General features: G+C 30.3%; 13 protein-coding genes and 3 long non-coding RNA genes across 26 annotated transcripts; 7 read left to right on the top strand and 9 right to left on the bottom strand.

Moving 5' to 3' along the window:
- The first annotated feature begins 18,367 nt into the window (after positions 1-18,367).
- LOC122524030 lies at positions 18,368-21,467 on the top strand. Of its 2 annotated transcripts, none has more exons than XR_006305433.1 (2): positions 18,368-19,361; positions 20,924-21,467. It is a non-coding gene; the product is annotated as an uncharacterized LOC122524030 (long non-coding RNA). The 2 variants fall into 2 exon arrangements; XR_006305432.1 differs by having other exon boundaries at positions 18,368-19,141.
- Positions 21,468-27,698: 6,231 nt separating this feature from the next.
- LOC122524407 lies at positions 27,699-28,310 on the bottom strand. The gene is made up of 2 exons (XR_006305532.1): positions 28,280-28,310; positions 27,699-27,850 (listed from the first exon to the last, which is right to left on the bottom strand). It is a non-coding gene; the product is annotated as an uncharacterized LOC122524407 (long non-coding RNA).
- A 2,487-nt stretch (positions 28,311-30,797) lies between these two features.
- LOC122524314 lies at positions 30,798-39,490 on the bottom strand. 2 transcript variants are annotated; one of them, XR_006305502.1, is made up of 8 exons: positions 39,337-39,490; positions 38,139-38,386; positions 37,932-38,051; positions 36,029-36,235; positions 34,894-35,137; positions 34,433-34,693; positions 33,346-33,484; positions 30,798-32,396 (listed from the first exon to the last, which is right to left on the bottom strand). It is a non-coding gene; the product is annotated as an uncharacterized LOC122524314 (long non-coding RNA). The 2 variants fall into 2 exon arrangements; XR_006305501.1 differs by lacking the exon at positions 30,798-32,396 and having other exon boundaries at positions 33,300-33,484.
- A 1,555-nt stretch (positions 39,491-41,045) lies between these two features.
- LOC122524139 (60S ribosomal protein L35a-like) lies at positions 41,046-42,269 on the top strand. Of its 2 annotated transcripts, none has more exons than XM_043646235.1 (4): positions 41,046-41,124; positions 41,612-41,871; positions 41,944-42,102; positions 42,202-42,269. In XM_043646235.1, exons 2-4 carry the CDS (start codon positions 41,614-41,616, stop codon positions 42,223-42,225), a joined length of 441 nt encoding a protein of 146 aa, XP_043502170.1. In that variant the 5' UTR covers positions 41,046-41,124; positions 41,612-41,613; the 3' UTR covers positions 42,226-42,269. The 2 variants fall into 2 exon arrangements, with proteins under 2 accessions (XP_043502170.1, XP_043502171.1); XM_043646236.1 differs by having other exon boundaries at positions 41,098-41,186.
- A 274-nt stretch (positions 42,270-42,543) lies between these two features.
- Positions 42,544-44,165, top strand: LOC122524137 (SPRY domain-containing protein 7). The gene is made up of 5 exons (XM_043646234.1): positions 42,544-42,649; positions 42,730-43,007; positions 43,400-43,677; positions 43,749-43,851; positions 43,944-44,165. Exons 2-5 carry the CDS (start codon positions 42,905-42,907, stop codon positions 44,039-44,041), a joined length of 582 nt encoding a protein of 193 aa, XP_043502169.1. The 5' UTR covers positions 42,544-42,649; positions 42,730-42,904; the 3' UTR covers positions 44,042-44,165.
- Positions 44,166-47,795: 3,630 nt separating this feature from the next.
- LOC122524096 (heparan-sulfate 6-O-sulfotransferase 1-B) lies at positions 47,796-51,136 on the bottom strand. Its single transcript, XM_043646178.1, has 4 exons — positions 50,561-51,136; positions 49,580-49,983; positions 48,927-49,106; positions 47,796-48,295 (listed from the first exon to the last, which is right to left on the bottom strand). The coding sequence occupies exons 1-4, from the start codon at positions 51,009-51,011 to the stop codon at positions 47,978-47,980; spliced, it is 1,353 nt and encodes a 450-aa protein (XP_043502113.1). The 5' UTR covers positions 51,012-51,136; the 3' UTR covers positions 47,796-47,977.
- Positions 51,137-53,036: 1,900 nt separating this feature from the next.
- Positions 53,037-69,337, top strand: LOC122524039. Of its 8 annotated transcripts, none has more exons than XR_006305435.1 (8): positions 53,432-53,529; positions 53,621-53,678; positions 53,835-54,476; positions 64,593-64,964; positions 67,649-67,914; positions 68,202-68,506; positions 68,683-68,825; positions 68,938-69,337. XR_006305435.1 is itself a non-coding variant. In XM_043646082.1 (3 exons), exon 3 carries the CDS (start codon positions 53,836-53,838, stop codon positions 54,388-54,390), a length of 555 nt encoding a protein of 184 aa, XP_043502017.1. In that variant the 5' UTR covers positions 53,037-53,190; positions 53,621-53,678; position 53,835; the 3' UTR covers positions 54,391-54,680. The 8 variants fall into 8 exon arrangements, 4 of the variants coding, with proteins under 4 accessions (XP_043502017.1, XP_043502014.1, XP_043502015.1 ...); XR_006305437.1 differs by having other exon boundaries at positions 67,680-67,914; XR_006305438.1 differs by lacking the exon at positions 67,649-67,914.
- Positions 55,466-93,051, bottom strand: LOC122524038 (titin-like). Its single transcript, XM_043646078.1, has 10 exons — positions 92,970-93,051; positions 66,867-67,363; positions 66,498-66,663; positions 63,999-64,123; positions 57,732-63,914; positions 57,155-57,566; positions 56,664-57,083; positions 56,363-56,564; positions 55,828-56,022; positions 55,466-55,726 (listed from the first exon to the last, which is right to left on the bottom strand). The coding sequence occupies exons 2-10, from the start codon at positions 67,297-67,299 to the stop codon at positions 55,559-55,561; spliced, it is 8,304 nt and encodes a 2,767-aa protein (XP_043502013.1). The 5' UTR covers positions 67,300-67,363; positions 92,970-93,051; the 3' UTR covers positions 55,466-55,558.
- A 3,797-nt stretch (positions 93,052-96,848) lies between these two features.
- LOC122524310 (MFS-type transporter SLC18B1-like) lies at positions 96,849-101,688 on the bottom strand. The gene is made up of 8 exons (XM_043646473.1): positions 101,082-101,688; positions 99,508-99,603; positions 98,705-98,995; positions 98,509-98,629; positions 98,211-98,434; positions 97,954-98,129; positions 97,502-97,670; positions 96,849-97,342 (listed from the first exon to the last, which is right to left on the bottom strand). Exons 1-8 carry the CDS (start codon positions 101,190-101,192, stop codon positions 97,040-97,042), a joined length of 1,491 nt encoding a protein of 496 aa, XP_043502408.1. The 5' UTR covers positions 101,193-101,688; the 3' UTR covers positions 96,849-97,039.
- A 1,524-nt stretch (positions 101,689-103,212) lies between these two features.
- Positions 103,213-107,727, bottom strand: LOC122523995. The gene is made up of 4 exons (XM_043646015.1): positions 107,272-107,727; positions 104,548-104,640; positions 103,648-103,929; positions 103,213-103,575 (listed from the first exon to the last, which is right to left on the bottom strand). The coding sequence occupies exons 1-4, from the start codon at positions 107,393-107,395 to the stop codon at positions 103,271-103,273; spliced, it is 804 nt and encodes a 267-aa protein (XP_043501950.1). The 5' UTR covers positions 107,396-107,727; the 3' UTR covers positions 103,213-103,270.
- A 4,434-nt stretch (positions 107,728-112,161) lies between these two features.
- LOC122524292 (protein takeout-like) lies at positions 112,162-113,715 on the bottom strand. Its single transcript, XM_043646453.1, has 3 exons — positions 113,649-113,715; positions 113,137-113,377; positions 112,162-112,603 (listed from the first exon to the last, which is right to left on the bottom strand). The coding sequence occupies exons 1-3, from the start codon at positions 113,713-113,715 to the stop codon at positions 112,162-112,164; spliced, it is 750 nt and encodes a 249-aa protein (XP_043502388.1).
- Positions 113,716-115,129: 1,414 nt separating this feature from the next.
- LOC122524293 lies at positions 115,130-118,489 on the top strand. Its single transcript, XM_043646454.1, has 5 exons — positions 115,130-116,458; positions 116,594-116,848; positions 116,972-117,101; positions 117,523-117,678; positions 118,349-118,489. The coding sequence occupies exons 1-5, from the start codon at positions 115,130-115,132 to the stop codon at positions 118,471-118,473; spliced, it is 1,995 nt and encodes a 664-aa protein (XP_043502389.1). The 3' UTR covers positions 118,474-118,489.
- Positions 118,490-120,854: 2,365 nt separating this feature from the next.
- LOC122523999 (circadian clock-controlled protein daywake-like) lies at positions 120,855-122,924 on the top strand. Its single transcript, XM_043646020.1, has 4 exons — positions 120,855-120,921; positions 121,950-122,330; positions 122,461-122,610; positions 122,775-122,924. The coding sequence occupies exons 1-4, from the start codon at positions 120,855-120,857 to the stop codon at positions 122,921-122,923; spliced, it is 747 nt and encodes a 248-aa protein (XP_043501955.1). The 3' UTR covers position 122,924.
- A 210-nt stretch (positions 122,925-123,134) lies between these two features.
- On the bottom strand, positions 123,135-127,560 carry LOC122523996 (protein takeout-like). Its single transcript, XM_043646017.1, has 6 exons — positions 127,259-127,560; positions 125,206-125,246; positions 124,213-124,415; positions 123,833-124,004; positions 123,479-123,628; positions 123,135-123,306 (listed from the first exon to the last, which is right to left on the bottom strand). The coding sequence occupies exons 1-6, from the start codon at positions 127,291-127,293 to the stop codon at positions 123,152-123,154; spliced, it is 756 nt and encodes a 251-aa protein (XP_043501952.1). The 5' UTR covers positions 127,294-127,560; the 3' UTR covers positions 123,135-123,151.
- Positions 127,561-129,874: 2,314 nt separating this feature from the next.
- Positions 129,875-132,046, top strand: LOC122524294. The gene is made up of 3 exons (XM_043646455.1): positions 129,875-129,905; positions 130,511-130,727; positions 131,635-132,046. The coding sequence occupies exons 1-3, from the start codon at positions 129,875-129,877 to the stop codon at positions 131,957-131,959; spliced, it is 573 nt and encodes a 190-aa protein (XP_043502390.1). The 3' UTR covers positions 131,960-132,046.
- A 681-nt stretch (positions 132,047-132,727) lies between these two features.
- On the bottom strand, positions 132,728-138,651 carry LOC122523997 (circadian clock-controlled protein daywake-like). Its single transcript, XM_043646018.1, has 3 exons — positions 138,425-138,651; positions 137,628-137,859; positions 132,728-134,192 (listed from the first exon to the last, which is right to left on the bottom strand). The coding sequence occupies exons 1-3, from the start codon at positions 138,501-138,503 to the stop codon at positions 133,751-133,753; spliced, it is 753 nt and encodes a 250-aa protein (XP_043501953.1). The 5' UTR covers positions 138,504-138,651; the 3' UTR covers positions 132,728-133,750.
- Between the last annotated feature and the right edge of the window lie 5,528 nt (positions 138,652-144,179).

Consider the following 144,179-nt stretch of genomic DNA (forward strand, 5'->3'; position numbering starts at 1 on the left):
CTATTTATGAAACCATTAGACAGATTTTCCAAGCGTACGAAAATCCCTTCTTTCCCTATCCTCCCATTCCGAGAAAACAATACATTTCCTAACTCCTGTGAAATGGGAAGCTGTTTCCACGCTTAAAGCTTCTTGACGAGATGGTGTGCGCGACCCGTGGGTTGCCAAGGAATTAGCACCACTTCATGAATTATAGCCAGTTCGCCATCCTTGGTGAAAATTAGAGGAAAAGCTCTAACTGCATCGATTCTAAGTGTCTAGATTTCGATTTCCTCGTCTGGAAAATTAAGAGATTTATATTCTAAGGCCGTTCTAAACGATGCAGATAAATCTCACGATTCCACCGTTCTCTTCTCCAATATCCTGCGACTTATTGCACATGAGCTAAGAAGATAGGTATGAGAAGGGGTTAGAAGGGGGAGGATAAAGTGAGATGGAACGGGTTAGAGATGAGGGTGGGTTAGAAGATATAGATAGGATGGGGGGGAGAGAGAGAGGAAGGTATGGTAGGGAACGGGAATAATATCCATCCTTTACACGATCTTTCCATAGAAAACTTCAAAAATGTCAGCATTGTGCTTACGCGATCGTGGATGAATAGGCACTAAACCGAGCGTGTATCGTTCAGCTTCGTACAGGATATACCATAATACGCGGTCATAACTTTGGTGTAGATAGATTCAATACGTATAAATAATCGGGGGAAAATGCTATTGTATATGAGAATGATATTTTTGTATATTTTATTAGAAAAATGTTTGATCAACGCGAAACAACGTAACGTTTGATAATATAGACAATTCGTTTTCCATGGGAAAAATGATTGGAAAATTAGACAAATTATAATGATACATATTTAATAAAATACTTTCGATTAAGTTTATCGTTATCAACGCGTGTTTAATCGCGTGTTTAACGCAAATGTTTGAGTTAAATAATTATTTTTTAAACTAAACTAAAGCATACGTAGAATACTCCGATATATTTATCATTTTAATTTCTATAACTGTGGACTGGAACGACACATCGTTTAGCAAGATAAATGAAATTAATAAAAAATAATGTAACAACACACCGGATGGATAATTAAAACGAAAAAATCACGTTAACGTTGGATTCTTCGTATGCAATATGTTGCATCCTGCAATTACGTTTGTTAAATATCACGCACAATGATAACTCAATCGGAAGTATCGTCGAATGAATGACTCGAAGGGGTTTCTAGTTATAATTTATATCCTATAAAAAGAAAAAAATAAATAATAATAATAGGTATCTCTCGTTTCCTCTCTTTCTAGCTTATAGTATCTTTTTAAAGGAAGAACGTTCTTCTTGCGTCGTAAATTTAGCGATGGGTTTCTCTACAGTTACAAACACGAAGAGGAAGGTAATATCTCAACAAAACTGACATCTTTCCTATAGTTATCTCCTTCTATCCAATCTATCTCATCTATCTATCTACCTATCTACCTATATCTACCTATATCTACCTATCTATCTATCTATATTTCTCTTTTTACAAATCGTTTTCATTTATTCGTTCTTTGACAGTCCTGAAGATTTCTCGCTGCGACATCATAGAAAAAAAGAAAAAGAAAAAGAAAAAGGAAAAGGAAAAGAAAAAGAGAAAACATAAAATAACCTATGACAAGCAAGTAGGCAGGCACACACAACGAGATTATTATCGTATCGCGCGTTAGATAGAAAGATCGTTGAGGTGTAACGAATAACTAATTTCCCCCCGACATTATCTACGTGCAGCACGCTTGCATCACGGATAACAGAATATAATATGCGCTGGCTCTTTCACACTCTGAATCGAAGGGTTAGGGAAATGGGGAGGGGGTGGAATGATTACCTTCCGTGGAAATAATACGTTCTATACTCGTGAACAGGTTAGAAATCGAGACACCCGTATAATGTGCGTCAATGAAAATTGATTTTTCAATATTGAACCGATGAAAATTGATTTCTCAATATTGCCCCAATGAAAACTCATTTTTCAACATTATTTCCATCGAATATCATTCAATACATAAACGTATCTATACACACACACACACATATATATATGATTGAGTATAATTTTGCATCGCTTTATATAATAAAACGATTCGTTTTATATAAATGTCAGTAAATATAGAAACATGATTGGACATAGATAGAATGTAATTTGATATATGAAAATATATCACTATGGTTCTTAATTACATTTCATATTCATAATAAAAAATGTATAATAATTTAGCACGAATTAAAGTAATAATGTATAAGTATGATATTGCATCAATGTAATGTTATTAGATTATGTACAAAATTGTAACAAAGATACTTAATTATATATTACACATTAAATATTAATAAAAATCAAAATCAAATTAGTGAGATTGCGATGAGTTCAATTTAGAAAAATAAGAAATAAAATACAATAAATAGAAAAATTCGCATCATTCTTTAAAATAATACCAAAGTAGAATAACAAGTTGTAAATCTTAGAAGAACAGAACGTGCCGTTGACGATAAAACAGAATATAAGGATGATAGGATATGTAAAAAGGAAAAAGAAAAATAACAAAAAAGAAAAAGTAAAAAATGAAAGAAAAGAAAAGGGGAAAAAGCGAGAAAGAGGGAAAAAGAGAGAAAGAGAGAAATAAGGAGAATAAGGGAAGAAAAGATGGAAGAAGAGAAGCATCCTTGCCTATCTCTCCTTTCAATAAGATTCCGCGTGAACGGTGGCTCATGCCAGACGCGAAGTCATGCTGGCATATTGAGAATTCAAGCTGGCTTCTATACATATATATCTACGTACACACGCAAACACATACACATTTATATATGTATATATATTTGTCTATCTCTGTCTCTCTTGCTTGATCTCGATCTCGATTTCTCTCCCTTTCTGGTCCACGATTTCGTATATTCGCTTCTAAGAGGAATGCCGTTCTGATCTCTCTCGATTTGCCAAAACGGCACATCTGCTCTACCGTTTGCGTACTTGAGAACGAAGTACTTACTCCTAACTCCTTCTCTCTCTCTCTCTCACACACACTCTCATTCTCTTACACTCTATTTGCACTCTCTCTTTCTCTCTCCTCCTATTGCATCCTCTCTCTCTCTCTAACTCTCTCTTACATTCTCTCTATTTCTCCCTTACTCATTCGCGGTCTCGTGCTATCTTTCTCTTTCCAATACTTCGTCTTTGTCTTTCTCTTTCTCTATGGTTCACTGGACCGATCCGGAGATACGATCTTTCCCCCAACGTGATTTATCGTCCAGCGAGAATCGCATTTCCAATACCACTGTCTTACCGATTAAACGTCTTTGCGGAAAATAAGACAAGAAGAAAGATAGAGATAGATAGATAGATAGACAGATAGATAGATAGAAAGATAGAAAGAGAGGGGGAGAGGGGGAGAGAGAGAAATTCGTTCATGAGATTATGCGAGATTAGCTTTTTCTTGCATTCTAAATGAGAAAGAGAAAGGGAGAGGGAAATTGATCAAAATCGACAAAACCTACTATTCAATTTATATATGTATATGTATATATATATTATATATATATATATATAAACCAAGAGAAAATCATTCATGCAGATCTCGATGCTTTAATTACGGATCATGGATAGGAAGATTAAAGGCAGGATTAAATCAAAGCGACAGTTAAATTGATGTATAACCGATAGTAAACACAAATAGAGTTATAGTAACCGATTTATACAGTCACTTGAGAACGAATGCACGAATGAGTGAATGAATGATCGAACCTACGAGAGAAAGACCCCTTCCTTCCTTCCTTCCTTCCTCCCTCCGATGGTTTCTTCTACCAAAGATGGTCATTTGTTAAACGTCTTGATATACTCTAATTACAATCTCAAAGATATCTAATTAACAAGAAGATATATAAATTATTTGTCTTGATTACCTAATTAATTACATTAGTTCTTCGTAGATCTTGGTAACATTTTGTTATAAATAAAATTAATTCGTTAAGAGGCTAAATATTTTTGTCAAAAATGTAATTAAAAGGTTGGAGCTTACAGTTTTTAAATAATTAGATATTTTAAAGATAAAAATAATAGAAGAAATAATTAGAAAGTATAATTTATTATCCCTTTTTTTTTTCTTTTTGAGAGAGAGAGAGAGAGAGAAATTTTCTCTTGCTGAATTTTTCTTTTAACTAAAATTATAAGTTCAAGAATTTTCAATCCTACACAGAAAATTGTAATCGTACGTGTACTTTTAGAAAAAGAGAAAATCTAAAACGATTCAGAGAATCTCGACGTTGAATTTTTCGAACGTAGAAATGTCGACTACATAATTTCTTCTATATATTAATTACTTTTAAAATCAAAAATTAATATTAAAAAGAAAGTAATATAATTAGCTTTAAAATACTGTACGAAATGTTTCAAAAAGCTTCGTATAATTTTAACTTTCTAATCGAACTGTAATTCTATCGTTTAAAAAAAAAGAAAAAGAAAAAAAAAGAAAGAAAAGATTTTTACTAAATATTTAAAATCACGACAGCAAGAAGAAGTCTGCGAAATTTATTGACTAACTTAATACGTGCTCTTAAATAAAAGAAAAATAAGAAAAATATAAAGAAAAAAATCGACGAACGACCAAGAAAAAATTCCAACGTTGAATATTTTCCCTCCTCCTCCTCCATACCTCCACCTTACATAGATAAATTTTCTCGTAGTTTCTTTCATATTTTCTTTTAACATTCCAGAAGAAAAAAAAAAATAGAAGAAGAAGAAAAAAAAAAACTAACTTACGAACTTATATAGAAAAAGTATGCGGTGACAGTTAGCTGGTAATATGTTAACGGAGAAACGTACGACATCCATTTCTCACTTTGGCAAGTTCGCGGTCGCGAGAACGATCGTAACGGAGTCATCTTGTTTGCTATCAATTGGGAATTCCACGAAAGATGGATGGTGGTCTACGAACTCGGACAAGCCGAAGTAACAAAAAACTTCATCCTATTCGGTTCGGATACTTCAACGTTAGTTATAACGAGCCAAACGGCCAAATTTTACTCTCTTCATTTCGATCGGTTGATCCTCTCGAAACGAAACGATTACTACCTTTTTTCCAATCTATCAACATCACCACCACCACCAACATTATATAATCTTTTTGCTAGATCAAAAGGAAATACTTTGCAACTATCGAAAGAACATTCGATACAGTACTAAGATGCTTTGATCTGTTCCTACTTTATTTAGAAGATCTCAAATGAATAGAATATATATTTCTACGTGATGTGTTTGTATACCTGCGTTTCTATAAGATGCTTGCTTAAAAGTATTATTGCAACGTGAAAAATCCTATTTTTATATTACTTCTATTTATATACGAAAATATTTTAAATAATATTTTTTTTACAATTATTTAAATTCTATAATTAAAATAAATTTTATCTTATATATATCGTTTAGGCTACACATGTTTATTTAAATCTTGAAAAATCAATAAAAATTTGTATTATTGATATCGATATGATTTATCGATAGACTCTAAACACCATCTAGCGGATGATTAGTTGAACTAACTTTGCCGTCGAGTTCCTAAACATATGCAACCCTTTATACACAAGTATAAAAATTATCAAAATTAATAAGAATCTTCGATAGTCGATATAAATAATCGAACAATGAGTTAGTTGCACCATCTAGCGGATGAAATACTGAACAAACATTGCCGTCGAGTTCCTTACGATAGGCAACACTTGTTACAAACACGTATACAAGATAACAGACAATTTTCAATTAAATAAATTTATCTACGACCATTAGAGGTTAAATGTTAAAGTAATTATTATAAGATATGTAAAGTAATTAACGACATTAACTTCGTTTTATCGAATAAAAAGAAAAAGGTAATCCGTGATATTACCGATTGGATCCTCCAAGTTCTAAGGACTTATCTCGAAGATTAGAAGAAAAAAAAAAGGAGAAGAAGAGAAAAGAACCGGTTGGATTCCAACGCTAAAGTCGAACGTTATCACACGTTTCAATGTGTCCTCGAGCAAGTAATGGCCGCTCCAACTCCTTTTCGTAAAGCCCATTCTCCCTCTCTCTCCTTCTTTCTCTTTCTCTTTCGACATTTCGTCCTCGTAGAAATTCTCACTTGTGGTTCCACGAGAATTCCTACTCGAGAATTGCGCGGTGAGATCGTAAACGTCGAGAATCAAAGTCGAACATATCGTCACGCTCGAAGGAACTTTACTCAAAAAGAGAGAGAAGAAAGGAAAAAGAAAGGAAGAACAAAAAAAAAAAGAGAGAGAGAGAGATAAAGGACAAGAACGTAAAACGATGTAAAATAAAGAAAGAACAAACAAAAAATGGAACATACGAAATAAATAATTTCATAGCTCGTAAAATTTTATTGCTGATACTATTGTCGAAATAAAAAATAAAAATAAAGAAAAGAAATAAAATAAGAGAAAAAAAAAAAAGAGAGGGATAAAGAAGAAATCATCGATCGCGTTTGCAAACGGGTAATTCAAAAATACGTTCTGACAAAACTCGTAAGGAAATTCGTATTACTCGAGGAACTATCTGCAAAGTGAAATTCGAAGTTTTTAAGTGAATGAGAGAGAATCTCTCAACGAGAGGCCTATAAAAGCACGAAGTTCGACTTCATTTTGCAAAATTACCACCAGCTTCGTATACGTGACTCCGATCTTACGACGCGTTCCGCACATCAACGAGTGTATCAGGTATGAACGTATTTCAGATAAAAAAGGAGATAAAATGAGAGGACTCGAAGAGAAGGAAAATTATTATCCTTCTCGAAAGTGGGACATATTTTTATATTAAAAAAAAAAAAAAAAAAAAAAGATAAAAAAATCTGAAGAAGAAAGAAAGAAAGAAAGAACGAGAGTTCGTATCGATAATAAGTAACGATATAAAAATGGAAAGATAAATTCTATGATCCGACGAAAAAGGACAAAAATATTCTAAATCAGAAATTCTCATTGCGTTCGTATTGTTTTACGTAAAGTACATAACGTAATAAATATACTCGTTCCTTAAAAACAAAATAAAAAAAAAAATAAATAATACAAAATGTAAAAAATATCACTCGTAAATTTTCTCTAACAAATAAATCTACCTCGATTACGTACACCAAAAGCATTCATTATTTTATTGCAAATATCCTGTGTTTCCTTTAATTCTCGCAGTGATTGCAAACTTTTGGCCGATCACGTACGTATAAATATAAATGTGTATGTGTAATATAAGAAGAGCAACGATGGAGACTGGTCGTTTTAAAAATCGTGTTTATATGTATTATGCGAAACTGACAGCTTCGAAAGTAGAAATTCGTCCGAGTTTGATCATGTATCTATCTCTATCTCTATCTCTATCTCTATCTCTCTCTCTCTCTCCATTTCTCTGACACGCATACATTCTAACACAGAGAGACTTTACGTTAGCTTTGATCTTTGCTTCAAAGTGCATAGTGCATGAGATTCGACACGGTAGAAGGAAGTAAAACTTATATATACTCTAAAGTGAAGCTTAGCGAGAACATTTTACTCACAGATGGAATTTCGAACAAAAAATTATAGAAACTAGTTACCATTTGATATACTCTCTATCTCCTTCCCATTCAACCCCCCTCTCCCTCACTTCTCTCTTTCTCGTTCTCTCTCTCTTTATCTATCTATCTGTCTATCTATCTTCGTAAATAAGTAACGTGGAATTCCTTCATAACGAATAGATCGAACACATTATCACACGTAATGGTAGTGGTAATGGTAATAGTGATGTCGATGGGTGGGAAAAAGAAGAAATGGAAGGGGTAAAGGAAAATTAGAAATTCATCGTCTAGATAGTTGCTGGTTGGTGCTTAAGTGATAAATGAAAATTCTTCGGGAAAATTAATGTGGTTAGAAGTGGGACGTTATCAAATCTTACGCAGGTATGCTGAGTACATATAAGTATATATATTCACGTACTACTTACGTACCTACGAACGTACATACGTACGTACGTATGTATGTATGTATGTATGTATGTATGTATGTATAAATCTATGAATGTATGTATGTATGAATGTGTAGACGAGCCAAAGGGTAGTGTAGCTTGGTCGAGCCTTGGAAATAGAAACTTGTCGTCCGAGGTCATTGACCCCGTGTGCCCTAGGGTGGCTCGCAAGTCGCACTCGATACATATCTCCTACAAACTAGGGGAGCGCGCAAGGGATGCAACATTGTCAACAGCTCGAGCAAGATGCATCTCGATTTGAATGCGTCCAATGCATGATAAACCCCTTCTTCACCCCCCTCTCTCACTTACTCTCTAACTCTCTCTCTCTCTCTCTCTTTCTCTCTATGTTTCTCTATCTCTGTCTTTCAGCGTGTATCTGTTGCTATCTCTCTCTCTCTCTATGTAAAATTTCCGGGATTTCGGGAAACAGCATAGAATTGTCGTGGTTAATCCTTCGCGTCTAGTACGCTTTCCTATTAATTTCCATGTACAAAGATAATCTATCGAGTGTTAGCCTCGTATTCGTCACCATCAACCGCTAACAAGTCGACACTTGCGACTAGATAATTAATTATCTAGTATCAATAAATTAACTTACTAATCATTACAATCATAAAATGTTGAAAATATTGTTAATTATTATTGATTAAACATCTATAATTTCTTGTTTAAATTACTTTTACTTGGAATTTCATATTATATAAAAGAAAAAAATTGTCAATTAACGTTAACAGAATAATGATAACGAAATTCGTGAAATTCGAAACGTGCATATACTTATTATGCATGCGTGCACACATACACACATAGATACATATATAATATAAAATGTATAGGATCTGGAAACAAGTATAGAGGAATTTTAACACCCCCCCCGCACAGCTACCCTCACCCACCCCTCTGGTCATCCTATTCCAAACCCCTCCACTTTTCCTTCGCAAATATTTCCGGTTGCAACGTAATTGCGGGCGGCCGCTAACGAATTTACTTTTCAACGAGATACGACAGAATAGAGACAGAAATTAATTATTATTGACAGAGTAATCGGTAGGAAAGTAGATATGGGAACTAGCTCTCACGCAAAATAACTATCGTTTTATTCGTCCGATCGAAAATGAACCGCGTTCGTAGTCCAGGTCGCTTATAGTTTTATATATACACATACATTATATATACACATACATACATACATACATACATATATTTTAAATTGACGCATACTCGTTGCCATATTATCAAAGGATTTTCCTTTAATTTAAATCTCTACAATGAATCGATGAATAAAAATGGTCGAACGAAGATTACGTTGATATAACCAACGAATGGTGCGAAATCGAACGCGTGAATTTTCCAAAGTAACGATAATAGAAAAATTGAAAAATGAAATCAAATAAAAGAAGACAACAAAAAATATATGTGGTCGGAAAAGAAAAAAAAAACGTGTAAAACGATAGTACAGATAGTACGATCGATAAAAAAAATAATAATATAAACATGACAACGAAAAATAAAATAAAATAAAATAAAATAAAATAAAATAAAATAAAATAGTAAGAGAGAAAAACGTTCATGAAACGATACTTTGAATCATGTAATCGATAAAAAAAAAAAGCATAAACAATGATCAAATGAATTAAATTTGGCCAGTGGAAAAGCATATTAAGTAATTACATAATTATTGATAATTATTAAAGAAAAAGATATTAACGCGTTAGGATAGTATGAATTATGCTATCGATAAAAGGATAATAAGCCAGCTTTTCGATTTACGTTGGATAGTGGAAAGGCATGTTAAATAATTATTGGTTATAAGTGGATTATGAAGCTTGTCAAGCTTAGGTCGTCAGAGGTTTTGGCCGAGTGCAAGTATCTATCCCATTAATAGGCACGGTTAATTCGATTTATTTGACGTTAGGTCGACTAATTCGTTCTATATAGTCAAAAGAGATGGAGAGAAAGAGAGAGAGAGAGAGAGTGAGAAAATATACTGGATTAAAACAGAGTACCTATCTCACACATTTCGAGAAGAGTTATCTCGCTAAGCTACGGATCGAAGCTTCGCTTCTGTTGTTTTCGTAAAATGAACATACACAGATAAAAAGAGAAAGAGAGAGAAAAAGAGAGAGAGAGAGAGAGAGAAAGAGAGAATATCAGAATAGAGAAATTGAACAAGGTCAAAGTGTAAAAGGTTTGAACATTCTACTGTGAAATTACGTGGATATTAGTGTGATACCATAATTTTCCGATATAAATTACTACCTTAAATAATCTCTTTTTCTTTAATCCGTTTATCTGTAATTTATCTTTCTCTTGAATTATCTTATTTTCTCTCCCATTGTCTTTCTCTTTTTATACTTCTGTCTTTATGTTTATGTGTGTATGTGTGTGTGTGTGTTAGTTTCTGCTACTCTTTATCTTCTCGTGTTCCCTTAGAAGATAATCTTACGATTTTGCAGCATCCTTAGCCCGTTAGATCGAGGCACGTATTTGGTAACAGCTTGAACCGTTACAAGATATTCTCCTTACGCAATAATCTCGCTTGCAGATCTTTAAAGGGAATCCTCTTGGTTTTGAACGTGCTCAACTTCCTCCCTTAATTCCTTCCTACCTTCCTTTTTTCTTACTTTCTTCTATACTTAGTTTTTCATCGAAAATTTGTACTAGTTCAATTATTTTTTAGGATCATATCTCTTCAAACCCACACGTATCTTCACCCAAAACATACAAACGTATACTCGCAATCAGATTAGTAAAAGGTATGGTAACGTGATACTACGATTTTATTTCTCTTACCTTTAATCTGATTTATAATTTGAACTTTTATGAATGATGAAAAATTGTATATACGTATGAAATATTTAATTTTGTGCCTTAAAATAAATATGATTTTGATAGAGGCGTAAGGATTTGTTAATATACTTTTGTGTAATATACATTACAAACAAAACTAAATAAAAAAATGATAATGATAGACATAATAGTTGTAAAAGTGAGGAGAGAAAAAATACACGATAAGACGAAAGAATTGGAAGACTTCCGAGAAATGGTTGTTTTACGCCTGTCGAATTACTCGGTAACGATCGCGTTAAAGTTTTTACCTTCGTACGATTCGAAAAGTGGACGATGTTACAGAGGGTGAAGAAAACTTTCCAATGTAATTTCAAACACGGACGAAATGGAATTCGGGATAACGTCGTTCGCGGTTGTATCCGGATAGAGCACGTCGAGTTTCCTTTTTAAAGGAAAAATCGTTGAGAAAGAGAACCACCATCTCCTACTATGACGACGACGAGAAAAATATTTTTACGTTCTCTTCTCTTCGTGAAAAATGGGGGAAATTTTGAAAAAAAAAAAAAAGAAAAATTCCAACTGCATTATTTTCCTCCTCGAGTGAGTTATTCTATTTTTTTTTCTTTTTTTTCTTTTTTTCTATTTTTTTATTTGTTTTATTTATTTTGTCCGTAAAAATTTTGAACGCATTATTTCGAAATATAGAACGCGTGAATAAACTTTGTAACAACCGTAACGATGTAAACGGATACGTGGAAGTTTATTTTATTCATTCCTTTTTTATCTCCAATCGAATCGAATTTTTAAAAGGGAAATATTAGGGAAATATTTTTCTCTCCTCGTCTTCGAACGCGTCAAGATGAAAAAAAAAAAAATAACTTTAAACTAGAATCTTGATTACTATCTTCATTTTGAAAGAAAACATTTTACTTAAGAATGCTACTACTAAACTACTTATCATTTTATGGATAATATTCAAATAACTATATTAAGTAAACCTATTTTTCACTTTTTTACACATGATGATATAATTTAAATTAAAAATAATGAAAATCTTGATGTATCCAAAGTTAAAATATAATCCTTTTGGTAAAATCGGTCGCGAAACGTTAAAAGGATATTTAACGTTCTTTGTATTATACGTAAACGTGTAAATAAGTGTCTGCAATATCTGTAGATATATGTGGATGTGCGTGGGTGTGTATGCTTTTACTCTTTTAATAAAAGAGGAAATTTATCAACGACAAATTTTAATAAGTGGTATCGAATCTGAACCCGTTGTTTTCTCGTTCGACGTTAAAAGCTATATTGTTAGTCCCGGTAAAACAAGGGTAAACTCGTTATTGTAAACAAAAAGCGTATAAAATGATTGACAGGAGAAACTAACGTACGTGAAAGAGTATTTTTACAACCGAGAAAAATTATAAACGTTAACCGATCAACGAAGGCCTATTATTTTTTGTTATTGGATCATCGTTAACGACCTGTTCAACGAGATTAATTTTATCCTTAAAACATTTTCTTTAATATACATATATTTCAATTTTTTTAATTTATTTGTTTTTTTTTTTTTATTTTTTACAAAAACACGAATTCTTCATTTTGTAAACGATAAGACTCTTATGGTATTATAGTATTAGATCAGAGTAAAAAAATCCTGGTGTGTGATGAAAAGCAAATAATCGAATAAACGGACAAACAAATGTAAAAAAAAAAAAAAAAAAAAGAGAAAAAAAAACAGAATAAAAAAGAATAAAGATAACGATGAGCTTTTGCTGGAAAGTTAGTAGGATATTTAAATCATGGGGTAAGTTTTTAAAATGAGAATGAGAAAAAAAGAGAGGCCATCTTTTGAAGCTTATTAATTAAAAGAGAAGGAAGCTCTTTTCAAAAGGGCCACTTCCTCTTAGTTATATAAAACAACATCTCTTTCTCTCTCACACTCTCTCATTCTTTCTATCCTTTTTTGTTTAGTCCAAAACTTTTTTCGATGGTTTACGCCGAGTTTCGTTGTGGCTTTCATCAAATATACCTGGCTGTTAGTAATCTTATAAGTAAATTACTGCCAAAGCCCTCTTCTCAATTTCTCTTTTCTTTCTTCTTCTTCTTCTTCTTCTTCTTCGTCTTCTTCTTCGTTCTTTTTACTTAACGCTTTAAAAAATTTCACCCTTTAAAGCACTTCTCTTTATTTCTTCTTTTTTTTCTTCTTTCTTACTCTTTCTTATTTAAATATATTTTGAATTTGTTTCTCTCTCTTTCTCACTCTTTTTTCTCTAAAAAAAACATTATCGATTTTCTGTTCGTACTTGTCACGAAAGTTTAATTAATAAACGTATAATTGAAAGACACAAAACGACACTCGATAATTTCTATCTTCTTTGCTTTGTTTTAAATCTCTCGTGTTTAAATAAAAATAATAAAATAAATAGAATAAAATACACACACATACACATTCACACAAACGTTTTCAGGTCGAATGGAGAGAAGAAGAAAAAAAAGCACAGTGAAACAAGTTAAATCGTCGGATATCTTTAATTTAATTTAAAAAGATTCATCTCCGAAAAAAACACACGCAGCAAATTAATTGAAATCGTTTGGTATATTTTAAAATATAAATATATATACATATATACACACATATATATTTGCATTATATAAATAATTCTTAATGATTCTCCTATTTTCTTTATTACGTTTTTTCTTATTTTTTTTTTTGTTTGGTTTTTGGAATGAGATTTCGAAAATCTTGCATTTCTGTGCTCGTAAAAATGGATGTAGGTATCGAACGAGACATAGGAAGACCATGATCACACGTCGTTACCTGCCTGTTATGGCCTCGATGTGGATTGCTACTATACCACCCTCGTTCCGATCAATTAATCATTGTCAATGGCGATTCGTTTCCTGTTCCCGCCCTGAGCACTAAATTCAACGCAGGTACTGTCAATGAAAAGCGAATTGACGACCGGTGGTGTAACTTTGACTCACGAGTTCTGTCGAGAGCCAACTTGATATACTATATACCGGGTGATATCGTTAAAAAGAATTATATGAGAATTTATCGATCGTTACATATGCGAGGATATATTTTTCTCTTATTTATTTTTTTTCTCTCTTATTCAATTTCTTTTTTTTATTTCTTCTATTTTTTATATTACACGAAATGTATTCGAATTCGTATAGAATATATTTTATTACTATTGCTAGTTCGGTTGAGAATAAATTTCACATATTTTATTATAAATTGGCGTGATATCGTTGAAATAAAAAAAAGAAAAAACTTTTAATGTGAATTTATCGATGACAATATGTGAGAATCCGTATATTTTTAATTTTATTTTTTCTTATTAACTTCTTTTATTTTCGTAGGAAAGAATGTGTCAACGATTTGCCACAATTTTGTGTTTAAAGATTCAACTTGCTATACTATATATCAAATGATTTAATAAAAAGAAATTTTTATGTCGAAATCGAAAAGAATGCTAGGAAACATGAGTAAGTTTCGTCCAATATCGTTTGCATGAAAAAGTTCACTTCAATTGTATGAATGGAAGAAGACAAGATTATAAAGTTAGAAAAGAGAAAATTTCAATTTAGAAACTTTCGAGGAATCATATTCTACGTCAAACACTTAATGTTCTTAGTTCGCAAGTAAGATTTGATCGAACACAATCCCTTTTACTAAGTCGATTGTCGTCCGATTCTCGGATAAGAATAGAAATAGAAAAGGTCTCGATAGAACGACGTGATCTGTTTCCCGGCAAAATCTCAGGTTAATGGGATTTCGAGAATTCCAAAGACCCTGACGTTCGAAGGAAACACGAAACTTTTGGCTTTTATCGGTGAACGGACGTAGAACAAACCTATCGAAGATATCGTCGCGAACTCGTACGATTCAGAAATACGAGCTTCGAGAAATTCCAAGTATTTCTAATCTTTTCAATGGCCTAACGTATATCCCTTTGTGTTGCCTGAAAATAAAATTATATTAACAGATTATTAACCGATCGTGATTGTAAGTACAAATAACTACGATAATCATTCATTTATAAAATTGTTCCAATCATTAGAAAAATATTATGTATATCGTATGATAAAGTCTACTTAAATTTTGTATATTACCTCTAAAATCTAAAATTATAAATATTTTATTTCAATCATTCAAAAAATAAAACCTCTTAAAAAAAAAAGCCACTTTGCGTAGAAAGAACCCCTGAAAGTAGGCCATACGGTATAAAACGAGAGCCCCTGGAAAAGGACTAAATTGTTGGAAAAGCCCCTGAAAGTAGGCAATATGTATAATTTAAAGAGACAGAGAAAAAACAATCGCGTTGACTTGACACACTCGAAGATTCGGGTTTGAAAAAGTAGCCGAAGGTGGCTCGTAAAAATTGATACGCCGACACCAGGACCAGTTAACCGGACGTGAATGCAAATAAGATCGATCGATCGTAAATTTGGAGAATAGCCACGATGTAAAATCCACAGGAAATATTACGAATTTTTCCATATCCCTGTTAAGCCCTTTTCCCTCCTCTTCCACTTCCACCGTCTGCTCCACCTCTTTTACCCATTCCATATCCTCCTCACCACCACCACCACCACCACCACCACCAATTTCAGTATCTATTTCTCTGCGTCAAAACGCATCGGACTTTTTCGAAAATGACCAAAATTGTATCGTCCACTTTGCATACGCACAAAATTTATATTATTCTCACCTAACCGATTTTTCCTCGGTTCCCACCAACTCGCCAATTTTATGCGTTTCCTTTTTATTCTTTTTCTCTTTCCGTCTCTCTTTCTCCCTGTCTCTTTGGTCGTTCTTCTTGCTTTTTTTTTTGTTCCTTTTTTTTTTTATATTTTTTTGCAAAGCTCGTTGGTTCGTCGGTACAGTGACCATTTCGCTCGCTCTTTTTACGTTAACAAGACTGTCCGAAAAGCGGCCGTCGGTTATTTATAGGCGGACGTACGTAAACGTACAAAAGTGTAACGTTCTCTCTTTCGTTTAACCGGGGAAAATGATCCTTTCAGGTAGACGAGCGTATTCCACTACTCTTTCTCCCTGTCAGTAATGTTAACAAAAATAAAGTTAAAAATACAGGACAAGCAATTATTTTTCTTTATATCCAATTTTTCAAACTAACGCAAGATTAGGAAACACAGTTACGAATATAAATAATACAATTTTATCGAGCTTTGTAACGTGGAATAATTGCAGCTCGAAGGAGAGAGAAAGAGAGAGAGAGAGAGAGAGAGAAAGAAAGAAAGAAAAAATAGGGAGAAAAACGTACAACGAATTTTTAACGAAATTTTGTTCCGATGAAACTATGATAAAATTGTAAAAGAAACAACGATTGAGTGCAAAACGGTGGAAAGCTTCCTCGTAGAGGAAATTCGCTTTAATCCGATACTCTGTCAGATGTCTCACAGTTTACACGATTCCGGTAATCCTGTAGAAAGTTTTCCTAGAGGATCTTGTAAAGAGGCAAGTCCCTAATTTGTAAACGACAAAAGGACATAACCCCGTGGTAGAAAATGTGAGAGTCCTCCGATATGGAAGAAACAACTCCGGGTGCGTTGTTTCGTTCGCAAAGAATCTACCGAGGAAACTTTTCCTCCGATGTTTTATCCGTTTGTTGTTCCCACACCCTTGTCCTATCCTAACTATTCTTTACACTTTTTCCAACTGAAACTCGTGTACCGTGTCTTCTGGTACGATAAGAAAGTCGAATTTTTATTTGTCCCTTGGTCACCGATTATCTATCTACTATTATTTATTCTCGCGAAATTTATTTGAATTTCAAACACAACTGAATAATATTATTTATTACAATTATTAGTATTATATTACCCAATGAATATTTATGACAAAAGTTTTATATTCATTTGCCTTAGAAGATAAGCAACAATGCATGTAAAAAAACCCTGAAAGTGGACAAAGTTGTATCTAAGAAATATGCAGATGAATGCGGATAAACTTGGACATACATTTTCAGTACAAATTTTTATACAAAATATGAGTTTCGTATAAGCAGAATATTTAGATATATATTATTCATTTGTAACGATTAATAATGAAACAGTTAGTAATGTAAATAGAAGTAAAATATCGATAGATCATAAAGCAAACATGTATCTATCTTCAAAATCGATCGCACACGTCCCACTAACACGCGAAGTTATTTCCTAACTAATAAACTTCCCCGATTGCATCTCGTAATAGAATCGATACTAATTTATGGCTATATATTAATAGAACGAGATAGATAATACATAGATAGATAGATAAAGAGAGGAAGAGGAAAATATAGATATATATATACGAAATAGAAAGTATATGAGATAAAAAAAGAATAATGGTTGATGATCTATAAGCATTTAAAGAGAATCGTTCTAACGTATTCGTTTAACGATCAACATGACGTGATATAATCTACCGTATGGATCACTTACTAGGGTATCCTCATAACGTACCATAATCCAGATAATAGGATAACAAGCAATGCATTTGCCACTAACCAGGACAAATATCAGCAAATGTGTTTCATGTAACCAACCAATAACTCTGACCATCATGATCTTCCTTTGATATCTACTAGATGTTGAGAATTCTTTATTTATCCTAACATGAAGTTACACTTGATCGATAAATCATGCAATTGACAATCAGCACCGCATAATCTCCACTCCACAAATCAGCAAAATAAAATCAAACAGTATTAACCCTTTGCAGCTGAAAGATTACTGTATCTAATTCCTATAGAAGGACTGAAAAATTCTGACTCTACGTATGAAGAAGAATAATCGGTATGATTACGGATCTTTCAACGATTTAACGCGGCAGTTAGAGAATAATAATAATAAAAATGAAAAAAAAATATGATTAAAAGGTGAGTATAATTAAATAGGATCCAACAAACAAGAAGCATAGGACATTCGACTAATATAAGTGGTACGAGTGCTTCTTGTCAGACGAAAGGATGACATGCAATGAGAGAGAAGAATGAGAGGAGTATAAAGGGGTGGAAAAGGGTGATAGTGAAGAGAGGAGAAGAGAAGAGAGGGAGAGGGTGGGTGGGGGAGGGAGGGAGAGAGTTCATAGGTAATGGAATTCCATAGTTTCGTGCCGGGAGTGAATCAAAGCGACCGTGAAGCCACTCGTTGACATGACAATTGCACCAATCATCAATGCATGAATCACGGGCAATCCACTTTGCGTTGTACCCCACTCTACCCACCTCTATCTATCTATCTATCTATCTATCTATCTATCTATCTACCTCTATCTCTATCTCTATCTCTCACGTTTGCGTCGTGGATCGTTACGCGTTGGAGCTGCGTTGGAACCGCGTTGTGGAAAGTTTGATATCGATCTCAATGTTCCAATCTACACGCTCGTGTGAGCAACTTAAACATAAATCTCTCTTTCTCCCTCTCTCGTATTTTCTAACTCCTAATAATAATAATAATAATATTTTAAAAGATTCAAAAAATTATTAAATATATTACATACAAAGTAATCTAATTTTAAGAATTGTTAATATATAATATTTACAATTAGTAATATTATTAATCATTACAAAATCGTGATCTTACTTAACAGATTTAGAAATGGAAAAAGATTTATAGATACATGTTTAAATGTACGTGTATGATCATCGTACGTATAAATATACATGTGCATATAGATATGCATAAATGTGTGAGATATATAGTATACACGATCAAAAGTTTTGCACAAACACGATATGGTTTTCGGGACACGGAATTACCCTCATCGATAATGCCGTAAAAGTTATACTCGCACGGGACGCGAAACTTCCAACCCGGAGAATCCGGAATTCAATGGAATACGATCCTTTCATGGATGCTATGCATCTTTAAAATTTGATTCCGCCGATGCATTTGCTACGGCCAAAAAGAAGGGGTGGGGGGGAGAAGGACGGTTGTGGCAGTGATGTTGGTGTAGGAGGAGGAATGAGAGAGGTTGCTGGTCCACGGGCTGGGATCGTTCATACTGAATTTTAATACGTGCTTCATCGACCGTACTTTTCTACGCACACACATACGCACACACGCACACACAGTCACGCATTCATGTATTTATATATTCGTGACGTGACATTTATACCTTCAAAAGTGAGAAAATCGTTTACGTGAAATCTGTGATCAACGAGGTGGGATAAAGGATCGATTTACACGAATGCCTAATATCGATGAGTTTCTAACGTTTCTTCGAAATCGCTAGGCGTATCGTACGCAGTCATGAACCTTCGTAAAATCGATTCTAATGAAATTCCACGAGTGGTACCGAGAGTCCTCTCTCTCACTCTCTATCTCTGTGTATGTATAAATGTATAAACGTATGTATGTATGTGAGAGAGTATGTGTGTGTGTTTGTATGTGTGTGTTGGTGCATATGTCACTCACGTGATCGAATTGAAGTGATCGATAAGCCAACCACGTTGACATGGTAATTGCATCCGAAATTGAGCGAATTAGGAATCGAATCATAGATCGCACGAATGCTCTCGATCATCCTTAATGATCCTATCAAAAGAAGGTATTATATATTATATATTATGTATATTTATGTGAATATTATCATTATTATTAATTAAATATAAATTATAGAGAGTTGTGTGAATTCGATTTATATATAATTATTTATTTTAACACTTCCAATACAACGTGCGTTTAATTATGAAATATTATATGTTTAATCATTCAGTTATTATTTTACGAATATTCGATTATTATATGCTATGAAATATATAAATCATAAAATTGTATATTAATGAATATATTATTATCTATTATAAAAGCTTGTGTGCGTGAATTCCACGGATATATAATTATTATTTTTGAAAATCTAATTTAATATTTTCTTTTTTAAATTCCACAAATTATTGTCTGAAAAAATTTTTTTTCTACACACAATTTTTGCCTGCTTTCAGGGGTTTTTTCTATATACAATTTTGCCTACTTTTAGGCGTTTTTCATTGTACAATATTACTTGCTTTCAAGAATTATTTCTACGTACAATTTAATATATAATACTCTTTTGAGGATTGTATGAATATAATATATTAATATCATTAATATTAAACGTGAGGAATCATGATCCGATTAAACAGATCTGGATAGAGAAAAAGAGAGAAGGATAGAAAAAGATAGACGTTGTGTAAAGCACCAAGTCAAACGTACTGAACCATGTTTGTTGGAATCCAAAGCAAATTTCCTTTCCCAATGGATAAGACTTATGTTAGTCCCGACCTCGAGATCGTCCTACCATCTTCTCTGAGAATCTTCCAATACTATCCTATTGCACCTATTACGATCTAAAGAAACACGCGTTGCATCGAAAACGCTAATATTACGTTAATTATTAAATAATTACATGCATACGTAAAATTCAATTTCCGGAAGAGAATGGAAGAAAAAAATAGATATTTGCATTAAATAAATATCGAATGAATATAAAATTAAAATCAAATGATCTTTAAGCTCCGACAAATACTCTATTTCCAATTGATTACTTAACTTTAATGTAAATACCAATTTGTATATACGTATATATGTGTACGTAGCATCCAATCGAGTGAAGTATTCAATTTACTAAATTGTACGTCCTGACTTTAAAATTTTGTTTAGAAAAAAGAAAAAAATGTAAAAAAAAAAAAAAAAAGAAAAAAAGGAAAAAAAGTTAGATACATTTTCAAGCAAGACGATTCGCCTCCCATTATTTAATCAACTTGCTAAATATTGTTAGAATTTCCAGAGATAGAAATAGAGAGATAGAGAGATAAATTTTCGGATGGTAGGGACAAATTCAGTCGTGCGAGACGAAATCGCGATGGGTAAGACCTTGATGACGATGGGTCGAAAGTCGAGAGTAAATAAGAACGATGGAGGAGGAACGTTGTACATAGAATTCCTACGGGATACACGGGATACGAAATCAGAGAAATGTACCGTAGCGAGCAAGTAGATATAACATCGTAGAGACTTTTCTATTACGACTATTCGAACGATCTACCGTCTATTTTTAAAATTATGTTGTTCATCATTCCTTTTTTTTCCTATTTTCAAATTATACGATTATTCTTCTTTTTCTATGTACAGGAAGGAAAGGAAATACCGATACGAAAGGAAATGCCAATGACGATAAAGATCGATGCAGATTGTCTTCATTTTGATCGATAATCTTAAAAAATGAGGATAACAGATTAGACAATTATTTCTTCATTTAGTTTATAAAAATATAAAGAAAAAGAAGAAGAAGAAGAGAAAGAGGAAAATTCTTCGATCAATGAATCCTTTAATATTTCCTAATAATTTAATAATAATAATAATAATAATAATAATAATTGTAAAAACGTAAACTTCTTTCTAGAATATTAGTTTAATGCAATTAATTTTCTCGAAGATACATCGAGTGTACACACGTACATAAACATTATAAATAAAAAGGAGATAAATCACTGATAAGAAAAATCTGTGAAACTAAGATAAACTTGGTCTTATGGTCAAGTAATATATTTCAAAAGTCCGAAGAGTTATAAAACATTACCGAATGAAAACCATTAAACAAGATCAAAAGCGTCGAAGAAGATGCATCGTTCGCCATATTTGTCGGATAATAAGAAAATTTATAATTTAATTTCAACTTGGTTTTACTAGTCATAAACTTTCTTACAAAGCTTAACCTCCCTTCTTCTACTTCCCCGCTTTCTCTTCTCCTCCTACACTTCCTTTTCCACCAACACTACTATGTATCTCCTCTCTCAACTTGGCCTCTCTAGTCGAACTTACAAACATTAAGATCTCTAGCATCATCTCCTTCAAACAGGTACTACGGTACGCTTCCTCGATTTTATCCGATAAGCATTGCAGTTTATTTTCTTTTTCTATCCCTTTTTAAAAACGTTTCAGAAAGAAACAAGGGGTGGGGGGAGGGTCCTTCTTTATATATAATTATATTTATTATTTAATTATTTATTCATTAATAAAAATATTTCTCAGACGTAACCCCTTACTTCTTTTCTTTTTTTTTATTCTATTTTATTTCTATTTCTTTTTTATAAAGCAAATAAAAAAAATCTTCTACATCGTTATCGCGACAAATATTGAAGTTTATCTTGAAGGAAAAACGTACATACCGGAGTTACGATGTGCAACAAGAATAGAACGTAGGTAATAACAAACAGGATAAGTTTGTTGAACCTTTTTCTATTGAAAAAGTAGAACGACACCTCAAAGGATGTTTCACTGTGCGATCCAAGATTATTTACTGTCCACCTGACCGATCTACTTCTTTAAACAGAGAGGAGAGAATAAACGATTTATTCGTTTGCAGCAATTCAACGTTCAAATAAGTAAATCAATCCTAATATGTATATTTATTATGTGTTAATCTAAAGGCTAGAATAAATCGATTTAAACGAGTCATTGAATTAGATTTGATTTGAATAAAAAGAGTTCATACAAAAGACTTGGAAAGAATGCGATTGGAAAATTTTCATAGGACTGCAAAGATGCAATAAATGCATCGAGTGCAAGCTCTTTTATAGATCGCGACTGCTATTGTGCTAGAATTAAAGAAAAACTATAGATATATAAAAGTTATTTACAAACCGGTCTTAACATTTGTATTAGAATTAATATTATCCTGAAACAAAGTAAAATGAAAATTAAATTTCAACAATAATACCTATAAAAATATAAAAGATATTAAAAAACATTATAAGATAATTAGCGAATAGAGAATTAATATATGGTAAATCCAACGATGATCACCTGTAACAAAAAGAAAACTATATTAATCATATAATCAAGTGATACAATAGCCTGACATATAGATCGTCCAATTCGCAGATGCACTTTTCAATTGAAATCTCTATTATTGAAAATCTCTATATTATGAAATCTCTAAAATTAAATTTAAACGCGTGATTTTACATTTACATAAAATATATAAAAATAAAGAAATAGGAAAAGTACAAATATTAAACTACAAAAAATAATATCTATGAACTACTTTTAAATTGCATTATATAGAAAAGAAAAATTGCAAATTTAAAAAAATACGATTACAGTGGAAAATCTTAAAGACGAAACAAGAAAAAAGAAATGACTGTAATATTTACTGAACGTTATTTAAACTTCTAAATTTAATAATACGAGAATCTTAATATTTTTGACTCTAACTAACTAAAAACTTATGCATCTTTTGGACAATTTAGGCACAGATTTGACGTGCCAAGGAGATGGAATGGTCCATCATCTCCAATTACAACTACAAATTAATGACGAGCAAAAATGTAATATAATAAAATATAAAATATGACTAGAGAACTATTCTCGAAAAGTTCGAACTAGCTGTTGAACCTTTGAAAATAGCTCAATAGTCTATGTAGTTGCCCTCTTCAGCCACATTTAAGTGGAGGCCTCTTCGGCATAAGCCTCTTCGGCATTTAGCCTCTTCTTTCTTCATGCCCTAAACGCTGCTGTGAGGCTTTTTCTAAACGTATTTTACAATACAAGTCGTCTAGTTATATTTACTCGAATGCCTCAACAGATATTTGATCTAATCGATGAACCTATTATTAACACTTTGCATTTAAAAATTTCAATAATATTAAACAAAAGCAGAAACTGTGTCATACATCTTATGGTCTTACTTTTTACCTCGACTACTTTTATCTTTTATCTTTACTTTACTTTGTATTTATTATACATATAAAACAAATGAAGTATTTTCAGTAGGAATTACTAAAGAGCAAAGCGTTAATATACTTAATATTAAGTAAGTATCCAACGTATTCAGCTATCTTCACTTTTTCGAAAAAAAATTATTTTTTAAGAAAACGCAAAGACTTTTGAATCGTTCGATACTGATTTATATCTCGCGGTACAGAGTATCAGCAATATATGGAAAAAAATACATGAAATATTTAAATGATAAATGAATCTAAAGGTTGCTGAAACTTTGTATAATATACGGAGAAGAAATTGTCCACTCCTGAGTGGAAATTACAATCGCGCGACTTCTCCGGTCTCTACCTACTTACAAATTAAATAAACATTCACACCTAAGTATGCTACCTGACTGTCTATTACCCATATTTAAAAAGAGCAAATATACGTACATACCCACCCACTCACTCCACGATTCTCTCACATACCACCAGGGTGCAAAAGCCTAAACTAGAGAGCATGCCCCGGGGCACCTCCGACACCCTAGTTCAAACGCGTTTTCTGAACTTATGGGAGTACGTACCAATTGCTGTAATCGTCTGCCAAGGCTAGTGATTATTGCATAAATGACTAATGCAAAAATACAAGTATAAACTAGTATATATGCATACTAGTTATATACGAGTATATTATAGTTTCCACAAATAAATGCGGTAAACTCTACTATGCAAAACGATTGTTAAAAAAAAAAAAAAATTCGTATCGTACGCGTGACTCTACAAGTTATTTTTATTCAATAACTTTAAAAAATGCGCGGTATTACGTATCGCGAAACGATGTACAATGCACATACCTAACGCACACACAAGTGCAATGTACAACGTGCAATCACTAGCGCACAATGACAGCCGCCAATAGAGGGGGAAAAACTTAAAACTAAACCCATACTAACCGTTTCTCACCCATACGAGTAGCACCTGGGCACACGCATAGATGAGAACGCAGAAAGTATAGGGGGGAGAAACGGGAGATTAGTACATTAGAAGCTGAAAATCCTGATCTAAAAAATATGATTAAATACACATAAATACATAACACATAAATATACATTTTTATAAAAATTCATCTAAGCGGCTAAGGACTCTACAATTTATTTCATGAATAATATCTTTTAATATATTTTAATATATTTAAAAACCTCGGACGACTCCTTTCATTAAGTTGGCTGTTCTAATAAAAGAACTGGGCTTTGAGCCACCACTTAATTGCTAGAATCTATCCGTCGCGAATAAGTTTGTCTTCTTGCTCATTTATTGATAATATCGAAGTATCGATATATTAAAATTAATCGCGATTAGATAAACTAAATACGGAGCAATGCATGTAAGACATTTATTACATGCTTTTCTGGACGAAATCGAGTAAATTAATGCTCGATTTCGCCACTACTAACCACGAACAAAACACGTAATAAAAAAGAAAGTGCATTGATTAATTGCATTATTAATTAAACGAATTTACCCGGTGAGACAAGAAAACCTATCCTGAACTAATAAAACATACAATACAATACAATATAATATACAATTTTCATGAGTAACTCCTAAAAAGAAATTACTCATGTGCTCGTCAATAATTTTTTTAAATAATTACAACCAGTAACTCGTGCCGATTAGGACCTTTCATCCTCGGCATGATTGAGCACCGGAGGGACTTTAAATTTGTTGACTCACTGCGTAAGAAGTTCTACGATGGCTCCAAAACACTCCTATTTCGCAGCATGTATTGTAGTTTCACGATCGAAGAGTTCCTCGATTTGGTATTGATGGAGATCCACCGAAGATCCACCGAAGATCCATCGATGATCCATCGATGATCCATCGAAGAATTCATCCCACATCTTTGATAATGTAGAAAGTCCGTCATCATATCTGTAAAATAAAATAGAACAAAATGATAAGTTATATGTAATATGATCCAAAATCATATCAAACAAAAACGAATAAAATGTTAATAAAAATGAATACTTACAATGCATTCCAATGGGATGATGCTCAATTGCACCATGGTGATGCACCTCGCGTGAATCTAATGACGCGTTTTTAACGAAAATAAGAAACTATAGATGAGTTTCTTATCGCGAAACCGAAATTTTATTATACGGCGAACAACACTGATTCTAATTCGCGTTTGATTTTAATTTGTTTTACGCCCGTTCACTGATTCTACAACTAATTCAAAGACTGCTTTGCACACAGTCAATGCAAGTATAAAAATCTTCATTGATGCACTGACTTTAATACGCGAACAGTCTGTGCGACTGTTTAAAGATAAAAAATACAACTTTACTCGAACAAACTCTAATGCAATTACTGCCTTGGTCGCAGTTAATTTAATACATAAATTTCAAAAATAGTTCGCGAACGCGACGGAATTGAAATTAGCGAACGAACGTGCTTCTAATCCGTGATTTTAATTTTATTTAAACGATACAACACTCCCGTATATTGCTTCGCGCACGATTGCAATCTGAAACAGAAATAAAAAACAATACTATTAATATCATTACTATTACTGAAAACAATTAAAATGTTTGTTGAATTATTAAATACAAAAATATAACTCACTTTGTATCTCCATCGATGAATGCACGATGGGTCTCCTACCCTTAGGATGACGATGACAATGCACTAACACTGATTCTACAACTGCATTACATGCAGTTAATTCAATTAACACTAGATTAATGGACTAACAATAAACCAATTTGACTCATATCAAATTTCTTTGCTACAAATGCTACATATATATAAAATTTTAATATTATTTTTTTAAAATATATGTTGATTTTTAATACCATAATGAAATATATATAAATATTAATTCCTCCCCTCTACCCATTTCTTCAATCAAACAATTTTTGTAAGTTTTTAAAAAATAGTAAATGAAACAATAATGAAAAAATCTAGTGTTAAACGAATTTCCAAATGAATTTAATTAATAAATTGTAACACTATTCCAACGATGATCTGAAACAAAAATAAAAACAAGATTATATAGACCATTGATATAAAAACATTATTATAATTATTGAGAAAATGTTTTATATAAAATTGACTTACATTTATTCTTCAGTGATGAATGCACGATGGGTATCCTACCCTTAGGATGACGATGAGCACACGTTTAAACCGAATAAAAGAAACTTACGGAGTTTCTTAACCGAGCAAACGAAACTTTTACATACGGCGTACAACACTGACTTTACTTTCCGATTCTTTTATATTTTATTTTATCGATGCAACACACGAGTACCTCATTGCCTACGCGCTCGATTGCAATGATGTTCTGAAACAGAAAAAGAAAAAGAACAATTAATATCATCGTTATAATAAAAAACCATTGAAATTACCATAGAAATGTTTCATAGATAAATATACTTACTTTTAGTCTTCATTGATGACTGCAGGATGGGTATCCTACCCTTAGGATGACGATGATTAAAATAAAATAAAAATAAAAAAGCTGAAACATACTAAAAATTATATTATAATATTTCCTGAATCATTTCTGAACGCAGAGAACGCTTTAAAAGATACTTTATCATGAATATTCAATATTAAATATAAAAATAAAATCTATGAGAATTTACATAATTAAAAGTAAAAGTTAACAATTATTTGTGAAATGTACCAAAGTATGTAACTATTTTTTTTTATAGTGCTTGCTTTGTATTTTAATATACAAATTCAAGCAATATTAATTTCCTTAATCTCACTACTTGTATAAAATTACATAGAAAGTATTTAATGTTAATAAAAATATTAATTGAAAATTTTTAAAGTTATCTAATTAGCAGTTGTCTTTATCAGCAAACTCAATAAAAAGTAAACTAAAAAATAAACCGTTTGTTATACTATTCTATGTAATGAAAAACTCTTGAAAATATTTAAACTAACAGTATAACGTTAGAAATAAAATTATTCAATAATATAATACGTTGTTACTTCTACTGGTCTTAACGTGTCGAAGGATGGAAGGGGAATGAGCATCTCTCTCTCTGTTTACCCTTGAGTATAACGACTGTCGGTGATGTTGTTTTTATCTCAGCATTGTTGTTAGCTCGAGCATTGCTGAAAAACATAGAGACGTATAAATTCATGTTTTGTTTTCTTATTCTCCTTCTTCTCCCTTTTTCACATTTTTGCTTTTTTTCTTACACACTTTCTCTTACACTTCTCTACGTTATTAAAAAAAGACATAGCTTACCTCGACAAATATGAAAAGAAAAAAGTACACAACAATAAGGTTAGGTATGGATATTCGTGCTGAACTCTTCCAATACTCGGTAACCTAAAAAAAATAAAAAATAAGGATACATTAGTACAATATAAAGAAAGTCAAATATATGAGTGTATGTGTACGAGCTACCTATACTTATGCATATATGCCTGTATGTGTGTGTATGTGACAGGAATCGAATTTAATACGAAATACGATCTTTGAAGACATTATTATGAAAAATAATTAATTAGAGAATCATTAGAGATGCTAGTAAGTATCGATACCGTGAAAAAAGTTGAAAATTAGAAAAAAATATTATTAACTAACATTGGCGAGATTTGACGCGAAGCCTAGATACATGGATGATTACATTTTCACAGATATCTATCGAACTTTTCAATATTACGTTTTGAAAACACTCACGTATAAAACTCTTGTTTGTTGCTATCGTTTGATATATAATAGGAAAGTGTACGTTAGAAAATATTTTTTAATTACCTGAGATTAACGGGACAAAGTAGTATCCATGCGATCTCCAGCACCGACGCCGCGAAAAGAAAGAAGAATAATCAGCAAAGAGCCCTGATTGGCTGACAATTATTTCGGCCGATTAGCTGATAGTTATTTACACGTAAAATGACCAATTAGAAATTCCTAATAACCATATAGAAATGTAATTCACGCACACAAGCTTGCTCCGTCACACGTACTTGCTGTAGCTCGCCTTTCTTCATGACCACGCTAGTCAAGCTTGATATGATAATTTATTTATTAAATAAATAAAAAATTTATTCTATTTTTCTATTTAAGGTACACGTATCTTTTTAATATTTAAAAAATAACGAAAAGAATAAAGACAATATACACTAAAAACTTTGTCACATTGCACAGAAAAACCCAATCGTATAGAAAAGAAACATCGTTGCAAATATTTTAAAAACAATTGACATAAAGCACTATAGCCATCCTCCAAGAATTAAAATAACAAGAATTTTTCTATATCAATACAGAATATGGGAATTTATACTTTCATGGTTGGCATGAGAGATGTCAATTGTTTTGTTTCAATTTATTTTAATTCTTTAAGGATGGCTATAATGCTTTATGTCATTTGTTTTAAAGATTTCTATAACGTGGTTTCTTATCTATACGATTGTGTTTTTCTGTGCAATGTGATGTCAATTGTTTTAAAAATATATACAACGTGGTTTCTTTTCTACACAATTATGTTTTTCTGTACAATTTTTAGTGTATACTATCTTCTTTTTCTTCCTTATTTTTTAAATATTATAAAGGAACGTGTACACCAAATTGGAAAATAAAATGCGTAAGTTGTTAACATATCAAAGTACTTCATTTATTCGTAAACATAATTATTAAACACGTAAACGTAATTATTAAAAAACATTATAAGTTAATTAGTTTCTATACATGAAATGGATAAAAGGAACAAAAGCGAAAGGAATAAGAATATGATATTAATTAGGGATTCAAAAGAAACTAATTACAATTATAATGTTTATGGTAAGCGGTCTTTGGCTAGATTTTACTTGCAATGGAATGTTTAACATATAAAATATGTTAAACATTATACTGAAAGTAAAATACCATTGCCCGGGTCTAACCACGAGGAGGTAACCGCTTCCGAAGACCCACGAGGGATGTGCATCCTGAAGATGTCCACATCCGAATTAAATTTCAAAGAAATAAGATAATCTGACCAAAAGAACGATTTTAAGGATTATCACTCTTAGTCCTAAAAGAAACTCATAAAATAAAAATATATTAAAATTATTTTCGATTCAAAGTATGTTAATAAGTATGTAATGCATATACTAGTACATATATGTGTCTAAATAATCTGAAATATAAAGAGAGTGCATTAGTGCATTAAAATAATTGTTAATTAATCGATAGAAGTGTCTATTGTTGTTAAAAAGATCGGAGTATATGTTCTGTGATTCCTCCTTCTCGAAATCCACCGTTGATCTGAGTCATTATCCTTTATTAAAGTTCTTTTGGTGAAAGTTGTTTACAGGACCTTCCGAACGTTGAGCACGTGTATAAAAAGAATAATAAGCCTATTTAATAAAATTTAAGATAAAAACGTTATGATTTTCGTATTTTTATCTATTGTATGTAATTATTTTAATGCTTCTGCGCAGTGACGACTTCGGAGAGTAGGGGTAAATTTTTCATCTAATAAAACATAAAATCAAAATTAATTAATATTCAAAATACGTTAAAAAGTATGTAATGTTTAAATAAATATATATGCGTTCAAACAATCTTCAATATAATGAGAGTGTATTAGAATATTAAAATAATTGTTAATTAATCGATAGAAGTGTCTATTGTTGTTAAAAAGTTCGGAATATATGATCTATGTATCGTTCCCTTCGAAATCCACCGTTGAAATGAGACGTTGTCCTCTATGAAAATACTTTTATTGAAAGTTGTTTATATGACTTTCCGAACGTTGCGCATGTGTATAAAGTGAATAATCCACCTAATCAATAAATTTAAGATTATATACCGGGTGATTTTCGTATTTTTATTTATTTAATGTAATTATTTTAATGATTCTGCGCAGTGATGACTTCGTGATCGATATTTCGAAAATAAATTCCATGTAACCAGTCAGCGATTATATTAATTGTTAATACATTGACGCTATATTTGAAAACATAAATATATATTAAAGATAATGTATGAGTATATAAAACATTTATTTATACTCCACGTACATCATAAATTGTTTAAATAAATATACAATAATCGAAAATATAAATTAATTAAGCTTACCTGTACGAAAAAGAAAGTTTCGATATTCTTTATCGATAATGCTTGATACTCTAGTGTATTTTAATATGAATTTAAAATAATCTTATAATAACTATTTGTTATCTGTGTACAACAACAGTATTTACTATTTTACGTTTAAAAAAATGTACTGTTATTTTTAAATATTAGTTAAATTATATTGCATGGACATTATACATATTGTAAACGATCATAAAAATAATTTATTTTTATTTCTGAGCACAAATAATGAAAACTACATCTTCTAGAAATACAATAGTGAACAATTCGAGTCTATAACATTTGCGATAAGAAAAAGAAGAAAAAAAGAAACGAAGTAGAAGTAAAAGCTGAGAAAGAGAAGGAAGAGAAGTAGGAGAAGGAGGAGGAGAGTACAACTCTCGCTAAAAGGAAAAAAAGTGTGAGAAATCAATTAAAAGACAGGTGCAGTGATTCACGTTGCGGTATTTCAATTAATTTTTCTAGCATACGAAAAACTGTATCACGAGAAAAATAAATCGCTATTTTAGAATATAAAATCCAATCGAACGATTCCCAAAACTCTATTGGTAAGAATATTCTTATTCTTCCAAATAAAAAACAAGAAGAATGTTTGTTGAAGACAACTTGTTTGTAAACTGTCTATCGCTAAAAAACTCTTATAATTTAAGACCTTAGGTTTTAACAAAAAGAGGAAGATAGAAAGAATAAGAAATACAGAGAGAGTAGGAGAAAAACAGGGAGAAGGAGACAATGAGTACCAGAGAGAGGGAGAAGGTTAAATGTCCTTACTAGAGGAACGGAATAACCAGTTACTCTGACTGATGCGTTGAGCCACGACAAAGGATATCTTGGCTTGAGAACGTGGAGTAGTTCATTGAAGAAAAAGGAGAACGCCTTGGAAGCAATCAAGGTTCGGGACCAAAGAGCAGAGACTGACTAACTCATTTAGCTGGAGCAGCCGGAACACTTAATGAAGACAGTGGCGAGAAGACAGTAGGAGCCACTCGCCAGTGATGTTCTTCTTCTTCTTCAAGAAGAAGAAGAAGCAGAAGCAGAAGAGAAAGAGGAGAAGGAGGAGAAGGAGGTAGAAGAGGATGGTAGTATCGATTCCGTCTTTCGATTCAAGAATGGTTAAAAGTAGACGCTGAGACTATGCTTGCTACCCTCCTCTACAATAGAATGTTACACTCCGTGGACCTGGATAAAAGCGAAAGCGTGTTGAGTCTAAGAGTTTCAGGTGAAAAAGAAAAGGTAGGTTGCATTGGAGAAGAGAAGTGAAGGGGGAAGTTTAAGGTGAAGGGTGGTAGGTAGAGGTACTACCCAAAGAAGAAAGGAGTTCTTTTTCTGAGAGACTATAGAAAAAGCCTACCACCTTTCCCTCGATATAAATACAAAAAAATAGAAAGAAAGAGAAGGTATGAATAAAAATGAAAAAGAAAGTTTTTTTTTCACCAATCTACAATAATCGCCTCGTTCATTCGGCTGGCCAATGAACAAAAGAATCGTGTCTTTCTAAGGATAGGATTATATCTTATACATCTATTATATATTCGAAATTTGTGTTAAATAATTAAAAGTAAAAGAAGAAGAAAGAAATAGAGAATAAATTAAAAGAGAAGGAGGAGGAAGTAAACGTGACCACAAGAAGGAGAAAAGACTTTTTTCCACTGGTACGCTGATACGAAAAGTCTTATCGGATGGCACTGGGAGTCGGCACATACTTCAGACCGACAGTGCGCTGACTGTGGACGATACTCGCAGATGGTCCGCGACGATAAGTGACCCTCGTTGCCAGACCAGACTCTTACTCCTGCAAAAAGAAAGAAGAGTAAGAGAAAGATAGAGAGAGAAAGAAACAAATAGACAGAAAGAAAAAAAGATAGAGAGAAGGCTAGCTAAATAAAAGAAAGAAAGAAACAGAAAGAGAAATAGAGAGGGGAAACTAGCTAAGTAAGAGAAAAGAAGAAAGAAAGACAAAGAGAAAGAGGGATGAAGAGAGGAGCGACGAAAGTAGCGAGAAACGTTGAGGAAGAAAAGGGTGGGAGTGATGGGAGAAAAGAGAAAGAGAGAGAGAAAGAAAGAAAAAAGAAAGACGAGAGCGGGACCCCGATGTTTCCGTGCGAATGGAAACGGGCATGCAATAGAAAAGGCCAGGGCTCTCCAATTTGCTGAGAGCTCTCCATCTCCCAAGCCCTTCTTGTTCTTTCTCTTTCTCTCTCTTTCTCACTATTTCTATATCTGTCTGTCTCTTTCTTTTACTCCTTTTCTTCCCTCTTGCTCTCCCTTTCCATCTGTAAGCTATACCTGTCCTTTTCTCCGTTTCCAATCTTTCTACCCCGTCTTGCATCTTTCCCTCTCTCTTACTCTCTCTCGATATTCCCCTCATCTTAGCATCAGAGTTTCTGTTTTCTGTGTATTCGCACCTCCTCTCTTCTCCTATCTTATTACGTTTGTTTTCCTCCATTCTTTCAGTTCTAAACCCCTTTTACTCTCTCTCTCTCTCTCATCTTTCTTTTCTTACCACTTCTCGACGAATTCTGTTCTTGTTCTAGTTTTTTCTCCACGTGCCTATTTCTCTCTCATACTCTCTTACACTCTATTTTTCCTACTCTCTTTTTATCCTATTCTTTTTTCCATCTTTCTTTTTTATATTTTTCTCACTCTCTCTCTCTCTCTATCTCTCTCTCTCTCTCTCTTTCTCTTTTTAAGTCTCTTTTTCTATTTTGCACAGTTTCTTAGTATTTCTCTTTTTAGCTTACATTTTCACAAACTCGAATGCACTCGACCGCTAATGGCAACATTCGTTCGTTCGTTCATTCCTTCGTTCCTTCGTTTCTTCGTTTATTCTCGAATTGGGTAACCAAGGTAGCTAGCTATTCTTCAACTAGTATGTTTCACCTAAAATCGAAATACGATTCTTAAGATAGGATCTAGCAATGACGATGACGTGTTCTATTAAATGTAAGAGGAACTAGAGCTGAATGGAAAATAAATTAGATGCAAGATGCATAACTCGTAGATTACGTTCCAAACGTAGTCGACGTGTTAATATGCTTTTCCAAGACACGCCACTACGCGAGATTATTGAATATTTCTAAGAGACCGAGTAAAGTTGATTAATATTCAATTAGGACCTTTTTTTTCTTTTCTTTCTTTTACGGTTCAATGTCGAGTTCAATTCGTTTGTAATATTGTGTGAAATTAATTTTATATTTTTTCTTTCTTCTTTTTCTGAAATAAATTATAAAGAAAATATCGAATGAATATATTTTGTTAAGATCATGAACACAGTTCAATACTTCATTTAAAGTAATTAAACTGATATTAAGAAAGCTAACATAAGTATAAATAATAATAATATTAAAAATGAAATATTAAAACAAATAATAATAATTAAATCAAAGAATTTAACTTGAAAATAAGTTAATCTATCTATCTATTCTTTATCTCTTTCTAAATTTTCTTGTAATTAATTAATATTGAAATTAATTTTGTGCGCGTAAAAAAGATTATGAAAAATAGATAATTGATATCAATCTGATTAAATATCAAAAATGGAATATTAAAAATCATAACAACTATCTATAAAAATATAGTAAACTATAAAAATAATTTAGTCTACGTTGGTATCACTTCCTTTAGTTCTTTTTAAATTTTTTCCAAGCTCTTAGAAAACGTCTTTGTGTTTTCGATCTATCTCGTTCCCTTTCATCTCTCGAGCAAATCAAAATGTGTGTACGTGTGTACTCTCGAATTTATATGGGTTGGTGAGACGGTTGGGATAGAAAGAAGAGGAGAATTTCCGATAACGTGGTGCAAGAACCTCGAGGATCTTGTCCTTCTTACACGAAAGGGATCCAGGAAATTGATCCAGCTATGGAGATAGCACCGTCGTCGTCGTCATCGTCGTTCTCGTCGTCTTCGTCTTCGTCGTCGTTGTCGCAGTGAAAATTCTCAGACAGCTGTCAACCTTAGGCAGTCTTACCATCAGAGATCTTGTTTGTATGTAGATACAAGAAACGTCTTAGCAGTTTCCTCGTTGCGTGTACGACACCAACCTGCCAGTTTCGTTCCTTCCCATCTCTCACTTTACCAAACTCCTATCACCTTTAAAATAAGCATCGAATTGATCATCTTGATATTATCTTTGATAACGTACCATATTAGATAATGTTTCTATATATTTATAAATGAGCTGGTGTAATTAATATAATATTTTCGCATGAACATATATTACAATTTTGTAATATATTATTTAGATATATACTATGTTATATTTTATTAAGATAAATATAAGAAAGTTGTACCTATTCTCACTATATAAAGGATTTATTCACGAGCAAATAAATCACGCTCTAAAAGTTCAAAACGGGCTTACTCAAAGTCCTTAATTCTCATAATTTATTTAAACGATGAATATACCACCATTGCCTTTGCCATTTCTATAAAATCCGTAAAGACTCTAATACATCTATGCATGTATATGCATACGTAGAAACGTATACAGCAGAATTTTGAATACCCGAACATTCATTAAATAATAATTTTATCCTGAAAAAGATATATAAATTAAAATAATTACAATAAAATATTCAACGAAATATATACAGGTATACTATTATAACATAGAAAACATCTCTTCTTAAATACATCTCCATAATAAATATGCCCATACATAAATGTAAATTTATATATATATACACATACATACATAAACATAGGACAAAAAACATAAAATTTCTCATATCGTAGATATGTAGTAAAAATATATATATCTATATACACATAGACGTATATTTCAAAGAAAGAAAATCAAAGAGAATTGTATCGCATATAGGTAGAAAAGACGAAAAGAGGCGTATCGTGTTCGGAGGAAAATCTTCCCCAGTTTATAGCTTGTTTTATAGACTTCCCGAGCATCGATTCACAACACAAAAAAGACGACGATCAAGGTGTTACGATCGATGTATCGATCTTTACTATACATAGTCAGGTCGCAACGAATCCGCCGGCGACTACGACGACGACGACGACGACGACGACGACGACTGTTTCATAAAATCCTAGCATCATGAACATCGTGAGTATGTATGGCGCGTATGACAAGAGCTATTGTAATCCATATGTGCCTATTGTATGGCATACGTGCGATGAGCACAGCGGAAGAAGCAAGATACGAGAGACACGCTAAAGAAAAAAGGCCCTGAGAATCGTGCTACTATATAATCTAAAGAATACATGTACTTTATATAATATATATGAGTATACACATATGTGTATGTATGTATATACATGTATGTGTTTATATAGACATATATGTATATTTTTATATTTAGATATTTATACGTATATGTGTACAAAGGTATCCAGTATTATAGAAACACACAGTCACACACATATATCTACGCATGTATCAACGCTTTGAGAAATTCAATATTTCACCTTGCACTACTATCAAGTAAGATCCGTGCGTTGAAAATTTTTCCAGGAAAATCGTCGCTTTTCACCGTTATGTTCGTTCCTTCTTCACAAAACGCAACTGATCTACTTTGTGAATTCATGTATGTATATATGAATGTATGAATGCATACTATATCTATATTTTTCCAGATCGTCCATCTTGTTACACGCTTTTATCATTTATCAAACCTACGAATACAAATATTTTATGTGTTAGATAAATAATATTACGTTAAATAATATTCCAATATTTTAAATCAAATTTATAGAGAGAAGATAAGGGGTGTATGAAAGGTAAAGTAATTTACTCTCTCTCTCTCCCTCTCTAAGGTAAATAAGAAAGAGAATTGAAATATGTGCTGGTAATTATGACAGCAGTCTAATTGTAAGCTAAAAAGTTGTCAAAATTGATTTATTTTATATCACAATTATGTATGTATATATATATATATATATATATATATATATATTATAAAATAAATCCTAAAATCAATTCTCTTACACAATTACTTTACTCATTGTTAGATTACCGTCATAGTTACTGCCACACATATTTATATAAGTTAAATATATTATAATTATATAAAAATGTACACTATAAATATATAAATTAAATATAAGGTAGATAAAAATAAAATGATTATAGAGATCAGAAGTAACGAGAGAGGAAAGGTCGAAATAGCGATTGTGCGGAAAGATAAAGATAAAAATTTCGTGGCACGCTCTTATTCGTCGACACTCTTTCTCTATATTTTCCTCTCTTTTTCCCTTTCTTTCTTTCTCAACTCTTAGCCCCTGGTGGAAAGACTTGAATTATTCAAACAGGTTTTTCCGCGATGTCTGCGTTTTTCGCGGTCGCCTTCTATCCTGTCGAGCTTTCTAAGAAAGAATGAAATTTTTACACCGAATCTAGCACGTTATAGACAAGTCGTGCATACGTTGACCTCGATACTACCTTCAATGAATTTTCAGGAAATAATAATTTTTCTTCTTTCTCTCTCTCTCTTTTAAAAACTTTTCTTCTTTTTTCCTTTCTTCTATCCACCTTTCTCTTTTCTTCTCTTCTATGAATAAAGAAAATCTTTTACAGATATTTATACAAAAAAAAAAGACAAAGAGTAGACATTTTTCTATTGGATAACATAATTAATCAAGGTAGATATATACTATCGAAACTATTTAATGTAATCGCATAATTAATGACGCCTACGAAATGAACCGATTTGACGTTGCATAAAGCCTTAATATTTGCATGAAAAATGATGCCACTTTACCGATAGAAGTTTCGGACTTTTGCCCGGAAGTTTACCCATCTACTTACATAAATTTATTGTCCGTCAACATCTCTTTCTCTTTCTTTTTCAAGAGAAAAGAAGAACGAGAGATAGGTATATATATATATATGTAAAATATACAAAAGGTGAATGAGAATAAATAAAAAAAATTAGTCTACCCACCTATCACCATAGTGAAAAAATTCTACGGTTACGATTACTCGATTTATCATCGCGTGATAAAACTTGTATATTTTTATTTCCTCCAACCAACCACGATATACTTATGGTACATACATATACCTATATCATAGGATTCCCTAAGGATCTCTTCTCGCCTCGTATACTACGGGAAAAGAAAATAAGGTGTGAAAAGAAGAGGGAGAGAGAGAAAAAGAGAGAGACGAATAAAAAATATTAACAAGATAGAATTCCAACATTGATCATCCTACTACACTAAGAAATATATATTTACGAGATAAATGTGATAGTTACTATAATAGAATAATACCTATTTTAAAAACGTTAACAGAATACAATATCCTCATAAATATGTAATAAATTAAAGAAGTATAGGATATCTAATTAATAAACTTGAATAAAATACTTACATTTTCTTCATAAATTTTTAATGAAATTTAAGTAGTAATCAAAATCAAGGATTGATTTTTGAACAGGATAAATCAACTAGGTAGGATCTCTATTAGGGATGAAAAGGTTAACCTTAGATCCTGAAACACAGAATGCGGATAAACATACAATAGATAAGTAGGTAGATCATGGATCTACGTTGGTTGGCAGATCGCATACGTGAATACCTCATATAGTCTCGGCTATACGATACAGTAGTGTGTATTAGTACCGGTAATTCCAGCATGATGCACCGGACGTGGATCACGCTGGAAGATAGATGACATTGTTTCCTGAATCCCTGGGGAGACGCCGGATGACGCACGGAGCTTTGAGAAATAGGGATGAGAAGGAGAAGAAGAATGGAACGAGAAGAACGAAACGAAAGATGTCTCGATAAATAATCTATCGCTCTGGTTTACCTCCTGACACAATCCTGAAATCAAAAAATCTTCTTTTATCAGAACTTTGTAAAATTGTTATCTAAGAAATCTTCTTTTATTGTGATTTTCTTTTAAAACATAATAATACATTCTTTAAAAAAAGAATCATGTTTATCGACGAGACAGCTAGTAGTTCATCTTGTGATTATTCTGAAATCAAAAATTATGCTTTTATCATAACTTGGTAGGATCATTATCATTACAAAAATCGTCCATAGTAATTTTCTTCGAAAATAATAATATTCCTTAGATAAAGGAATTAAATAAAAGAATGTACACGTTAATGATAATGATGATTGAGATAGCTGGTTCATCTCGTGACATTTCTGAACAAAAAAATAAATATACTTTTATCAGAACTGTGTAGGATCATTATCGTCGAGTAATCGACTACAGTGATCTTAAAAAAAAAAACAATCGTTCGAGGGAGAAATCATGTTCGCTCGGATAATGACGATGATCGAGACGGAAGATTCATTGAGGGCAAAAGAAGAATAAAAAAAAGAAAAATCCTTCTGTTAAATCATTAGCCAGTGAGAAAACAATGCCTAGGATGTTTCCGGACTCGTTTAGTCGACGGAAATGACGCTGAATGAAATTCACCAAGCAAGTACCAACGAACACATCCATCCTCTCGATAATTCTCGGGAATTCCGCTACCTCTTATTTTTCTCTGCGTGATTTCGACACAATGGGATGAGGGAAAGAGGAAACGCTAAGGAGGGGAACACTATATGAGAGGAGGAGAATGAGACGAAGAGTAGGAAGATGAGGGTGAGGATGAGGAGGAAGAGAAAGGAGAATGAGAAGGAGAACGAGAGGGAGATTGAGGGTAAAGCGAGTACGAGGGTGAACCGAGGGATGAAAACGCCTAACATAAATCTCCTACCTGCTTCGAGGTCGCGTGAAATAAATCCAAACGTTTTGGTGGCAGCATACCTACCGCGATTTTATTTTCTCCTTCCTGTGAGCTTTTCTTCTTGAAATATTATATTGCACCAGACGGACGTTTAATTTGAGTGAGAGTTGCCGCCATTTTTTTCAAACTGCCAAAATCTATGACTAACGTAGTAGTACAATCTGAAATTAAAAACTTCTTAATATAACCTAAATACACATTAATTAATTAACAATTTCAAACAATTATTTATTAAAATTATTAAATAAAATTGTATATCAATTAATCCTTCGAAGAAAATATATATTTTCGATTAGGAAGAAAACGTGAGAGAGAAAAAAGAACGATATCATTTCATTTTGAAATATTACATTGCACTGGACAGACATTTAAAGCAAGTGAAAACTGCCGCTATTATTTCGAGCAAATAAAAATTCTACCATGTCAATAAATTTTCGCGAAAAAACAAGCATAAAATCTGTCACTATCGAATTTCCAACGAAATAGAGAAAAAGAAGGATCCTTTTTATTTTTTGAAATATTACATTGCACCAAACGAACATGTAACGTGAATAAGAAACGTCGTTATTTTTTGGAACTACGAAATCTATGACTAACGTAGTAGTAGATCCTAAAACTACTTTTTAAATGGAATCTACTTATCGACTGATCGAAAATATATTGAAGAAATGATCTGTTTAAATAAAACCATATGTCAATAAATTTTCAAGGAAAGCAAATAAATACGTTTATCGAATTTTTCACGAGCAAGAAAAAAACGGAATGAGGAAAAGAGAGAGAGAGAAAGAAAGATCCTTTCCATCGTGACGATTCACGAAACGGAAAGGATCGTAACCGAAGGTAAAGCTCGAAATGCGGTAGATTCTGCACGCAGGCGTGGTATACATTCTGCATCGGATAATTTGCACGCTTCGCGAAGCAGAATACTCGATTTTGAATTTACTCGTAACAACCTTGAGAGCAATAGAAAATAACGATGAAAAAATGGTAAAAGTACTATAAAACCGATATGCGAGCTCTATCCTTTTGTGTCGATAACTTGAACGATCGATAAATTGAATTTACTACCCGTCCAAATTTCCTTCATCTATTCGTTGTAATATTCTCTAGTTTCATTACAATGAACGATTCTCGTAATATTATACAAAGTTAAATTATATTATACCTGGTTAAAGGTAGAAACTTTGATGCGTACATTGTTTGTCATAATAGACATGGATTATTAGAAATTCCTTGTTCTCTATAATGCGTTATTTTTGAAAATGGTCACATTGTTCAATCGTTTATGATATAACCTTATACTCGTAATATTCGTTGAATATTTCATTAACTAGTAGAAACCACATATTACCTTAAATTCAAATTGAACTATTAGTCGAACATTCCTAGTGATAAATTGCAAAGAATTTCTGGGTATATAAAAAAAAAAAGAAAACTGATAATACGAATTAAAAATATTGCATTATTAACTTACTTATTATTCTATGTATATTATACTTATGTGTATAATTATTAAACAGATAAAAATCTATAATATTAAATATATAAAAATTATTAAAACTAACCTGAAAATCCTATGGTACTTAAAAGAAAACTCTTAAATACGCTAATTAGGGAAAAATAGTTCCTTGGGAAAATGCCAAGAAATAAACCTGTGGCGGCATCTACAATTTAAACGATACTTGCTCTGTCGATAAAATCACATTTTTTAGTTAAAACTTTTCTTCAGCAGAGGGCATTCTAGAGAATGCTTCTGCTTCTAGCAGAGCATTTCTAGTGTTTCCTGTCTTTTTAGAACGTGATAAATATCCGGTACGTCTGTTCCTTATGTGCTTCTATAATTATTTAAACATATCTCTATAATTAATAAAAAAGTAAGACAGATAATAGTGAGAATTTGTTTAATGTGATGTTAAGGTGTAATACGAAATTTAATTTAACAACATTTTGCAAATAATCTTACGATTTCAACAGATTCTAAAAACTGCTTTGTATCACGATGTTTGTCTTCAACATAATAACGTTAAAAACAGTGAAATAAATATTTCATTTTTTCAATCATCAAACAATCGTTATTACAGATCACACTTTGTGTGTTTATAAAAATAATACATTGATTGATTTAAACATGGTATAAGTTCTTAAAAAGAACTTAAAAAAATAAGTTTTATTGAAAAATTAAATGAATACTTATGAACCTCAATATATTTATAAATAATATAAATATTGATTATAGTGATATATAATTGAAATGCACAAAACTCTATATATTACTTATTGTAATAACCTTTTTTTACAGAAATGGCAGACGTTGCTGCGACTCCTAAATCCAAAACAAAAGCTCAGAAGAAGCCAATAGAAAAGGCTTCAGAACCTGTACCGTTAAAAAAACGGCCTTTCAAAAGACATGGACGTCTTTATGCTAAGGCTATTTTTACTGGTTACAAGCGTGGTCTTCGTAATCAACATGAACATACAGCTTTATTAAAGGTTGAAGGAGCGAGAACAAAAGGTGACTCTGATTTTTATATCGGCAAAAAATGTGTTTACGTATACAAAGTAAGTGTTTTAATATTGAATTATAATAATTTGACAATGAGAGCATATAGTTACAAATATTTATCTTTTCAGGCTAAGAACAGAACACCTGTTCCTGGTAAAACTACAAAAAAAACAAAAGTAAGAGCCATTTGGGGTAAAGTAACGCGTCCACATGGTACTAGTGGTTCAGTTCGTGCAAAATTCAAGAGAAATTTGCCAGCCAAAGCTATGGGTCATCGCATTAGAATTGTAAGTAGAGATTTTTTTTAATTATTAACTATAGATCACAAATTTCTCTAAATTTAAATCAGAAAGGTATAAATTTTTATTTTCTTCATTCTATTGCAGATGCTGTATCCTAGTCGAGTTTAATTTTATACGTAATATAAATAAATAAATAAAAACGTAAACATCAATTTGATTTATAATTTTGTAATATTATTTATATAACCTTCCTACAATAAATAAGACTATCCTATTAATTATATAATAATTATAAAAAAAATATGATGCACATGCTTCAGAATTGCATGGATGAAAATATAACAAAACTTAACCTTTAAATTTTTTGAATTCTTGCGTCATATCGATATAAATAGCTTTTTATCGTAAAAGTTGATAAACGTTATAAATTATTAATATTTTTTAATTATCTCTTTTAACGTAACTTAAAAATGCAATAATAATTATAAAAAGAACAGTTAATATTGATTAAATATGTGTCAGTGAAGGAAGCCATTTTCTGTTACCACACACACAAGTTTTGAATAAGTCGTAGGAATTTACAGAGATTAAAGTAACTATTAATTATTTGTTAAAAATACTGTGCACCGTTAATACCTTTAATAATTTGATCGATATTTACGTGATTTATAGTGATCGAGAGCGAAGAAAAAAAGAATTTGTATGAATCATCAATTTTTGTGGAGGAAAAATTAAATTTTTTCCTCATGTCAAACGATGCAATGTTGTGTTTACTCTTTTGAATAGATCAGTGGAAGGAAAAAAAAAACAAAAAAGAAATAAAGAAAGACAACAACAAACAAAAAAGATGTTTTGCTGTTTGAGAAATTGTTTTGACGGCATTGGGTTTACCGCAACCCAAATTCCAAAAAGAGAACCAAATCCGATTACTTTGGATACAACTCATATGGGTAACCATCATTTTTTCCGCAGAAAAATCATTCAAGTAAATTTAATTATTTGTAGGAATTATATTTCTACGTATTTGTCAATTGATTTTTTTCTTTAATTAACATCAATTAACAAAATAGAATTTGTTTTATTTAAAATTTAATATTGTATATATATTTATATATACGTTTGAGAGATGTTCATTGTTTGTAATTTTATTTAATAATAAAATATCAAAAGAATTGAGACGAAGAAAATAATAACAATGAATGTAAATTTATTAGTATACTTTCGAGAAGCATGACAATTCTTTTTTGTTGTTGAACCTAACCAAAATAGACAAATGATTACAAAGGAATATTTCATTTAGATGTCATTTCTGCTCTCTATATTTTATATTTTTAATTTGCAGGACACGAAGTAGTTATAGTCAAAAATGGTTTAAGAGTTTGTGGACGTGGTGGTGCCTTAACAAATGCACCTCTTGCTCAAAGCAAGAGTTACTTCGAAGTTAAAATACAGCAGGGTGGAATATGGGCTATTGGATTAGGTACTAAATCTACAGATCTTACTACTGCGATTGGAGGAAATGACAGCGAAAGTTGGGCTCTTAATTCAGATGGTATTTTAAGGCACAATCAGCAAGAGTTGCACAAGATTCAAAATCCTGTAGAGGAAGGAGATATTGTTGTAAGAGTAATATAAGTTGTGTGTCATTTAATAATAATGGGAATATACACAATTAATGTTAACGCTTTTAGGGAGTGTCCTACGATCATATAGAATTAAATTTTTACATAAATGGAAAATCTTTGGAAGCTCCAATTATTGGTATCAAAGGAACAATTTATCCTGTACTTTATGGTCTGCTTCTATTTTATCTTTCATCTAATTTTATAATGATACGTAGTATTATTTTATGTCATTAATAATTATTATTATAAAAATATTTTCAGTTGACGATGGAGCTATATTAGATTTAATTCTGGATAATTTTGCTCATCCACCGCCTATGGGTTTCGAAAAGATAATGCTAGAACAGTCGTTACTCTAGCGATACACACACACAACATGATATAAATAATATTAAAACGGCTAATTATCAGACAATTTTAAACTATTCCACTCAAAGTACACTTTGTCCATCTTAAGAACAAATAAATGTTGCGTTAATTATATATAATTCTATTTGCAGTTAAATATTGTATACAATAACATAAAAAAAGAATCTTTATTATAATGTAATATATATATATATATACATATATATATATATATATTTAAGAATTAGAGCGACTGCAAAAATAAACATTTTATCTAATATCTATAGTTTTCTTTTTTTTTTTATCTCAAAAAACTATATTAATAACTAAATAATCTTATTATAAGTAAATTAGTGCAATTTGTTTTTGAGACCTTTTTAGTTTTATTAAAATTAAAAAGTTTACAACATTCATTTTAAAGACAAAGTTAGCAGTATACTTAAATTCGATATACATATATTCCATATTTATTACTGTTACTGAACTTCTAATTTGGTTGTGTAGCAACAACGAGTTTAGTAAATCATAATAACAATATAATATGTATGCCTCATGTGTATATGTAATCGTACAATAATAGATTGATCATTAATTATTAATAATGTTTTTTTTTACTGCACGCGCAAGACTATTTACATTTGCATGTATGTTTATCATGTTTACACGCATCTTTATGTAGAATTATTAATTTATAATAATGTAACGGTATGATGTTATTTACACTGACATTACTAAAATACCAACATCTTAGGCCTACTCTTATTTCCTTTATTGGGCTAGTGTGTCATGGCTTTATTCTTCATTGACAATAAATTTATAATATATTTCGATACCAAAAATTTCAAATGTTAAAACTAATTTTTGATCCATACTAATATATTGAGTATATGGGTATAGTTATACACTTATATATATAGAATTACATAAATATTAAAAATAATTAACAAACCAGATGCACACAAAATTTAAACCTTAATTGGATTTCTTTACATAGAGTATACTAAATTTTGTTACATTTATAAAAAAAGAGAAATCTTAAATGTTATCCGGAAGGCAATTAATGAATTATAAAAAGTTTTTAGGATTGAAAATAATTAATAAAATTAGTTGTTAATTTTATTGCTCTAATATTTTGTGACACGGTCGTTGAATGTTTTATAATTACGTCGAACATCGATAAGAAATAACTTTGTTTATACAGGGTGATATAGAATGTATCATTTTTATTCTTATGTGATAAATTCTTCTTCGTTGCATTTAGATATCAAATGCAGCCTTACATTGAATTTTTTGTCTGATTACTGTACATATAATGAGTTATTTATTGTGTCACATATAAAAGGTTGTTTTTATGATTGTGCTGCAAGCATTTTAAATACTTGCAAAACATAGTTAATCTTTGGTCCTTAATATTATTTTTATGCAATTTGTATTACAACATATATATATGCTTATGTATTTTTATAAGTAGGTCATTCGATTGAAAACAATGTGCTTTTATAATAATTTAAATGAGAGCTATATACAGAGTTATAAGTTAAAAGTAAAATTGAAATTAATGATATCTAAATTTCAGAATCAAATAAGAGAATAGAACAAAAATTAACATTGAAAACTAAGGAATCGTTGTATGTTATTCATTTTCGACTCTGTATAAGACTCTTAGAATGTAAGATATATAAATTATATTGTAAAATACATATCACATAAAATTTACAATTCATTATTATTAATGGCAACTATTATATCTACCTTCGCTTGATTTAATTCCATTAAACATTAATTTATGCATTTTTTTTCTTTCTTTTTATTTTACAGACATATTTATAATGTGTAAAATAGCAATTTAATGGCACTGGTTTTCTATTATTTATTTATTTTTATTTCTTTTTTCTTTTATTATCTTTTATTATAGGAATATTGTGTTCATTCGAGAGACCAACATTAAATACATCCAAGAGAGCCTTTGCAACCTATACATTAATGATATATAAAATATTCGCTAAAAAGATATAAGATATATTACATTTAGTTTATGACTGGATGATATGAAATATTTATAATGGTAACCCAGCGAATTGTATTGCACATAATTCTTATTAGGCAGTAATTATTAATAATTAATTAATTAAACTTATAACCACGCTTTCCATTGTTATTTTGAGAGATATAATTAATGACCAATATATCTAATAACTTTTTCTTCTCGATAAATTATTTAAAAGTTATTTTATATATACTATAATATATTAAGTAATTCTACCAGACTGCACTCATTGTTTTGGACGTTATTTGATCGTTTTTTCAGAAATACTCTACGTACTAAATCAAGATATTTTCTTTTTTTTTTTTTATTGTAATTATATATAATTAAATATTTACTATTCAATATACCATGATAATTATCAGATGTATGACCACCGATGCTAGTTCCTTTCATAAAAATCTTATCGCTTAAACTATTTAAAAATTTTTTTTTTTTTTAATAAACCTGATACCATTTCCTTTACAATGCAAATAATCCAATTACAAAATATATATCTTTTGGCATATTTACAAAAGTAATTTATAATCTATATATGATTTATTTTAAAAAGCTCTACTACCAATAAAATTATCATTATCATTATGCCTAAAATTGATAAAACGTTATATATATATATATAATTTGTTAATACAATTGATCACACACACTAGTAATGATTCTAAAAAGAGATAAAACATAATGATTTGAGATCTTTTTTTTGTTCACAGGACCAAGGGTTATATTATATTAATATGATATATCAAATGTTTTTGTTTTAACACACGCAGCCATACGCGCGTCTGTGTGTATGTGTGTTATATATACTGTAATAATTAAAAATAATTCTTAAATAATTATAATAGCTCAGAAGCATACATACTTAATAACTAGATGTCACAACCCTAAGCCAGAAGTAAATTGTTCGAAATATAAAAATCAACTTGTGTATATTAAACGGAGTAAATTTGCTGCCATCATAAGTATCACTCACTCGTATGTATACTCTTCCTTATAAACGCATTTAAACCGAGAGATAATTTATTTTTAAACGTCTATATCTAATTGAGTCAGTAATTACTTGCAATCATATCCTAGAATTTATTATATTACGTATCAAATACGTAATATAATAAATCATGTAATTCATAAATTAGATATGTTAATGTTTTCGAAATCTCAAAGATAATTTTTCTTTTTTAATATAATAACAATAATATTAAAAAGATTGAGACTAATAAAAATAGGATAAGACCTTAATTCGATCTATGATTTTTTGTTTAGCGTTGAAACTACATTTTAAAAATGCACATATATAAAGATATATAGAGATTTTATCACAATTAAAGAGAAATTCTTCTATCCCTAATATTTTTTGTACAAATCCCTTGAATCCTGTTGAACGCACACAAAAAATTTAAATCCTATATGCGTATCTATTATTAAAGTTTTATTTCAACAAATGTAGATGCAATCCCATTCATGAATTAATATTTGTTTAACATATAGGAAAAAATCAGTACTTTTTAATAACTGCATCTCAGTATTATATAAGCAAAGTTATTTTAACCATATATATATGGAAGAGCTTTCACAGAGTGTTTGCAAATGTTTTAAGAATATATAAAGATTTCTTTCTTTACTTTTTTTTTCTTTCCCCACATTATAATTATCTCAGTACTTATTCTTACACGAAACCATTGAAAAGTACCAAGGATAATACCAAGGTTCTTGGAGCTCTCTTTGGTCTTGTCCAAGTAAAATTCTACGACACTTTTGGTAAAACTCACGCAACAAATGCGCCTGATAACTACATGTATATAAAGCATTCTGTTCCAACGCGCATTTCCCTGAGACACTCAGATCCAGTGCAACAGCTCTATGCGTACCATTAATGATTAATGTTTGTTAATATACTCACACACTATTCATTATCCGTAGTATCTTCAATAACGGAGTCCCAATTAAATTCTGTGGCACTTTGTCTTGAGGGTAATTCTCCAAGGTGCTGAAATCGTTGCACAAAATAAGGATCACGATCTTTGAGTTTTCTAAACCTTTGAAACGCAAGTTTCTTTGCGAATTCATATAGTTCCAGATCCAATTTGTTAAGTTTACGCACTGCATCTAACTGTTCAGGTTTAAGAGTGGCCATAGTAGCTGCACTAAGTGTGGCATTATGCTGTTCAAAGGCAACAGCAAATCTCATTCCAAACGTTTCTTCAAATGAATATTGGCCCACCTGTTGTTATAATTAATATTATTAATAATGATTTATAAATATTAAATTTTATTTACATAAACATTATTTAATATAATCAATAAATTTATTTTTATTTTAAATTTAAAATTATAACGTATGAGCATGACAAGTTAATATTCGATATATAATCCTGAAAGCAAAAAGAGAAAAAAAAATTTTAAAGCAACAAGCCCACAAGAATACACTTATGGCTAACAGATGTTGAAGGTAAACAGAGAAATATAAATATTTACTTTAGACCTAGCTGAACTTTAAGCACATGGATGCAACTATACAATGATGACAGAAATATATACCAGGAGAAATATATATACAAAATACTTAGACATTAACGAATGCTACATGCACAAATTAAAACATTACCATTAATAATGAAACAATAAAATAATTTATGTTCTATACTACAAGACTGGTACAGTGAATGGATGAAAAACTGAGAGAAAATTCGAAAAATTTAAATAGAAGAATATAAAACTTGTAAAATATTGTTATTTAAATTGTCCCATAGAAGTGTTAAAGTATGATTATAAACAATAATTTAGATAAACTATTAATGTTATTAATATCATGCTTTCATGCAAATTTGATATTTGAACTTTTAAATTCTTACTTTTTGGAACTCAGTCAACATGAAGAAAGGCATAAATTGTAAATTATGTTTGGCACTAGCCAACATAAGACGATCCCTGTCCAAGCTGCTAAGCGTAGAGTTGTAACAACCAACTATTGACAAATCGGCCAGCATTCTTGTTTGACGATTGCTTGCCAAATTGTATGGGCACGCCATAAACTGCACAAATGATAATTTCAATTGACCAAATAACCACCATAATCTTATTATTTATTGCATATCATCGTATAGAATAAAATAAAGCAATATTACAGCTTTGTGTACATTTTCTATTTGTTTTATTATCAAGCGCAAACTATCCTACAAGTAATGATTCATTGTGGTATTTAATTATTCATAAGACCTTGAATTAATGAGTGTAACAGGTTGCTTGATAAGACTGTATCTATAATGAGATAAAAAAAAAATGAGCAAAATAATGAGATAAAAAAAAAACTACAGATAAGAAGTACAACTGTGGTTTTAGACAGTATATTTCTAAAACATTTAAAGTTTTCTTTTTAAATATAGAAGTTGATTTTTTTCTTGCTAAAAAACAATTTAATAATACGAGCAGACAACTAAATTGTACCTGTAGCTTTATGTTTTTTCTTTTATATATATATATATACTACATAATATATTAATATCACCTGTTCTAAACTAACTCCTTGCCAACTAAGTCCATTATAACACTGCGGTATATTAGCTTGAATTCCACCACACCAATGACGTGCACCTCTCCATGTCGCACCTCTTTGCACATGTCGAAATTCGGACAAATAACGTGCAACAGGATCCCTTATGATAGTTATGTAAAAATATCTACGCTTTATTCCTTCCCCTTCAATTTTGTTCAACTCTGAATCAACACAACTAGTTAATTCAGTCCAGTCAGCGTGTAAGCCACATTTCCAACCAGTAGAGTATCGAGAAAAAAGCCAATTTTCACTGCGGTTTGGACGGAAACAAAGGCAGCGCTTACGTCTTCTCTGACAAGAACACGGTCTCTGCAGATCCAGATCTCTTACTAGATGTTTACCGAACAATGTTCCTCCTTTAACAGAAAGCCATTAGCAACACAAATTAGCTATGAAATATAGAAATGTTTTATTGTTTTTGTTTTGTTTTTTAACAACATAAATAAATACTAAATTTTAATAGAAATAATACATATATTTCATTCTTATATTCTTTTTTTTTTTAAATAGAAAGAACAAGGAAAGGGAAGACTATAGATAATCAAGGAAAGACATAAGCCTACAGCATACTAAACAACTCAACATCTTAGAATTATTCTCTTTCTTTCTAAGATAGGCCCTGCTGGTTTGAGGATGCCTAATGAATAATGCATAGGTTTTAACTACACAATGGTTAGAAGGGAAGTTTCCATGCTTTTATTATGCCATCGCATTGCTTTGGCTTATAGCCAAATAAATCTACGGTTAAGCTCTCAAATTTGATCTTAAATATAGATTCGATAATCAATGGAATACTAGAAAGAACGTATCTCTCTAAGTAATATTGATACAATTAACACCGGATCAGATAAATGTATTGCATTAGGAAGTAACATATGAATGCGATGACAATAACAAGGAAGCATTAAGAATAGCGACAATTAGTTCACTCACCTGTCTTTTGAATATGCAGGAACACCATGACATCATGCGCATTGATGTCAAATTGAAATGTATCGTTGGCAAATATATCATCGTAACCAAGGCTTCCCTGTATGCTTTGTAACTTAAACGCAGGATGTAAAGAAAATAGACCATTCTTGTCAAGCTCTATAGAGACAGAAGATGACAAGGCAGCTGCAGGTGCACCAAATGATAGACTCCCTTCTGGAATTCTTCCAGACTCTTTGACGTCTTGTCGATTGGTCAGGGCACACACGTGATCCGGACAAAAGTAACCGAGATATACGATCCCGGTTAATGCAAGAAATAGACATAGACCAACGAAGATCCGTAATCGAATACGTCGTGTCCGTGACTCCATCGTCCCGGACTTATCGAATAAATCGTCCGGTACGAGGATCGTCAGATCACTAACGCCTTCTGCGCTTAACCGTCTGCCCATTATTTCGGACCATCTTTTTTCACCCGAACGTAAGCAGCAGGACGTTCCGCGCGCCGACACGGACCGACCAAAACTACATACACGCACTGAGTATCGGCCATGACAGATGGATCCGATCTTACCTCCCCCCACCATCTCCTCATCACCACTACTACCTACTACTACCCGCGCTCTTTTCTTTTTTTCTTGTTTTATTTACTTCCTTGACCATTCGCTTATGCTCTCCCTTTTTTCTACATATGCACGTTTCGAAGCGTATAATATATTTATACATGAAATCTCTTTGCTACGTTTTTTTATTTTTCTTTTTCTACATCCACGCTACTTATCCTTTTCATTCTTCTTCTTCTTCTTTTTCTTCGTTACTTATCTCGATACACGATCTGTTGTCTCTGCTTCATCATTCAACAACGTAATTCATAACGGAACCTTTATAAACGTCTCTCTTTCCCTTTTATCCCTTTTTCAAAATTATTTTTTCTTCTTGTATTTTCATTCTGTTTTCGTCTTTTCAAATTTTAAATTTAAAAAATGGCCAACTTCCAATTGGTTAAAAAAGTTTCATTTCCATGGCTCCAAATTTAGCGATCTTATATACCGTTTTTATGATGTAAATATATATTTAAATATATATATATATATATATATATGTATGATGTCGCGTTTGATCGTTCCTTCGTTTGTGTATTGTCTGTCGTAATAAATAAAGTACTTTATGAACTTTAAACGATACAATTGATATAATAAAACGTGGAGAATTTTAAACGAGTGAGATTGTTCTCTAAAGGATGTTTAATATTTAATTAACAATTTAATTCATTATTTGATTATTGTATTAATTTAATAATAAAATGGCGCGAATTTTAAACTTAAAGATTATTCTCTTAAAAAAACATCGAACGATATTTAATTAGTGATTATATTTGATTCGTTATTTATTACAATTAACGATTAATGATTATATTGTTTAATTATTATTCACGATATGTATAACAAGGCGTGCTTACGAAATAATTATTTATTTACAAATATGTTAATCAATGTTTGAAATATCTATTAAATAATTCATTATGTTGGTGAACCATTTAATTAATCAATCGTATGCACAAGTAACTAATTAATTTAATCATTAATTGAATAAAATATTGCCAAGACGTTAACGTAAAGTATATAAGTATATTGTATTATTTATTTTTTTATCACATAGTTAATGTATTTGAAATCGAAAAGTACGAAAGAAGATATTTATTCTTTATTTTTATTTTTCTGTCTGTTTTTATAAACTCTGTCTTTTTACCTTATCTTTATACAGGCAAGGTATTTAAATTGATAATCAATTAATTGTAAAAAAATCCTATTACGAAGGATCGTAGCTAATAACGTAGTTTTATAATTATGTAAGTCCTTTGAAAAATATATATATATATATATATATATATATGCTCTTATAGTTTTATCTTGAAATATCATATGCACATTAACGAGTAAATATATATACATAAATATATACATAACCTATTTGTGTATGTGTTTTATACATAAATAAGTCTTCCCTTTACTGATCTTTTCTTAGGATCTGGCCTCATTAAATATCGCTTATCGGAATCTGGTTTGAAATATAAACGATAGCTTTATTGATGATTTAAAATTAGTCCATTGTTAATTGAATACGAATTTGCGTTCATTATTTAATATCTTGTTACAAGAATAATTTTTTCATAGATAAAAATGACCATGTACTTTTATAAATAGCCTGCAAAGTAAATGAAAATGATATTAATGAAATGTTGGAATATTTTGTGGTTTGTTTAAACGATTGGGTAATACAAGATGGAATGTATTTTTTGTAAGTTATTATTAGTGAATTCATGTCATCTTTATGAGTAGTGATCTAACTACATGTACCCATGACTACTGCCTTATTAAGACTGACAGTAAGAATTTATAGGCTATGTTCACTCTACATTGCACGCATGCGCAAATGCATATGGGCAATAAGGGAGTTCATTATTAGGTTATGTCGAAATTTCGTATGCATTTTGCATTGTTGAGAGACTATTTTTCGACATTAAGTGGCACATCGATCGAATTCTACAAGACTGTATTTATATAAATTTAAGGTTGTTTATAACCTTCCTTATGTATTGTTTAAACAATTGTGCTATTGTTTAATTATTAGGTAACTATATACATTATTGTCTTTGATATTAAATTATCTTATTTTATTTCGAGATCGAGATTTTATCGAAATATCGAATGAAAATTATATTTTATGATTAACATATGTTTCGTGTTATATGTAAAACAACTTAGAATTTGTTTAATATTAGGTAATTATACTATATTTTTATCATAAATTATTTAAATAGTAAAATAGTCGAAAGTATATATTCGTTCGATTTAAATTTACCGCTCTTTTCTTTACGAGAAACAATCGAAAGTCGAAATCGAATCGAATCGCCATTAATTTTTCAGACGTTGTTCGTCAAAAATGTTAATATAAAATTTTAAGTTTAGCGTAAGAATCCGTTTGTGTATTGGTGTTTGTAGGTAGTATAGTTTATTTGTAATATTGTTAAATTAATTATTTCATAATAATTATATCGTAGGTCTTTTTAATAAGTGGTGTAGTTATTTCTGGAGAAGTTAACCTCAATCATATGCAAGGTCAGTAATTTCTTGAATACTTTTTTACATTTACATTAATCAATATTTTATATCTATCTATCTATATATTATATTTATATAATTATAAAATTATTTTCATCAAAATAAGTTGAATTTGTTTAAGGAAATTGTACAAATTGATTGTTTTATTTTTAGCATGACATCTATCAAGTTATTGGAAGATAGGGTAGTCGAATTGGAAAAGCAAGTTTATGGATTTGGGAAGGTGTTGCAGCTGGATGATTCATTACCAGAAACATCTATTACCGATAATCTCTTACATGCGAATACGTTGATCTCTTCGGCATTATCAGGCAGGGAAAAGATAGCGGAAGCTATTAAACGATTACCAGAATTGAATAAACATTTAGATATATCTTCGGATGAATTAGATGTGCCCGTAGAAATTAAATCTCATTTATTATTACTTTCGGAACAAGAAATCATGGATAATCATAAGTATTTAAGCGAAATACAAGAGTTGATGCCAGTTTTAAAAACGGATTCTTTAAAAGACCTTCCAGAATTATCTGTTAAACTTAACGAGTTATCTTTGAAACAGTTGAAGATACATGATGAAGCAGAAGCATTTGCCAAGGATATGCATGCCATATTCAGTATTTATAATGGTGTAATAGATAGTATATCTAAAACATTAATTAGCTTGGATAAAGAAATAACACGTGCTGAACTGAAAGAAAGTAGAAAGTAGATAAGTGACGGTATGCTATTAATATATTCTGCAATTTCAAGAAAATTATTTTCTCCTGAGTATACATTACACCGGCAGTTGTAAAGGTATAAAGTTTAGAATTAATTTGATATGTATATATATATATATTTTTTTATTTATTATCCATGGCTTAAAATATAAAAATACTTACGAATTTATTCATGCCTATGCATAAATGAAACTTTTTCATTATAGTATTTATAATAGAACATAAATGAAATTGTACATTATTAATTAATATTTCATTATTAGTGTATCAATAACAATGTATTTTATTACAATAATCATATATACATTTACTCTATCTATCGTTTAATCTTATCCATCATTCGTTTCAGGAATATTTCGCAAGAATTATTGAGACAAATCATTGATCGAATATAAATCGATCATTTTATGTTATAACCGTTGGTCTCTTCCATTAAATGTTTATTTTATTTTTCGATTTCTAATAATTGTAAGATTCTTCGTACAATCTAGAAAGATTTAACAAACAATACTTTCGTATGCATATTCATACTTATTGCATTTACTTTGGTCCAAACATAATATAACTTTTATATATTTTTCGAGTATAACTTGCAGCTTGTGTTCGTAAGAGTATAATACTTAGAGACCTAATTTGCTAACTTGCAAAAAATCTATTACCACGTTAACCATATTAAACAATTACTTTATACAGTATTTACATATTGTTTTCCTTAATGTTAAACAAAGTATGATTTTGTGATCTACATGTCTTCTGCTCGTGTGTATACATATATATATATATATAGTATGTATTTATATAATCACCAATATAAATTTTTAGTGTAGATGTTGCATGTGCACGCTTTTCATTGTAAAAGAAATGATTTCATGGCCATTTAATACTAGGAGCATACTTTGTAGTATAAATAGGAACATGATTTATAAAAGAAGTACAACAAATAAATTCCAATGGTAAAAAAAGAACAAAAAACATTGGTATGCCGTGAATATTTAAGGAGTAAGTACTTTTGTAAGTGTTTGCTAAGCAAGTACTCGCTGAAATCAGAGTAATTGTTTCTTTTTCTTTCAACATTGATCAATGTATGATCAAAATCACGATGAACTTTGAATTACTCGTATACTTTCAAAGTGTCCATATCTTACAAGTTGTTTAAATTTATGTTTGCAAAGCTGGAACTAAGTATCGTAACCAATCTAAAGCAGGCTCCAAACTAGAATAAATTGCAGGATGTCCTCTTGAACATTTGCTATGGTGACTGAGTAAACCTTGAATATTCCAATTTCCTGATTCATTGGCACAAATTAGAGGTGCTCCTTCGTCATTCTAAAAGTAAGATATTAACACACATTAATTCCCAAATCATCTTTTAATTTTTTTCTCTTTATACTTTTTATAATTTGTTTCTTAATTCAAACATTACTTACATAACAAAGCTCTTTATCCATATTAGACAAACCAACGCATATATTATATTTTGTTATAAATCCTGCGTAATGGCTTGTTGTATTACATTCGTCAGAATCATACATCGGCATTGGCAAGAATTCATCATATTGTTGTAAGTCCAGTTCTCCGTTAACTGGGAACCTCCATCCTACGCTAACACAGACATCATTTGGCTGAAACATAGAATATCATCAGATGTTAGGTAACTTATTAATTTATTTTATAAACGATATAATTCCCATTTGCTAAAGGTTTTTAAAAATAATTATTAAAACATTTTTTTTGTACTTGAAATAAATTTAGTTTTCTAATATTTTTCTGCTAGGTGATACTCTCTCGCAATAGTCGATAAGAAGAGCAAAATATCATCTTTCTAGAAATTTTTATATGAAGTTCTAAAGAAAAGGCTTATTAACGAAATGGCTGAGTAACTTTTACACGTAACATCGTTTTAAAAGGTATTTCAAGCACAAGATGTTTTTCAATTAATAAGAATTTCGAATATATACTTACTTTGATAGAATGAGTTGGTAGGCAAACGGCAGAAACATTTTCCGAGAAAATCAAAGGTTCTTTGAGTTCAATCAAAGCAATATCATTGTCATAGAAGAATTGATTATATTTCACTTGTGGATGTGGAATGATAGTCTTTATAGAATTACTTCTTAGCAATTTTTCGTCTGTGAACAATTTCCATCCGTCGCTTTGTTTGTATCTAAAAATGAAAAAAGAAAAAAGCAATTAAATTCCAGTTAAGAATTTTAAATAATGAATAAATAAATATATATCACATAGAGTGATAATAATTTCTTACTTGTAGACACAAGAATAACTGGTCAAAGCATGCATAGGTCCTAATATGCTAGCTGTGCAAGCTATACCATGTTCCTCTTCTTTCAAAATCACTACAGAAGGCCATTGCATAACACCAATTGGAGTTTCACCTTCTGGTTTTGCAGTAGTTTTATCAACGTGATGCTTATCGCAAGAAAATTCTTCGCACGTAACTTCAACGACTTTTTCCGAGACACAGAACTCTACTCGCAGAAGATTACTGACTAGCGGGTTGCGATGATTTGGATTAGTTTTCAGTCTTACGATTTGATCGCTTTTATTCCATGCTTTAAAATCAGTTGTTTGGGATGAAGCATAGCCGAGAGAACGACAGTATGAGTCACTGAACTCTTTGCTCCAACCATCCGAACATACTAGTCGATATTTACCATCAAATTGCCTGTTAAATTATACTTTAAACCAAGAATATTCTTTTATTTTTAAAGAGATTTGAGTATTTAAGAAACTGACCTTATTTTTAAAAGAGAATCTCGATGATTTAGTTGATTCGTCGAGTTATTTCCTTCGTTTTCTTTCAGATCAGTTTCAGTATGATTTCTTTGATCGAGCAAATTGCTAGATATGCATTCCCATTCATCGGAACGATCAGGACAATGTTCGATACCGTCGCAAACTTCTTCTTTGGAGACACATCCACCAGTATGACATTTGAATTGATTCAAAGCACAATCACAGAGTTTTTCGTCTTCTCCATTAGCGCAATCGGGTGATCCATTACATCGCCATGTTTGTGGAATACATCGTTTATCAGTAGGACATAAGTATTCATCATTGCCGCAACTTTCAGCACAGTTAAACTCGTCTTGATGATTTTCGCAATCCGGTCTACCATCGCATAGCCATAACAGTGGTATACATCGTCCTGAAAATAAGGACGAAACTTGTTTAATCGTGACGATCTTTAATTAACCTATTAACCCAGTAAGAAAAGACACCATATCATTTGTCTCGTTATGAAACGATCATGCGATATGTTATTCTGACGGTGAAATTTAATCGGTAATTATCATAATTAATTAGGACTCACCATTGGTGCAGCGGTGTTCGTCGAATATGCACTTCCAATTTTGACAATTCAATTCATCACTACCGTCGTCGCAATCTACGATTCCATTACATACAAGGTGTCTCTTAAGACACTGACGATTGGCACACTGAAAGTTTCCAGGACATCCTTCTTCTTGACAATTGAGTTCATCAGAGCCATCAGAACAATCCTTATGGGAGTCACATTTTTCGGATAAACTAACGCAATAAGCACCAGCTCTGGAAGTCCCATTGGTACATTGAAACTGGCCTGTACTACATTTGGAGTAGCTCATAGTACTTAATGTTAAAAGGTTCAATGCGTTGACTGTTAAATTGTTAGCTTCTTGGCTGTTGCTTTGAATAATCGTTACGTTTGATTTATTCAAAGTATTGTCACGTTCGATAGGAATGTTACTTTGAGTCGTAGCTTGTTCAACTTCCATAATTGGAATCAATGGAGTCGTTTGATGCAAAGTGTAATTTCGAATGAGTATAAAAGGCTCTGTTACTGGGTCAGATTCTATGATCTCTTCAGACACGGGTATGTAGTTAGGATATTTGTTACTTGTTTCCACTTCTGTATTATTTCTTATTAAATTAGCTATAGTAGTATTTTCTTCGTAAGGTTTTTCCTCTTCAGATTGATTTAATGTAGACATGATTTCAACAATTTTCAATTTTGGTATTGGCGCAATATTACCTTCTGTATCAGTTAAATTGAATTTTGGAATAGCCGACTCTGTACTTGTGGTAGATGTGTTTTCTGTAGTAATATTTTCATTTGATTCGACGAAAATTCTTGGAATTTCAGTAGGAATGAAAATCGTTGTATCATTGATCTCAGTCGTAACATTTTCTATTCTTTGATCCTCTAGATTGAGTTCCTTCTCTTTTTTGTATTTATATTTATCTGAATTCTTTTTATCGATAGATTTTTTCTTAATCTCTTGACTTTTTTCTAACGGTATTACTTTCAGTTCTTCTTCAGATAATTCTCTCGAATCTTCGTTGAAAATAACATCTCTCATAGTCGTTGTTGAGAAAAATGATCTGAAGTCAAAATTGTATGGTCTAGTATCGTCTAGAATTTCTTCAGTAACTGGCCTTATATCATCATTCGTAGTAATTGGATCTGGTTCTTTAGCAGTATTGATTTCAGTTGCCATTGCTGTATAATCTTCGTTGGCAATCGTGAAAGTTGTTTCTGGTTTTGGATAGTTTGTTGTATTTTCAAGAATCGTCATCAAATTCACCATTTTATCCGGTTGCTCATTTAGAATAGTATGTTGAATATTATCATGTTCAGTGGACATTGTTTCAGTCAAATTTGTGTTGTCTGTTTTTGTTATAACGTTTGTTGTATTATCGACTTCTACAGCCATCGTAGAACTAGCTGTAGTTGCCGAAATGTTATTAATATATTCTATTGAAATCATAGTAGTTGTTGTCCTGTTAACGTCATGCCTTGTATCATTAATTTCTTTGATAATTTCTGGCCTCATCGAAGAAGTCGTTACCGAGAATTCGTGTTCAGTTGTTTGCAATTCCTCTGGTAAAATTGGTACTTGTGCAGTTGTTTTAGTCTCCAGTGAATACATTGGTGCAATAGTAGATGGAATCATAGTGACAGATTCTTTATCTGTATCATCATGAACAATATTAGACCTGTCAGTATGATTATCTAACAACGAATTGTCATCAGCAATCGTAGTTGCTTCTATTTTATCTGTTAATTCTGTCGTAGAAAGTTCCTGTTGTATTTCCATAGGTAAAACTGGTACCTGCGTTGTAATCTTAGCATCTTCAACATGTTTCTCCATAGAAATAGAAGACATACTCGATGGCATTTCCGTTTCCGTTGATAACATTTTTTCCGTCGTACTTTGAGATTCTTCAGAGTCTAAAGTTGATTTAGTCTTTCCTTGTTGTTCATCGATATTATTAATAATCAATTTTTTTGATTCATTATCAGTAATTTTAATGTTTTTATTACGATTGAAAGCTTTGGATAACGTTTCATCGTTGATATCATTGTACTGATCCTCTTCCGCATTTTCTTCTGGTTTTTCCGAGCTATTAGCAACATTATTATTAACAATTAAATCGTCCATAGATCTACCATTTTCTTCAATGAACATCATTGTAGTGATTTGTGCAGCTTCCGTAGTACTCTCTACTTTATCCAATTCATATTCCATATTTTTCGTGTCCTTATACTCATCCAATGGTACTACCCTAAGTATCTCATCATCTTGTTCATCTTTCATACTTTTCCCGTCAAAAGTATTATTCGTCGTTGTATCATCAGACAAATCATTGGTCACAAGCGTTCGATTATCGTTCAAAGTTTCTTTCAATCTTTCACTTTCGGATTCTCCCAAAAGTTCATTTTGTTGCAGTGGATCCTCCATTTCAGTCCTAGTTTCGTTAATTGTTTTAGGTATCATTGAAATATCTTTACCATCTGCTTTCATATTGATATTATCATTATCGAGATCAGTCAAGACTTCTTCACTTTCGTTCTTGTTTGTAGGATACGTCATTTCAGTTTTGCCATCCTTTCTTTCAGGTTTATTTATAATAACGTCTTCAACATGAGTCTCGAAAGGATTAGGGACATCTTGCTCGTCTTTATCCAATCTTGGTGCTTTTTTTGACGTTTCCTTTTCCTTTTGAACGTCTGGTAAGAAAGGTGACATATCTTCAAGATGTCTTTCTTCATTGGGATCCATTTTTTCAACATAATGATTCGCTGCATTTTCAGGGAATATCGCAGGGTGTAAAGGATGACTGGTCGAATGCTCGATCGTTTCGCCAATAGAAACTGCATTCTCTTCAGGATGTTCGGTAGATCGGTCTAAGATCGTATCGATCGTTGAGTTTTTTCTTTCAACGGGCTGATTGCTAGCTTGTAAAATATTTTCTTGATTGATTGTTGATTCTTCTGGTCTTGTAGTAAAATGTGTTATTTGTTCAGGAATCAATTGAGGAATGATTGCATGAGTATCTTGTTCATATTTCTTATTTTCTTCTTTAGGTAATGGTATTACTTGTTCTTCATCAGTTTGATTATTCACTGATTCCAGCAATGGTTCTACGTTTTGACTAAATTCTTTAGGTAAACTTGAAAATATTGATTTTGGTGCATGTTCAATAACGTTTGACTCGTTTATATCTTGCACATTGGATTCTGGTATATCCACTGATTCGATAGAATGATTTTTATTCAAAAATGACTCTTCTGATTGATCTGTTAAATTAGATGCTACTTCGATTCCGGAAGAATCGATATTTCTCAATAGAACTTGATTTGATTCTGTGTTCGTTTCTAATATTGATTTTGGTGCCTCCGAAGTGATTTCACTCGAAGTAGTATCCATTACAGATATGGTTGTTTCACTCTTTGATTTTAATATTTTTGTTGATTCTACTTCAATATTCATAGTCGTTTCTTCAAGTTGAATAGTTGGAAGTGTGGTATCGGACATTTCTGTATCATTGTTTATTGATAATTCGGTTACTTCATTTTCATTCTCAGTAATTGCATCTTCGAATTGTTTCATCGAAAGTGTAGTTTCTTCATCTTCTTTTTTATTATTTACGGTGGTCGTTATTATCGGCGATGTTGTGATACTTTCAGTCATCACTGATGGTTCTTTTTCTTCTAAATTGTGTTCTGGCAACATAGTTGTTATTCGTTCATTGTGAATTTCTGTCGTAGGTTCTTCATTGATTGTTTGCAAAGGTATTACTGGTAATGGCTCTTCATTATTTGTTTCATGGGTATCTTCATTTATATTAGTATTGAAATTTCGAGATTCAGAATCGTACGGAGATTCTGATTTAATAGTGGATTCGATAAGAATTTTTGGCGTTGTTTCACTTTTTGAAGTTGTTTCAACAATGATTTCTGGTATTGTTGTATGCTCCACTTCAGCTGAAAATTGTGGATATTCTTGTGAAACTTCTGTTGCCATTGCAACGTCAGTTTCTATAGAAGATTTTTTTATATCCTTCGATTCGGTAGATGCCATGGACGACGATGGTTCCATTATTAATGTTGTAGATTCTACATCATCAATTGAGTGTAATACATTTTCTGAGGATGTGTCTATATGTATGGAAGTTTTTGGTTCTTCTGAAGAAAGATTTACATTTTCTTGAGTTGTCATTACTATTGGTTTTTTATCCAGAGAATCTTCTGAAGATGATTCGAATTTTGTTAAAGTATTTACTTCTGTAAAATGTTCAGGTATCACAGGAATTTCATGTATATGTTCTGTAGAATGCTCAGATTGTAATGATGGTTCCGTTAAAGGTTCAGCTTGTACTGACGGTTCTACAGTGGACGTTGATTCAGTTTTGATAAATGGTCCTATTTCAAAAGGAGATTCTGGTTCTGCAGATGGTTCTGGCTCAGTAGACGACTCCGGCTTAGCAGACGGCTCTGGCTCAGCAGACGGCTCTGGCTCAGCAGATGGCTCTGGCTCAGCAGACGGCTCTGGCTCAGCAGCCGGCTCTGGTTCAGCAGATGGCTCTGGTTCAGCAGATGGCTCTGGTTCAGCAGATGGCTCTGGCTCAGCAGCCGGCTCTGGTTCTGCGGATGGCTCTGGTTCAGCAAATGGCTTTGGCTCAGCAGACGGTTCTGGCTCAGCAGATGGTTGTGGTTCAATAATTGGTTTTGGTTCAGCACTCGGCTTCGGTTCTGCGGATGGTTCTGATTCAGCAACTGGCTCTGGTTCTGGTTCTGTGGATGGTTTTGGCTCAACAGATGGCTCTGGTTCAGCAGCCGGCTCTGGTTCAGCAGATGGCTCTGGCTCAGCAGCCGGTTCTGGTTCTGTGGATGGCTCTGGCTTAGCAGCCGGCTCTGGTTCAGCAGATGACTCTGGCTCAGCAGCCGGCTCCGGTTCAGCAGATGGCTCTGGTTCAGCAGCTGGTTCCGGTTCAGCAACCGGCTCTGGTTTAGCAGCTGGCTCTGGTTCAGCAGCCGGCTCTGGTTCAGCAGCTGGTTCCGGTTCAGCAGCTGGTTCCGGTTCAGCAGCTGGTTCCGGTTCAGCAGCCGGCTCTGGTTCAGCAGATGGCTCCGGTTTAGCAGCCGGCTCCGGTTCTGCGGATGGTTCTAGCTCAGCAGACGGTTCTGGTATTGCAGATGGCTCTGGTTCAGTTGGTGGTTCTGGCTTAACAGAATGTTCTTCTATAGGATGCTTAGAATATTCATGCATCCAATTACTAATATCAGAGTTATGGGCTCTCGAAATTTCTGGATCAGCAGTTGGTTCTGCTACAGGATTTGGTTCGTTTCTCATACTTTTATCTGATATTTCTTCATTTTGATTTATGGATTTTTCGGTAGGTTCAACATTCGCTTTAACAGACGACTGATTATTCATAGAATTTGTAACTAAATCTGAGTGATCCCAACCATCGGGATGTTCAGGTTCAAATAACATTCCTGGACCTCGACTTCTACCAACAAAATCTTTCGTTGATTCCGTGCTCGATGACACAATTGTATCCTCCATATCCACATTACTCAAATCGTTTTCAACCAAACAATCTTTTCCATTCTTGTCTAGTATTTTTCCAGTCATACAAGAACATATGAATCCTTGCGAATAATCGTACTTACATATTTCCGCACAACCGAAATTACGATCTTGACATTGATCTATAAGTTCTTTTACTTGCAATCTACCAAGATGATATTTTCCAACCTGATTGCCATGTTCTTGAATAGCTTTCTCGATACCTTCTTGAGTTTCTTTCGGTGTAGCCCACAAGGAATAATTTATTCTGAACCTAACTTCAGAATCCTTATTAATATCATAAACCTTGATGTCTGGTGAAGCTCTCATATTAGATTGAATTATATTTCGAAGATGCCTCTCTATCTCAGATGCAACTTCTCTGTACACTCTAGATTTGACATCACTCATCTCTTCGTCCCATACTAAATCATCTAACTTCAATATACCATCTAAAGCATCCGGTACAGTTGGATACAAAGTTTCGTCTGTCGTAGGCCATGGTGGAAAACTGGAAGTTTCAGGAGGTGGACTCGTAGGTGGATTTTTCATGTATTCTTGACTTTCAGCCACTTGAGCACCATCGAATTGACGAGAACTAGTTTGATCTATGGTATCCAAAGGTTCGGTAGCTTCCTGAGTGAGAATCACACCAGCTGAAATGATCCAAATTTGACATTGAATATATTTCCGTAGAAAAAATATGAAATAATAAATATGCGTATCATATGTTTTCTTACTTGCTGCTAAAATAGCGATTATGATTGCAATTGCAAGAACCAAAAGACCACATCCCCAACATGCCATTCTTCTCCAATACGAACTCCTAGATCTTTTATCCTTGGTAACATACAATTTTTCTCCCCTGCAACACATTACCATTTAACATGAACGAAAGATCATTATTAGAATTCTTTTTATTTATCTCCCATATCCAGGGCCCCAATGATAAGCGTTTTTTATACAGCGTTAAGCCTTAAACACACCCACGTGACAAACTCGTCACATATTCTATGTCAACGCGTAATCGTATTTCTTTTTAATAATTATATGTCGGTCAACTCTTAGGGAACCTATTTATCTCCTTTATATATAAACCGCATCAATTTTCAACCACTACCGCAGCAATCGATCAGCTGCGGTCACCACGCAACGCGTAGGTGCGTTTAAAGTGCTAATATACACGCAAACGTGATTGCTAAACCTCCATCAGCAACCGGCCGTGAGATTAGAAGCTTCCCCTCGATAGTCAGATATTGCTATACAATAATCATATTTTACAAAGTATCAAGCATATATTATACATTGATACAATTATTATTTTTTGTTTTCAGGTCGTTGGTATGATAAAAAGAACTAGTAAAAAAAAGAAATGAAAGTGGAAATGGATAATCATCTTATTGTATACACGTTTTAATGCGTGGGTATATATACTACTTTCGCAATCGAGGAGTAATCTGCAAGTCAAGGACAAATAATTTAAAGGGATGATTATGAGAAGAAAGTCGAGATCGACGAACCAGTCGACTGAATTAACGAATAGCGGACGTGGGTGTTATCGACAGTATGCCTACGGATTTCGAACTATCGAAGTGGTCGAACAAGATTATGCGACCATCGATGAACTCGAAGCAGAGTCAGTGGAATCTAATATAGAAGCGGGTTAGTCCGCTACCAAATGCCCTTCCCTTCCCTGGCGTATTAAGGTAAGGAAAAAAGGTTTTTTTCATTGTCCCTTAGTCGTCAGTATTGTTTCTTTTTTTTGGTTTTATTTGGTTTTTGGTTTTTAATTTTTGTTGTTTTGTTTATTCCCCATTTTCCTCATCCTCGAAAGCATCCTTCAAGTACCTGAGGGCTGTAAGCCAGTGGGAATAGTCAACCAGTCCGGCGGCCGGATCTCTCAGGCTGAGTCCTTCACGGCCGACACCCGGGCCCAAATCAAAACGTACTCCAGCCACGGTTGTTTCAACCTCGGCCTCGGGACCCCTGCTATGTATCGACGTAACAGAAAACATCGTCTGACACTTTCACCCATCTCTTTCTCTCTTCTCACACACATACTCTCTTTTTTCTTTCTTTTTCTTTTATTTTCTTTTTACTTGTTTGGTGAACAGTGAATGGAACCGCGAATCTGACAAAAGGGAAGTGTCTTTTCTCACGTACATATGTTTGTTTCTTTAAATAATTTTCATCAACGCGTGCACAATTTCAAAATATTTTTTATCTAATCAATTATCACGTATCGTATTTTATTATTAACAAAAAATTTGTTCTTTTCTTTTTAAATAATTTTTAATCGTCTAATTCACGCGTATAGAGTCTGAAGGAGCCTTTTTTCTTTTTTACCTAATCGATTATTTGACTCTACATGCTTCGCCGATCTAATGTCATCGAAACGTACGTATATACGTTAGTTAGTTAGTATGCCGACGTTAAAGTCACCTCGTGCCACGACCGCATCTTCAAAGAGGCTTTACGCGTTTTGCACTTTAATCCGAGCTCATAAGAAGAAGACGGAAAAGTCAACGAGGATTCGTACGGATCGGTAAACCTAGTCTCGTCTTTTACACCGGATAGCTGCTATTAGCAAAAGGATAAGAGAAGAGTGATGCTACTTAAACGAATGAAGAATTTATTCATAGTGTGTCTTTCTTAACGTTTTTCTTAGTAAATTTAAAAATTATCATTTAAAATTCGTAGCTCGCTTGCTTTACGAAGGATGATCGTTTTGTATTCTTTTATTGCTTATTTTTCTTTTTCGTAAGCGATGACACAATTTTTAACGCAAACTTTTTCTTTCTCTTTCAGAATATTCTGTTCACCATCGTAATCATCATCATCATCATCATCATCATCATCATCATCATCATAATCATTATCATCATCATTCTTCTTCCATTTATTCCTTCACGAACGAAATTCCTGCACCCCGAGCATAAATACAGCGGCAAAAAAAGGGTTGGAGAAAGTGGAAGGAAATTGTTAACTACCTTCATTCTCAGAAAATCGCTAGGCAGGCTCGCCGGGCTGGTAAACAGTGCACGCGAAAGAGTTAATTAGAATTAGAAGAAAGATATGAGAATTAACCATAAATAATAATTGTAATATAAAAAACAATGAACAGAAAAAGTGAACAACAGCAACAACAACAACAACAACAACAATAAGGAGAAAACAAAATAGAGACAGACATATTTTTTCGTTTTTTTTCGTTTTTTTGACTGTCTTCGTTGTATTACCTAATATACTTTCGATGTTCGTTAACAGGAACAAAGTATTCCTCGTAAGGATCGGCTGGTACCTCGCATGCTTCCTGACCCTTCGTTTGAATATTGTTTCCAGTATAGGGCCTCATGGAGACCAATTCTAAATTCACTGCTTCGATCTGTTCCTTTTTTCCGTTATCTGTGAATGATAAATAGTTGTTGCAATTATTTTAAGAGAAGATTAAGTCTTTGTTCGAATTGAAGGATTAGCTAGAGCTCAGTTCAACAAACTTTCGTTTTCTTTCTTTACTTCTCTCCCCTCTGTCTCTCTCTCTCTCTTTCTCTTTCTCTCTCTTTTTCTTTTTCTTTACTTCTTCTTCACGGTCTACGACCCTAACTTACCGTTGACCTGGACGCTTGTGGCGCTGCTGTTGAGGAAGCTAGCATCGTTGTTGTTGCCATTTCCATGAACGCCGTTGAGCTTCGGCTCGCTCGTGGAATTCTTATCTGGAGTTTGTCCACCAGTCGTTGGTGGTAACTCGATCTTCGTCTCAGACTTGTAACGTGGCTCTGGGCTACTCCTTACTGGTTCAACATAATGCTGAGAGACGAAAGATCGACGATGACCATTTTCTGTTGGCGAACCAATCGTATCAGCCGGTGACCTGTAATCCTGTTCTAGGTTCACTTGTTGTTTGTTGCTTTGTTGTTGTTCATGGGCATTTTTCTCAACGTGTTGTTCTGTGCTATTCGCGCACTCATCTTCGATTGCAAATGCTAGATTGTCCATTCCACTCTCACCACCAGTACCACCATCCCCACCGATCTCCGACATTTTCCGATTGCCTTTTCGCTTTCTAAAGACGAGCCAGCCCTTTCCTCTGTCATGCGTCTGGATTCTGAAAGAACAAAAATCATTATGTCATACCATTCGTTATTTTAAGTAATATAAATATTTTTTTTAAATTGAAAATGTCAACACATGAATTTAATTTAATAAGAATAAGGGAAATTATTATATTATCAACTATTCTGTATTTTGTATGGAACTTTTGTATATGTGTAGGTATATGTTAATGGATAAACTATTCTTATTAAGTAGAATTCATATTTTATATTTTATTGGAGATTTTGACATTAAGAATAAAGGAAAATGATATATTATAAACTATTTTTACATATAGGTATATGTATCTTTTCTGATGTATGTTCAAGTATATGTTAATACTACTGATTTTCCATTCGACTGTACCAACCGACGACGGTTGAACTCACTGGCGTGAATCCAAGCCAGAGTGACGTTGTTTCACGAAGCGAGTTCGAATCTTTGCAAGAAAGAAAGAGAGAGATACAAACGAGAGATAGATGTGAGAACCGTGAGAGGATGAATCTTCCTTCAGCATTCGTATTCGATATCCTTACATATTTATATTATTACTACCTTTTGTTTGTAAGTAAAACACTATGTTTTTAAACAAACAAAATTATTGAATTTTTTTATTTAACTTATCAATATTTAATATAAAATATGTTTCTCCATTTATTTTTTTCAGATAGAAATAAATTATCTTAAAAAAGACAGAGTATTTATATTTTGTTTCCTTATAACGTTCATAATAAAAATTTCTTTTATTTGTAAGTAAAACATTATTTAAAAATTACCACAATTTTTGTATTTTTAATCTTTCTATGTTTAGCATATAGTATACTTTATGTTTTCATTTTTCTTCTTTTCAGATAACAAGAATAACTTCTACTCAGAAATAAACTATCTTATTGTTGGAGAGAGAAAATGAAAAATCTAACAGGAATTGAGTTTTCTAAGGCTCAGGCAACGATTTCCAGGACACCCTATAGGAACGATCAGACGAGCGAGCGTGTTTGCGAGTGTACACATAAACGTTGAGAAGGCATATACTGCACCGAAAGTGGTTGACCCTGAGAGAGCCAGGCACAAAGGACTGATTCACCCCGCGGAGTCCTACGAGAAAAGAACCAACCGTTTACCCGGCTTCATTTTGTAGGAATCTTTCCCCATTCCTGTAAGTGACATAATCCTCCAGAACTCATCGAACCGTTCACTATAATCCTTCTTTTTTTACTTTTACTTTTATCTACCTATTTCATTTGATTCGCTTAATTCTTATCAATCTACACGAATTTTGACATTAATCGTAATGTACATTTTAAACAAATTCTTCTTATCTTTACTTTACAGCAAAGCTTATCTCATCTATTGGAATAAAGTAATTTATTAATGATCCTAGGAGATAAATTCTTAATCGCTGATAAGGAATGGAGAAAAAAGATAAGATTGAAAGGAATATTAATTACATTGATAATTCTCTTAATTGCAAACATGTAAATTCCTATAACAATATTAATAAATAATTAGTTATATCACTTTAAGATTAATAGTATTAATAGTATGGTATTGTAGAGTATTATGTTTTATGTATGATTTGTTTTACAGTTTAATAGACAGAAAAACTTGGTTGATAATAGCCATACAATTTTTTGCTCTACTTGATGACATGAAGAACTTATTACCATGATATAAAGAAAAAAGAAAACTATTTTATACGACACGCCTTGCTAGAGAGATTCCAAGGATTCCATTAACGATGAAAAGTCGACATCCTCGAGAATGATGTAACGATCGTAATGAAAGAACGTGCGAAAGCATTATGACACTAACATCTACACAGATGTAAAACGCATACACGAATACACTGATTCAAATATGTCCTCTTGTTGATTGCACGAGAAAACTATTGTACTGTGTGCAATATTACTTAGCCACCGTGGGTTTTGATCCCTCCTACCGATAATCTTTTATAGAATGGAAAATAAGAAATAACAAGCCAGGGAAATGATCTTTGTAGATTTATGTTTGGTACCAGAACTTTTTTCTTTGTGTAAGCCAAAATATTTTCTATTATTCTTTTTTTAATGTCATTACATATTTTAAAAATAAAAATTTCTCATTTATTTATAATATATATGATAGTTATAGTTAAATAAAACTAGTGATAAGCTACTGTTATTAAACCCTAATATTTAAAATAACAAATTATATATTATTAAACATTAACAGATAAGAATTAGATATAATGGAACTATTTCAAAATTTTTAAACGTCAAATAAATTAATTTATATGTTATTTAATTTTGTACTTATATTTTTGAATAACGAAAACAAAGAGAAAAAGTTTCGTTTTATGACAAAGTTGTGTACGTACGTCGGGAACTTATTTCAATAATTTAATATAAAAATAGCTACTTATTCTTGTGAGTAAGAATCGATAACCGAAAATTTTTATTAATTATAGCTTTCAAATTTTATATGATATGCATATTTTTTCATAATGAATAAAGAAATAAAGAAATAAAAAAATAAATATATTTATTCCCATTTATAGTTTGAGAAGATGGCGCTGTGCGCGTATGTGGCGGGAATCGTTCAAATATTGGCGGTAGAATGACGCCATTTTAATATCTTGGACAGCTACTCCGACACGGAATCCGTATCGTCCTCATTAATTACAGGTAATTAATATATTTCTCTTAATTTCACCCTTTTCCAATATATTAATTGATTCGTAACATTCTTTTCTCGCGTAAAGAATGTTAGCAAATCGAGACATTGTTGCGTTTAAAGGATATCCACAAATATAAAATCGGTCTTTTGGCATTCTATGGTTAGTTTCTACTTAATAATTATTTTTTAATTTTTCAACTTTATTGTTAAGATCTATATAGATCTTTTGTTTTATAATGATGCTTATTACTAATTTTTCATTAGTTTATGTTAATTAGCCGATATACTCATGTACGTATATAAGTATATAACATAATATATAATACATATATGCATGTGTAACATGCATAAATATACATATCATAAATAACATACACATACACATACGCATATATACATGGATACATTAATAGCATTCCTATCATATACAATACATTTTGAATTTCATTGATATGATCTTATATTTGTCACACTTACAGATCCTAAATATACATATAAATATATATATATATATACACACACACACACACACACACAATTACTTGTTTTCTTTACTAATTTTTTTTGTACTTACAGCTTTTCAAGAAGCATTTTACGAACGGAAAAACGCATCAGAAAATACGATGAAAATAATCTACGTAAGCTGTCGACATTCATCAGACATGTAAGTTTATTTTGTGTAAATTAGATTTAATAGAGAAAGATGGAGAGTGGGAGAAATAGATAGATAGATAGATAACGTTCGATATGTAAATAACAAAGTAGGGGAAGTTTACGCCGAGCTCAGCTGACAATAACAAATGAACGTGTTTCGTATTTCTTCAAGGGTACTAACTAGAATATAACAACCAAATTTTCATTCAGATGTTCTATTTCGACATGTGAGCATCTAGGAGAGCAACGAGCAGTTTTCTGTAACGTATACTTAGTATTTTATTATTAATTATTTAAATTCTAGTTATATATTATATGTATATATGTTATATATACATAGAATATATGTATATTTATTTTGTCTAATTAATTTAAACTATAATTATATATTAAATTTATCTATATCATTATACATAAAAAAGTTTGGTTAGTTTAGAAATGATTTCTTCAGAAATGATTTACAAAGAATGTTTTATAAATTTTATTATTTTGTACGTTTCCTATAACATTTTGTATGTTTCAGCTTTTCTTAATTTCGCAGTGTTTTTTTTTAAATATTATTCTTCATTATCTTTGGGCAGGATGCTCATCGTGCAAACATCAGTGAAGACTTTAAGTAAGTAAACATTTGTATTAAACATTTCTTTAATAATTTAAAAGATTTTTTATTATAATCATTTATTAATAATTGTTTCTTTTTTGTTCTTTTTCAGAATCTCATTGCAGTCGTGCGTGAAGCAATGAATAAATCGAGTGTTGCATCGCTAAAATACAAATTAAAAATAATCATCGTGAATTAGTAGCAGTGTTTGTTAATTAAAATTTGGACGCGTTTTCGCGATTAAAATTAATTATAGTCAGTTATAGAGTCAGTGCTTGTACGTTTAAAGTTTAGTATTATTTTTCATTTTTTAACAGTCACAAAAAAATTATACTTATATACATGCATTTAATAATAAAGTTTCGCGAATTAAATTCAGTGTCGTCTCGTAATTCATAAATAATTAATACGTATTAGAATCAATGTATCATGGAAGATAAAAAATTTAATAAATATTTTCTACAAGAAAATATAGGTAAGCAGATTTAAATTTCATAATGTATAATAATAATTTGACAATATATATTTTTTGATTACGAAAAATGCTATTAACTTTTATTTCTTTTATTTTTTTTCAGATTGTCATTAAATTTTCATCAAGTCGGTATTCAAGGATTTAAACCTACTGCAAATTAATCTATTATGTTTTCGACCTACTACGGATCAACCCACCATAATTTCAACCTAAAACGTGGACGAGTGTTTTGGAGCCATCGTAGAACTTCTTAAGTAGTGAGTCAAGGAATTTAAAGTTCCTCCGGTGCTTAATCATGCCGGGGATGAAAAAAATTAATGATTTATTTTAATGATGAATTTAAAATTAATGATTAAATAATATTTATTACAATACTTTTTGTCGTTAATAATGATATTTAGTGATTTTCGATTAAGAAACTTGATAATAAAGATTGATCTAATGAACGTGAACAGTTCACCTGATTACCAATAGAATCAGGCATAATACACATAGGTATAGTTGTATAGAATATATATTCTCGTCACACTCTACTTACTATTGACAGGCGACAACTATTGTCGTTCGAAAGGCCGTATTAACATTCTTTTTTCCTTGTATTTTCTTTTTCTATTTTACCATCGAAGAACAATTTTATAAACGGGGATTAACGGTAATTAAAAGGAAATGGGTAGGGATAAGATAGGAAAAGTAAAGACAATCTTTCCTCGTCTTTGTGGAAAGAAAATATGTAGCAATCACAACTAAAAGCTTCGTTCATATGACGGAAAGGAAAGATTATCAAGGCAGGAAACTGTCCACCTTTTCCTGACTATCTTTATAAATCTTTTTCTTGAATAAAATAAAACCTTTAAATTTGTAAAATCTTCCCCACGTAATTCTTTCCTCATGTGGATGACATATACATGTAAAAAATCGTGATTGATATGTACAGGATGATTCCTTTTAAAATAATTACAGATATAATTAATAATATCTCGATAATTATTAGTTTTTGGTCCTATACACTTTGATTAGCGTTCAACATCCTTTTTAATTACAGTGTCACAGTATATCCAGTATAATAAAAAACTAAAGGTGATCTTTATATTTCTATAAAAAAAAATCAAAAATCAAAATAGAAAAATCAAACAATTTACAAATAATTTAGATGGTACACTTAAAGGATTCAATCTGTATCAATCTGAATCAACTTGAACATTTCTTAATTGACAGTTTAGCTTAAAAACGTGGGTAACATTCAATCATTATTGCAGATCCAATCCGATGGTAGAATCAAGAAAACAAGTTGGACTGGTCTCGCAGGACATAACGATTCGATCAATTCGTATTTGCATTTATTCACTAGTAAATATGTGTATACTAATCAAAGCTCCCACATATTTAATAATTTTTTTTTTCTTCGTCTGTCTGTCTGTTTTTATCTCTGTTTCTTTTATACGTGGCAAGTTTTTCTCGCAAAACCCGAGAATCATATCGTCCTTGACTAATTCCATTCGTTCGAAGTAGAGCTACCAGTTTTTTAAACGTCAAAGATTTGAATTTCTAGTTTGGCTTCTTCGAAGTTCTCGTTTTATTTAGAATTACGTGAAAAGTTCGTATCGATTAGTCGTAACTATCGTAATACTTTGCTCTTTTTTTCTTTCTTTCTATCTCGGTCTGATAACGTGCTCGACGAATCGATACGAAAAGAAAAGAAAAGGAAAGAGAAAAGAAAGAGAACGTTCAATGTCGTTTACGTATTGTGAAAGGAAAGAAAAATGATTTCATCTGGCAACATCATTATCGATTGCCGGTCGATCGGTCAAGTCGAAAATTTTCAGTTTAAAAAAAGAACGTACAGTTAGAGCTCTGACTATTGTATGCTTAATTGTTAGTGTTACCGGACAATTTCATGCCCCCAGTCGTGTTCTAACCATCCTATTGTGCGAGTCCTTTCAACGTGGAAAAATTCTTTTACTCTTATAACAATGCGTACCTCTATGTGAGAGGGAGACGAATCGAAAGAGTTATTATACATCGAGTTCGACGGATTTCTTCAAAAGGTCAAACGTTTTCTTCCTTAAAAATAGAATCTTCCATTGATATTATCGCGATCGCGAATATTTCTTCGAAATTCGCCAAATTAAAAATATTCTATAGAACTAGTAAATACATACATAGTTTCCTAATACTTCATATATTCGTATATTTTGTATTTTTTCGTTATATATATTATATAATTTTGTATTAGTTTGAGATGAAATATAATAAATTGATATTTTATTTACGAGCAACACCTAATCGCGACATATTTACAATGAATTTGCGTGTGAGCATCGACGATGACCTTTCGGCGAGATCCAACATGGTGGTACCAAGAGTAAGACGACGAAGAGGATGATAATGATGATGATGATGATGATGATAGCGTTCTTTGAGCTCTCTAAGGCGCATCCTCGCCAGTCGACAGCCTATACTCTTGCTCCCATCGTGCTGTGTTACTCAAGATACTTTACTTTCTACATTCCTTGCGAGACAATACCTACATCCACGCAGCCGGTTTGGTATATACTTCACTGTTCATACATACATTCGTACATTCATACAAACATACGTGCAATAAGACAGAATTATCCAGGTCAGAACAGCAAACGAACGGTTCCTGTGTGACTAGACTGGTCCTAGATCAATAGTACTGTTAGATAATATTTTATTTTATTATAATAATTCAATTAGCTTTTTCATATTATTTCTAAGATTAATGATTGTGATAAAATTAACGATCCTTTAATAATACTTCATCATTATTTTTAATTGACGAATTTTAATATTATGAAACAATATTATTGATTAAGTACATCGTAAAATCACGTTCATTTTATTTCATTATTTTTATTAATTTCACAAGTACGAGAGCTCTTCAATCGGTCGATTATATTGGAAAGAAATCGAAGTTTTATACGAAAAAAGTGAAACACTCGTGTATTTCTTTTCTCATTGAATTAAAATGTATACGATATGCAGCGAATGAACAGTGTCGAACCGTTAAAGACTTTTGATTTTATAAATTAATAAGGTAACGTTAGAATAAGTGGTACTTCGTTTCCCCATTTTTTGAAGAGAATAAGAGAGTGCAAATTAGTGGAGTTCGTTTATGTGAGTTTAAACAACTACTACCGCCTCCTCATGTAATGAACTCATCGTTGGAATCACCGAGTTGCTCGTCTACCGTGCATTAAAGTCTCCTTCGTTAGTTTCCCTTCATTGTCTAGCTACTAACGCAAAGATGAATGAGCGTAAGAATGAATTGTAGACGCGAGAACATAGAAATTAGATCCCGTTTTATTATGACTTTTTTTTTCGTGACGTTTAGTTTCCATTTACATGATACTTTCATTCATTCTTTTTGCCCCTTTATAGAAAGTAATAAAAATTAATTTTCTATTCGAATTATTTTTAAAATCATTTAGATACGCGGCGAAGAAACATACGTGATTTCAAAATGAATTATTTGAAGAAACGAACATCTTTAATTTATCGTTAGAGTTAGCTCATTTATTTTTGAAAAAAAGAAAAAAAAAAGAATTAAAATTCGAGTCGAGTTAAGCACGCGTAAATTTGAACTACGAAGCAAATATCATCGTCGAGTTAGCACATACTACGTGGGCAGATAATAAAGAGCACTCTTGATAAAATATTCCTGCGAGCATGTCTCGAGTAAAAGGGAAGGACACACACCATATATATGTATTCTACGTAAATACGTATATATAAAATATATACGTGTTGTAAAAAAATAAACCATTGCTCCACCTACGATTTGAGTTACGCCTACACTTTAGATGCGTTTCGTTTTTAATTACGTTTTTCAAATCCGTAGGATTATTTTCTATTATTAAAAGAAAACGGAAATATACAAGGTTTCGAGAAACAAGAAGTTATAAATATCTTAGCTTACATCATATGATTTTATTCGAGACGTACGTAAGTATATAAGTATATGAATACTTACATACATTATTTATGAAAATGAATCCGAATCACGAGAATCGATCACGTCTCATCTTCCAAGATTGTTTTTTTTTTTCTTTTTTTTCCTTCTTTTTTTTTTTTATGTTAGCAAGAAACTGAAGAATAAAATTTATGGTGAATCATCTCTTACTAACCTCGTGTAATTCCCACAGTTTATTAACTAGAAGTACAGAAGCGTATCCTTACTTACACGCTTGGAAAATAGTAGTATGCACGGGCTAGCGATTTTACAGCGCGGACATTTTATTTTCTTATGAGTATACTCTCTTTCGTAGTTTACAAAGTACGGGGTTATTCCATGATAGAATAAAATCACCATCTGCGTAGGCGGAGTGACACCATGTGTGTATGCGTGTATGTATATAGGTATATATGTTTGTTCGTCGTCCTGTGTGCGCGCGCAGGATCCAACGTGATATTCACGGAAGCCATAAATTAGTAGCAGGATTTTCTTGCTGTTTAAACGAACGTTATACTGTGTGCAGTATAGTAAGTACAAACAATAGAACAAGAAGAGCTATTTTGTTTTTTACCCTTTTTTGTTTTTTTTTATTTATTTATTTATTTTTTTTTTTCACGTTATTTTTTCATACGAAATTATATGTAATAAATCGAGATCTTATTCGATATTCTCGATCTTGAATAGAAATAAGAATGAGTAAGATGAATGACGTAACGGAATGTGTTCTTTTTACCTCGTAGAATTAATATTAGAATTGAATGAATGTGAATGAACGAGTAAACGAAGAACGATAAGAGGCGTTGAATCGTAACGTACGATTTCTTCTTTATTTTTTCTTTCTTTCTTTTTTCTGTTTCTCCTTTTTTTTCTTTTTTTTTCAAATGTTAGCATCAAATTTTGTAAGCATCCAAATTAGAATCGTCTTTTCTCTTTTTCTTTCTTTTTAGATTTCGATGCAAATGAGAGTGGCCGAGTCATCATAATAAATTCCATACATTTTATTTCCTTTTTTCTTTTCTAATGTATTACCCGGAAATATCAAATGTTATATAGACACGTTACGGAGAAACAATGCGAAGATTATAAGAAACAATGTGAGTATATATAAGCATGATCATTCGAATAAATAAAACATCGATCACAAGATGTCGTATATCTCGTATCCAGGCTTCCAATCGCATTAATGTACGAATTCCTTATGGTGATCCAGGCAAAACGTTCCTTAGGATATAATAATAATAATAATGTAATAATAGTAATAATAAAGAAAAGGAAGGAAATAAAAAAAGGATTAAACGAGAACTAAACGCGACCAGCAACCACGGCCTTGCTAGCGCTCACCACCAAGAAGGCACCTTTCTCGTTTCCTCGGCTAATGGTCATGGACGGTTTTATTTAATGGCGGACGTTATGAAAACTTCTTAGTTTTAAAACACGCAGGATTGTTTATTCGAGCGAGTCCTTTTTCAAAATTTCTCGCGAATTTTTTCCTATCTTCGTTTTCTTTTTCTTTTTTTTTTTTCTATATAAACGATTAGAAATATTTTATTCACCTAAATATTTCGTTAACGAATACTTTCGTCGAACGCACAGTGTTGTATATAACGGTAAGATCGAGTAATTAGTAATTATATAATTTTTATAAGGACGTAATTTTTATACGCGTAGTAGTCACGCTTGCACGACGCTTGCTTAGAAATAGGTAAATTTGTTTGAATAGTATGTTGGATAAATTATGGTTATTACGAGGCACAAGTCGAGTGTTAAGAGTTAGAAAAAGAAAGAAAAAAAAAAGAAAAAGAAATAGAAGAAAACAAAATGTTGATCAAAAGTGTTCGTAAATGTACATGTGCGACGACCAATAAGGCAGTCACTCTGCGTGCGAGACCGTCTAAAGCAAATACCGAGAAAAATCATTATGCGGAGCACGATACCCTCTCTTTCTTTCTTTCTTTCTTTCTTTCTTTCATTCTATCCTTTCTTTTTACCTCTCTTTTAGACGATATTACACGCCCACTTGGATATTCAAATGCACGACTCGAGAAAAGTATTCTTTTCTTTTTATCTCTCCTTCTCGCTATATTTAGCATCATTTTACATTAACATTTTGTTTTTTTTTTTATCATACTTCGTTAAGAACTTACGCAAGTTCATTAAAATAATTGAAAAAATTCATTAGGAAATCGTTAAGAAATATTTATATTGAAAGTTTTATTATACTTCGTAGCTCGATTCTGGCGTAATCGACGAACCGAAATCTAACATTTGAATCTAATTTATTGATCCAACTCGAATGAAATCAAATAATTGTAATTAATTTGTAAAACTGTTGGATAGCGATTAGATGTATTGAAGTTCTAACATCGCGTGGAAAGTGCCGTTTTTCGTTCCTTCGCAAATTCCTTAGCGCCTTCCTCACTGAAAGGAGGAACTAGAAATGCCGAAATGGTCAGGCACGAATGCGTAACGACTATTACTATTTCTCTCTCTTTCTTTCCTTCTTTCTTATTCTTAGTAAGAGGTAATTTATTTTATGCGCATACGTTAGATCGAAAGGAGCGAAGGCGTTTTCGAAATGTGTGTGCACCGTGTTGTAGGAGAGGAGAGGAGAGGAGAGACGGAAACTCGTTCTGGCAAGAATCGATAACTCCCCGATCGATTTATTATTCGGAACCAGTTCTACCACATATTTCTCTATTAACTTATCGTCCAATTAAAATGTAACGAAAATTAGCTTACCGAATGAGAGCTTTCAAACTTTGTACGAATCATATCGAGATAACGCGTGTAATTACAAAATTACCGATCTTTCGTTTATTTTCTTTTTTTTTTTTTTATGTTTTCTTATTGTCAGAACAAAAATAATAATAACAATGGAATAATAAGACAGAAATAAGAAGTCTCATTAACGCATACCTCACGTTTTAGAATTACCCTTTTTGTAATTAAAAGTATATATAATAGGGGAAAATACACACACTGAGTAATACAGATATAATTGATTTCTAACGTAATCGCGGCTGGAATTCACGGATGTTACGGCGATAGAATATTACGAAGCACCATGCAATTCTTTTAATCGTATACGAAATTATTTATACATTTTTTCTCTTTTTTTATAAAGACTCGATTTTCTTATGTTAATTTTTATCGCATAAATACGTATATGAATATATGTATATATGAATACGTGGATCATTTTACGTGATACTTTCAAGGTGACACGCGTAATCGGCTCCTTTCGATGTTTCTCTCGATAATCGCAAGATCGATCATGGGAATCTTCATATTTGAATGATGCATCTCCTGTCTGTCTCATTAAAATAGTTTAGATAATTTTTTTTTTGGAAACGAATTTTCGTCTTGGTAGATCCATCCTCGAAAGTCGTCACGGCGGATACGGTCCAGGTCGGATCGGTTTGATTAGAAAGTAGGACAGACAGGCTTGCAACGGCAGCAACGGCAGCTCGTGCTACAGCCTTCGGGCTCTTTTGCCAACCCACACTTACGTAAGGACTCCTTTGCACGCCTTTCGACTATCTACAAACGCACTAACACATATTAAGTTGAAGTATGTATATAAATATTGCAAGAAAACGTGTTCTTTCGCATCTTTCTGTGACTGATTTTTTCATTTCCATAAATATTTATTATTTTTGTAAATTTTTTCTTTTTATTATCGATGTAACACATATGACGGTATGTAATCAATTTTTCTCATTTACACAGTGATAATTATTATTTATTTCTAATTTATATATAACGTAATTGTTTATCATCATAATTTAATTCATTAAAATAATATTAATTATATAATAATTAATTAAATTATGTAATATATATATATTAGAGTTAAATTATTAAATTTTCTTCTAGTCATACAAGTTAATATTTGTAAAAAAAGAGTGTACAAAATGTTTCGTTGTTCCACTCTTTGAGATAACATGGTATCACGCGAGCTTCGTGTACGCTACGGAAGAAGGAAGAAGAATACGAGAGTTAACGATATTCCTTTCAATATATATACATATGTAAGTTTCTTAGTAGGTTTTTGGTTATTCAACAAATAGAATTACGTCGTTATACATATACTTTTTCCAATGTATACCGATCGATCGGGGTATGCTCGTTGAATAATTTATCATTATTTTTGTAAGATTTTCAATTACCGTTCGTTATGTTCATTTTTGTAATAATAATAATAATAATAATAATAATAATAATAATAATAATAATCCTATCGTATTAAATACGGAGACAAAGAAGGAACGAAAAAGTACGATTGATTCTATCGCTCAAATACCATAATACATTACGTAATGGAGAAATCATTTTTAAAGCAAACTATAGATAAACCACCACACTATCGATCGCTACGTGTATGGCATTTTATCTTCCTGAATTAACAATTAATATTTATTGCAAGCATCTCAATAGTAATTTTAATTCCTTTCTACGAAATGCGTTTGAATTTTGATTATACTCTTTAGACGTCCATTTATTTCCATATATTTTAGAAGAATCAAACGAATCAATCATAATTGTATCAATATTAGTGAAAATTATTTAAAAATATTTTTTGTGGACAGAGAAAAAGATATATAAGTACAGAATGTTATTTCTTCATTAAAATAAATCAAAATACAAATCGTTACGTCGTGTATTTCGTATAAATCATAAAAATAATATCGATACTACGCGTTTTATTTTTCATTTTCTTTCGTCTCTCTATCTAAGAGTTAGATAATTTCGTTAAATTCGCGATAAATTAAATATATTATAAAAAGTGAGAGAAGAGATTATCAGGCAATGTTATTTCTCGACGGGTCTTCTAAAGTCATTCGACTCTGAACCGGCAATACGGCATTAATGATCTACGCCCAAGTACCGCATTCTGCATTCAAGTTATACCTGCAAGTGTATGCGAGAGAGGCTTGTGTGACGGACGTGGAATTTAATTTAATAGCCATAAACGGTCGCGCGAGTGAGCGACACCGGCGACTTTGTGAAATGAAAGTGCGGCTTGTCGTTGAATGAACGAGAGAGAGGGTAAATGAGGAAAAATAAAGATAAGGATAGAGGGTGATAGAGTGAGAGACAGAGAGAGGCGGAAAAGAAAGAAAGAAAGAAAGAGAGAGAACGACCTTGTAGACGAGTCTTAACACAACTAGGCGCGGCCACGTCTTGGAAGATCATTTCGATTTCTTTTGAATAATGTACGCTTCGATTATTCAGACTTTCGAGAGAACGATAGTTGGAAAGATTGAAAGGGATCGCGCTTTCATGATCAAAAAGCATGCTGCCTCTCCCTTCATCTTATTTCTTTTCTCTTTCTTCTTCTTCTCGGTTACTTTAAGCATCGGATAAGGTAATTGTTAATTTTTCTTTTTTTAATCTCAACTGTAGATAAATCTTTGATTTCATCATAAAAAACATAGAGAGAATATTGAAGAAAAAAATTAGGGGGGGGGGGGTTTACTAAATAGATAAGTTAAGAATTTGACTCAACCTTGAAATAGTTTCGTCATGGTTGAAACTACTGAACGATCTGAAACGTTAACGTAGTAAAACAGGTTGCTGGTACATGAGGATTCTTATATGCTTCCGTTTTATTATTATTATTATTATTATTATTTTTCTTTTTTTCGTGTTTTTTTTTCAAATGGCTTCAATTTACTCGGAGAACCGTTTCATCTTCTTCTAAGATATTCCTTCCTGTTCCCAGGACAGACGATCGTAATATTGATGGTCGCAGATGGCTAAACCGATTTTATTTGATTTTGTTCGAATTTGTCGATTTGATCGATCTCAAAACTGTTATAATAATAATAATAATAGTAAGAATATGATGGAAGCTAGGTCGTACTACTCGTTAGAGTTCGACGTTGATATATAGAGTTGATTTCTTTGTAACGGTTTCATCTTTCCTCATCCGTGTCCTTTCGTGTTTCACGGAAGTGTTCTTTTTAAACATTTCAGACTCGTTTTTCTCTTTTTATTTGTTCTTTCCTTCAATTATCCAGTTTACTTAGGATAGACAACACGAAGGTCATTCTCTCCTAAACGTTCCTCAATTGAAAGTGAAACCGTTCGTGGTCCAGTACAAATCTTTAGTATCCTTTCGATTCTAACCTTTCCCTTTCTGACGGTGGTCACCGTTCGAAGAACAAATCTTTATATCCGTTAGGTGGTTTTTAATGTTGTTTGTCATATAACAAAATAATTCAATTCTAATCTTACGAAAATATTTCTTAATTATATTTTTTAATCATATTTTTTAATTATAAATTTTTACACATTTTTTTGTATTTTCATAATAAAATTCGAACGCATTATTATTCTTGATTTTCGTATTTTAATATTAAAGAATTTCTATTGTCCATGTGATAGACACACATTTACGTAAAGCATAATATCAACGAGAGTGAGTTTGATATATACTACATTGACAAATCGATGCAGTCGGAAGTAATTAGCATAACATTGATGTCCATTGTTCATCGTCGAAACCGGATCTCCTTCTCGACGTTGCTATATTCAGAAAAGAACAACTATGTTTGTGTATTGTTGAACAATCAAGTTTGTTTCTCCAGTTCGATTCTTAAGTTTCCTTGAAAAAAACATCGATATATTATTGGAAAACAACTGATAATGATATTAATAACCATAATCATAATTAATTTCAAAGGGTAATAAATGGAAATGTGATAAATTCTTTCTTTCTTTTTTTCTCTTTTCTTTTTTTTTTTCAGGAAATACGTGAGCAATTATAATATAGGATATGCTTGTAGAATTCATAGATCGTTACGAAATAAAATAGAAACCTTGTGAAATGAGCCGATATACAAATAATATATATATATATATATATTAATTATTTATTGAAATGAAGTAATTAATTGGTGAAATTAATTCCTTATCTCGGGCGTGACTTAATTAAGACGAATAGTTAATTCAATGGTAAATTAGTTCTTCCTTGGGTTAGTTCTTACGTGAATCTTCTTCGAAGGAAATAACTTAACGAACGGCGTTGCTCGACGAACCGTGAATTATGAAGTATCGAATCGAAAGGTTTCACGATGAAGAAATATCGATACACGAGGTTGAACGAGATCGAATCGATATACGATCAGGTTATAGGAAGGTGGCACAAGTGCTTTTGCTGTGTTTCGAATTTATATACGAGATTGTCCGTACTGTCTGTTGGAAGAACAACAACATCCGTCGTTCTTTTTCACTTTTCGAAGGAAGTAGAAAGTTTCAAGAATCGAAACTTTTTATATGTGTACGTGTGTGTATTTCTGTATACATACATACATACATTTATACATGTCCAGATATGTGTATACGTGTTTCAACGTATCGATCGTACGTTATATATTAAAGAAATAATTACACAGGGACGATCGCAAGACTTCACGAATTCTCAATTAAGATTTCTCCTTGAGAAAATATTTTTCGTCTGTTCTTCCGCCTTTCTTCTCTTGGTTCATCCTTTCTCTGATTAATTCTGTATTTTTTCTTTTTTTTTGTATTCTTAAAAGAGAAATTTAAAAAGTATTTATTTATATATGTCGATAATTTAAAAAATTATATATAATAGCGATTAATTAGTTTTAGAAAGAACAAATTGTTGTACAGAGAAGTGCTAAAATTGGATTGAATTCTTCGGAGCAATGGAACGAAACTGTAACGCGTTAGCTTTGTTGTTAGGTAGCTGCATGCCTGGAGTTGATCGGACATTGCCTGTAAGTGAAAGTGTCGCTGGTCGAGTTGGTCATACGTTTAGATATATCTGTACAAATGTGTATACGTACTAATACATAGATAAACACGTGCCAGTCTTGGGCAATATTTAACTCTATCGACGATTGCAATTAATCCTATTTTTTAATTACACGCCAATTTTAATCACACAATAGTTCTAACTAAATCAACAAAACAATCGTTACGAAGTAATTCGTTCATTTTTTTTTTAATTAATAAAATACAATAGTTGACAAATTAATCCGTACATTTCATCTTCCATTAATTTGATTAATTTACTAATGTTAAATAATCCTTGGTTGTAATTAATCGCAGGTAATAAATATTTCGATTGTAATCATTAATAGAATTAAATATTGCCCAAGATTGCTGATACATAGAAAGCAAAAAGCTACTTTGAAATACGTAGACATTAAATCTGGCCATACCAGGCATCCAATCGTATCCATGTATGTATATATGTATATATGCATGTGTGTATATATAGACTATTAATATATCGAGTATTTCTATTCCTGTTTTCACGTTCCAACGTTCAAAGGATATATATCGTGTGTCGCGAATACGCAAGTCAGAAAAAATCATTGGTAGAACGAACGAAGTTTACTTGTATATAAAGCATGTAAGTATATACCTATATATATATATATAAATACAAGTATCATCTCGTGTTCACGATGCGGGACGTTTAACCGAAGGAGTATCGAAGATCGTCTTGAAAACAGGACTCTCCGATGATCTAACGTTTATTCGATACAAGATTAAACGAGGATCTTTTATACACTACCGATCAAAACTTCGGAATATCACCATGTAAATTCTGGTGAAAGAAGATATTTATAAGAAAAAAAAAGAAATGCATAATCGATGTAAATTTAATTTAAAGAAAATTTATGAGTAATATATGTCTTACATTTTGTATTGTTTTTTTTAAACAAGGAATGACTATATTTCTTTCAATTGTTTTTTCATAAAAATGTCACTTTAATTTTGAACAATAGTCTGACATATTCAGAACATCTTGTCAATTAGTTTTTTTGTAATTGAATATTTTTCAACGAGTTATTTGAAACTTTTAGTTGATAGTGTATTAGTAATTCTACACAATCGTGCACTTCCTACGATAGGAAATTGAAATAAGAAATAACACGATAGCTCGATAGGCTTGTATTCTTTTTAAGGAGAGTATCTACTAGTAAGAGAAATTTTTGTCAAACATCTTTTTTTTGTTCTTCTTCTTCTTCTTCTTTTCTCTAGAGAATTTTCTCAATAAAATGTATATAAGGAAAAAAGAGAAAGAGACGGAGCAATTTCATGGTCACTTTTCAAATGATTTTCTACCACCCGTTATAAACGGATCGTGTGGAACGTTGAAGGTGCAGGAACTCGTCCAATGAACGATCCTACTTCATGAGATGTCTACTTATCGTCCTGAACATGCGGGTAATAACGGTTACTCGGTAGCTCGTTTCTGTAAGAGTTACGGTTACTCTCAAGATTTAGAGTAGGTCACCAAAATGATCGTGGGATTTTCAATGATTTCGATCAATATAAAATAATATTGGTATATTTGAAAATTTAATTAAAGAATTAGAATATTAATCGTTCCATTTTAAAATATAATTTATAGATTCAAATGATTGATAATCAAATCCTGTTGTCGTTCTGTAAAATATAATATTACAATTTTCGTTGTTTCGGTATCCTTTCAGGATCTTCGAAAGATTTCGATCAATATAAAATAATATTGGTATATTTGAAAATATCATTGACGAATTAGAATATTAATCGTTCCATTTTAAAATATAATTTATAGATTTAAATGATTGATAATCAAATCCTGTTGTCGTCCTGTAAAATATATAATTACAATTTTCGTTGTTTCGGTATCATTTCAGTATCTTCGAAAGATTTCAATCGTAATAATATCTGTATACGAAAATTATATTAAAGAAAGTGAATTGTTCATTTTTTAATGTAAAAATTCATGATGCTTTATGTTAGAACGTAGATCAAAGTTCGTAGATAAATCTTAGGAATAAAGTTTTGTCGTCGTACTGTAAAGGATATATAAAAGTTCCTATTGGTTTCAATAGTAGCCGGTTTTGAAGTATAAGAAACTTATGAGAGAAAGAGATACTTTCGATCGAGTTTGTCGAAGGAGTGAGGGAGCTTACGGTTGCGGAGAAAGTTCTTCGTGGCGGCCTTAAAGGAATCTTCGCGGCATCGTCAAGGACGACTTCGTCGACACAACCACAAACGATACCTGTCCGCGGAAAGGTTAAACATAATTAACTTGATCGACTAGCGAGCAAGTAATCGACGCTATTTCATTTCATTTAGATTCTGATTACAAAAAAAAGCGTGCCAAAGATACCGTATAAATGTAAACGGAAAATGAAATTTAATAAGTCGTTTATAATTGACTCATTTAACTGTCATTTAGGTTTTTATCCGTGTGTAACATATTTATTTATATATATTATTTCTGATTTAAGCGTCAAATTGTATCATTTCTGTAAAAGCGGAAGAGAAGATCATCGAAGCGTGTTAGAGAACAAATGAATAAAATATCATGCAACACCGACACGCATTGTCCTATCGTTGATTATTAGGTTTACGAGCATAGGGAAAATTCAGTTTTAATTTTCAAGGAAATGACGAAAAAAAAAGAGAATCAATTGCAATAGGGTTAACGAGGAGAAATTTCTTGGATTGTTATTTAAATATTTGTTTGTATATATATATATAAATTAGATTATTCGAAATGATTTATATTGCATAAACTTCATTTTACCTTTTATAATCAGCGAGTATTATTTTTTCTTTCCATGCTTCAAAAAGTTTATTATAGCGATTAGGTTTAAATAGAAATCAATAATCGGATCCATATGATGATGACTTATTATTATTATTATTTAAGAAATAATAATGAAAATTCGTTAAGCAAATGCCAAGGAAGGAATAAATCGACGATGATGACGAAAAAGAAGAAACGAGTGATATGTTACGCGTGTATACGTTCGGTGAAAGCTAAATACCGGCTTAAGGACGCCTCGCCAATATCACCAAGGCCGTTTTCCCTCCGAGTCTTTCGAATATTCCTCCGTCATCGTCATCATCATCATCATCATCATCATCATCATCATCATCATCATCTTTTTCTTCTTATTCGTCGTAGTCTTCATATTCGTATTCGAGTGGTTAACCTAATTAGCGATTTCCGTGTGATCTGGCTCAGGATTGCGCGATCATCCGAGTTGCATCGTGATCTACGAAACATGACGGTAAAAGGAAAGACGAAAGAGTAAAAGGTAAAATGAAGAGAAGAAAAGATGTATAAAGATGTATATAACGGTCGGTGTCGAATATTTCGAGCGTAATTAATTGGACACTTTAAGATCGTTACAGGATGAAGTATATCTTTCTCATACTTTATCTTTCAATTTTTCTATATATAATATTAATTTATAAGTAAATTGTGAATAATTTATAATGCATCAGCTGTTTATTTATCAAATTGATTAATTCAACCAAAAAAAGAATAGTAGAGAATATCGATAAATTTATGTAAATTATCAGAGCACTTTTTATAGTATGATTTAAACAATTTTAGACATTTAGTGGTGCCTAATTATTAATGAAATTTATTTTAAATATATTGTACCAATATTGTATCAATATTATTAATCTGAATATTTTGGTATATTAAAATTTGAAGAAATTCTAAAAGTGAAGTTAATCATTTGGCCTTACGAAATTCTAATCAATTTAAAAATTACGATAGCATGTTTGTAAATTTGGCATAACAAATTTAGAGAATAGGAATGCATTTATCGGTATTATTTACAAGGTGGATTAATCAATATTACATTCGAATGAAATAGAAAAAATAAATATCAAATGACAGCAAGACACGTATCAATCGTTTGTTAACCATAACGGTTTGACAACGTAACAACGAATCTAACTGTCCAAGTGGCATTTCGAGAACGGTGAACGTCCGTTCGATCGTTGTCTGGTTGTAATGCGATAAGTGTCTAGTATTTGTTGTCAAACTATCTTAAACAGGAAGTTCTTTCTGGAATTCGAACTGGCTATGCAGAGATCGAAGAAATTGGGCCAGATCGGAGTCTGGGGTTGGTGAACGCGAAAGTTGGGAAATCGACGTCTCGAATCAGCGAGAAAGAAAGAGAACAAAATGTAGATAACTTTCGTCAAATTCTTTTCGTTTCCTTTTAAACGACAAACTTGATCTTTTTCTTTTTCCTTTTCTTTTCTTTTCTTTTCTTTTCTTTTTTCATTATCGACTTTGTACGAATGGAAAAATTAACAGACATCCATCCATCTGTCCACCTTGTTTGCTTGCTTTTCACCAATAACCTAAAAGCTACAACCTCGATCAAAACTTAAGGTGAGAGTTCGAACAACGTGAATACTTTTAAAGGAAATTATTCCTACATGGATAAAGAGAAAGAGAAATTTGAACATAGACGATAAACAAGTTTGCTTTTTTTCTTTTTCTTTTTTTCTTTTTTTCTTCGACCGTTTCCTTTGACGTTGACGATATCGTAGTCGAATTCGGTCGAATAATAAATGTTGCTCGAAAGTTTGTCTTTTTATTATATTATATATATTTTTCTTGTCCTATTTTATCATTATTTTTTTATTATTTCAAGGCAAAAGTCTACAATAATATATGTGAAACCGGTCCGAATCGAAATCGATGAAACGGTGAACGGATTAAGTGATTGCTATGATTAAAGTCATAGTCTGTCGAAGATTGTCCTCAAACAATGTAACTATTATTCTGAGCAATAAACCGAACCTGTATATCTATCGAAAATACCACATTCTTATTATATAGCATACGTCGTTGAAAGTAGCGATACTTGGTCTTGCTTGTAGAAACTAAAATGAAAGCTGTTGCTGCTGCTGGTGCTTATCGTTGATGGAGACGCGTAAGAAGCGAATCTCGTATTTTACGGTATTCCTATCTCCTCTACTCCTCGTGGACATTTATATCACTCTGTTAAGATAGAAAGAAACAGAAAGAGAAAAAAAAGAGAGAGAGAGAGATTAAAACTGGTTTTTCCACAGCTTAGAAATCCCGGGAGAGTCAGAAGAGAATGAATCGATCGATCGATCTCGATCCTACCGATATTATCTCTCTCTCTCTCTCTCTCTCACTTTTTATGTTTTAAGATCGAGGCGAAAGGAGACACCTGTGTGACCACATTTGTGCACACGCGTGACCACCTCTCTGTGGATCATCGTAAAGAGAATGAGAAAGAGAAAAGTACCCTTTAAATATCACCAATATGAATGATTTAGAATATAAGATTGAGTATAAGATGAAATAATATTTTACATTTATTTCTTTTATTTTTTATCATTTTAATGAAATATTACAGAAATAAGAATTTTTTTTAACGGTAATTCCTATCGACATTTCGTACTGCGAGAGGTTAAATGATTGCTTTTTTGAAAAAAAAACGTATATCTTTTATATAGAATGAGATTTTAATCAATTGGATGGTGAATAATAGATTTTTTTTTATTTATAAATGAATATTATACATTTTATGAGTTTTTATGATTTTTTGTACAAATTACAAGACACGGTGGTAGGTTTAGTGTTAAATTTCAGGATTATATAATATATAAATGACATTTGAATTAGAAATCAGTTTAAAATTGTAATTATTATCGTATATATTGTATTTATGTATTTTTTGTGTTGAACGTTTAGCGATCAATCGTTGTTACGTTAGAGAAATATCGTTGAAAGAAATATCGACGAAATACGAGAGAAAGGCACGACGAATGACCCAAATAAATGTCTCTTTCTCTCTCTCTCTTTTTCTTGAAGTCGATATCCGTACGGAAGAGAGTGCTGACAAGCTCGTGGCCGTGAGCAAGGAAAAAGTCCTGTTATGTTGGTACCGATATGTTAATTCAAAAGTAATAAGGTATTTAGCGAGGCCTCCTTCTCGATCCGGTCCCTTGAAGGCAACGAGGTAATTCAACGATTACTCGGTCAGGTGTGTTAGACGAATTTTAAATGGTGAAAGTTTTACGAGAACTCCAAATATATTTGATCAAAATAGTCCCGACAATATTTCATCTATTCATCCACCGATTAATATTTCGTTCGTTAGAATAAAATTATTTCAATTTACATTTTAGACTTCTTACATAAATAAAACGTCGACACACCGGTCACAGATATGTTAGACGAATTTGAATGAGTGAAAGTTTAACGGGGAACTCGAAATATTTGCGATCATAAATTCGATTAATATTTCTTACGTTCAAATGAACGGACTCTCGTTTAAAATCGGATTTCAATATTCTCGATTTTCATTAAAAAAGATAAAAAAGAAGAAAATGAAAAACATATTGACTAAAAAAAATAAAACAACAAAACAACAAATATCCAATTAGAAATGATAATAATCTTGATCTCGGAATATATTATGTTCATTTTCTTGATCTTTAAAGATTGTTTACAAGTTATGTGTCTCGTGGCAATGGGGACCCACAAAGTTCTTGGGGCCCCACGATGCGTGCATGCATCTATAGCCGGTTCGACTGCATTTCACGACGGCGGTGGCGGTGGCGGTGTGGTGGTAGTAGTGGTGGTTATACACACGAACACACACACACACACGCGCGCGCGCGCGCGCACAGGTGATTGCACAAATACGGAGACAGATACACATGCAAACGAGGAGAGGCAATGTGCTTGCCCGTTGCAAGCTTCTACACGACAATCTCTAAACGTTCGTGTCAAGTGTTACTAATACACTCTTATTTCGATTCCTATCCACTTCTGCGAGACCTCAAATGTAAAAGCGCATGAAAACGATTGGCTTGCTTCGTAGTACGAAGTGAGAAAGAGAAAGAGAAAGAGGAGATCTCTTTCGATTACCAACGAATCACGATTTTGTGCCATTAGAGTTTCATCCTGTTTAAACGATCTTTAAATATAATATTTTACTAGGTCGTATTCATTTTTATATCAAACTATTTTGATACTTATTCATTATTTTCTTCTTTTTTTTTAATTATTAATTATCTCATCTTTATTTTCCGAGATATATTTAATTTATTATTTCATTATAAATACGAAGAAGAAAATATGTAAACTTTTGATATTTTTATTTCTTTTTATATATTGTTTTTAATTTTTATTTTTGTTATTTTTATTGTTTACTTTTAAAACAAAACTCGTACCGTAAAAAGGGACATTATTATACACGCCATACGTTAATAAATACAACGACGTGATTTATATATGAAAATATGTAGACTTTTGATATTTTTGTTTCTTTTTATATATTGTTTTTAATTTTTATTTTTGTTATTTTTATTGTTTACTTTTAAAACAAAACCCGTACCGTAAAAAGGGACATTATATACGCCATACGTTAATAAATACAACGACGTGATTTACATCCCGATGTTTATTCCCTTTTTGAAAAATATAAAAAGAAGATGTGTTGGTTGTTGGAGCATGTTGTTGTTGCGGAGACTTAAAGTCAGTGGATACTTAAAAGGCGTTTAAAATTCTACCATGAATTCATTCGCCCACATATATATATATATATGCATGTATTTTCTACTACGTAGAAGAAACGTTTTCTCTGCTTGCTGCTTTTACCCCAAGAGAATTCAAACTCTAAGAAGTTACGTTCGTTCCCTTTCGGCCTTCCTTCTCGGACACGCTTGGAATCACAATTTCAAATATTCTAACCGATCATATATGTCTATTATGTCTTTCTTGTATTTTATTACACCTAACTAATTTTTCTTTTCTTTTATTTTCGTGAAAATTTTTACTAAACCGTTTCAATTATTGCATTTACGCTTTGTAAATATCAATATGAACGTAAACATAATTTTATTAAATCGTCAGTGTATACTATTTCAAACAATTGTATCTCTTTTAAGTTTACCGTTAACGAAAATTAATTACTTTAGAATTTTATTAAAAAAGAAAAAAAAAAAACAAGAAATGAAAAGAATGATATTTTAAAAGAATAGTTGCATTCTTTATTAAGTGTTGTTTGTAAAAACAACTGTTATATCAAACTCGATAATAAGCTGAAAAATGATTGATACAAAATAATTGAATTTGTTGATTAAACGAAAAGAAAATATTGTAAAATAGAAACGCTGACGTAGGATAAAAATCAAGACTTGTCGCATTCGTTGCGCAACGTTATTTCTTCCATATGGTTGTTAGTGTTAGGCGAAGGCACCCACGACGGAAACTCGTCTAAAAGATATCATCGATTTTTCTCAATCTCGATTATATTCTAGACTCGTTAACGATCCTAGAAACGTAAGATTGTATCGCTTTGTAATTTAACGCGAGTATGTTGCTTACAAGGTAAGAAGTTGCACTATTTATGAATCAGTTAGATATAGTTTTTCCGCAGAGAATTCAAATCACCGGTCAGTGCTCTTACAAGTATTCCTTCATTATTATTATTATTATTAAACAATTAAAAATCTCCCTCTCATTGCGATGAACAAATTAAGAAAAATAATAATTAATTAACTCATTAATAGCACCTATATAAGAATTTATTTTATTTTATTATAAATATAAATTGTATAACAATTAATATTTTTTACATTTTATTTTGTAAATATTCTAAACGTAATTACTGTGTTTAAATTTTTATTTAATATTGATAATACAATATTGCTAACGTTTCGATTTAATTTAGATATTGGTTACACATGTGCTAAACATATGTAAAAAATGTTAAAAATGAGGGTCCCAGTAAAACAACTTTCTGGGACTTTTCAGTGCCAGAAAAATATCCTATTTTCTGGAAATTGGTTCGAAAGAAAAATATTGGAAGAAATGTGTTACTTATCATATTACTACCAATACTTGGGACCGATTTCCTGGGTCAGACATTAACCAGACCCTCCCATAAATTAGAAGAAAACTCTTGAAAGTCTTTTTTTTTTTTAAATTCTATACTTATACAAGTGCCTCTTTTTCTAATTATTTATGAAACAAATTTGAAATTAACGAAAGATTTCTCATTAACTTCAATCCCTGTAAAAAATCATATCCAACCCCTACAAATGTAATTTTATAATTAAAAAAAAGTTTATTAAATATAATTTTTAAATTATGTTAAATTTTTAATTGAATAAATTTATTAAAAATAATGCAGTTCATTTTTCTATCATCAGTTGTATTCTAGCAAACACGTCTATCATTTGTCACTCGTGTTTTACGTTAAATTCAATCACATCGTATAGAAATAACCAAATAAAAAATTCAATCGAGTTTCATTTCACAATATTATCTCTCATTTACCCGCCATAACTAATTCACTCGGCATACGAATATATCTTACCTAGCAACGGAAATCATCAACAAATATATAATAATAATAGTTAACGAACATAGAATAGATCGATCGTTATGGAAAGAAAATAAAAAAAAAAATAAAACTCACCCTTGGCGTCGTTCTTAGATCCCCATGGCACTGAATACACTGACAAGCACAATTTTTGATCCTCGGTTGCACGAGAGATAGATGATCCTCCCTTTTTCAAATCCTCTTTAAGGATTATCGATCATTCGTTACTGCACACTCGCGCCTTTTTTTGTTTGTTCGTTCGTTACAAACGGTAAATAAAAATATAATGATAAAAATATACAAAAGAAAAAAAGAAAACACAAAATAAACAAACGAGTGGACCCAAAAAATTGTATTTAAAATACGAAGATAAAACTACAGAGAAACGAGAATGATAGAAACAGAGAGAGAGAGAAAGACAGATTAGAAAGATAAAAAGATAGATGAAAAAAAAGAAGTAGAGAGATAGAAAGATGTTATTTTTCACACGGCACCGGCCGATTCCGGTGAGGAGGATTCCGCGGCCTTTTCCTTAACGAATCGAAGCGAACGTTGGGTCTTTCTCGACTAGCTGACCGCACGACTGGGGCAAAGGACCCCGCGGGCCTGCGCGCCTGCGCGTCTCTTCACCACAAAGCGTCCCCCCTCCGAGAACCCCCTGATCCTCGAAGCCCCGTCAGTCCCCCTTTCTGTCCCCTTTGCTTGCTACCTTCCTCCCCCTTCTTCCTTCCTTCCCTCCAAAGTTACATTGCCAACATCGCTGCTTCTACCACTACCACCACTCGGTTGCTTGCTTTTGCCTCGAGCAAGACAAAAGGTGGGAGGAATATAACTGGCAACCCTCTTCGAAAGGGACCTGTTCTTTCCTTCGTCTATATCCTCCTCTCCTTCTACTTCTTCTTCTTCTTCTTCTTCTTCTACTACTTCTTCCTCTACTTCTCTTTCACCTGCGGAGTTTACTTCGGTCGCAGGTGGCAGCACCTCACCTGAATTATTCCTAATCTTCCTTTAAGGATTATGTTTTCTGTTGCTTTCTTTCCTTTTTCTTTCTCTCTCTCTCTCTCTTTCATTTTATTCCAAAAGGATTTACTCGGAGATTTTTTTTATACTCTGGTGCGTTATTCAGCTCTCTTTTTTTCAGGGGGATTATTTTTGTAGATGTTTAGTTGGGATGGGTGTTAATCTATGGGGACGCGTGGTAATTTAACTTTTATTAATCGCTCGTCTCTCTGTGTGTGTGTGTGTAATAGGATTTTTATTTCTGGATGAATGATTTTGAACGGGTGTTATTTATTTCATATATTAAATGTCTCTTGGTAGTTTTATGAATTGAACGATTTGTAGTTAAATATAAATTTGGTATTAAGGTGGCTAGTCCTGTTTGAATGAATAATATAATTTTTATAGAATTAAAGTTCTATATATTAAACAAAAAAATATATAAATATATGGGTTCTCGTGTAAACGTTAGCGAGTTGTTGAGATACAATTTTAATTATTGTTAATTCAATTCGTGGCTGTCAATCTGGTAAAACTTACATTATTTATTAGTTTTATATACAATGTTAAAAAATATTATTATCTTATAAAATAAAATAACAATAACCGTGCAGAGATAACTTCATCTTGAGTGATTTAAACTATACTTATCGCAAATTACAATAATTACACGTTGAGTTTAGTTGTAGCATTAAAATGAAAAATTTAGATATGCAGTTTTAGTTTTGAAATGTTATTCTTAAGAAAGGGATAAAAAAAAGAGATAGAGGAAGGGCTGGACACTCATGGATGCACATCAGTGAACCCCCATGTGTGTTAATAATTTTTTCTTTCGTACTTCCACGTTTCTCGTCTGGTTTATTAAAAGAAAAAAGGGTACAATAAAGATCATCTTTTTTTGTCTGTGTCTGTATGTGTGTGTGTGTTTGTGTGCGTGTCGAGCCAAAAACATGTCACGAGGCCACCAACGTTGGTAAATTCGAATCATAATCGAGCGAGTTTCAAATTTGCTCGAGATCGTAGAGGGAGACTGACTCGACTTCCGGATAATCATGAAGACGAGTCACCTGTTGCTCGAATAGCGCAAAAAGGAACTCCGTTAGAGGATTAACACGTTCGCGAGAGGGAAGAGAACGATTTCCGGATGGGCCGATGCACATGAGCAACTACTGTCTTCTTAAAATAGAACAACAACAACAACAACAAAATTAGATCCCTTAATATAAAATGCAATGCAAATTACTTATAGTTTCGTAGCACAACAAAGGAATAAATCTTCTCGTACAAAACAATGGGGTAAACAATGCAAATTAATGCTACGCGTTTCGTAAAATACAAAGAATTAAAATGCATCATTTTTTTTTTTTCATTTCAAATCAATATAATTTAAGTTAAGATATTGAAAGTGTGAATTTGACACGCGCGATTAATTCAAAATTAATAATACATTTTTTCGATGGAAATTATTGTAAAGCAATAGAGAATAATAGTACGCGTGTTTTGTAGAATAGAAATAAATATTTTTGGTCAAGTCATTTTAACAATGTGCTTTTTAAAATAAAAAAATGTAAAAAAATGTTCGTTCATCGAATTCAATAGACAATTTGAAAGATAAACAAATGAAATGAAGAAGAGTTAAGAAAACAAATTAAGAAACGGATTGAAAAATTAATCATCTCGATGTTGCCTTTCCCTTTCCGGAACATAAGCAAGTAGTGAATCATCGATACGTACCTGAGATATTGTTACGACTATAAGAAAGTTTTCTCTCTCTCTCTCTTTCTCTTTCTCTCTCTCTCTGAACTCTTCGCATTGTTCTCTTGGATACAGCATAGAAACGCGTACGTGGGCACGTAGTCGTCGTTGTTTCGGAATTCAAAACGAACGTTCAAAATGCACGCTCGAACTTGATGAATTTTTTGTATGTGCTAAGTTAGTTGGTATTTGTTAGGTACAAGAACAAATGAGTTTTCTATAATTAAACGATTAATTAACTAATCGAGAAGATTAGAGGTCTTTGGAATATTTTCGTTTTTTTTTTACTTTTTTAATAAGAATTTTGAAAAAAGAAAAGAATCACGTTAAATTCGTTGATGATAAGTAGTTATGTGTGTATATGTGTATATATTGATAATATAATTAATGATACAGATATAATAAACGCTTGATATAGTAAATTAAACTTTGTACAATCTTAGATTTAAATAACACTTGTTAATTTTTTCTTTTTTTTATGTTTTTTCTTTTCCGATACAAACTTAATTACCTTAGGACGAGGAAATAAAACTTACGAAACTATATGTACGTGTAACTGCGACTAAAATATTAATTTACTAATGAGAAAAACACACATGAAAGTTTTATAATAAAAATTTCATATCGCGGGGATAATGATTTCGATTATTTCATTAGAAAAGTATTTCGTTTATCGTCATTTCTTGTCTCTTCGAGTATCATCCCTTTTTCGATAAATGTTATTTTATAAAAATCTATGTTAAATGATTTTATTTAAACTTAAAATTAGATCGTTTAACGATTTGGTTAAAAGAGTTAAAAAAAAAAACGTTTTAATTATATAACTTTTCTCGAAATAATTATAAATATGAACAAATAAATCATGATCAAATTTAATCTATTAAAAAATATATTAGAACAATTAGAACAATTTTGCGGTTTTCTTTTTAATGTCAACGAAATTTCATTCCTTATCGTGAAATTTATTGTTTTAAAAAAAAGAACCAAATAAAATTTATCAAATTCCTGTTAAAAATGCATAAAAGAGAGGAAACAAAAAAAAGGAAACTGCACGTGTATTGTCATCGTTCTATCTAAAATTTTTGAACACATCTAATCCACCTGTTTGATGAGATACCGGCAACACAGAAATAGAAAGAAACATAATTCGCAAAAAGTAAATCGCTCTTTTGTTTTCTTAAAATTATTAAGATATTAAAAACAAAACAAAACAAAACAAAACATACAAAAACATCTTTAGAAACGTGAACGCGTTAAAAAAAAAAATATTTGATTTTAATAGAAGAGAGTCATTCTTCAATAATATTAATTCAAATGAGTCGAAATAGAGAAACTTTTCACGAATCGAGTTTCCTGCCGAGAATCTTCCTCCTTTGATCATTTAGTTGTAATGTTCATTTCGATAAATATCATCACGTGGTCAGTTCAATAAATCGTTTGTTTTCGATCGAGCCATAACTGTGAGAATATCGTCCACTGTAAGACGCTCTGGACCATGCTCCAGCCCTGTTCGAATAACTGTTGCATGCTATCAAGGAGTTCATGGCATTTGGCCTGTCTATTGGCACGCTTTGACCACGAATAACACGACCACCATTATCTTTTGATTGAGTACTATCCATCAATGGTGCTCTCACGTCATCGCCTACACCAATTTCCGTATAAGGCTTTGGTGTTTTCGAACAATTTGCGAGAAATACTGCAGCGAATCCAGCCTAAAACAATTCACATTTTTTATAATTTATAGAATGGAACATCAGCAATGGATGTTTACCTAAATCAATTGTTTTCTTTTTTCGTTAATATTAGAAATATATATAATTAATTAATAGATAGCTCTAATATAATGTTATATCAAATATAATAAAACTTACGATCATCAGATGTAAAATAACGATAAACATGGAAGCATTTCTAAATCCGATGTTATCCAAAAGAATGCCAGCTACACTTGGACCAATAAAAGCTCCTAATGCAAATGTACTCGTCCAGAGACCACTAATCAAACCATAGGTCTCAAGATTATTAGGAAATCCATAAGCTCTAAAAATGTATTATTAATTAGTTATATTTTATATTATTCTGTAATTAAGTTAAAGATAGCACCCCTGAAGGTAGGCATCACTTCATACTTCGTCGATAATTGCAGTTTACTGCTTTATTTGTCGGTTGTTCAAATTGTTTAACACTTTCTATTAGAGTTTCTTCTTTCTATCGACAGATGGCACTAACAATCGTACTTATCGACTAACAATAAGTATAGAGTGTTGCCTATCATCAGGTGCTAAATTAATTAATCATCAAAATAAATAGAAAATAAATTTACATGCTCGTTCTTAGAGCATCCGTGAAACTAGCAACCAATTGAGCAGACATTCCTAACCCGTGTATAACGAGACCACAAATTGTCAACCAAATCATGGTAGGATATGGTATGAAGGGTGCTGGGCCTATCAAACTGAACGCAATACAAACGAGTATACATCCAACGACTGTTGCAATCTGAAATAAAAGAACAAGAAATCAATCGTATTATCGCTTTTAATTAAATCTATCCTCTAATCAAATAGTAAAGAATTTTACTTTTGGATGTGAATATTTGTCACAAAACCAACCCCAGGCTGGAGCAGTGAGAGCATAAGTGCCACCATTGATAACAAACATCAAACCGAGAACTACATGACTCAAATTGAACTGACGTAAATGTGGTTCCAACGTTGCTTGCAAAAATCCAATACTCATACTTGTTGCAATTATCGACGAGGTTGCTACTAGGACTCCTGGAATTCTCAGAACCTTGGAGACACCTTAAAGAATCTTTACGTTATTTGAAAGTATCACGAGTAAAGAGATAGAAATAATTTTGTTTATTTTGTATTACCTCCAGTATTGTGTTCGTCCTGTTCACGATTATTATGCACTGGTAGGATGAATGCTGTTGTCACCGCTGATAGGAAGAGTGCTGAACCTAGGACTGCAAATGGAGTCGTATATCCACCAACCTTAACAAAGACAATCATTTTCGTTTGATTTCTGTCGCATTTGATGTTCTCGCGATATATTGAATTTATTAATACCTGATAAAGAGCACCACCAACAGTAGGACCAACAATAAGTCCCAAGCCAAAGAATGTTTCCAGGCTGGCAAATGTGGTAGCAACATTATTCGGAAATTCTTTAGCGATAATCGCAAAACTGGCAGTGAGAAAAGCGGCGTTCCCAAGTGCCTCGACAATCCTAATCAAGAAGGAGAGGATTATAAATGGATAGTGACCGTCGACCTTATCCAGCAGACCGAAAAAGATAGCACAAGTTCCTGTCGTCAAGATACCGCCATTGAATAACAACTTCGGACCGATCCAGTTTAACTGCAAACAGAAACATTTTGTTTTTTAGGAACAAAGGTCGTTAAAACTTTATCCTCGCGTAAATGAATAAGCATGCCTGAAAATTTATAATAAATTGTTCTTCTTCTTCTTTTTCTTCTTTTTTTCTCTCGTTTCTTTTTTCTTTTTTATTTTTCACATTAATATTTCTCACTCGTGTACAACACGTTTATCTCATATTATGGTGTTCCTTATCAATTCGATAGAAATACGATCGAAACTCTAAAACTTCATTATTTTAATTTTCTTTTTTTTTATTTTAATTATATCTAGATTGGTATTAATGAAGAAACTAAGTTTCGTCAGCCACTTGAAACGATTGAGAAACGAGAGAAGTTTCAGAAACTTAAAGACGATCGATTATTTCTAAAAATTATGCTTAAATTTGGCTGATTGTTGAGATTTTTTGTTTAAATTTTCTTTTGTTATTATTATTATTATTATTTTTATCCGGTACGTATGTACATATATGCGTTTAATGATTGTAAACTTACGTGTTTCCCATAAACAGGACTGATGATAAAAACGACAAGTTCGAAAACACCAAAAACCAATCCATACTCTGTGGGTGAGGCGCCCTTTTTTTCAGCCTATAAAAAATGATTAATTAATGTTATTACATTAATATAGAAACTGTCTACATTTATACAAGGATTTGACCGGCAACGCAGTTTATTATCTTGCTGGATTGCAATTAACGGACTCGATTAGATAAAACATGATAAACTTTGTACGCATAATGTATATTTTACAAACTTATATATAAGTCGTATGAATTTCTTGCAATTTTGACGCAGTAACAACGTTCTCGAAAAGTTTTAGGAAAATTACTGTTGAATTTTGGTCTTATTTATTTCATATTTCGAATGATAAAATCATTTTTCATTTCTTTCTTACTTTATTTCGAAAAATGATTAATAATTTCTTATTATATCAAAACGTTGTAGATATATACTCGTACGATGATAATAATTATACTAATTATAAGAAATATTTAATTAGAAATTCGTGATCTCGTTGATTTCTTCTTCTTCTTCTTTTTCTTTCACTCTCTCTTTTTATTTATTTGTCTTCGTGAGATAACAATTTGTCGATACTAATTTAACTATTTCTTGATTAAAAGAGACGTAATTAGGATATAAAGAAAAGATAATTAAAATTAATGTTCTTTTTTTTTTCTTTTGCAAAATAACGTTGTTGCTGTCGTAACCCTTTTAAAGGAAAAAAAGAGATTTGTTGGTGAAAAAATATACACTTTCGTCGTGAAATAAATCGTAGAATTGTATCTAATTTATCTGTTTTATCTAATTTATCTCGCGCGTACGTACGTTAACCCTTGAACTCTTCAATGGATGGTGAGAAAAATATATTCTCGATGTTTTTCTCTTCTTTTTTCTTCTTCACTATTTATGAACTATTTTTTTCGAAAAAAAAAAGTCAATTCCGATCATCGAATTTACTTGCTTTCACACGACGAGACAATAACTTCTATACTAATCGTCACGTTTATCATTGAAAGAAAGTCTTATCGAGGATTTAAAACGCATGCTCTTTCTTCGCTTCGTAAACAACGTGAAAACTCAATCCTTTCATGTTACAACGATACTCATGATAATTCTCAAAATATTCGACAGAAAGAAAACAAATAAATAAATATATAAATAAATAAGAATTTTTTTTTAATAGAAATATCATCACAAATTACACGTCATACTACAATTACAATTAGTATGTCAAATATTCACGAGTTATAAACGTCGTATCAAAATTATAATTGAAACAAAGTAAAAAGAACGAAATAACGGAACAAGAAAGAACAACAAAATTTGGAAAAAAGTAATCTCGATAATAAAATAAAACAAAAGGAAACACGAACGTCAAAACAAATAAATATAATCAACAAAAATAAATTCCAATAGAAAAATTACGCGTAGTACGAAAATGAGGGAAATAATATTTGAATAATTCAGGAATTACACATTTTTTGAAATCAATACTCCAATTACAATTAAAACACTTGAATTGAATAATCTAACAATAATAATAATAATAATAATAATAATATTACCTCTTGAGGATAGAAAGGTGCTTGAAGAGATACGCAAATAGCATTAGCGAAATCTGCAATGCTGATCACTATGAGAGTAAGCCATTGTCTTTTAGTGAATTGGCGCACCATGTTGATAAAAAATACAAATGATCTAAATAAATAAACTACGAATAATAGTAACACTTTGGTGAGTTTGAAATGGATTGATCGATTTGTTGATGATGATGCTTGGGAGCATCAAATACGCGTTCTCGCGAAGTTCTGATGAACTTGTCACTTGTAGTTAATCATGCTTGCCTTATAGTTCGTTTTCTCTTTGTCTCTCTCTCTCTCTTTCTCTTTCTTAAGATTCGGTTGGTCGTTTGTGAAGACTGACGAGAAGACACGAGCGGTTCTCGGTTCGGAAAGCGTGTCTCGTTCGCTTTTTAAGATTTGAGTTGTAAGTCGAAGAGCACAGGTCGTAGGTCACATTAGATATCTTCTCTACAACGTTATTCTAATTTATTATCAGACACCAATGTTATTACCATCTACGAGACAGGAACATTATTCGAGTTTCGGTAAATCGAACGCTATTTCTACGATTAACTTCGTTAGACTGAATCTTGTTTGTTTAGAACATTTTCCTTTTCATCTCGAATGCTACGAAGATATTCTCTTTTTCTCCTCTTTTCTCCAGCCCTCCCCTTCAACCCTTCCTCTCTCTCTCTCTCTCTCTCTCTTTTTCTCTTTCTCTCTTTTCCTTCTTTCTATCTCTTCTCTTTCTTTATTTCGATTAATTAATCTCTTTCATATCATATTTTCTCTATGTTTGCAACAATTGATATATCATTTTAATAGCAGATAAGAATAAAATAGTTAAGATAAAAGTCTTCCCACTTTTATTTATCAATTCGTCTAGCGGTTGATGTAATTTTGTTTTAACGAATTTACTATCATTATATTCATAGAAGTTTGACCGTTGGAAAGAGATAATATGAAATTATAAGAGAGGGAAAGAGAGACAGAGAGAGTGTGTTTGTGTGTGTGTGAGTGAGCGGAGTCAACGTGCTTTTATTACATGTATACGATACAAGTAAACATAGGAGAATGAGCTAAGTGTATTTATACAGGAACAATATCAAAGTTTCTATTCTATTCTTATCCCATACGTTATTTATTTTATTTAAATAATTTCTATATATTTATAAACGATTGTTACTTTTTTCTCTTTTTTTTTTTTCATCGATTTAATTTCCTTTTTCCACATTTTATTTTATGTACAAAAAATTTCTTCTTCTTTTTCGTTTTATATAGATACAATATAATATAATATAATATAATATATGTACGTTTATATAATTATAATGTAAATACTATCACAAAGTTAGTTAAAAAAAAAACTTAGGATTAACATTGCATAAAAATTGTTGAATTTTTTCCTTAATTCGAATTCCTTGTGTTTGTTAACTTTCGTTTATTCGTTAATTTGTTTGTCTTTTATGATAAACTATATACAACCGTGGATACAAAAATTGTTTAAAAGTGAGATCGATATTAATTATTTTTACAATTTATATCGAATAAGAACCGACGAAACGATTGATCGTTACGTATGTGTATATACATATACATATATATATATATATATAAATATTTATATGTGCGTATGTATGTGTGTACGCACACGCGTACTAGAGATCTACATAATTCTGAGTTAAACATTATACGAAGCTATTCGAATAAGAAATTTTCTTTTGTTTGTTTTGTTTTTTATAACAATTATAATATAGCTCTAACGAACATTTTTCGAAAACCACGAAATATCGTTCGTTAATAAATTTGGTATGATATTTAATTGTACGTCTCTCGAATATAGAGAATCATACTACACATGTCGTATCCTTGAAAAGAACGCATGCGAGTTATTTACGTATGTATAAATGATAATACAAAGAAACCAAAATTTGGAAACGTATTCCTTTTTTCTTTTTTTTTCTTTTTTTCTTTTTTTTTTTTAAATTAGGCATTCATACGTAATACGAAAATATTCAAGTAACCGAACAAAATATAATAATCATTAGTACGTCGTAGATCTTATTTTTGTTCGTTGTTCCTTCTTTTCGTGTATTATTTTTTTTATTTTTTTATTTTTTTTTTTTTATTTATTTTTGTTATTATATTATTGAAACATAAATATATATATATATATTTTAATCGTGATAAATTTATACGTCACTTAGCCAAACTTTGAGCGGTATCTTCTTTAAAGCCGTGTTAAGAAATGATAAGAAGTGTTTGGCAATGCTACTACTAGCAGCCGGTCTCATTTCTTCGATAATCTCTTTCGCATGTTGATTGAGAAACTGATTCATCGCTTGGCCAATTACGTTGTTACCATTTAATTCGTCGTTAATGCGAAATCTTGCATGTCCAAGACTATAATCTACGAGTAATTTAGTTAATTCCATGTAACGTACACCATCACGGATTTCTATTGCTCCTTGTGCACGTGCTACTGCTGCTACGTCATCTAATTCATCAAATTAATATTATTATTATTAGTATTTTTTTTTTCATTTTTTTTTTTTTTTTCATTCCTTACCAAACAACGCCCAAAAGTCGCCATGGCTTTTAATGGGAAACAAAAGGATATTTCCAGCAACTTCGTAACGACCTTGCAACTCGACCTTGGGAATGGTTAAATGAAGATCGATTCTTAAATTATTCAAATCCATTCGTATTTTCGTCATGTTGTAATCGCCGGCACCATAAACGGTAATGTTGGAAAAAAGTGCGCTAACTCTGACCGCACCTTGACCATTTTCCATACCCAACTCCGGTATCTGTAATGGCTCGATCGATGGCAAATCCAATTCCGGTATTCCTGGGTTGTTTTCACAAGAGAAAAGGTATAGAAATGAAAGAAAAAAAAAGAAAAAAAATCAATTGTGGAGAAAAATAATTAAAAAGCGAGATAATTGACTATAATATTGGCCAGGGATATAATTTAAATTACGTGTTATGCATATTATTAAAAATTGCAGTTGAATTTTTTTTTTCTACTCTTACGGAATATCACTGTATTCTTGGTCGAATGATGCATTATGACATATTAATAGCAAATTTCATCATCATTAAAAAAGGGGTAAAGGAAAAATGCCGAAGCTACGACTTAACGTTGATTATTATTAATGTTGATTTACGTAATATTTAATATGAAAATACGACGTATATTATAGTCTATCTTTTAATAGAGTTTAGTATTCTCAATCACATTAATTACCACAAAAACAAATTATCTAGAATTGTATGAAAGTGTACTTTAATAATATCGCAGTTATTAATAGCACTGTCTCGTTAAGTTGCAACAATTGAGGTGATGCCAATTAACGGCACTTTCAATTGTAACGTTACGTTCAATAATGGGTTTCATTAATGTAAGTGTTTTTTTTTTTTTTTTTTTTTTTACGAATGGTGTTAGGTAAACCTTGTTATACCTCACCTTTCACTAAATACGGTTTCAGATGGTTAAACAATTTTACCGCGCATACTTCAATTTTGGGATCCTTTTGCGAACATGGTAATATGTACTCCGCTGTAAAAAAAAACAAATTTTATTTTTAACCATTTATCGTCACTAATTGTTAATCAATCGATGCATTTTATTTCTTTTCATTATTCACGTAAACAACTTTAATAGAATAAATCAAAAAAAAAATGTATACATTTATCATAGATCTTCCGTTCAAATACAAGACTAATGACACACATCGTAATAAAATCGAAAGATTAAATGGAACAAAAGGAAGTAGGGAAAAAATGGCAACCTCATTATGCTAATTATTCAAGAATCCTTTTTTTTTTTTTTTACGTAATCACACTCTCACTTTCTTTGAAGATACGTGTAATAATTTCTCAAAGGATTAAACTAGTTTCCCGTATTGCGATCTTTCATAAATTTGCATGATTCTTAGCTTTTCCGTAAAAAAAAGAAAAAAATTAGATTTTCTGAATCAATGAATAGAAAAATAAAGAATCTAAGTACTTAACTTTCGGTTTATTCATTGAATTTATTTAAAGTCTCGCTTTGTTAATGAAATAAAAATCGATGAGAAAGAGAAAAATAAATTTGAAATTTTGTCGGCAATTAAAATTCATCGATCATTCTTCATTCACGACAGTCACCATTAATTGTTATTTCTTCTCACGTAAAAACGTGTTTGGTTTCTCCGACGACGATTAACGCGACGACGATGACGACCAAGGTCATTTTCAAGGTATCGACAACTTTTCACTTCGCTTAGTGTTAATAATTTTGTTTCTTCTTTTCTCTTATAGAATTTTGTCCATTGAAATTATTCGACGAGATTCAATGCTAATCGATACGATCGATCGATCTTTAGGGTCGAGGTAAAGTCTTGACACTCGCGCCTATCTTCCTTTCTTTTCCTTTTTTTTTTTCTCTTGAACTTGCTCGTTACGATTGCATTTGATCGATTCCGAATCGAACGAAAAAAATAACAAATAAAAAAAGGGGAAGATTAGGATGGAAAGACACTTTGATCTGCATATTTTATTCTTAAGTTTGATGTTTATCGAACAACAACAGCACGTGGTTATTAATGTCATCGTCATTTTGTCATATTCTTCACTCGTTTATGTACATTTTCGTCATTACGTAGTATTACGTGATCCATTGGAATCCACGAAGATACAAATGCGTCATTGCCACGACGAAGATTACGTTATCACTTTCACTCATAACTATATGTCTCTTTCGTACTCTTTAATTTTGTATACTCTTATTATTATTATTACTTTTTTTTTTTTTTTAATAGAAATAAGTAGGTCGAATGATCGTCGAAATTACAACCGTCATACTAAACTAAATCTTATAAATCACTGATAGATAAATTGAAAAGAATAATAAAATAAATCAAATCAATTTACAATTTGTTGGTTCGAATATAGATTGATTTTATTCGATAGGTAAAATAATAAATGATTTTATATTACTGAACAAAAAAAGATGTTAATAATAATAATAATAACACAGACGAATTTTGTTTTTATTTTTTATCGTAAAATTTGGAAGAAAGGAAAAGGTGTAAATACGTGTTTTGCGAGTAATACAAAATTAGATATGAATGAATAGAAAAAAATATTAGTATATTAATAGAGTAACTAGAACGAATTTAGTTGGATAGTAAAATTTGGGAAGAAAGGTGTCTACGCTGTTGCAAGTAACAAATACTCTTACGTTTTAACGGGTTGAGTTTACGAACGACTCAGTACTTTCTCCGAGCGATCGACGATCCTCCGCATAAAGTATTACGTAATCTCTGACATAACCATCGCCACGCCATCGAGAGTTGTTACGCCATGTTCCATTATACCATTATATTGAGGGGTAATGTGTTCAGTGCAATTCGATCTACCTGCCAAAATCCTCGAATCACGTCCCCCCCCTTCCAGTTCGATAAACTAAATAGAGAACTGTGACCTAGAATACCTGTACTCGACCTCGAAAATTATTCTAATTTTCATTTGAACTTTTGTCCGATCTCTCAACTATCAAAGATAGAAAAAGAAAAATATTTCATTCGTTTTTCAATCGATTAAAATAATAATAAATTATAATAAAAATTATATTATATTATATTATTATTAAAATAATAAAATAATAATAAATTTAATGTTTATTATATATATATATATATATATTGAATATTAATTGTTCGTTTAATATAGAATAATTGAGAATTGAAATATTTCCACAACATGAGGGGGGAATTCATTCATAAAATGTATTAAGAATAATATTACGAGATCGCACGTTGGTACGATTACGATCCCACGTATGGAAACAAAACAATTTCTCTCTTCCTAGTTTCAATCGAGACTATTTATCGTACGTAGAAGAAACGTGTACGTAAAATGCACGTAGAAACGTGTGAGACTCTACCACGAGGATGCTGAAACAAACGAACTTAACTTTCACCGATTCCCTCCGAACTTGCTATTACCTAAGACCGTAATATAATAATATAGATTTATCTAGGGGAAAAAACATTTTTGTTATATACAAAATATATATCTTATTTTTTGAACGTAAGATCTATAAAAAAAAAATAAAATTGTTAATTGTGCACACGCACACTTATATGAGATAAAATGAACAAAAAAAAAAATAATATGATTTGCATAATGTAAAGTAAAACCTTACGAGTTTCAAAATCCGGCTCGTTGACTGCAGGATCATTCAACTTGAAATCCTGACAAATGATGGATCCAAAAAATACTAAGTTTAATAATACGATGACATTGATCACATTCTTCAAACAAATCATTTTCGATAACTTGTATCCTAGTCCTGTTGAAGAAGGATCTTTCCTTCCAAACTATCGAAACTTTACAACTTCTTTTTTTATTTATTTATTTATTTTTTTTTTTGTAATTTTTCTTTCTATTTATTATTTACACTTTTTTCTCTGAATGATGATTACAAACCCGGAAGTATGAATTTCGTTAAATAAAATTCAACGTTCACTTCGTTCAATTCTTAATCCATCAGGACATTATTTTATTCGTTAAAATAACAATTTAATTTGAAATGAAATTTTGTAGGATAAATAGGTGATTGGAAATGGACCAGGTGAGTAACTAGTTGGTGGCTTTACGATATACTAAAGACAGTTCCCCTTCATATTCTGGCTTATATGCGAGAACCCCCTACTCTTTTTAATACTTCTCCAACACAACTAGCGAGTTTAAGAGCTTCGTCCGTAACCGTCTCTCATTCGCTATTTTTCTTCGTTTTAAAAAGAAGCAAAGTATAATGTTACAATGTGTGTATGTTTATTATTTATGTGTTTGTCTGGGTATATATCATCGCGTGCACCTTTTTTTCCTTTTTTTTTTTCTTTTTTTTTTTTTTTATACCTCGATGGAAAGATTAGTCTATCATCGAGAAAATGCCAGACTTTCTTTATTTAATCTATTCGAATAATCAAGTCTTTTTTTTTTTATTCTTTTTTCTTTTTTTCATTTTCCTTCGGTATAACAAACATAATCATTGAAAGATCAAAATGGATTTGCAAAATATTCGCGAACTTTGAATATGCATTTATAATATTTTGATAGTATTATACATATTCAATTAAATTATTCAATAGTTTGTGAGAATGTTTCTTTTTTAAAAGATATTATATGGAAAAAAGAAATAATATTAAATAAGTTATTAATATTAATTATGAATTATTTATGACATTTAAATTATACGTTTCAGTAGTTTTCATCTATCAATATATTTTTAGTTCAATTATCAAGTAATTTGGGAAAATAGTTTTTTCATAAAATTATTTAGAAAAAGAATTGTACATTTTTAATGTATATGTTTATTTTCAATTAGGTTTAAAACATTCATGATTTTTGAGTATATATATATATTAAGTGATTTTGTGAAATCGATGTAAATAAAATAATTTACATTATTTATTATTAGACGTAGTATTAATGACATGTATCAATTCGATGGATTTTTACCAAATTTAGTATTTATTTAGAAAATAATCACTTATCTGTTATTTTTCGAAATAGAATTTTATTATTTTCGTTTAGATATGCAATGAATTTAAATTCAAGGTAACGAATTAAATTGCTATATCTATTGATTAGATTTTAAAGTATGTTAATGTATAGATTGTCGAGTATGTTAACGAATACGTTAAAATAAGGAAAAAATGTACTTACGGACATATACCTGATATGAAATCTTTTTTGAATTACAGTCACTTCTTTTGGTAGATTTTGTTTTTTTTTTATGACACTTCTTACTTTTTCCTGTAATTATTTGCATATAACAATTCTAATCTTATACTCGATAATTATCAATAATTATACGAGTATAATCTATAATAGTAATGTATAATTAGTAATCCAAGACTGGTATCATTGTTGATCATTCATCGGATCAGTTTTTTTTCTGAATGAGACAGAATCATAAAGTTTATTTATTAAAGGAAAATTTATATGAACTATTTGAAAATATATTACTCGATGACATCATGTCTGCTATATTGCTATAGATAGTTTTTAAATAAGAAACTCTTTAATAAATGAATCGATCGTGAGATGTCAAAATTAATTATTGATCAACACAATTACCTTGATTTAAATTCATTAGATTTTTATTTGCGAGAGATAAAAGTTAAATCTTTGGTTTACAACGAGCTCGTAAACGATATTGAAGAACTGCGATATCGTATTCGAGAGTGTTGTAAACAAATTCGAATAATACCTGGTACTAAGGGTGGCCACTTCGAACAGTTTCTATAAACGTAATTAAATAACAGGTTTTATACATAAAAGCGACTATAATTTCGTAAACAAAGTTATATCGGTTTTATCTGTAATATATGTTAATACGAACTTTTTTGTTTTTTCATATGTTGAGTTTATTAAATTTATCATCGAAATTATTGTCCACATTTTCGAGAACATCCTGTATAATATTTATAATTTAATTATCAAGAGATTGATTTCTTATAAAATATTATTTATGAGATTATTCAAAGTAAGAAACTTTTAATTAATAACAATTTATTTCAATGTACATCTTAAAGCAATATTAATCGGTATATATCGGTGCATAATAACGTAGCTATATAATTTGTTAACATTTGCTTGTAATTTTTTATTTTAGAAAAAAAACACTAAACATTCACTAGATATAAAATTATATTTTTATCGCGAAAGAATCTTTCCGTTGTAAAATTTATAATGTATTAATGTATCATTCATTTTTTCTCACATATTGAATAAGTATATTTTTTTTTTCATTATTACGTTCATCGCAATCCTTTTTTTTTTTTTTTTAGTCAAATGCATCCGATTACAAAGGTTGAATGAAAATTATTTCGCGATTTTTATTTGTTTTATAAGAAAAAAGATCTCATGACGTAAGATAATTTATTATTCTGTTATCTATTGTTAATTATTCAAACATAAAGACATGGATAAATAATATGGATCTTAAAACTGGATGATTTAACACAATAACGTAGCTCTATTTAAAGCGTAAATGGAAGAATAATAAATGAATAATATGAAATAAATTGATAATTTATAATTTCTTTATTTATTTTATTATTAAAAACACATATTTGTGAAAAGAAATGAATTCAGAACAAAATCGGGCATCCTTCCGATAGAAAAACAAATATTCGTCAATGATGAAGCTGCTGACGCTTTAGAAAATTCACGTATGTTAAACCTGGCCATGAATTTCGAACGATCTATTGTCTATCCAAATTCGTCTTGCGTGACTCTCCATTATTTATAATCGCATTATTATATTGTCGCATATTACTATTGGCCTTCTTGAATCTTACAAGAAAGAAACAACTCCTCCTCTCTTTCCTTACTAGCCTTCGTATTTTTATTAAGTCTTTAATAATCGTCACATGGAAAGTTACCAATTCGAAATAATTTTATCTTGACAAAAACCACAAACGCTAGCTAATCTAGAATAATAAATAGTTTTCTTTTCCCTTCTTTCTTTGTTATTATTGTTAACATCGATCGTATATTATGTGAAGTTTTCCTACGAACAAACGTGTAGGAACATGTGAATTTTTCTTGAATCAACGTCATATCGAAATCATAAATAAAAGAAAAATATCATCGTACAATAGTTATAAGAAATGCATTGTATGTTTTTAGTCCCAGTATGATACATATATCGTATATATATATCGTAGTTTGTTCATATTACAATATCTACCTGACGGGGAACAAAAAAAGAGAGAGAGAGAGAGAGAGAGAAAGAAATAGAGGCACGAAGGTTATTGTAAAAGTCAGACAAAGTTGTTCTGCAATACTTATAATATAAAACCATTAGATTATTATTCTCCACGTGCAAACTTCTCGAACGTTGATGACTCGATTTGTAAGTTCGTTCTTTAATATCAAATGCTAGTTTTCATGTACTGTATATAATATAATACAAATTTTTTATTTTTTTTTTTTTATATATAAACGTATAACAATATTAAATATAAATATTATATAAATAATATAATATAATATAAAATAATATTTATATTATATAATATAAATATTATTTGTTTTTTCTCACACGCACACTTTGCACTTTCCAATAATTTTTTGAATTTTTAAAAATATTTCGTGTTATGCAAATTGAGACGTTTTATTCTTTATTTCTATTTCTAGATGCTTTTTTTTTTTTAATATATTTCAATATTTTCAAGGTGAAAAAATAAATTAAATTATAATATTATGAAATGGATATTTTTAGATAATTAAGACTTGTTTAATTGTGGGAGTTCATTATTCATAGATTTGAATAAAAGATCAGACTAACTAGTTCTTTAAATTAAATAAAATCACCGTTATTTCATCTACTAATAAATCTTTAATATGCGAAATTGAAATATGCGTGCTAAAACGTTTAAAGTGTTGCATATCATAAGGCGTTCATAAATAACCATCCGAATTTTGTAATTTTATTTATCTTTTGACATCCGTATTAATCTTTTTACGCTTTTTAAAATATAGAATCTAGGAAATAAAATTATGTTGAACGAGAAGTTCAATAATATTAAATTCATATAGGAAGTATATATTTTTTTGAATTTATGTGATTTTCAAATTTGAGACATATTTATCCCAATATGTGACAAAAACAAACAATTTATTTATTTTATTCTTTTTTTTTTAATCTTAGATACTGCGAAATTCAAGAAATCAGTTATAGTTTCTCTTTCATTCGTTTAACATAAATAGATATTACATATTTTACAAATATTATTTGTTCTGCTGTCAAATAATAATTGACATTAATTTATATAAAAATAAAATACATTTTCTCTCTCTCTCTCATAAATTTTGTTATAGCCTAAGCCTGCAGAATGATTAACCGTTCTACAAATACGTAAAAATAGTACTAATCGATATAAATAAAATAATCGCAAAGAAAAAGTGCCCTACGTTATTGGTTTTTATTTCTTTTTCTATTATTTGAAAGTAATAAATATTATATATACACACATTTAGTTTACTTACTAGTTTAAATTTTACATAATAATTTATAATCTTATGGTGGTAGCAATGTGTCGATAGGATAAATCGTAAAGATCTTATCTATTATATTTTTAAATATATCAGAAACACTTTCTTCTAAAGCAGGTTTGATCTCATCGACAATTAATCTCCAATGATTATTTAAAAATGTGTTCATTACTTCCTGGAGTATTTTGTCACCGTTAAACAAATTATCTAAGTGTATATGTATGTTACGTATGTTATAATCGATGTTCAAATCTTTAACACGAAAGTGTTCTTGATTCGTTTTAGGTTCATGGTAAGGTTCGAATTTAATCATTAAAGTATAGTCAACGTCGGTTAAATTAAAAGAAGCTGATCCAATCCCTGATAATGGTAACATCATAATTTTACCGTCCAAATTATATTTCGAAAACATTTCGAAATGTGGAATGTATTGTTTTATTTTCAATTGATTTTTCTCCATCTCGTACCTTGTAACAAAAAAATTACTTTGTTGTTATTATTATTGTTTAGATATTTTTTAATTGATATTAGCCGAATGTGATAGTTGGTTCATATGAAATATGTTGCAATCAATAAATGCATATAATAATACACTGGATGGTTTGAAATTATAGTATCTGACATTAACAATACTATACTATTTCATATATATATATATAATGTAATTTTTATATAGAAATAAAATATTGAAAATAACAAAATTTCTTACTGATCAACTCAATAAATATGTTGCAATCAATAAATGCATATAATTATTCGATAGAAAGTTTGAAATCAGGGTACTTAAATTTAGCAATACTATACTATTCCATAATATAATATTGGATTGTTTTTTAACGATCAATTAAAACATCTTGAATTCTGAATATGAAAAAAATCGTATTTTTATTTATCATTTATGAAACGAAAAACACGAAATTATTTTTCGAACGATTTAATATCTATATTAAAAATTTAGTAATAATCATATTCTTTTATTATATACATTGAAATTACTTACTTGAACTGCTTTACGTTGTCATTAAATACATTGAAAATTTGGATATCCGTGAAAGAGGAGTTTATAGAAAGGGAACCACTTGTCTGATTAAAATCTGCTCGATCGATGTAAAATGGCTCGCAAGGTGGAATATTTAATTCTGGAATTCCTTTATTTAAATATGGTTTCAATTGTTCCATGCTTTCTTTCATACATTTATTCAAATATGGATCATTTCGGTGACATATTTTAAAGAAAGATGCTGTAAAATGAATTACATTTATCAAACAGAAATAGATACAACTATTAAACGAGAATGTTTTCTTGATAATAATAGAATGTTCGATGTTCCACATACGATTATGGTGCCACACACTTGCGTGACACCAAAGTGGAATCTGAGTCACACTGTTTAATACGATCCCAAGTGAGTGATCTAACGCGTTAGAAATTTTCATTTGAATCTCGTCGTCTTAACATTTGATTTATTTTCTTTGATATTAAATAAAATTATAATCTTGTTTTCTACTCACGTAATTGCGGTACGTTATTACCAGAAATACAATACACCAAAGTTAAAAATAATATCGAATACTTCATCGTGGTGATTCTACAATGAGATTTTCCGAACGAAATGATTTTTTATTTCATCGTAATCGAGCTAATAAATGACCGACGAAAATTATTCGACCTCAATTGTCTGCTGATTAATGACATTTTTTTTATTTAAGAATCTCTTGCGTATTTACGTTTCATCATTTCTTTTTTTTTTTTCTTTGTTCGTTATTCGTGTTAATCAATTAACCCGATTAATGTTCACAAAATAAAAAAGAAAAAGATAAGAAAAGAGAAGACTAAATATTTGTAACCATCTAGTAATTAATTCTGACTAAATTAACTAGACGTTACTGACAAACTCGATCGGTAACCTTGATCTCTATAACGTAGTCGTGCACTGTACTACAGAACTTTCTTTTTTATTTTCTCTCTTTAAATTCCATATTTTATTCTTATCATAATAATAAAATGAAATAATTTTATAATAAAAATAAAAAAGGAACAAATATATATTCATAATTATTTAATAATTAATTATAATTAATTAACTCCGAATTATATTATAAAACTCGATCGGTAACCTTACTCTCAATATCATAGAATAAGAAATCGATTGCCAATAAGGTACGAAATAAATCATTTATTAAAAGAAGCTAATTTTCTTAGCAAACATTTCGCACACTTTTAATATTCGCGTTGGAATGAATTAATTCGAGAGAGACGCGTCGAAAAACAAAAAAAAAAGGAAAAAAAAAGAAAATAATCAAATAATTATTCTTATAATAATTAAAATTCTAATTAATTATCTAGACATTAGTGTGGAACTCGATCGATAACCTTGCTCTCTATATTGTGTAGTCGATTACTGCATGACTTAAGGAAACGATTTCCAAAAGATAAAAAAAGAGAATCCTTTGCTGACCAAGATCGACATGTCAAGAATGACTGGTCCATGGCCCAGTTAATATGCCCTTCCACGGTCTCCTATAAAAATACCTCGTAGAGGTATCGAACACTTGCATTTAGTGTTTTTCTATCGCACGTACATCTTCTTCTTCTTGTTCTTCTTCTTCTTTTTTTTCTTCTTCATTTCAATCGTGTTTCAATCAAAATCATCGAGGGTACCGTTGATTATCAACAATCGAGGATTCAGAAATGTTCCTCGAGAGATCCATCGATCGTTTCGGTTGATCTCGTCGAGAGAACTAGAACGCGTTATCCGCAACCGCTCAAATTTATCTGCACTATTGTTTCAATAATTTTATTAATTATTATTATCGTTACTATCGTATTTATGCTGATTTATTATAAACCAATCAACGTTTCGTTAGATTACGATCGTAAGATAATTAATTATTAAATCGAGACAAAAATATATTCGAAATACTCGAAAAGAATAGACAAATCTTACTCTAATTTGGTGATTTTTAAGAAGAAATAAAAATACATACGCGAGATGTGGAAATATTTGAAAATATTTATCGGATTTTATCTGATAGCAATAACGAAATGTTCGTTATTGGAATTGTCACAATCGATGTGGACTAAATTTTTATCCGGCGGTTTATCGAAAGTTGGCCAATTGGATCCACTGAGAGTTCCAATGGTAAAAGTTGATCAATCCGAAGGTAACACGAGTTACAGGATGGTGTTAAGGAATATCGAAATTTCAGGATTAAACGATTCGACTGTAGAAAGTATTCACGTGGCTCGTGGGAAATTAAGATCGAATTTGAGCGATTTGGAAGCTGGTTTTGTGACTTACAGCGATCTCGGTGATCTCGAATCGATCAGATACAAATTCCACACGGTTGTCAATAACATGAGAAAAGAAACCAGAGACGTGGAGGTTGCTGCGGGTGCATTTAATTCGTCTAAAATTGAAAAAATCAGCGAATATCTGCCACGATATTCAGATTCAGCAAAAACCACTGAGAGTAATTCTGATAATTACAATCAACAACAACAATCATCTCGTTTACAAGAACGCCGTTATCGAGAATCTCAAGAAAAGTTAGCCGAAGTTACAACAGATTCTGCTTACTTGAGAAATCTTAAAATCGAAGAAAGATTGGAGAGTCATCGTTCGGCTGACGATAAATCGAAATATCCTTCAAGCGTTCACGTGATTTACGCCCAAAGTTCAAAGAACACGAAAATAAATGAAGAACCTTATCAAAAAGATAAAAACGAACCGGATTGTTATGGTTATTCCGATCCAAGGCAAAGTTCAAGATCGAGCGGAGATCAAGGAAATGTTCAAACATCCAAATTAAATCCTAGTCAAAGCGAAGATTTTCATGCTTCGGCTTCGGAGAACAAGGAAATTAAATTGCAACAAGCAACTGAAAGAACAAGCGCATTATTGTATGCCAATCAACGTAGGGATTATCAAAGAAATGGAAATGTCGGGGAAAATGTTCAACAGTCAACCGAAAGATCGGATTCATCGTATTCGACTGATCAACGACAAAAAAATTATCAAAGATATGGAAATGAGGGAAGATTAGAACAATCAACCGAAAGATCAGGTGGTTCATTGTATTATGCTGATCAACGTAAAGATTCTCAACGAAGTGAAGGAAATGTTGAAGGAAAAATAAAAAGAATGTCTCACAGATCGGAATCGATTAAAACGGCTGATCAAAGATTGGAAAATAAACCTGGTTACATTGATATTGTTTATGCGGATGAGAAAAATTCAAGTGGTGTTAAACGTTTCGGTAATATGAGATTACAGGCTAATAGAGAAACAAAAGTTTATGGTTTTGAGGATGTTATGAGGGTATATTTATTTTTTTATACATATATATATATATTTTAATAATAAATTTATTTTTTAGTTAGGATAATATTGATGTATTTATCGATAAGATATTTTAAATATTGATTAGAATAATTGTATTACGTTCATTGATAGGATATTCGAGATAATAGAAGAATACTAGTTCATAATTTTACCGAAGGTGAATCATTAACGAAAAAGAACGATCGTGTAAGGGCAGCATTAGAAGCTAAAAGATTAAAAGATCTAGCAAGATACGCAGCAAATTATGAAGAAAGAGAAGGATACTTCGAAGAGGGTATGGAATTAATATATCATTATGGTGGTATGGGAAATGAATCAAAGGAAATGAAACGAGTTAAACGTGCTCATCCGGATAATGATTCAGAGGTATAACATTATTAATTATTATCTATTATAATCTACTAATTTAGATCTAATTATAAGTAACGGGGTTGTTGCATAAAAAATGCATATGTATAAAATAATAAAAAGAGATATTTTTCTCACAAGGACGAAGACGTGATGCACGTGATCATGCGAATACATGTGCCACTTCTTCGAATAAAATCTGAATACATGCTCACGGGAAAAGTAGGAGAAGAAATATTAAGAGGGAACGGATTACTCGCTGGAAATTTCAGTAAACTTTTAATTATATTATTATCTTATTTTATAATTAATATAAATGATATTACATTTGCACAATTACTTTTTTTCTCATATCATTATACTATACCTGAATATAATATGACAAATTTTTAAATTAACACGAACAAAATGGAAATTTAAATAATTAGAATTTAATAAAAATATTATTAGATATATGAAAATTAATTCCGTAAATTATTAAAAAAAATAGCACCGAATTAATTTCTCTAAATCTAATATATTTATATTATAATAATAAAAATATAATATAATTTATAATACAATATGGAATAATTATGGATGAACAAATTGAATGATATGATAAAACGTATTAATTCAATTACAAAATAACTTTCTTATTATTATCTTATTTTGATATATTTTATTATATAAAAATTTTATATTTATGATAGCCGAGCTTCATGGTGATTTTACGGTTGAATTGAAGAAAGGTACGAACGATTCTATGATAGTACGTGCAACCCGAGCCAAATTATCGGCAAAAGACAAAAAAATCGATCTTCAAGGAATGGACGAGGAAGGACCAGTAAAATCAATCTTAACGCAAGGTAACGGTTCTATCGTAGTGAATAAAGTGAAAAGGAAATTCCAGAAACGAAAGTTCGTTGAATAGCTAGCTAGCTCGTGCTCGATGTATACGTTGATATATCGATTATCGAATGGAAATCCTATACGGTTGTGGCTCGTACAACGAACTACATGAAACGTCTATTACGCGAGCCAATAATTACGTAATTTCAATCTATGTATGTGATACTTACGTACACTTGTGCAGAGATATATATTTGCGTATATGTAATACTTATGGGGACATAGAAAAAGTTTCTTCCTTGATGTACATACACGTGAAATTTATTTCATCAAGATTTCTTTTGCCTATTTTCGAAATGACTACTTTTCGTCGCGATTCGATCAAATTATTTCGAATAAATTAATCCTAGAAACGCGTTTTTCTTTTTTCTTCTCTTTTTTTCGATACAGATATACAAAAATAAATTTGCAGATAGATTTATTCGTCGAAAGGTATTTATATCTTCTTTTTTTTTTTGAAATAGAAAATAGAAACCCAAAAAAAAAGAAAACACGGAAAGATTCGCTAGGATCGACCTTCAAAGTAAAAGTTTTTTACTTATATAAAAAGTAAAATTTAATGATACACCATTGCAACAAAGTAAGTTCACTTGATCATTTATTTATATTTAACTTTCTTTCACATAGGATTAATGGCTGCCGAAGCAGTTGCAGCAATGCTTGCAGATGACTTGACAACGAAGGCACTAAGCGAGAAAACAGCCGATGCAATGGTATTTCGAATGTATAATGATCTTCCAATGATTAATTAATTATGACTACGACACATATAAAGGTTCTGTTTTTTTTTTCTTATTACTATTATCATTACAATTACTCAAACATTACTCTACGTAATTATTATTATTATTATTTGCTTATTAATTTCGTATTAATTGATCTTTGACTTTTTAGCATTTTATTTATTTATTTGTTTATTTATTTGTTTATAATTTATAATAAATCTCTTACTCGTATATTATATACAAATTTAACGAAAATTCGTATAAACTTACGAAGAGAATTTTAATTTTTTATTGGAATAAAATTTGCATTTTTATTTGGAATAAAATAATATTCAATGCATATTTAGTTACGTAATGTCGGTTTTTTTTTTTTTATTTAAGAGCTACTTAGGTTCGCACACACATTTACATTTATTTGCGTGTTGTATAACTATTTTTTTGTTTTCAATTTATTATGTATTAGTATTAACATATAACATCATATTTAAATATTTTATTATTAATAATATCTAGTTTCAGTTGCATTAATATGTACAAAATGCATTGTACATTATTATTATTATTATTATTATTATTATTATTATTATTATTATTATAGGTATTTTTCTCATGGTAAAACAAATTATTCATAACAAAGATGTCATATCAAAAGAACTATTTTGTTCTAACCAATAAAAATAAACTTATATCAACGTATGTATTTATTTCAACTAATTATTGATAACTAATTAACTTGGTTTATATGTAATTACGTTATCAAGTATGAAAGAATAATCTAACAATTTGATCATCAAATGAAATGATATTATCGTCTAATTAGAATTAGCCAAGTGAAACGATAAATATATATATATATATGTAATACTTATAATAGATATTTAAAAAAGGATGTGCAAAGAATATACGAACTATAGTGAAGTACATAAAACATGAATGTATCTAGTATCTTTTGAAAGCGTATTACGCAGGAAACGATTGCGTAGAAGGACATTAAGGTGATTAACTTAATACCCGTCGGCATACAGTGATCATTATAATTTTCAAACAATGTTCAAAGGATAAAATAAAAAAAAAAAAATAAAAATGATGAATTGAAATATGTCATACGGGGAAAAAAAAAATAATTTCTTCTCTTTAACGTATCGTTGACAATTTTTCTTATATACACCAAAATATTTCTCTCTATACGTATCATTGTATTAAAAATTTGGTATATATATTTTCTACGTGTCTAATTTAAATAATATACTTTCATCCTATCGAAATTTGAATGTATCTATTTTATTCTTTTTTTTTTTCTTTTTCTCTTTTCGATTTCTTTGGAATAACATTAAATATTAAAATATGAGGCGTGTTTCACAATATGTATGACAAATCAATTCGTACAAATCGTAAGCGAGTGTGTTAATGCTTGCTTTCGCTGTGGTCTTTACCCCTTTCACGAACGAAGAAAGTTGTTGTAATCTTGGCTCGATGATCTCGCTACTATCGATTTATCAGGAAAGAAAATTATAGCCTTACAAATTCCACCGACGCGAATTCTTTTGCAAGATAATACCAAAAAATTCAATGTAATAATCGAAAAACGCACACAGGATACATATATCCCACAGATCTGTATATCCGTTAAAACATGAAACACAAAAATATTGGAAATTATGATTGATCAAAACTTTCTAGAACGATGAACGGATATGCAAACATATAGAAATAATTATTTTTTTTTTTTCTTTTTCTCATTTTTTCTTCTCATTTATTTTATTTGAAAGGTATACGTGAGATCACTCGATCAGGTAGTAATTAAATTAATCCTTATATAATTGTTCAATTAAAAAAAAAAGAAATGAAATAATTAATTAACGACCGATTAGAATTATTTATCGAAGCGTATAAAAATGATGATCAATCATTTTTCTCGCGATATAAATAATTATTAATTTATAATTTATTAATTTTTAATAATTGATAATACGAAAGAAAAAAAATAATATTATAAAAATGACAAATGTTATATGCGTTTAAATAACGAAACGATTTAAACGAGAGAGATATAGAGATTTATTTATCACAAATTAATAGCAAGTTGGTTACGGCCCTGACAGAGTTTAAAAAGAAGCCATTCTACCGTGATAAATTTACTATTGCGCTGAGTGGGGCATTATATACCTGGAGAAAGTTTACTTAGTTTATATATACTCGTGCACAGGGGCCATCGTACGCATTTTCAATATCGCTCTCGCTAATCGTGATACTCGTATATATCTATATATACACACATATACATATACATATACATATAGAGACATATAAATATACGGGAGAACGATCCAAGAGATCCAAATTCACCGGGACCAAAGATCTTTATAGATCATCCTTTTTAATTCTTCATAGAAATTCTTCATAGAAGGATGACAATACTCCTAGGATTATTAACAATTTTTGCGATCTCATCGAGTATCGTACAAGCCGAATTACGTAAGTAACATTTCAAATATTATATTATACATTTTTTTTTTCTATTTTTTATATTTTATATTTAAATAATTTCGAATTCGTGAAATTTGAAATTATTATTTAGAAATTATTAATTTAATTTTATTATTAATATTTAGTAATAATTTAATTTTTTAGAAAAATGAAATTTTCAAAATAGAGAAATAGTTTCTTTTGTATGTGCCAATAGATTGTAAGAATTCTTTTTTTTTCAACTATTAGAACGAATCCCCGTTCGAAATTGTAAAAGATGAGAGTAATAAAAATAAATTACACTTTTTTTCATATTATTTTTTCGACTTTCATTTGATGTTAGATGATTTTTGTACACGTGTCACATTACTTTTGTCACAGCACATTGTAATTGTATCTCTATGAATTTGATGTATTCTTAAGATATTATTTACAACTCTCTCTTTTCTTTTCTTCTTTTTTTATTTAGTTTTATCGAGTCGTAAGCGTGAAGAATGATCGAAAGAAAAATCGTATAATTTGAAAAGTGTTTCTTCTAATTCAGAACAATGTCCATAGGCGTTCCTTTCTAGCAGACGTCACGTTACATTCTAGATTGAACTATAGAAAAACTCTAATTGCAACATAGAACATTTGCATATATTGCAAATACGTTTCTCGTTGATATTTGTTCATGTGAATGTTCACGTTCGTGAATGCACATATTATAACACACGAGTATCCAATAATTAGGAGTTTCTACGCAATTAATTATAACACGCTTTGATCGAAGAAATAACAAAACGAAAAAAGAAACAAAAAAAATTAAATATATATTATAATACAAAAAGAACTGTTAAACATTTTCAACTAACAATATAACTTTCTACGTTCACTTTCGATATTTAAGCTATGCTGAATCATGCGTTTCGTTGAGATGCAATTATTCTTTTCATTTAACATTGAAATCCTTTGAAATAAATAATTGATAATAAAAATCACACACACGCACATACACAAGTTAGTATTTAATATTAATTTAATAATAATTATTTCAGCTCCGGGTGTAACGGCATGCCCAAAAACAACGGATCTTCAAAGTTATAACAAATGTATATTAAAACAGTTAGAAGCTATTACGCCATATTTAGCGAAAGGTATACCGTCCTTGAAATTACCGCCATTGGATCCACTTCTATTGCCTTCTCTAACAGTTGATAGAAATTTAGATGCGCTTAAGATCAAGGCCAACATGAGCCAAATTCGCGTTTACGGTGCTACGAATTTTGTGGTCGAAGAAATTAAAGCAAATCCGCATGATTTAACGGTTACGATAAAGGTACAATTACCTCACGTTCATGTCAAAGGTGATTACGATGTTCATGGTAGATTATTGTTATTACCATTGAACGGTGCTGGCAGTTTCAAAGGAAATTTCAGTAAGCGCTCGTATTTCTTTTATTTATTTATTTATTAACAAAAAGTATACAATATACAATAGATAGTACTACCTTCTATTTTATTTTTTATTGTTTTTTTTTATTTATTTATTTGATTTCGTAATTTTAGCTAATACCGAGGCAATAGTTAACGCACAAGGTAAAGAAGTTACCGACAAGAATGGTGTACAAAGGCTGGAGATTGATAAATTAAATACCAAAATTCGTGTTGACAATGGAAATATTAAATTAAAGACACCACCTTCTCATACCGTTGCTGGTAATTATAAATTTGTGTTATTAGAGAATTGTTATTAGAATATTTGAATTATTTATATATTTAATTATATTATTCTCTCTCGTTTAAAAATAAAATATGTATCTATTATTTATTATTATTATTTATTATTATTATTATTATTATTATTATTATTATTATTTTAGCGGACGCAGCAGCAACGTTCTTCAATTCAAATCCACGATTAGTACTTGACATAGCAAGTCCTATCATCGAGGACACAGCTGCAACTATTAGCAATGCTTTAGCAACTCGTGCACTCAGTGTTCTTACCAAAGCTGAATTGGTACCCTAATTCATCATTTTTTTTTCTTCATTTCTTCTACAATAAGTATGATTAGAAATATATATACATATATTTTTGTAATTGTTATATCGTTTATGAATAGTTCTTATTCGTAAAAGTAATCAAAGTACTGTTGAACATTGTAAAATCCTCTTATGTTCAATCATTTCATTAATTAATTTATTAATTGAACGTATTTAAATTTCATCAATTTCTATAGATCATTGTAGAATTCAATTATTTTTCTGGAAACAATTCTTCGTACGTGAAAGTTTCGACAATTTTATTCGCACTATTGGTTAGCACAGTAGATAATGATTTTTCCAACTCTGGTTTGATCTCTTCTAACAATAATCCGCTATTGGTATTGATGATATCATTACTGATTTGTCCTAAATCAAAAAGATACAAAATCGTTGATCATTTCTTTTTAATTTTCATTTGTATATGTGATTCTTCATTTTAATTTAATTAATTATGATATGATGATGATGATGATGATGATGATGATGATGATGATGATGATATTATTGTTATTTAAATTTAATTTTATTTGATTCTTACCTAAAAGTCGATCGCCATTGAATAAATTTTTAAGATTAATTTTCGCGTTACCAATTCGTATGTTTATTTTCATTTTATCGAAATGTAAGTAAACGTTATCGTTTCGAGAAATTTTCTGTGCTTTCATGAAAGTGTCCGAATCGTAATTATCTGTAAAATAAAAAACCATGATAATATTATGTCAATGTTAAAAAAAAAAATTTCATGATAAATAACAATTTAGTTACGGCATGTTTTAAGTGTGACTATCTTTTTAAATAAATTCCTATATGAGTCGATTGTTCATAGTAATCCTTTACATGAATGACTCGTATATGATTTGTTGCTTAACGAAAGGAATGAAATATAACGTACCGAAGATGCCTTCTAAATCACCCTCTCCAGAAAGTTCCAACAAAAGTAATTTAGCATCTATTTGATATTTTCCTTTAAAAGTTAGCGATGGAAAGGCTACTTTAAAATTGAATGAGAGGTCATCGGTATTTGCTTTCAAATCTCGTACCACAAATTTTGATGGTCCCCATACCTAATAAATTAGAAAATTATAATTATTATTATTATTTCATTTTTAATTTTTAGAAAAAGTTAAGCTCGTAAATTTTGATATATTAATTTAACTATTGATACAAAGAGACTTAATACTTTTTTTTTTACATTTATTACTTGTATCAATTAATTCGATTTTAATAATTATCGATTAAAACAATAAATATTAATTAGAATGTAGAATTTACTTGAATATCAGTTAGATTGATGTCGAGTCTGGCAGCATTGGGTCCTCTCAACAATCGAATTTCGTTTAATTTAAATGGTTCCAGTGGTGGAACTTCGAGTTCTGGAATTCCTGCAGTTAATTTTTCACGAAGTTGGTTGATCGAATCCGCAATACAATCGTTTATGTTTGGATCGTGTTTGGAACATACTTTTATGTATGGTGCTGCAAACATAATAATGTTAACACTAATTACGTAGAATATTTACTCACCAAGAACAACATTTATATAATACTTATTAAAAACAAACTCATTAAATGCAACCTTGCGTTGAATAATTGTAATCATTCAAATTCATTATTCATAACTTTTTTTTCCCTATAATTTTTTTTTTTACCAAAGTCATAAATCAGAACACTCATCTCTCTCATTGTAATATAAAATAAAAATAGAATGTTATACGTAAATTTGTATTTTCAACAAACAAATTAAAATAAGAAAAAACATTGATCGATTAGAAACTTTTTTTCTGGTTTATAAATTTAAAAGATGTTTTTTTAAATTTTCATTCTCTTCGTAGCATTTTGACATACCTCCCGAACATCCTTTTAAACAAATATTGTAATAAACCTTATTCTCATGTTGTTATACGAGAGTAACAAGATTTTTAAATGTTACATCAAAGAAAATGACAAGAGTTATGATAAATGGAACATTTCTAATCATCTATGTACAAAAATTATCAATCGTACAACTATTTGCATCGGATGCAAGATTGATATTAAGGTCATCTTCTTGACACTAATAATTGACGATTGAACCACATCATCTAAATAATTTTTATGAATAATGATTGCCTTGTGATGTTACTATTGTAATATTTACATATATAGAGAAAGTCCATTAGCTGGTTATTATTATTTGCGGTCAAGTTTCCTTGATTATATTTTCAAGATAATTTTCTATTGTTCTTTTCTTTTTCTTTTTTTTTTTTTTTTTTTAATTTATACTTACGTATTGCACAAACGACATCCCTGAATAAAGTCAATACAAAACTGGAACAAATGAAAAATATTTATAAAATACATATACGTGTGTATATCAACAATATTTCTCAAAATTTTTTAAACCATGAAATAAATCGAAACAAACTTGTATTATTTGTACGTTTTACGTTTAGTAATTAAATTGTTGTCACTTTCATTCTTCCTTTTTATGGGTTCGAGTCATTTCTCTATTAACATTTTTATTTTTAAAAGAAAGATTTTTGTTTTCCGAGTAGGTCAACTTATCCATTTGAGTATTAGTAATCCAACGTGAATATATACAATAGAAACGTGTTTATTTTAAGCACATGTTGTAATCCAACGTGACATGGCTGTTGATTGATATTAGTTTTTTTGTATACTAATTGTAAGACAAACAAAAAGTGATTTTAGAATTTTATAATACTTTCCTTTTCAATATTTAATCAACCTAATATGATTATCATAATAGATAACATTACATGAACATTACATCATTTATTTTTTTTTTTATATGTTATTATTATGTCATGAAGATGCATGCAACGACTACCTCAATGAAATGTATAGTATAATTAATTATATAACAAGATCCCATCATCGCAACGTGTTCGTACGTTATTTGTATTATTACTTTGAGAAGATCAAAATTTAGTTTTCTGTTTTACTTGGAAAAACATTGACATCTCTTATATATTTTTATAAAATACTACAATTAATTAAACTAGTTTTATTACATATATTTCTAATTCAACATGTTGCAATAAACATTGGAATAATTTCACGAAATATTCCAATTCATTATATGCATATTATAATAGATTATTTAAAAATACTTAGTTTTTCTTTTTTTTATGTTTTTTATTTCCAAATCTTTGTATTTTTTAAATCAGAGAAAGATAATAGGTTTAATCTATTTTTGTATGTTACAAAAGTATTTATATTGAAAAATCGTATTGAAAACTATTATGCAGTGATGTTAATGCAAATTAAGTAACACAATCAGAAAGAGTGATTAGTATAGTCGATCTTCGCGTGTGTTTAAATATACATATATATGCAGAAATAGAATTGATGGAATTTATAATTCTAGTAAAAGTGACATAATGACTTACAGTCAGGGAAATTGGCTAAACAAAAAACTATAGACATTAATTACGTGCGTGTTGTAATATGTACTTGTGTAAATATTTATATAATAATTATGCAAAAGTAACAAATTTTAATCGTTCTTAGTATAATCGTTTCATTTATTCTGATCGTACGCGTGAGCTATTAAAATCAATCAATTTTTTATCTTGTAGTTATTATTAAATTAACAAAGATTAATTTGTTTTATTTAAATAATCGATCGCGCTAATTTATTATTGTTAAAATACATTTTACTTGTTAAATACTTTTCATGTATTGCAATTTGGAGAAAAACAATTTAATCTTTAACATTTAATTACAATTTAATTCTTATCATTAACACTTTTAAATTTGCATTGACGTCATCTACTACTATTTTTCTTTACTTGTTTATTTCCTTTTATTTTCTTTTTTTTTTTCTATTTATTATTTTTTTTATTACAAATCAATAAAACGAGTCTTATAATTATCGTTTAAAAATAAACTACAGTGATATTAAAAAATTGCTTTTATATATATATATATATATCTCCTGTATTTTTCATTTTTCTTCACATCCGCGTTCAACTTTCATCGATTTCTCGGGATCATATAAATCAAATATTATATCCTAACAAAAATCTAACGTAAAATTGTTAACCGCAAAAATAAATAATGTACGCGCCTATAGTAACAAAATAATCCGTAAAAAGAATTTAAAAAAAAAAAAAACATACAACAACAACAATAACAACAACAAAATAAAACGCAAGGAATGTCAAAAAGTTTAAACAAATCGGTAAATAAAAATCATCGTCATAAGTAAATCCCCGAGAACGAAGAATAAGAAATATTCTAATATAATAATAATAATAACAACAATAATGCAAAAGTATAAAAAAAAGAATGTAGGTGTATAAAAATAAACGTACCAGAGTCCGATGAAAACATTGGCACAACGAACCATTGCGAAAAACTGTGATCCAACTTTGTACGATATAATAATAATAATCACGTCAATGATTTTCTCCGAAAACTAATTAAACAAAAACAGTATGAAGTGATCACTTAATGAACGAAGACTAAATCGATCTATCGATTTGTACGCAAACGTTACGAAGATGACAATGGTGATGCTATTGGCTACTGTGCTAGTAACATCATAGTATGTGTAGAAGACAGAACACAGTACCTGTAATTCTTGTTCTGTTACATTCGAACACACTTGATTACCTCGTTCCACTTGATGGCTATTGGTTCATATCTGCAGTATCCCGCCTAACTATAAGAGAATGTCCATATCACTAACAAGAATCGACATTTTCATCGATCCCCTCTATCCACCGCTATCTCCCCCTATCTCGTATTTTACCCTACCACCCCCCACCCTGCCATAATAATTCTGTTTCTCTTTTCGTTTTCGTTTTTAATTTGAAATTCATTCATACGCGAATGAATGATCTTCTTTCTCTCCGTCTACCCTTTTATTTTTCTACTTTCCATGGGTTTTTCTTTTTTTAATTCATTTCTCTTTTATTTTTTTTTATTTTTCGATTTTTTTCATTTAAATTTATGATTTAATTATTCTTATTGTTATTCCTTCTTTCTACCCCTCCCACTCTATCCCCACCGCACCATTTGTACAACGATTTTTATTTCTTTTTGTTTTGTTTATTTATGTACTTCATTTATTTATTTTTCTTTACCGAATCATTTTAATTACGAATCATATTATTTTATTTACGGATCATTTAATTATTATTTATCATTCAAATTATTTAATGATAAATGGTATTCATTTTTTTCTTTTGTTAACGTCAATTTTTAAACTTCAAAACTAGTATCTTTCATATTTTAATTAGACATATTTCCTCTAGAAATGAAAAGTACTATTTCTTAGAAACGTAACTTGTAATTTATTTGTAACGAGAGAAGAAGCAAAGTAAAAGGATAGAAAAACGGTTTCTCCACTATACTTTCTATTTCTCGTTAAATACGAATGCCATTTCTGGCATTAGGAATTGCGAGCAGTTCGAACATTCTTTCCCTCCGTCTAAATGTAATTTTATTATTATTATTTTCGTACAAGAAATATTTCTTTTTTTGTTTAGAAATACAAGAAAACGGATTAGCTCATTACGAAGGAAGATGTTAGATTTCATTGAACTCTTAAGTGGGAAGAGGGGGAGGGGGAATGCAAACATTCGTAACATTATATCAAATAGAGTCAGTAGCGTTTGATCATTCTGATTATTAGATCAGTATAGTAATAATATTACGATCCTAATTGTTAAAACCACATTACTTTTTTTTCAGCGGTTTTTAACCTGATACTTCATCGATATCCATAAGATTGATATTTATTTGGTTTACACTTTTTTTTTTTCTAATATTATAGTTAATATGGTGTAAAATAAATGAACGATGCACGTGAATATTTTGTGAAATAATAAATAATAATAATAATAATAATAATAATAACAATGTAATTTTATTCGCGCCAATATTATATATTAATATTTTATCAAAAATATTAATCATTTATCTAAAAGTATTAAAAGTTATTCTATGAATAAATCTCTGCACAAAATGTAACATATATTTACAAGAAAATGTAAATAATATCAGATTGGATAAAATAATTCTTCGCAATATTTTCATGCAAATGTGAAACAAGTTTTTTGGTGATTTTTGTTTTTTTCGGTGTTCTTTTTCATATTTAACATTCGACCTTATCTAAATGGTTTAAAACTTTTTCTTGCACGAAGTTTAACTGCTTATCTATATCACGACTATTAATATGCTAATCTATTGAAATTTTCTCCAATGGATTCTTCATCGATTTTTCGAGTTATTGATCAATCAATGTGTGGTGCATCTTTGACATTTCAATTTCTAGTTTGGAAATCCTTGAATCAACTTTGTAACTTCATCGCGTTTTATAATAAACATCGTCAATATTTTTATCAACTTTTTATCAAATCTCAAAATATATCTAATTTTTTCTTTATTTTTACACATTTATTTCTTTGTTTTTTTTTTTTTTAATTACTCTATTATTTTTCAACTGTATTATTTTTCATACAATTATGGAATTTTGAAGTTATCTATAAGAAAAATTGTAAAAAAGAAAAACTTTCCTGCCTCCACCCCAACCTTCGATCGAATATAATTAATACTGTTATTAAAAAATATGCAATTATTATTATATGATAGTAATAATTAGTATCATCGTTACATATGTATAATTACAAAAAAATCAGAGTATCTGTTCTTAAAGATATATGTCAGGAAGATACGAGAGAAAAAACCTTATTTCCCTAATTCAATAATAATAATTATTTATTATTACATCCATACAATTACAAATGACTTCGTAATCCAGTATGACGGTAATGAAAATTCAAACAGACTGAATAAAAACAGGAAGACGAAGGAAAATGATATAAAAAATTTGACGAATTTGACACATATATTTGATTTTATGCATACGTCAATTTATAAAAAAATATAAGGTAAATAGATAAAACAAAACAAAAAAAAGGCAAATGGAGGCAAATACGAGCAATAAGATTTTTTGTAAAATCATTACCATCGACTTTCATGATAAAAAATATTAGTTAAATTTTCCACGATGTATATAAAGAGAAAAGATGACTTACCGGTTTACAGTCTATTTGCACTTCTCAATACCCGTCGACCTATTTTTTTCTGTTTTTCGTTAAGAAAAACACTATTAGAATCTAATTATATTCTTAATTCGAAAAAGTAATATCGCGAAAAATGTTCTTCAAAATTGTTTTCTTTCTTCTTTTGATTACTATCGCGTCGTCGACAATTCGTGAGTATTTGAACAAAAGATACGAACAGATTTTAAATCGAATTAATATCATCGACGATTCGATAGATCGATCCATCGATTTTATTGCTTTCTTTTATTTTTCATTTAATTTTCATTCCGAATTGTTCTCGTTAGAAAAAGAAAATCGATAAGAACAATTTTTAATTAATTTTACACTTACCATTATTGTTCTTCTCGTGTGTAATCGTCGTTAAAAAAAAAAAAAAAAAAAAAAAAAAGAAAAGAAAAGAAATGTGACGGACCAAAAAAAAAAAAATATAAAAGTGAAATCTTATTAACTACAGTGAAATATAAATAAAATAATATTTCTCGTATTTCATAGCACCGTTTATTCACGTATGCGGTTTAAGGAATCCAAAATTGAACGAATGTATCTCGAAAAGCATAATGGCACTTCGTGAAAAGCTGTCAGATGGGATACCAGAATTAAATATACCATCGACTAAAGCATTTGTCTTAAATGACCTGACGTTTATAAATCAAACTGATTTGAATATCAGTTCGAAAAAAGCGATAATTTATGGCGTGGATAAATTCACGTTAACATATTTGAACCTCGATTTCAAGAATCAATCTTTGTTTGGCCTTTTCGAATATAAATATTTGGACGTCGAAGCTGATTGTGATATTGTCGCCAAAATTTTAGTACCCATTAATGGAATGGAAAAAATGATCTCGACCGCACGTAATTATTTCTAATATTTTTTTAATCATATTTTTCTTTAACCTACTTCGATCTTTATTTCTTTTTTTAATGTATATAATTATTAATTATTATCTCAAGAGACAGTTTATTCGTGTACGAGGATGGGTTGACAAATTTTAAGGACTCAACGAAGGAATAAACTTTTCTTTTATCTTTTTATTTTTTTTGTTTTTTTTGTTTTTTTTTTTTTTTTTTTTAATAAAAATTAAATCAACTGAGAAATAATAAATTGTATTTACGTTAGGCTCAAAACTTTTCAACCCACCCACGTAATTATTTCTAAACTATCGTTTGTTGATTTTTCTTTATTTCTTCTTCTTCTTCTTCTTTCAATGTTTCTTTTCTTTTTCTCTTTTTTTGTTTCTTTTTATGATTTATTTTTCTTTTCCACAAATTATTTTTGTACAACACTTTCCAATGTTATTTAACATTAAAATTATCGACGATTCAAAATTCTATTTTATTCTATCAAAAAAGAAGAGGGAGGTGTTGAAAAAAAAAAAGATATGAATTATTTCAAACTATCTACAATAGTCGTATAAAAATTTGTCCAATGTAAAGTAGAAAATATTTCAATTGTTTAAAAATTTCGAGAAAATTTGTGAATAATTAAAAACCTTTATGACCAATGGAGTTTTGACCTATTCGATATTACCTAATGTTAAACATTTGCAAGAAAAAAAAAAAAGGAAAAGAAAAGAAAAGAAAAGAAAAGAAAAATACGAATAAAAAAAAAAAAGGAATTATTTTACAGGTAACATTACAATAGACATAAAATCAAATTTCGAAATGATAAAGAAGAATAATAAAAAGTTTGTATACTTTAATTCGATAAATGTTAAAATGAACATAGCGGACTTAGATGCAAATATTAAAAAAACGGCTGAAAACGAGAACTCCGTCATAGTAATGGCAGTGAACACGATTCTGGGAACCAACAAAGCTGATATCAATCGTGCTATTGTACCGAACATTGAGAAGGGTATCTCGATTAATCTAATCAATATTATCAACAATATATTTACAAAATACGAATTTGACGAACTTTTTCCTGACCGAGAATAAATATTACGATTTTTCGTTTTGACAAAAAAGAAAAACCTACGAGGCCTTGGTTTTAATTTCATCAAAAATAAAAACAGCATTGTTTTATTCTGACCGTTTTTTCTTTGTCACCTGTTTATTATGCAATGCCTTTCCTTGAATTTGTTTTTCTTACCATATTGCTTTTCGATCGAAGTGATTTATATTTTGAACACAGATTATAAAAAGGTAGAGGAAAAGAACGGGATAAAAAAAAATAAATAAATAAATAAATAAAGATGAAACACAGGACGCTTGACGTTACAACGTTCATTAACGTATAAACTATCGATTAGAATCGGCTAAAGCAAGCATTAATGCGATTATATGGATAATGCATTGTAGTCGTCAAGACCTTGGTTGTGTCGCGAACGAGAAGAGTTATTTATGCGTGCATTATAAAAAAAAAAATAAAAAAGAAACTATTCTTTCTTTCTTTTTTCTTTTAACAAATCTTTCAATTACTTACTGAATCGGACCTTGTTCGGATAATATTAAATGAAGAGAAAAATAAATAATAATAAATAAATAATTACTATTTGGATATATCAAAAAAAAAAAGAAATTCAATATATATATATATTTAAATGATTTTTACCTTTTCATTATTCTTCTCTTACTACAGTTTTCGATCGAACTACAAAACTGCTAACGGTAAGTACCAACGTTATTTCAAACTATACATTTGTTTTTCTTTTTTTTTATAAAAGAAAAGAATTATTTGAATAAACGAATAATAAAATTTTGGGGTATATTTAACGTTAAATTGCTTTATTCGGTATGTTGCGTCTCAGAGGCGTTAAAATCTACAAAGTTATAAATTATATTGACTATTCTCGTATAATGAATATACACCTGTTTATTAATAATCTACCTATCGACCAGAGTATGCGTGTTGTTTTTTTTTATGTTTGCTAACTCGCTAGACGTGTTGATGAAGTTCAGTATCTTTTCTTTTCTTTCCATTTCTTTTTCTTTCTTTTTTCTTTTTTTTTTTCTTTTTTTTCGTTTCGAAAAATAAGGCCAAGGACTTTAAATGCACGTCGATAAACATCCGTAAAAATAAAATTAACATATACATCAAGATCTATATAAATATATTATACATATTCCATATATATATATAGATATATATAGAAATGAATACTTAAGATTATAAATTTTCATTAATGAATTTTTTGTAATCTCATTAACGTCATTCCTCTTAGTTCGAATCTAAAACGTACATATTATAATACGAATTAAATTAAACATTACGAATACTGATAGAGATGATATAATAAAATAAAATACAAAACTAAGAGACAATGCTCTAAATTTAAATTCTATTATGTTTACCTTTTGAAAGTATTCATCAAATTTCTACATTATTAAACGTTATCACTAAAGGTAACATGGAACAATTTTTTTTTAACATAGTTAAAAGAAGTATTTCACATTTCTCGAGATTAGAAAATATTTGTAATATACGAATGATTTTCGACGTGTTAAAATCTTATCGTCTGATCTATAAAAATATACATACATACATACATATATACATACATATATATATGTAAAATTCAGAGGTAGTATTTTCAATTGTAAATAATGTCAATGGCAAATTATGAATATTCGATCATTGACATCATCACTATCATCACCATTCGTTATCCGTATCCTTCTCTATATATGCTATCAGGATTTTTTTTTTTTTTTTAAATTATTTTGTATCTTTTATTTCCTTCCTTTAATCTAATTTCGAATGTTTGTATCTTCTACTTGGTTGAATTATTAATTTAAAGGGAAGAGTTGTTCGTAAGTGAAATTACTGACAATACCATTCGCTATTTCGCGGAATGCATCTGACAATGCTTTCTCGATGAACGGTTGCATTTCCGATAGGAACGCATCGAAATTGCTGTTTATTGCGTTATTGATTACATCACCTAGAACCTTTTCACCGCCAAAAAGATTTTCGAAATTTATGGTACCCTTGCCGACTGTTATTTTCATTACAAAATCATTGATGAAAACTTGATGCTCTCCGTTAGGTAATTGTTTCGTTCCTGCACGTATTTTCACGGATCCGACGCATTGGGTGAAATTTCCAGTCATTGGTCCGGATCCTTGAATTGGTAAAAGTAATACTCTTCCATTGATATCGTAATTTCCTTTGATGTGTAAGTGCGGCAACTTGACGTCCATCGCGAATTCCAGATTGTCGAAGTCTGTCCTATTTTTTTTTTTTTTTTTTTTTTGGGGGGGAAAGAAAAAACAAAATTATATGTTAATATAATAATTTGTTCGTTGATTTTTGTTAAAGGTAAATAAAAGGTAATTAATAATGAAAGATAAAAAATAAATGAAGATAAAAGAAAGAGAGAAGAGAAAAGATTTTTTATCGAATTCTTTTTTGTTTTTTTTACTTTTTTATGGATTATACTGAAAGATAATATTAGTCTTTTCTATATTTTAGAATGGAATATGTTAATGTAATGTAATTTTAGAGTCAAATTGATTTTTTTTAAGGATTCCTTCTTGCTGACGATCTTAATATCTCTGAATGATCGAAACAGCGAGAAAAAATGTCATTATTGAAACATGAATCATCAAAATCGGGTGCTAATTTATTTATGTATCGTTAAATAATTTTTGAAGGAACTAATATTTTATTTTTCTCTTTTTTTAGAATTTTACTAGCAAAGAGAGATAAATTTTGTAATTTTTTTGGACAATGAAATTGAATACTTCGAAAGTATCGAAAATAGAATCGAAGATTTGATTTTTTTCAAACTTGGATACTCAAAATCAGATATTAATTCGTTACGAATATTTCAATCGTTTTAAAATGATTGATATTTGATTCTTTGTATTTTTTCAAATTAAACTATTAGACAATTTTCCTAATTTTCTTGGACAATCAAAAGATGAATATTTCAAAATTGATGAGACAAGAAAAGAAGATTTAATTCTTGGTACTTAGATAATCAGATATTAAATTGTTATTCACGGTTCAATGAATAATTCGCAATAAATTCGCATTGACTAGTTGTATTCTTTTGATTTTCTTTTTTTTTTTTAGAATTATTGTAGTTAACAATAAAACTGAAAACTTCAAAAGTATTGAAAGAAGAGAAGATTTGATTCTTAGAACTTCGATAATTAAAATTAGGTACTAATTGGCTACGAATCGTTCAATTATATTAGAATTGACTATGTTTTAATCATTTTTCAGAATAATGCTGGTTGAAATGATCTTTGTAATTTTCTTGAACACTGAAAATTAATACTGCAAAATTATAGAGACTACAAGAAGTGAAGATTTGATTCATGGAATATGCATAATCAAAGTTAAACGCAAAATTTTATTAATGGAAAATAATGTTAAAAAGTTTAAAAAAAAAAAAAAGCAAAGATTAGATTTGAGGAACATTGATTATCAAAATTCAACACAGGTTTCCCATGAATCAAAGTATCAGAATCGTTTGAAATGATCCATAATTTATCAATATCTTAATATTTTTAAACAATGAAAATTATTCAATATATTATTCGTACTTAAAAAGAAAAAATGTAAAATATAAAAATATCCAAGAGAAACGAAAATAAAAAAATTAGATTCAAGGAAAACCACAAAAAATTTGATATAAATCTAAAATTAGGAGAATCGTTTGTTGACCTCTACAATTACGTGTCCAGCACGATAAATGAACTCACACGAAAGTACGAAAAAAAAGTAAAAAAGAAATCAAACGGGATACTTTTTGGATCTATCATGACGTAACTGTCGAACAAACAGGAAAGTTGAAAAAAGTAAAAAGGAATAAATAAAATCAAGATCACGAGGAAAGATAGTTTCTAGGTCAACAAGAGTTATTTTTTTTTTTCCCTAATGGTCATTTCCGTTGGTCTTCGCTATTTTATTATTTGCCAACTATTATCCTCCTTTTTTATTTTTATTTCTTTTTCTTTTTTCCGTTAAGTTACAGGTAACAAGCATACACGTTTAGCAACATAACAATTGTTTTCGAATTCGCGTTTCGAGCACTCGTGTCACGGTCGTATTCGATACTATAAACGGAATATAAAGTAATCTTGCTTTCCCGGATCGAATGATCAATCTATGTAATTATATTGATTTATTTTATTTTTCTTTTCTTTTTTCTTGTTTTCTTCTTCTATTTTTATACATTGTAATATCAGCGATGATCACTCGTGCGAAACTGGAGAATCACGGAAAGAAACGTTACGTTTAAATCGATTTATCTGGTTTAATCGTTTATGTAATATAGTTATATTATTATTATTATTATTTTCCTTTTTTTTTCTTTTTTTTTCTTTTTTTGCAAATAAGATAGGAAACGATAGTTCGTCGTAATACAGTATATACAATTATTTTAACTTATTTCCTTATTGTTCATTTAATTCATTGTTTTTCTATCAAATATCCATAACCAATGAAATGACAGCCGAACGTCTTCAATATTTTTATATAGTTTTTCTTATAATATTTATTAAAAAATAAAATAAAAAAAAGGATATGACAGACTGTAATATTTTTATTCGTTTATCTGTCTCTCTTGCACAACTTTATTTCACTTTTGTTATTTAATATTTAACAAAGAAAAACAATATTCCAACACGACAACTTTTGCTTTTTAATTATTTTACACAATAAAAAACACTTGTCTTCGTATTCGGAAAATCATTCGCATTAACGGAACAATAAAATAAAATAAAATAAAATAAAAATACCAAATAAAACACTCGCATGAAATTGTTAATGAATATCGAATAAAAAATATTAAAACGAATGTCGTGCTCCGTTTAAAAAAATAAAACAAGTTCATTGATCGTTCGTAATTGTTTGAACACGTTTTCATTGTTAATTGTTTTGCGGGTTAATAAAATATATCACATAGATGACTGTACAAGGTATTGTGAGTATTTCTTCTTGTTATTATTATAATTATATTAATCCACGTGATTAACGATAACGTGAATTACGATAAAGATAACAACATATGCAAATGATCTAGCTATGCTGTAATACGACCCCCACTCTTCCCCATTAAACAGTAATTTCTGACTTCCTGCATTCGTAATCTTTTATTAAATATTCAATATCGTTTTTATACATTTTTATAGTTCGGGTTCCATCAGATTCCTAATGAATGCCAAAACTTTCCATGTATCCTTCGATTCATTTTTAAAATAAAAATACAAATTAAAATAAAATAATACTCTTTTTTTCTTTCTATATTTGGAAACGATATTGAATTTTTGCTTTTTTTTTTTGTTTTTTTACAATTCTTTTTATTTTTTTTTTTAATAATATAAGATTATTTTTACTAATTATTCAAAAACGTTTCGTTATCTTATGTTAAATTTTTATATAACTATAAAAATTCTATTCCATTAAACAAAAAAGGAAAAAAGGAATTATCTTTTAATATTAAACGAGTAAATAAACAATTTCGTTGACGATGAATTAGAATCGGCTGTCGTGTCATAGATTTATTATAAAAATTCATGAGGAATATATTCGTACGTTTTTTATTGTTCAAGAATGCTTCTTGAAAACAATAATATTATTTAATCGTAATAAAACGTGTTATGTTTTTAATCGTTCATGATTTGATTGAAATTCGATGGAATCATAACTTACTTTAAATCGGTTATGGTGAAATCACTGGCACCATAGGCTTCTACATCCTTAGCATTTATCCTGAGACCAGCTTTTTCGGTAGCAATTAGGTTTTTCAATAAAAGTGGTTCCAATGACGGAATGTTGTATTCCGGTACACCTTTTTGAAGATATGGCTTCAAATATTCGACACTTTCAGTCACGCAAGGAACGATATTAGGATCGCTACGTTTGCATACGTGAATGAAATCAGCTGAAAGAAATAAAATTATTTAATAAGGAAATATAAATTGCGATGAAATTTTATATAGGACTAATAAGCGGAATAAAATTTAAAAATGAATTATTTTTGAGCATAATGATGGTATAATTAATAATAAATAATTAATTTTTATTTAAAAAAAAAAAAAAAAACTAAAGAAATTACCCGAACAATTATAGTTACTAAAAAAAAATGTGATAAATTTAATATTCCGTACAATTTGAAAAGATAAGATTCAAAATCTAATGTGCAGAATTTAATTTCAAAATTTACAAAATAAAATAAAAAAAAGATAAGTTAAAAATATGTTAATAATTGTTATAAAATTTATAATTATTTTCTTTTGTAAAACCATGTCCATTACCCGGGTCAACAATGTATAAATAAATAAATGATCTATTCACCTGTGTTAACAATTTCTATTTGAAAGAAAAATTTGTTAAAACTATTGTAGCCTAAATTTGACTTTTTTTAATTAAAATTTGACTTTGATTTAATTAAAAGAAAAAAAATTACTAAATAAATAAATTAATTGAATATAATTTCTTGTACTCACGTAAATCCATCGATTGGCCAAAATCGAAGATCATAGGGAAGAAAATTAAATTGAATAAGAACAAAACGTAACACTTCATGATTATTTGATATATTTGATATGTAAGAAAAATTGAAAATAAAAATAAAGGTTAGAATAAAGAATATCCTTTTGAATGAATTTAATAAAAGGAAACACAAATCACGAATGTTTCTCGGTTGATGCTCGGACTCGAAGTGAATAAGAGTGAATCGTGCGTGAACCTTATAGTGGTATACTTCTCCTCCCTTGTCCCCCCGGTCCTCACCATCCACCATCTACCATCTTTGAGTTATTCAAAATTAGTCAGAGTTACAGTCACTAAAACAATTGTCTACCATATTGTGCCATTACACACACCTATATGTCAATGCATTTATTTTTTTATACATACATATACACATATAAAAATATATATAAATATATATACATATATATACTTAGGTGTACCCATACTACACACACATAAATATTTAATATTCATTTATTTTTTTCCCCTACTTATTTACACTTATATGTATCCTACACACCCACATACATGCATTTACATATTCTTCATAAATCTATGAACGTGTGTGTGTGTGTGTGTGTGTGTGCGCGTATATAAAGGTTACTTCTTTTAGATTCAAAGTCAAGGATACTCATTGAAAAGAGAGTTGAGAAGAGAGGGATGATAAAAAAGATAAACCACTAAACATGTATAAACCGCACTATGTTAATTCTTTAAACGCTTAAAGTTTGACATTGACCTTTTAAACTTATTCTTGACGGATTCTTTAAGATACTTTTTCTTCTTCTTTATTTTCCACTCTCTCTTTCTTCCTTTTTTTTTCCTTTTTTTATTTTCTTTTATTTCTCTTATGTTAATAACCTACGACCTGTGCAGGTAAATACAATTATCCCATGAGTATACTTGTATGTCTAGATTTATACAAGTTAACTGTGAGAATTTTTCTCGAATAAAATAAAATTGCAAAATTTGTTTGTAAAACTGACAAAAGTATTCAAATCTAATTTAAAGTTTAATTTCCTTTAGAATAATAAATGAAAACATAAATAATCGTCTATACAAATTTGATTTAAAATAATAGAAGAAGTGAACTAAATAAATTAACAATTTGTTTCATCTTGGAATATTCGAAGAATTAAATATAAAGAAACAAAAATATGATTGAATATTGAAAGTTTTTTAAATTACCTTGATTTGTAATCAATCAAAAATTGATTCTACGATACTTGCTTATATTTTTTGTTTATTTTCCCCTTTTTATTTATCAGAACTATCTTACAGATAAACATTAAAGAAATATAAAACCAAAAAAAAAACAAAGCAGAAAGAATATAGACTTGTTTTTTATTTGGTAAAAAAGGAAAGATAATAAAAAGCCATCCACTCTGATATGACCTTGTTATAATTATAAGATAAAATGTAAGAAAGTGAAAACATATCTTCTTGTAATTTATTTATTTATGCCAGTTAACCGGCTTTGCTGTTGCGTATCCATGATCGTTTAAAGTTTAGTAAAAATCACTCTAACTCAGGAAAATTGTATTTTCTTGAAATAGATAAAAGGAAAAAGAGTAATGAAAAAATGACGTTTGAATAACATCCGATCATTATTTATTAATCGCATGCACATTCGTACGAAATGTAAGAAATTCGAGCGGCGAAGAAAATGGAAATAAACAAATTAATTTTTGATTATATTTTTCAAACATTAAAAGTGAAGTTAACATCGCGTGTATGACAATTTATTTATTGAGTTTGAACGTATGACGTTAATTCAACCTTTATTTCTTATACACAGAACATATATGCATCAAGAATTTTAATAAAAAACGTGAGATGTGTATTAATTAGTATTATTATTATATATATATATATATATATAGATATATTTATAAATACTCATGTGTTAGCATGTGACATTTAACATTACCACGAAGAGTATAAAAGAAAAAAGAAAGGACAGATCTACATCAAGGAAAATGAGAAGGAGGAATAGATTATAAGAACAATAAATAATTTTAAATCATGCAACACATTGGGATATATACATATCGTTAAAATTTACCTGTATAAATCTAATAATCGATTTTAAATCTATCGAACAAATAAATTTGAATAATATATGGAAATTTTACGTTTCTGCATTAAATCGCACATATTTTATCTGCAATGTTAATTTACGTTGCTAGAACAAAAATTTTCTATATATCCTTGATAAGAAATTATTCACTAGAAGAAGATACAAAAATAAAACTAGGATGGTAAATCAAAGATCGAAAGAGTATTCTTAAATAAAATGAAGATTATTTTGAATTTACCCCATTACCGTTTAATCTTTCTTTATACCTGAAATTGAAATCAATTATTGATGTTTATCGTTAAACGTATAACGTAAAATAATAATTTAATCGTGGTTGAATGTATAAAATAAAATTAGACTTGAAGTTTTAAAATAGAAAGAAAATATAAAAAAAAAAAATAGTTTTATATTTTTATTATTATTTTACTTATTTAAATATAAGTTTATAAAGTATTTAAACGTTTTGATTGTTCCGATTACTTTCAGTTCAAAAAATTGAACATTTCATACTTAAATGGTCTAACATTTGTTATCCTGTAATCGAATTAATATAATTTTTAATTTATCCTATTATTATAAATTAAATTTTTCATTAAGAATAATAAATACTACTTATTGATCGTGCATAGCACAATAGAATTTATAATCGTAAGTGGATAAAAAGGAAAAAAGAGAAAAAGAAAAAAAGAAAGAAAGAGAGAGAGAGAGGGAGAGAAAAATTAAAGTATCTACTAAGTTAAAATTATTATTCTACAGGTCAAAGAAGTCGACGAAGTTATCAACAATGTGACGTAAAATGCTGTTGCATAATGCATCAACTTACATCCTCATCCGGAAATAAAAGCCAAGAGCAAGCGAGCAAAAGAATTGTTGGTTTCGAACATTTTAAATTATCAGCAAAGAAATTATCATAGGAATGGATGCTTCTTCTTCTTCTTTTTTTTATCTTTTTTAATTCAGCGTTTCTCAACTCAATTTTTATATTTATTCATTATCAACACCCGAATACATTTCTCTTTTTGGTAAAAATAAAGAAATTATTTAATTATATTTCTATAGATAGTGTTAGAATGATGTTGATAACAAAACAAGATATAATAATAATAATAATAATAATAATAATAATAATAATACGAGATCACATTATTGTGTTCTTTTTAAATAGCAAATAGGAAATATCAATATATATTATATATAAATGACAAGAAATTCTAGGTAAAAAGGAAATACTTTTATAAAAAATTATGTTAAAAATACGACCGTGACTGAGCTGCATTTTATCAAGAATTTGAAAAAAAAAGCACTTAACGAGAACATTCTGAAAATCTCTTACCAATTAATTATTTTCCTCATACTGCAATCCTCTATGAATCAATTTATTTTCAGAACTCGAGTATAAATAACTAAATCTTGTTCATGTATAGACATAAAAATTGTAGATTCTTATTCAACCTTTTAGGCACGACGTGCCACTATAGTGGCTCACCCGAATAGCTCACTCGCTCACCGTTTAAATTAAATAATCTTCATCATATGTATTTTCATATTTAAGTGAAATGTTAAAGTTTAAATATGTGCAATATATTTTTAAGAAAAATTATATAAATTTATTATAAAATAATATAATTTAATTTTTATTAATATAATTTATTAAATGAGCCGTACCTAAAAGGTTAAAAAATAAGTAGAATTATTTTGATAACGAGCTTGAAGTTTTACAACAAATTAAAAACAATAAATGGTATAATATTTGTCTTTAAAAATCACATAACTTATATATAAGACAATTTGTTGAAATAAAAAACTCTGCTTATACTTTATTACAAAAATCAAGAAGATATTATGATACGATATAATTATACTATAATAAATATATGGCTTATAATAGAACTTAAAGAAAAAAAAACATAAAGAATGCTACAAAGTCCATGTGAATCTCTGTATATGTATTATTAAAATTGATGACACGGTAATCAAATGAATATCGATTAAAAAATACAAATAAATCCATAAACGTGTGATTCGTAAAGTAATATCCATGACTTTACGGAATATAAGAAATTCATTTTAATGCACAATATTATTGCGAATTAGATGGAAAAAGCTATTTACGATTAAATATCACGAAGTGTGACTTGATGATAAATTACTTTCCTTGTAATAACGTAACTCTAACAACTAAATCATTTGTGTAACATATCTCATTTGAAATCGTATTAGAATATTTCAATATTATATCATTGTAAGTTGAGAAATGCTGTTTTACGTTCGATACTCGAAGAACGGGAAAAAAAGATTCGTGTAAAAAATACATAACATATCAATTATATTTTAATCCCGATCGATTAATCCCTCCGTGTGCTGCTATTATATGAATCTAAGATAAAATCATCTGAAATGAGATAATGTATTGAAAAAAACGAAGAGACCTCGATCGACATATTTCCTTCAATTTCTTTTAGTATTTTCAATCACCCATTAAATTTTATTATTAACGATTAGCGTTATTATACGCGATATAAATTAATTGTTATTGCAGTTTGTAACAATCTGTTCAATCTGTTCTTTTCCAATGACAGCTTCTCAATTTTTAAGAATCTACTTGAAACATTGGATTATATATTCAACCAAAACTGTCTAATTCGAGATTAGCGATCTCCTGTTCTCTGTCAGAATACAAGGAACATGTAATTCTTTGTCTTGTAATCACTCGTACGTTTTATAATTGTAAGACATTATTTAACAACAACCGACTATTCGAGTCTAAATGACATTCATTTATTCTTCTTTTTCATTTTTATCTTTCATCTCTCTCTCTCTCTCTCCCTTTTATGAATTAACCAAGGAATCTTACAGTTTCCTACGTCTATCATTCCAATTCGTGATTCAATTTTTAATTCAAGATTTATTTGGTAAACACACGATGACAAAATTCTGCTCTTTTCTTTTCTCATTTTTTTTTTTTTTATGTTTTAATTTTTTCAGTTTTATTATCGTTGGGAAAAATATAAATGTATATAAAACAATATCACTAGGAAGTAATAAAATGAAGATTAATTGATAGTTAAGGTTAATTCTAAAGAATTTCAATTAGACAGATTCGTAAAGGAATTTCAATATTTAACGTTTGAAATAAATTAAATATAAAAATCTATTAAAACACATTTTTCTGCTGTCGTGCGAATAAAATATTCTTTTAATTGAGAATTGAAGAGAACATTTTTTTATAGGCACATCTTATTTTTATTTTTATTATCATTGAATAAAAACTGCGAGGAGGGGAGAGGGGGTAGGAAGATAGAAAAAAAAATCGATGCAAAGTAATGCAATAAAGATATATTATCGATAGTTAACGATTATTCTAACGAGTATAGTAAAATGGCACGTAAAATAATGAACGAAGATTATCCTTTTCGTATAAATTCAGTATTAAAACTATTAAAACACTTGCCACGTGAGAATGTATTCTTTTAATCGATCAGTTGAAGAGAATCTTTTCCAAGGTTCCTTTTATTTCTATCTTTATTATTTCATATTTTTTTTTATTATTATTACTATATTATTATTATTATTATTTTCTTTTTGGCTTATTGATAGTTTGAGATAATCCAAACGATTTCGGTAAAATAGGCTCGTAAAAACGGAAT

This window comes from Polistes fuscatus, unplaced genomic scaffold, assembly GCF_010416935.1.
Source record: "Polistes fuscatus isolate 324 unplaced genomic scaffold, CU_Pfus_HIC Scaffold7, whole genome shotgun sequence".
Lineage (NCBI taxonomy): Eukaryota > Metazoa > Arthropoda > Insecta > Hymenoptera > Vespidae > Polistes > Polistes fuscatus.

Excerpts from the sequence above, each read along its gene's own strand:
- LOC122524292 (XM_043646453.1), bottom strand. The coding sequence starts at position 113,715 with ATGAAGTATTCGATATTATTTTTAACTTTGGTGTATTGTATTTCTGGT. Across the intron at positions 113,378-113,648 it reads TAATAACGTACCGCAATTAC|CATCTTTCTTTAAAATATGT; the intron begins GTGAGTAGAAAA and ends TTCATTTTACAG. Across the intron at positions 112,604-113,136 it reads GACAACGTAAAGCAGTTCAA|GTACGAGATGGAGAAAAATC; the intron begins GTAAGTAATTTC and ends TTTTGTTACAAG.
- LOC122524294 (XM_043646455.1), top strand. The coding sequence starts at position 129,875 with ATGGAGGCAAATACGAGCAATAAGATTTTTT. Across the intron at positions 129,906-130,510 it reads TACGAGCAATAAGATTTTTT|CACCGTTTATTCACGTATGC; the intron begins GTAAAATCATTA and ends CGTATTTCATAG. Across the intron at positions 130,728-131,634 it reads TATGGCGTGGATAAATTCAC|GAATTATTTTACAGGTAACA; the intron begins GTTAACATATTT and ends AAAAAAAAAAAG.
- LOC122524096 (XM_043646178.1), bottom strand. The coding sequence starts at position 51,011 with ATGGGCAGACGGTTAAGCGCAGAAGGCGTTAGTGATCTGACGATCCTC. Across the intron at positions 49,107-49,579 it reads AAGGAGTTAGTTTAGAACAG|TTTATGGCGTGCCCATACAA; the intron begins GTGATATTAATA and ends TCATTTGTGCAG. Across the intron at positions 48,296-48,926 it reads TGTTGACTGAGTTCCAAAAA|GTGGGCCAATATTCATTTGA; the intron begins GTAAGAATTTAA and ends TTATAACAACAG.
- LOC122524137 (XM_043646234.1), top strand. The coding sequence starts at position 42,905 with ATGTTTTGCTGTTTGAGAAATTGTTTTGACGGCATTGGGTTTACCGCA. Across the intron at positions 43,008-43,399 it reads TTTGGATACAACTCATATGG|GACACGAAGTAGTTATAGTC; the intron begins GTAACCATCATT and ends TTTAATTTGCAG. Across the intron at positions 43,678-43,748 it reads TAGAGGAAGGAGATATTGTT|GGAGTGTCCTACGATCATAT; the intron begins GTAAGAGTAATA and ends TAACGCTTTTAG.
- LOC122524039 (XM_043646082.1), top strand. The coding sequence starts at position 53,836 with ATGACATCTATCAAGTTATTGGAAGATAGGGTAGTCGAATTGGAAAAG.
- LOC122524139 (XM_043646235.1), top strand. The coding sequence starts at position 41,614 with ATGGCAGACGTTGCTGCGACTCCTAAATCCAAAACAAAAGCTCAGAAG. Across the intron at positions 41,872-41,943 it reads AATGTGTTTACGTATACAAA|GCTAAGAACAGAACACCTGT; the intron begins GTAAGTGTTTTA and ends TTATCTTTTCAG. Across the intron at positions 42,103-42,201 it reads TGGGTCATCGCATTAGAATT|ATGCTGTATCCTAGTCGAGT; the intron begins GTAAGTAGAGAT and ends ATTCTATTGCAG.
- LOC122524038 (XM_043646078.1), bottom strand. The coding sequence starts at position 67,299 with ATGTCGGAGATCGGTGGGGATGGTGGTACTGGTGGTGAGAGTGGAATG. Across the intron at positions 66,664-66,866 it reads CACAAGCGTCCAGGTCAACG|ATAACGGAAAAAAGGAACAG; the intron begins GTAAGTTAGGGT and ends TATCATTCACAG. Across the intron at positions 56,565-56,663 it reads AGTTATTCTTGTGTCTACAA|ATACAAACAAAGCGACGGAT; the intron begins GTAAGAAATTAT and ends TTTCATTTTTAG.
- LOC122524310 (XM_043646473.1), bottom strand. The coding sequence starts at position 101,192 with ATGGTGCGCCAATTCACTAAAAGACAATGGCTTACTCTCATAGTGATC. Across the intron at positions 98,630-98,704 it reads TTGGTGGTGCTCTTTATCAG|GTTGGTGGATATACGACTCC; the intron begins GTATTAATAAAT and ends GTCTTTGTTAAG. Across the intron at positions 98,435-98,508 it reads GGACGAACACAATACTGGAG|GTGTCTCCAAGGTTCTGAGA; the intron begins GTAATACAAAAT and ends AGATTCTTTAAG.
- LOC122523997 (XM_043646018.1), bottom strand. The coding sequence starts at position 138,503 with ATGAAGTGTTACGTTTTGTTCTTATTCAATTTAATTTTCTTCCCTATG. Across the intron at positions 137,860-138,424 it reads TGGCCAATCGATGGATTTAC|CTGATTTCATTCACGTATGC; the intron begins GTGAGTACAAGA and ends TATTTCTTTCAG. Across the intron at positions 134,193-137,627 it reads TTCACCATAACCGATTTAAA|GACAGACTTCGACAATCTGG; the intron begins GTAAGTTATGAT and ends AAAAAAAAATAG.
- LOC122523999 (XM_043646020.1), top strand. The coding sequence starts at position 120,855 with ATGACAATACTCCTAGGATTATTAACAATTTTTGCGATCTCATCGAGT. Across the intron at positions 122,331-122,460 it reads CAGTTTCAAAGGAAATTTCA|CTAATACCGAGGCAATAGTT; the intron begins GTAAGCGCTCGT and ends TCGTAATTTTAG. Across the intron at positions 122,611-122,774 it reads ACCTTCTCATACCGTTGCTG|CGGACGCAGCAGCAACGTTC; the intron begins GTAATTATAAAT and ends TTATTATTTTAG.
- LOC122524293 (XM_043646454.1), top strand. The coding sequence starts at position 115,130 with ATGTGGAAATATTTGAAAATATTTATCGGATTTTATCTGATAGCAATA. Across the intron at positions 116,849-116,971 it reads ATCCGGATAATGATTCAGAG|GACGAAGACGTGATGCACGT; the intron begins GTATAACATTAT and ends TTTTCTCACAAG. Across the intron at positions 117,679-118,348 it reads AAAATCAATCTTAACGCAAG|GATTAATGGCTGCCGAAGCA; the intron begins GTAACGGTTCTA and ends TCTTTCACATAG.
- LOC122523996 (XM_043646017.1), bottom strand. The coding sequence starts at position 127,293 with ATGGTTCGTTGTGCCAATGTTTTCATCGGACTCTG. Across the intron at positions 123,629-123,832 it reads TGATTTAGAAGGCATCTTCG|ATAATTACGATTCGGACACT; the intron begins GTACGTTATATT and ends TTTATTTTACAG. Across the intron at positions 123,307-123,478 it reads CAATGGCGATCGACTTTTAG|GACAAATCAGTAATGATATC; the intron begins GTAAGAATCAAA and ends TTTTTGATTTAG.
- LOC122523995 (XM_043646015.1), bottom strand. The coding sequence starts at position 107,395 with ATGATTTGTTTGAAGAATGTGATCAATGTCATCGTATTATTAAACTTA. Across the intron at positions 104,641-107,271 it reads CGAGCCGGATTTTGAAACTC|CGGAGTACATATTACCATGT; the intron begins GTAAGGTTTTAC and ends TTTTTTTTACAG. Across the intron at positions 103,930-104,547 it reads GAAACCGTATTTAGTGAAAG|GAATACCGGAATTGGATTTG; the intron begins GTGAGGTATAAC and ends AAAACAACCCAG.